Source organism: Rosa chinensis, chromosome 5, assembly GCF_002994745.2.
Source record: "Rosa chinensis cultivar Old Blush chromosome 5, RchiOBHm-V2, whole genome shotgun sequence".
In the NCBI taxonomy this organism is placed as follows: domain Eukaryota; kingdom Viridiplantae; phylum Streptophyta; class Magnoliopsida; order Rosales; family Rosaceae; genus Rosa; species Rosa chinensis.
Genome location: NC_037092.1, coordinates 18,486,361 through 18,610,009, shown reverse-complemented (window position 1 = coordinate 18,610,009; position 123,649 = coordinate 18,486,361). Strand labels below are relative to the sequence as shown.

The following is a 123,649-nucleotide window of genomic DNA, read 5'->3' as shown; positions in this document are numbered from 1 at the left end:
TCTTTATATAGAGGATTACAAGGCTTAGAATCTGAATTGTACAAGGAAAAGTAATCATACAATCAATGAAAATCTCTAAGATATTCTCCGAGATTATCTCTAATTAAAACTCTATTACCACTAGGTCAAGTAACCTAGAGTTTGGGCCAGACACAAATAAGGATTTACTTGAACACTCCCCCTTGTGTCGCCCAAACGTGGTGCTTCTCTCATTGCCTCTCTAAAAACCTTACCGAGTAACAAAAACCCAGTGGGACAAAAATAACTTTGGTTGAAGGGGAAAAAAAGCACAACACACCGTTCACATTTCGAGATTTATATCTAGACATCTCCCCCTCGCCTCCCCGTGATGACTACGATCATGAGAGTTCATATAATTTCCGTAAGCCAATTCTTGCCACATGTTTCTCGAACGTGGATTTGGGCAATGACTTAGTAAACAAGTCTGCCACATTGTCCTCAGATCTAACCTGATTCACTTTGATCTTGAGAAGCTTCTGTTGTTGCTGATTGTAGAAGAATTTAGGCGATATGTGCTTGGTGTCGCCGCCTTTGATGTAGCCTTGCTTCATTTGTTCAATGCAAGAAGCATTATCTTCATAAATATTCGTTGGCTCATCTGTGGTAGACTTCTGTCACGCCCCTGATTTTGTACACAATAAAATCGATATACAACCCCATAATTATATATGCGTGAAACGTTCAGCCATCACTACAAAATACTTAGAAACTTAATCCCTTTTAACCCAAGTACATATTGATGCCCTAAACCCACAATTCCAATATTGACTCGCTCCACAGAGACACATAACGCACGAGTTTACGAATTAAATTGTCAACAACAAAATAAAACGTAAATGCTCCTCAGAGCTCACCACAAGCGGAAGTCTTTATAACGGTAAAGTCACAAAATTGACTTCTTACCGTTAAGCTGCAACTGCAAGCACGCTACCTCAGCATCAGCCACGATCAACCTGACCTGCAGAAATAACCCCTACACCGTTGGAATGGTGTACCGGGTTGCCACACAACAAACCCGGTAAGCTTTTGCAAGCCCGTATGAGTAACTCAAAACCACAAAGCAAAACACATTTCTTAAGTCACCCAACCTAAACAACGATCAGCATACATCTCACACCTACAGCCATCTGCTTCACTCTTCCATCTCATGCTTACGTAGGTCAACTCGTCACTAAACTACATGCTCAGATTCTCAACCTAGCATCTCATTACACAAATTTCCCGTCAAACAGAACCTCCTTAGATAATGTTTGAAAATCCCTTGACGCACAATGGTGAGTCACAAGGATCACACTCATTTCCTTCCCATCGGAAACCTTATCATCAACATGACATCAAGGTGAAAACAATGAATCACCTTCCTATCCTCACACAGAGCACAATCGTCACCACTATGGTTTTCAAGATAAATCAATCCATCAATCAATCAAATCAAGAAAAAAACAAGGCAATCACAATTCAAAACAAGCAAAACAAGTCAAGGTAACCCCTGCATATAATTTAGTTCAGGATGTCACACTAAGTCAAGTAATTCAAATCATAGTAATCATCGTAATCTCACACTCTGACGTCTGTAGGTAGCCCCGATCATCACAGCAGTCCTCTAGATCTTTCTTAACTTAATAACAATTCAACTCCGCTACCGAGCTGTCATCACACTGATCATCACATAGATTTCGTCGATCATCACACAGATAGCCATCATCACACAGATATCGTTGATCATCACATAGATAGCGATCATCCAACAAATCTTCACACAGATAGCGATTATCCTAATCATCACGCAGATATCGCCAGTCATCCTGCTGATCATCACATAGATATCGCCAGTCATCACGTAGATAGCGATCATCATATAGATTCATTGCTAGTCGTCACATAGATAGCAATCATCACACAAACATCCCTACACAAGCTACACAGATATTTCTACACAAACTTTACATGACAATCATCACAAAGATTCATCATACTGATATCATCAATTCATCACACAGATATTCCTACACAAGCAACCAGATCTTAAATCTCACTTAAGACGGTCATATTAGACCCATGGTATCTCAACACATGATATCCTAATCATAACTCAATACACAATTTCATCAGTCATCACCCAGATAACAATCATCACAAAGATTCACCACGAAGCCACTAATACATGAATATATATGTATATATATACATCCCATAATATATATACACACACACATAGTCATCCATCCACACAGAAAAGCCACTAATACCAACTATAGTCACAGTTAATCTCATAATTTCAAGACAATATGGTAAACCCGTTCGTGAATGAACATCGTGAGATTACTCACCTTGAAACTCCTGCTGCGTCTTCAATACAGAACAAAGCAGCCAATCCACAAAACGATAGTCCAAGAATACTTTGTCAAGTACCTAATCACAATCAGTTTCCACTTAGTAACAATTCACAAACGATTTAAGTCCGAAACGCCAGTTTTGAACTAAAATTCCCAAAGTGACGCCAATTGAGGCGAAACCACATCCGAGACCACCCAATGTCTCCAGAATACATCTACGATCGATATGCCAAAACCACAAGTCGATCGGACGCTCGAATCCTCACGGATCGAAACATCGAACGGTACGAAACCGTAAAAACCCTAACATGCTCATACGATCTCCAAAAATTACAAACAATATATCTAAATGCTCGTATCGACGAGTAAATCGAACTCAGGAACAGAAACTATCCCTGAGGTCACCGGAAACCGCCGGAAAACACCACCACAGTAGCAGCACCGCCGCCGGACCAAAGTCGGAATTTGACAAAACTCCCTACACCAAAGTTCTTCATCTCAACTCCAATTTAAACTTTCATAACTACACCAAAGTCCAAATATGAACCAATCAATCGAATTTTACCTTAGAACAAAACAGCTCGATTGAAATCCTAGAATTTCAATTCCAAAATTCGACCTCCACGAGTTGAATCGATGCATGCCACCTTGTGGGAAGCATCAACGTCCTCCAAGATCCAAAAGCCCTCAAGAATCACCGGCAAAGGTGGCCGGAATCTCCGACTCCGATCAAGGCAATTTCATCCCCGAAGCGGCCACTTCCAGTCGATGTAGCTCCCTCCACAGCTCGAATCTCTCTTCAATCCTTCCACAGACCTCAAGAGGGGATTGAGGCGAGCAAAACCCACTTTTGAATAGAAGTAAACGGTCGCCGGAAGAGCGAGAACGAAGCCGGCGAAGTGGAGGCTGCGCGCGGGCTCGGGAGAGAGCTGGGTTTCCGTTTTTGGAAATCTGGCCTTCTTTGCAATTTTCGGAAAATTTCGTCCTTTTATACCAAAATGGAAAGTTTTTCCGAAGCCCATAAATTCTTCATACGAACTCCGATTCTCGCGTTCCGCATGTCCACGAACTCGTATCGACGCGCTCTACAACTTTCGTGAAGACAGTTTTTGGAGAATCCCAACGAATAAAAAGTCAACCCTTGCGCCCTTCCTAAATGATGCTTCTTGAATAATTATTTGCCCGAAACACTTCCGCTCCATCTACGAGCCACGAAACCGTCCGATACCCACGATTTAAGTTCCGGAAAATCTTCGGAAAATAAATACGAGTTTACTGGGCATCACATTCCACCCCCCTTAAAGAAATTTCGTTTCAAAATTTACACGTACCACACCAACAAGTACGGATAAACTCATCCCCACATCCAATTCTCATTCCTCAACAACTTGTTCTCACCTGGCTGTACAACACACCTAGCTCAATAATGGATACAGGTACCCTACCTAGTATCACAACACTAGGAATCTTTACCACTCCGCTTGGTGGTAACCTAATCATTTCATGGATCTCATCCACGCACACCACCCAACAAAGACTCTGTGATCGCAACACTACACACAGATCACACAAGAGTCCAGAATCCTGTTATCACAACAGTATCTGTATCATTTCCTCGATAATGCAACCCTTGCATTACAAGAATTGAAAGTGAAACCTTCACTTCAACTCAAACATCAACACACAGTTTCCTTTACAGTCCACCTTTCACAAAATCAACACAAAATTATTTCCATAGACCAAACCATCACAGCAATTTCTACCACAATAGAAAAGAAGTATGCATCACACTCAATGATGTACTGCTATCTCAAAACACATTTAAGATAAGGTCTAGCATCTATCAACCCACACGTAAATCATTCCATGATATCGCACACATAGAGAGGTTTGCAAGGAATTCCAACTACCACAAAAGTGAAATATGCAACACACAATACACAATGCTCAATAATCACTCCACAAAAGAACACCACACACCAAGGTCTAACTCTAGACAACAGGGAAAACCCAACACACAGAAAGAAGTACACAACACACCAACACACACTTCAATTATATCTATCGTTAACCTAACAAATAGAATATGATTCGCAAGTCCTCCCAGGACATTTAAAAGAAAGAATCCCCGAAACTCTCTTTTAAAACACGTACTCATGAGCATCAGATAGCTCCCCGCTACCCCCCATGATATACCAACAACAAATCAGTTCAACCTAGACACACAACACATCGGTCCAACTTGGACACACAACATACAAATCCTTCGGCCTCGTGCAACCCCTGGCAGTAAGGCCCATCTCACCGCAATTGAAACATCTCACGGGTGCCACCTACCCTACAGGTGCAGCTACCCATCTAGCTGGCGCCTGTTGATGAGTCCTGCGCCTCTTCCAAAACTCACCCTCATAATCCCTCACACTTTTAGTCCCTTGGACTAACGAGATGAATTGCTCCCAGCCTCAAATCTCCTTAGCCAACGTCGACAAATGACTTGGATACACATTTACGCAAGCGTACGTATCATTGTCAAGATAGGAAAATATTATGCCCAAAGTTTATCATACCACGGGGATTAGTGGCTAACCCACAATCCTTGGGTAATCGGAAATAAAGACACTTAGCAAACAAAGAAAAGAAAAAGAAAATAAATAAAAATGTTAATCTAAGGCACCAAGCCCTAGCAATGCTCAGTTTTGGTTCTCACCAAAGCCTAATCACAACTAAGAGCCTAGTGATGATTATCTACAATGAGTCGAAATTCAATATTTTGAGAGATGATTTTATATTAACAAAATGATAATGAATGTAAAGCAACTAATAAAAATGCAAAGAAATTAATAAAAGCGTAAACAATAGAAATGGGAATGTCGGGTGTTAGGGAGGTTCCTTCACCCAAATCTCATGTGTCGGAAGCTAATCTAATATAGATGCATATTTCCTATTTTGGCGGTAGTCGTATCCAAGGCGGTTCAAGGCTCAAGGACCGAAATTCCCTTTCATGGTATTCCTACTCCGGTTCAAGGGTCGTAGGGACTCACTTGGCATGAATTAGAGCCGGTTCAAGGGTCACTAATTCACATCAAGAGGCGTAGAGATCGAGGAATTAGACTACTAAGCGACCCACCCGCGCAATCACGCAACGAGTGTAAATCACCATGCTTATAACCCCTCGAATACGAAATTGAAGGTTTCTAGCTTAGGAATTAGAGGGAGTCAAGCCCCTAACTCCATCCTAGACATGCTCAAAATACACACCCTAGAGTTGACTAGGCTCCTAGACATGCATTTTAACCCAACAAAAATAGATATAAGCATCCATCATATGAAAATTGCATCATTACATTAAATTAAACATCTTTTACACAAAATTTGGGTTAGGGACACAACCCTAAAACCCAACAAAGAAAATCACTCACAACCCATAACTATGAACATCAAAGATACAAAATTCAAAGAGAAAAGATTATAGAAGTGTAGGAGAACACAAAGGTATCCACAATTAGCTAGGGAGCTAATATGACTTCCCTTGAATTACAACTCCCACAAATACCTAAAGCTTGAATCTTGTAGCTTTTGATGAATCCTTGAAGCTTGTGTGAGAAATTCTATGAATACCCAAAAGAAAACTAAAACTATTATGAAAAATGGAGGAGGAGGAGGAGAGAGAGAGAGAGCAGCCCAAAGGGGCTGCCTCTGTTTGGTATATGCGGCCACTGTTCTTGTTAGCTCGAGGAGAATAGGTCGTGGGCTATATATACTCAAGAGAGAGGTGAGAATCGGTTAATAATTGAAATGGCTGGTCTGTTTGATAAAGGAAGAGATGAGGTAGGCACGTGTCAATCAATGGGTGGATGGCTTCCTTGGTTTGTGACACGTGCAACCTAACAAGAATCATAATTGGAAGCATAATTAGAAAGGCTGCAAAGCTGCTTCGTGCTTCCTTTATTTAATCAAACAAATGTTTAATTAAATAAATGTTTGATTAAATATATATATATATATATATATATATATATTTTCTCCCCTTAGTGATCTCAGGACTTTCGCACACATCATCATACTCCCTAGATTGCATTGACCATGGTTGACAGTGTCGACAATTTAGCCCCTTTGTCGGAATACTTCAATTTACACAATTTCGCACCATTTTTTCTCGATTTCCGCAATTCCGCTTATTTTCTACAAAATAATAAAAATGGGTTAATTACATATTAATTGACACGGGGATTAACTTATGTATAGTGTTTTAGATATAATTACACGCATATAAATGCGTATAATCAACAAACGAGTGGCATCCACAACATTGACAACCTCCACAACAAATGGAAAAGGCAGCTCCACATTAGATGCCTCGACATCATTCTCAAACATCTCCTCAACAGGACGAAGAATCCTGCCCCTACCTCGGGCTCTACCTCTGCCTCTGGGTCAACCTCGACCCCTAGCTCTACCTCCTTGTGAATCCATCACCCAAGGAGCAAAACACACTTGATTAATACTTGCAAAATCTCCAAACGCAAGCATAAGTCAAACAACATGACTTCAACAATCTAACAACTAAGCTCGTATGAAAGGATACAGTTTTCCCCAAAAACAATCCTCATCACTCCACCAGAGTTCAATCCAGAGGTTTCCATTCCTCAAATGACTGCAACTCAAAGAACCAACACCTAGGTTCACAACCTCACGAACAGAACAAACCAATGCTCTGACAATTCTACACTCTAACTCACAACTAGCACTCCTACATACCCGGTGATTATATCAATACTGAAGAGCATCAGATGGGGATCCGCTGCAGACGGGCCATCACACGGGTAGTACTGATTATCACCAAATATGTACCTTACGCTCTGATACCAAACTGTCACGCCCCTGATTTTATGCACAATAAAATCGATATATAACCCCATAATTATATATGCGTGAAACGTTCAGCCATCAATACAAAATACTTAGAAACTTAATTCCTTTTAACCCAAGTACATATTGATGCCCTGAACCCACAATTCCAATATTGACTCGCTCCACAGAGACACACAACGCACGAGTTTACAAATTAAATTGTCAACAACAAAATAAAACGTAAATGCTCCTCAGAGCTCACCACAAGCGGAAGTCTTTATAACGGTAAAGTCACAAAATTGACTTCTGACCGTTAAGCTGCAAGCACGCTACCTCAGCATCAGCCACGATCAACCTGACCTGCAGAAATAACCCCTACACCGTTGGAATGGTGTACCGGGTTGCCACACAACAAACCCGGTAAGCTTTTGCAAGCCCGTATGAGTAACTCAAAACCACAAAGCAAAACACATTTCTTAAGTCACCCAACCTAAACAACGATCAGCATACATCTCACACCTACAGCCATCTGCTTCACTCTTCCATCTCATGCTTACGTAGGTCAACTCGTCACTAAACTACATGCTCAGATTCTCAACCTAGCATCTCATTACACAAATTTCCCGTCAAACAGAACCTCCTTAGATAATGTTTGAAAATCCCTTAACGCACAACGGTGAGTCACAAGGATCACACTCATTTCCTTCCCACCGGAAACCTTGTCATCAACATGACATCAAGGTGAAAACAATGAATCACCTTCCTATCCTCACACAGAGCACAATCGTCACCACTATGGTTTTCAAGATAAATCAAACCATCAATCAATCAAATCAAGAAGAAAACAAGGCAATCACAATTCAAAACAAGCAAAACAAGTCATGGTAACCCCTGCATATAATTTAGTTCAGGAGGTCACACTAAGTCAAGCAATTCAAATCATAGTAATCATCGTAATCTCACACTCTGACGTCTGTAGGTAGCCCCGACCATCAAAACAGTCCTCTCGATCTTTGTTAAATTAATAACAATTCAACTCCGCTACCGAGCTGTCATCACACTGATCATCACATAGATTTCGTCAATCATCACACAGATAGCCATTATCCTACTGATCATCACACAGATATCATTGATCATCACATAGATAACAATCATCCAACAAATCTTCACACAGATAGCGATTATCCTAATAATCATCACGCAGATATCGCCAGTCATCCTACTGATCATCACATAGATATCGCTGGTCATCACATAGATAGCGATCATCACATAGATTCACGCAGCTATCGCCAGTCATCACGTAGATAGCGATCATCACATAGATTCACGCAGATATCGCCAATCATCACATAGATAGAGATCATCACATAGATTCATTGCTAGTCATCACACAGATAGCAATCATCACACAAACATCCCTGCACAAGCTACACAGATATTTCTACACAAGCTTTACATGACAATCATCACAAAGATTCATCATACTGATATCATCAATTCATCACACAGATATTCCTACACAAGCAACCATATCTTAAATCTCATTTAAGACGGTCATATTAGACCTATGGTATCTTAACACATGATATCCTACAATCATAACTCAATACACAATTTCATCAGTCATCACCCAGATAACAATCATCACAAAGATTCACCACGAAGCCACTAATACATGAATATATATGTATATATATACATCCCATAATATATATACACACACACATAGTCATCCATCCACATAGAAAAGCCACTAATACCAACTATAGTCACAATTAATCTCATAACTTCAAGACAATATGGTAAACCCGTTCGTGAATGAACATCGTGAGATTACTCACCTCGAAACTCCTGCTGCGTCTTCAATACAGAACAAAGCAGCCAATCCACAAAACGATCGTCCAAGAATACTTCGTCAAGTACCTAATCACAATCGGTTTCCACTTAGTAACAATTCACAAACGATTTACGTCCGAAACCCCTGTTTTGAACTAAAATTTCCAAAGTGACGCCAATTGAGGCGAAACCACATCCGAGACCACCCAATGTCTCCAGAATACATCTACGATCGATATGCCAAAACCACAAGTCGATCGGACGCTCGAATCCTCACGGATCGAAACATCGAACGGTCCGAAACCGTAAAAACCCTAACATGCTCATACGATCTCCAAAAAATACAAACAATATATCGAAATGCTCGTATCGACGAGTAGATCGAACTCAGGAACAGAAACTATCCCTGAGGTCGCCGGAAACCGCCGGAAAACACCACCACAGTGGCAGCACCGCCGTCGGACCAAAGTCGGAATTTGACAAAACTCCCAACACCAAAGTTCTTCATCTCAACTCCAATTTAAACTTTCATAACTACACCAAAGTCCAAATATGAACCAATCGATCGAATTTTACCTTAGAACAAAACAGCTCGATTGAAACTGTAGAATTTCAATTCCAAAATTCGACCTCCACGAGTTGAATCGATGCAAGCCACCTTGTGGGAAGCATCAACGTCCTCCAAGCTCCAAAAGCCCTCAAGAATCACCGGCAAAGGTGGCCGAAATCTCCGACTCCGATCAAGGCGATTTCATCCCTGAAGCGGCCACTTCCAGTCGATGTAGCTCCCTCCACAGCTCGAATCTCTCTTCAATCCTTCCACAGACCTCAAGAGGGGATTGAGGCGAGCAAAACCCACTTTTGAATCGAAGCAAATGGTGGCCGGAGGAGTGAGAATGAAGCCGGCGAAGTGGAGGCTGCGCGCGGGCTCGGGAGAGAGCTGGGTTTCCGTTTTTGGAAATCTGGCCTTCTTTGCAATTTTCGGAAAATTTCGTCCTTTTATACCAAAATGGAAAGTTTTTCCGAAGCCCATAACTTCTTCATACGTACTCCGATTCTCGCGTACCATGTCCACGAACTCGTATCGACGCGCTCTACAACTTTCGTGAAGGAAGTTTTTGGAGAATCCCAACGAATAAAAAGTCAACCCTTGCGCCCCTCCTAAATGACGCTTCTTGAATAATTATTTGCCCGAAACACTTCCGCTCGATCTACGAGCCACGAAACCGTCTGATACCCACGATTTAAGTTCCGGAAAATTCTCGGAAAATAAATACGAATTTCCAGGGCATCACAACTTCAGACCACAATTGCTCCGAATATGCGTAACTATGGATCGGAGCCATATACATTCACAAACTGCTTCGTGAAGAGCAATAATCTCTACATGATTCGAAGAGGTATCGACTAATGTCTGCTTTGTAGACCTCCAAGATATTACTGTTTTTCCCATGGTGAATACATAGCCAGTTTGGGAGAGACCTTTATGTGGGTCAGAGAGGTACCCAGCATCAGCAAAACATTCCAAAACACTTATATCATTTTGGGATGGGGAGAGGGAACGCAGTCCACCATGTGTGGCGTCCCTGACACTTGATGGGTCTGAATCCATCGTCTCTCTGTAGGGATAGAACAAGTCCATATCAATCGTACCACTTAGGTATCGAAAAATATCTTTAACACGAGTCCAATGGCGTCGTGTTGGCGCAGAGCTATATCTAGCTAGCAAGTTCACAGCGAATTAGATGTATGGTCTTGTGCATTGTGCTAAGTACAATAATGCGCTTATTGCACTTAGGTAGGGCTCTTCTGCCTCTAATACTTCTTCATCGTCATCTTTTGGACTAAATGGATCCTTCTTTGGATCAAGACTACGGACGACCATTGGGGTACTTGAAGGCTTAATCTTGTTAGTGTTGAAACTCCTAAGCATCTTTTGGGTAAAAGCTTATTGATGAATCAGGATACCTTCCCTACGGTGCTCAAGTTCCAAACCGAGGCAAAACCGTGTTTTCCCAAGATCTTTCATCTCAAACTCGGATTTCAAGTGTTCAGCGGTTTCCTTAACTCTTTAAGGGTGCCAATTATGTTCATATCATCGACATAAATCACTATTATTGCAAATCCAGAACTTGTCCTTTTTATGAACACACATGGGCATAGTTCATTATTGACATATCCCTTACCAATCAAGTAGTCACTTAGACGGTTATACCACAACCCTCTGAATTGTTTCAATCCATATAGTGAGCGTTTCAATCTAATCGCAAACGCGCTCTGTGGTTTAGAGCCACTTGATTTGGGTAACTGAAGTTCATCAGGAACCTTCTTGTATATTTCTGTATCTAGATCCCCATATAGATACGCAGTAACCACATCCATAAGCTGCATGTTCAGTTTTTCGGAAACTACCAAACTGACAAGGTAGCTGAATGTTATGACGTCCATTACGGGAGAATAGGTCTCCTCGTAGTCGACTCCAGGGCATTGTTAGAAGCCTTGCGCCACAAGGCGAGCTTTGTACCTTACAATCTCATTTCTCTCATTACGCTTTCTAACGAATACCCATTTGTGACCAACTGGACAACTTTGCCAAAGACCTTTCTTTTCGCTAAAGAATCAAGTTTTGCCTGGATCGCATCTTTCCATTTTGGCTGGTCAGCTCTACGTTGGCATTCATCAACGGAGCGTGGTTCGATGTCATTGGTCTCAATAATCTCACACGCCACTGAATACACTAATACATCATCAATGATGATAGAGCTTCTTTCCCTCGTCCCATGTACACTATTGTAATTTACAGAGATCTCTACATTCTCAAGGATAGGTTCTGACATTGAGGCATCCCCCAATGATGTCTCTTAGACATTACCATAATCTGGAACATTCTCATGGGACAGATTTCATTCTCCCTTTTTCTAGGGCGAGTATCATTTGAACCAAATGGTCTACCGCGCTTTCTTGTGAGACCTGCGGCCATAGACACGACATCATTTCCATTCTGGGCAATGACGCCATCTCCTGGTGTCACAGGAGTGGCATTATGTCCAGTATTCGGGACATCGATCCTTGCAGGCATGTTTGCAGCAGGTATGTGTGATCTCGTCATTTTGGCAACATCAGAAAATGCATCAGGTAGAGTATCTGCTACATTCTGGAGCTCAATTATTCTTCACACTTCAAGTTTGGACTGTGTGGTACGAGGATAGAGATGAGACATAGTGGGGCAGACCACGACAATTCCTGTCATTCATGTTGAACATCTGTATTCTTATCTCCCCTTAACGATGGGAAAACTGTCTCATCGAAGTGACAATCCCCAAATCTAGAGGTAAAGAGATCGCCTGTCCAGGGTTCAAGATAGCGGACGATAGTTGGAGATTCATAGCTAACATAGATGCCCATTCGTCGTTGTGGACCCATCTAAGTACGCTGTGGTGGCGTAATAGGCACATAAATGGCACACCTAAAAATGTGTAAGTGCGAGATATCAGGCTCGTACCCAGTCACTAGTTGTAACGCAGGGTAAGATTGGGTTGCAGTGGGTCGTAGACGAATTAGGGTCGCTGCATGCAATATTGCATATCCCCAAGCAGAAACAGGGAGACTGGTGCACATAACCAATATTTGTGCTATCATCTGTAGTCGCTTGATAGCAGCTTCTGCAAGACCATTTTGGGTATGAACATGAGGAACTGGATGCTCTACATAAATCCTGAGTGACATGCAATAGTCATCGAACATTTTCGATGTAAACTTCCCAGCGTTATCAAGTCAAATTGACTAATTAATTGGATGGTCAGGGTAGTGAGCCCATAGACAGGTAATCTGGGCAAGGAGTTTAGCATAAGCAGCATTTCGAGTGGACAACAACGCGACATGTGACCAGCGTGTCGACGCATCAATCAATACCATAAAGTATTTAAAAGGTCCGCATGATGGTTGAATTGGTCTACAGATATCCCCTTGGATTCTCTGTAAGAATGGAATGAGTATTTTGGGATCCTTTGCATAGGATGGTCTCGGTCTAAATTTCTGGAATGAACAGGCTTTGCAAAATGAGCGAGGGGCCTTAGAAGCAACAAATGAGGATTTTGGTTAGGCCTGAGTGTCTGTAGCGCTATTAGAAGCAAAATGTGTGACTACATCACCCATCATGGTGTTGGAACCATGGAAAGTGGTATCCATTGTGTCTTGACCATGGGGAGGGACATCCATGGCGTCATGGCCATGGGTAGCGCCATTTATGGAGTTGTCATAAGGAACTTAAGCGGCCTTATGGCGTCCCAAGATAGCTGTAGCGCCAGATGATGTCTTACTAAGTCCTGGAATCAGTTTTTGATTATTGCTTCTTCTCACTCTGAAGAATGGATGTCCGTGTGAAGTTTTTAGTATACGGATCATCATATCACGACCAGGATTCGTAATCGGTCATGTCAAAGCCAATATGTGTCTGAATCTAAGAGATCTTCTCTTATGACATTATTGGATTCCATTGGTCGAATTGTAGTGACATAAAGTCCACTAAACTGACACATAACCTTCTCTAAGATGCGCTTATGTCCGCAATCATTAGAGGTAATGCAGAGGCTTTTTTCAGTTCTCAGTATGCGTTTCCGCATGGAATCTGTTAGCTCTTATATCTTTAAAGCTCAATAAGATTCGATTTTCCTTAGGAGCGTAGAGAGGTTCTGCGACTTTAATCAAGGTGCCATTTGGCAATAGGAATTGGGTCATTCCATGTCCTTGAACTATACCTGATGGCCCATACATCGTAGTCACAGAGGAATGTGTAGGCAATATCTCTAAGAATAATTACCTATGGCGTAGAATGGTGTGCGTAGTCGCACTATCCGCAAGACATTGTAGTTCTCCAGAATCCATTCCTAAAAGAAAATCTCGTAATTAAAAAGGAGTCATGAAGAAAAGAACTCAACTTTTATTAATAAGCCAATGGGGTTACATCATTGTCTCTTTCACTAGAGAAAATATATTCCAAAAACTAGCTAATGCAAAACAATGATAGTCGTCTAACTTCTTTCGGTAATTCCAACGCAAATGTGACCAGGTGAGTAGAGAGATGTCGGTGGAGCAAGACTCACTTAAGTACCACTAATCTCAAAGCCTTCCTAAACATCACATTTTATTTAGTACGCCTATTTTGAAGAAAGATTAAACGATTGGCATCTACTACAAAAATAATATGGCAATTGCCTACATCTCTTGGAAAATAAAAAGACTTAATCAAAATCGCCAGTTTCTGGGTCTTGATCCTTGTAGTCTTCCACCCTTAGATCGAGATCGCCATCTTGATCTTCTTGTTCCATGTAATTTGCCTCCCTCGCTTCACGATACATCTTGTATGCGTTTGCAACATTCTAGGATGCTTTACACGCCCTTGCCCAATGTCCAAGTAGTCCACATCTAAGACAAGCATCTTTATGGTCAGGTTCCCTTGATCGAGGCGCTTTAGAAGCGTTTTGGGGACGGTTCCTTTCCTTGGTGGCTTCACCACCATAACCGGAGGCTTGGCCTCTCTCTCTCTCTCTCTCTCTTCACATGTTTACCACCACGGTTCCTTGCACGCCTATCTTGACGGTTTCCTTCCTCTTTAGGGCGAGAATTATCCCTATCCTTAGGGTTTCGCTCCTTGCAGGGTTTCGCTCCTTGCGACCTCTCTTAGGGGCGTGACTATAATTAGACTCCAAAACTGACTTGGCTCCCACAGGTCTAGAGTTATAGTTCTTCATAAGTGTGTTATCGTGCTTTTCAGTCACATTCATGGCACCAATAAGCTCATGAAATCTTGTGATGCATCTAGCATTGACATCAATCCGATAGTTCTTGGCTACCATTAATGCAGAGACGGGGAAGGTAGAGAGAGTCTTCTCGATCAACATCGTATTAGTGATTTTCTGCCCACAGAATTCCATCAAAAACTTGATATGAAGTGCTTCCGAATTGTAGTCAAGTACAGACTTGAAATCACAGAAGCGGAGGCTGCCATCTGACTTCTAAGTCTGGAAGCAGGGAATCACGGACGTTGCCAAAACGCTGCTCGAGTTCTACCCATAGTTTTCTTGGGTCTTCCTCATTGAGGTACTAATTCTGGAGCACGTCATTCATGTGCCTTGTCATGAGAATGATGACTTTAGCTTCATTCGCCTCTCTCGTAGCTCTATTTGCTTCAAAAGCAGCAACTTGTTGAGAAGTAAGCACGTCCTGACTTGGCTCTTGGATCGTACTCAGGATCCTATCAGCCTTAAGATGCTGGTGAAGATCATGGACCAACTTGTGGTATCCTGCGCCAGTTGTCTCTAGTGGAGCGAAGCTCAACTTGTTCAGGTTACTCACCCTAAAAGCCAACAAGAAAATAGGGTTAGTTTCGGAGCAAAATAAGCTACCACAAAAACAATAAAAATTTCTGAGCGTAGTCACTTCCAAGAAATTGGGAATTTCCGAGCGTAGTCTCTTCCAAGAAATTCAATTCCAAGAGGGGTTGGATTAGATCGAAACAATGATGTTTGTGGTCGATCGTTTTATCTCAACAAACTCTAAGTTTGGAGGACTCTACAAGCTCCAAGATTGGTGTGAGCACGAACCCCCATAATTTGACTTTTGGTCTCCCCTATGAAGAAGAAAAGGGGGGTAGAAGAAGAGAGGTTGCAAGTCCCCGAGAAAAAGAAGAAAATAATGAAAACTTCAAAAACGGGAACTTTAATCTCAAAGACTTACTTATTGATTCAGGGCTTGAGAACACGCGCGTGTTGGAAAACAGGTTGCGGGGATGTGCGAGGCAAGCAAGCTTTGGGCGAGGCTAGCTAAACGCGGGAGCTGCGGGGATAGGCTGCGGGTGCTGCAGGGCTACTGGTATTGCCCAGCCGTGGCGCAGCAGATGCAGTGCGCGCATGCGGGGAGCAGAAAGCGCAGGGGTTCGTAGGAGCTGCGGGGGCAGTGAGTGAGCGTATGGCTGCGGGGTTGCGGATGTAAGGCACGCTCATGGGGAGCAGCGAGCGTAGGGGAGTGTTCGTAGGCTCTGCTGCGGGGGCAGTGAGCGAGGGCTGCGGGGGTAGCAGATGCAAGGCGCTCTCACGGGGTCGCGAGCGAGCGTGAGGGCAGGGGAGTGTTCGTAGGCTCTGCTGGGCCAATGAGGCTAACCTGGTAGGGTTAGCGTTGAGTTGTGACACGGGGGCTGTTGCAGGGGCTTACTGCGGGCGGTAGTTGCTAGGGTTTTGAAGGCTACGATTTTAGGATTTTAGGGTTAAGGCTTCGTGCTGATAAAGTATTTTAGGGAATCGATATTTTAGAGAGAATTGCTATATGTTCTCATTGATAATAGAGGCCTCTTTATATAGAGGATTATAAGGCTTAGAATCTGAATTGTACAAGGACAGGTAATCATACAATCAATGAAAATCTCTAAGATATTCTCCGAGATTATCTCTAATTAAAACCCTATTACTACTAGGTCAAGTAACCTAGAGTTTGGGCAAGACACAAATAAGGATTTACTTTAACAGAATGATTGTAAACTTATATGGATATGGATAGGGTATAAATGACTTTTAACCTGCTCAAAAGGTTACATATCAATAGTTTTGAAAAACTTTAAAAATCAATTCAATGGATGAAAAAAGGTTATTTCTCAATTTTTTCTTCCATTGTACGTTTTGTAAATTTTCTATTAGTGTTTCTTTAAAACTAAAAATAAAATATTCTTGTTTAATTCTCAGTGTCTCAAAATTTTAAGAAACATTATTGACAAAAAAATATATATATATATATCTTATAAGCAACCTTAGATTAGCCCACCCCATTTTTGTATCCTGGATCTGCCACCGGTGTCAATCACTTTAGACTGATTTTCAAACATTATACGGAAAGTCAATAAGAACCAGTTGGAGCCACTTCCCTCTAAAATCTGTTGAGAGTATATATATCCCACATGGGAAAAATGGGACTTGCTAGTGAGTTTATAAGAGTTTGGGCCACTCCATCCATTGCCAATTGGTTTTGGATGTGAACCCCAGATTACTTTATCATGGTAGAAGAGCGGGTTATCCCACGTGTGCATGCCTCACGACCATACGGGCTTCACGTCACCCAAAGTTGTCCACGTGTATGGCATGAAAATTCGCCACACGCACCCAAAATCATCCGGTATATTCTTTAACCTAGTTACATTTTTCCAACAGAGCAAAATTAAGTAATATTTAGTGCTCATTCATAATACAGAGAGATGCGGTCCATGAACTTAAACAGAACGGGAAAAAAATTAAACTAGCTAGGAGACCTTTCAATTACCAAAATGCATGCATAGGTTTGGAAATTGGAACTGAATTAATGGATTTAGAGTGGCACTCTTCAAATTCAACTCCGAGACGAATATTGATTCTATCTCTACGTACTGCAACTTATAAATAGCAGCTGACCGGAAATACCTGTGTTGCTACCTATTTGATCGAGGAAATGCTCCAACAGTTTTAGTTCCGGTAAAAAAAAAAAAAAAAAATCAGAAGTTCAAGGAATTCTGAGGAAAAAAGACACGGCACAAGAGAAATGAATTGTGCATTATAGCAGCTCTCAGAAGATACTCTTGGTGGGTGAGGGAGACTTTTCCTTTGCTTCTTGTTTAGCCACAACATTTGGCTCTGCAGCCAACATGGTTGCTACTTCACTCAATTCCAGAGGTAACTAAATGAACATTGACCAATATACCTCAATATTCAAGTACGTTATATGCTCACTAATTATTTGAAAAATAAATAACCTAAAGTGTTTGGTATGCTAATTAACTCTAGAGGAATTAAGGGTTAATTACTCAAATGCTATGAGCCACTTGAAGGAATTAGAGGAAAAGGGATGCACAATCTTGCATGGAGTTGATGTGCATGCTACGAGCCACCACCCCCAACTTATTTACAGGAGGTGTGATTGTATAATCTATAATTTTCCTCATGCGGGGTTACTTTAGAGGTTCTTTTTCATCGGAAAGCGATAAATCTCAAATTTTGTAAGTTCTAAAAACTATGTATCAATGTTATTCTCACTCCTAATTTGTCATGGTACGAATTAAAATAATCATGCTTTTTAGGGCACATAAAAACCTAGTCTAATGATACTTCATGAGCGCACGTCAAATGCTGAGTAGCCTTGGACGTATTCATGTGACACACAATACAAGATTTCCTTTTACAGAGTGGGAAATAGTGAACTTGGCAAAGGAGGCTGGGTTATATCTGGTTGACGAAGAAACATTCTACCCATGGCAATATCCAGGTTATGTAAATAAAAGAGGAGCTGGGAACTGCGATGAAAGCTTTAGAGTTGGCATGTCTAGCACCTTCAAAGGTACTAGATGTACTCGAGAATTGGCTGTCATGAGCGCTAAGCTGCATTGTTATCGTCTATTTAAAGTTTGAAAGAATAAATGAAGTATTTCGTCTGGTGCTCTTGCAACATTGATCTTAGAAAAGAACTTAAGAAGCTAAAGCTTGAGTAGTCTTTACGTATTCATGAATCATGATGTACCATTGTCCATTGAGCTGTTTCTAGCATCAACGAAAGCAAACCCCACTGACATAAGATAGAAAAGGCAGTAAATTAATCGAGGGTTCCGGTAACTGTATAGCAAGCACGGCACTACTATTAATCTAATGTGGAGACGCTGATGATGGAAAACTCTACATTTAGATATTTAAATTTACAGGTTGCAACATCCGACAGTTGACACAAAAGAGAGCTCAGAACTTAACCGGTTTCATTCTACAGTTGACAAAAAAGAGAGCTCATCCTGCAAAGATCAGTGCAAGCTAGATGCCTAGATATATACTGTCAAGTTCATGATCTAATGATGAGACCCATCTCTTCAAAACCATCGGCTTACATTCTGGTCAAAAGAGGTACTGGTCGATACTACACTAGCAGTTGAGAACTTGAGATCACTTTATATAAAAGAATGGCCTGCAAGAAAAACAAGAATTTGTTAAATTTCCTCGGTTCAAATTCATGATGAAGATACAAATGTTCACGTTCATGGTTATTTCTCATGTCTTTCTAATCAACAATTCAAACAACATACATGAGAAATTACAAGCGTTCAACTACTCAAACCTACAGCCACGACCACTTCCTCACTATGTCCAATGCCAGCTTCCAAAATTACACACATTTCAATTATTTTGACAAGTGACCATAATGATATGATGTCAGTTTGTGTATCGTGAATTTGCCACAAAATACAATAGAAATGGTCAACTGTATTCCGAACATAATGTATTAGCTATACATACACATGTCATATGAATGCATAATGATATATCATGATAAGTAGTGGCAAACAAAATTATACTTCAGAAAAATGAAAAATTTGGGGAAGCAAACTTGAAAACAGAGTTCAGCTTTTCATCTGGAAGGAATTGCTTGGTCAATTAGCCCATTGGGTGTATTAACCCTGAAAAAGATTTAGGCTCACAGAATTCATATGCAAACTCGTTGAAGTAAAATCAATAGAAATTTTGACGAAAACTTAAGCATCAAAGTTCGTAGCTTACAGTGGTGCATGTAAGGACCGTTAGTTCGAGAATCCTGACCGTAAGCCCGAACCAAGTCAATATAGTAACTGGAAGGGGTAGAATGGTACAATATCTTCCCAAATTTGAAGGTGCTACATTCTCCAACAGGAAAAGTTTGATCACATAACCCAGCTCCTCTCTTATTTTCATAACCTGGATAATCCCATTTTGAGAACTTTTCTTCCTGAAGCAAATACAACCCAACCTCTTCTGCTAACTTCACTATTTCCCATCGACTGAAAGGATATGTTGTCTTGTGTGTCACATGAATTTCTCCTATTTCGGTAAGCATTTCACGCGCATTCTTGAAGAATCCCCTCACCAAATCCTGATGGAACCTGAAAATTCATGAATTTTAATCTACAATCCAACTACCTTGTTTCATTGCTGTGCGTTACAACCCAACAGCCAAGCATCAATTCAATTCTCAAATCTAATAAAAACCCCTCTACCCATTAAACCCTTTCCCCCAAAACAAGCTAAAGCATCAATCAACACATAAAATCTATCATTATCGTCATAAAACACTGCATATATGGCTTTTGTTTGAACTTGCCAAATCTGAACATTAACCCTTCTCCCCCTAAAATATACTCAGTCTCAGATCTGCACAATCTACATGATCCACTAAAAAACTATCTGATATAAACCCCAAGTCCCGCCAAAAATAAATTCAGCCTCAATCAACACATAAAATGTACCATGACCCCTAAAACAACTGCATACATGGGATTTGTTCTAACTATGAACTCACCAAATTTGAAACTGATTGTACTCGGATGATAATGGACCACGCAAGTAGCCGGCATGAGGAAAATTGTAGATTATTCGATCAAACCGAATACAACTCAGAAAAGGGTGTTGGCTCATTCCGTGCACATCCACTTCATGAAGTACTACGCATCCCCTGTTCTCCAATTCCATCACATTGCTCATAGCCTTTGAATACTTTCTCATCAATGACTCTACAATTAATATCCAAAAGAATCTCAATCAGAAACCCTCTAGTTTAACCAAGAAGATCGAATCTTTGGTCCCATCTAACAATCAACGAGAAGGTTTTTAACCAGAAACACTCTAGTTTGAACTTTGAAGTTTGAACAGAAAGACCAAACAAATCTTTAGTCCCATCTATCAGTTATCTCATTTGGGTCATCACCAAACCATAAATTTCAGAACCAAATTAGCGTACAAAGCATGAAATTGGTTTCTTGAATTAAGATTCAAAACCGGGTCGTTTCAGAAACAAGATTTTACCTCTGTCGTCGAGAGAAGTGGCTACCATGTTTCTAGAAGAGCCGAAAGCTCTGGCTAAGGAAACGGCAAAGGAGAAGTCTCCTTCTCCGACCAAGAGTATTCTCTGATAGTTGGTGTAGTGCTTGATACGCTTCTCAAACCCAAGGACTTCCATTAGAAGGCAAGAGAGAAGCTCATCAGAATTCAAGTCCATCCTTTTGTTTTCGGGACCAGAGACTGATCGAACGCTTTACGCTACTAGTCTCTACTCTCTACTAGTATAGTACTCTAGTGCACTGCTTTGCCATATACTCATGTCCATGTAGTGTCACCGTTTCATTTTAAAAAGTAAGCGCACTGACACACGGGTGTCATGTCAAATTCCACTATGAAACTGTGAAGGAGGTCGTGTGCATTCATGATGTTTGGGAACTTGGGATGCTGATGACATTTCAGTGTGGAATGGGGTAAATAAGTGTTTATGGTTTATACATGGGCTGTTTTGAGTATTTTAGTTTAATTAATTATGGGTAATTTTAGACCTTTGGTGACACCAGTTACTTGATACGTTTGCCTTATCTAATAATTTCTTTGAAATATTGAGTGGAGAATGATTTTTAAAGATAAACTGTGGTCTTAAAAATTTAAATTTTTTAATTAAATTGAAGTTTTGAAAATAACACATTTTGAAGACAGAATGAAGTTGTTGGAGGGAATGAAGTTGGTTGAAACTCTTTATTACAGGAGCGTGGTCTTTGAGTCAGATTGCTTACTCTTGGTGCAATTGTTAGCCAGTGAAGAGCCTGACCTCTCTGGCTTGGGATTATTGGTTGACGAAGCCAGGATTGTGATGCGGCGAAATCGGGAATTCAAGGTGCTAGACACACCTCGGGACGCTAATAAAGTAGCTCATACTCTAGCCAAACATGCTTGTCAGTTCATAGAGAGTCAAGTGTGGTTTGTTAATGCTCCCGGATTTATAAGGGATGCCCTTCTAAGTGATTGTAATCACTAATGTTTCAATGAAATTTCCTTTTAAAAAAAACACTCATTTGGAAAATTCAAATGAAATTTAGGATCTTATTTATTACCAAACAATATAAATGGTAAATTTGGTGACTTGGTGTTATTAGACATAAATATATGGAGATGGACATTCACAATTTAAAATATATTACTATTCAGAAATCTATTATGGGTGTTAAATTTACCATTTAGACAAAGTTTCAACCTCTCCATTTTCAATATTTAGTGTAGCATTAGCTACTAAATCAGTTGTGGCGAACATGATGAGACTTAGACCATGTTTGGTTAACGGATCTGAGGAATCAAGAAAGGAAAGTCATTCATTTTCTTTGTTTGGTAGGCACAAACTTTGGAAGTATTTTCCTTATAGAGAGAAAAATAGGGGGGGGGGGGGGGGAAATCATTCATTTCAGAGTCCATGGGATTGATTTTCATTTCTTCTTTCTCAGCATTTATTATTAAAACTTTGGATTACAACATCCTTGCTCAAATGTGCTATTGCCAAAATTGGTGTACTTTTGAATTTCCATGACGTTATTTTTATTTTAAAATACAAGGGTATCTTATTGAAAGTTGAAACATTGATATATTTTTGTTTTTCTTCCTGCACCAACCAAACGCTAGAAGGAAAATCAAATGGCATTTCCTGAATGTTTTCCCTGCTTTACCAAACAATTTTTTTTTTTGGTCTGAAGGAATTCTTTCATAAAACGCCCGCAGGCAGAGACAAGGTATGGGCCCTAGAGTCAACCAGGAGTCTCAAAGAAGGGAAAAACAGAACTGGCTATCTAGCCCAACTCGCAGATGATGCCTGATACAAAGCTAAAGAAAAGAAAAGCTAAGATACTAGACAATAGAAACAAAGCAGCAAAACTAGAAAAGAAAAGATGGAGGGAACCAAAGCGGAGCTACTCAGTCATCGGCATATCAATTTCAACATTTGGAGTGCAGGGGAGACCGTCCTTCGAGAGAATGAAAACAAGGGAGGTTGGGGGTCTATTGACCCACGCCTCAGTGCATAACCTCCTCCTGGAAAGTGATGCCAAGCAATCTGCTGCTTGGTTCACTTCAGGGTGTACCCAACACCACCTGATCTAGGAAAGCAGAGCTTCCTTCCGTCTGATTTGTCTGAGAATTGGGTACACTTCCCAGCTTGAGTTCTTTTTTCCCTTGATTGCATTTAGAGCCTCTCTTGAGTCTGATTCAAGTTTCACTTTGTCCCACCCTTGCCCAGATGCCAAAGAAAGTGCTTATGAAATTGCCTGTAGTTCAACTTAGAGGGCCGAGTTTGCTTGGGTTTGCTTCGCCACACCACCTACCAATTGGCCTGAAGCATTCCTCGCTACAACGCCCACACCACCTTCACCACTGCTCTTGATCCATGAGCCGTCAGCATTCAATTTGATGAAGTCCAAACATAGAAAAGGAAACTTGACCATTCTAAAAAAAAAAAAAAAAACTTGATAGAAATTTTAATTTAAAAAGACAAAAAAAAAAATTAATTTTTCTTCTATGAACCAATTGAAGCCTTAAAACTAAGGTACGGTTGAAAATCATGTCATGCTAGACTAAATCAAATAGGAATTATTATTTTAATGATGCCCGATCTAAGGCTATTACGAGCCAACAGAACTGTGGAGAAGAAGCCAGGCTTGCATTACCAAATGTAGGACACAATCTTCTATATATGGAGAAGCTCGGTTGTAAATGCGTTCGACACTTATGCTTAACAACATGGTAAACCCTGCATATAAACTCAATTTTACTTGGTAACTATTAGCGCATCTCGTACATGCCAACCAGTATCATATCAATCAATCAACCAAATGAGGCCAAAATAGGTAGGCTAGCTGGCGACATACATGCCTGCCAAACTAGAGGAAGAGAGATAGTAAATCTGGTCAATTTTTACATCAAGTAGAAACATGGAGACGATCTTTTGAGAAAAAACCAAAAACTGAAATGAGATTCGTAACCAAAGTTCAACTTTATAACCATGTTGTTCCTCAATTATCTCACATACAGTTCCAGTAGTATGCCAGACTAGCTAGCTAGGAGAAATCCAAAAGATCATAAATGCAGTATCTATATCAGTTGTACCGGTCCAGTATAGTTGAACACACTCCCTAAGCTTTGTGGCCGTGCTTGGATTTCTTCATATCGAAACTACCTAACAGATAAATGCAAGCTATATCTACAACCATGTACTAATACTCAAAGCACCTGGGTGGAACCTGGCTTAGTCAAAATATGAAATGGAAAGGAAGAGATATTTGTGAGTGATGAATTTTCTCATATCAATTCAATGGTGTAAATGGGGTTTATATACAAGCCCTACACTACTATATTACACATCTTATTCTCTAAGTAAACTTACTCTCCAAGTGTACTTGTCCTCCAAGATCCTTCTCCTACAAGTTTACTTTATATGCCAGCAAACTTATTCTACACAACATGACTCACAAGTCAACACTCTCCCTCAAGTTGGGACATAAACGTCACGAAGACCCACCTTGCCTAGCTAGTGAGTCATGGAACAACTTGTTAGATACAGCTTTGGTAAGTATATCCGCTAATTGCTCCTCGGTTGGAACAAAAGGAAAGGAGATTAACTTTGCATCAAGCTTTTCCTTAATGAAGTGTCGATCAACGGTCATGTTGCACAAGATTATGTGATATGTCAATAGCTGCTTTGTTATCACAGTACAATTGCATTGCTGACTTAGGTTTAAAACCCAAATGTCAAAGTAAATTTTGTAGCCACAGAAGTTCATACACTCCATGTGCCATACCTCTATATCCAGCTTCAGCACTTGACCTTGCAACAACTTTTTGCTTCTTACTTCTCCAGGTAACAAGGTTTCCTCCCACAAAGGTGAAGTATCCAAATGTAGACTTCCTGTCTGTGATAGAACCGGCCCAATCTGCATCTGTATATCCACTAACATTGAGGTGTTGATATTTAGAAAACATTAAACATTTTCCTGGTGCTGACTTTAAGTACCTCAAGATTCTTACCACTGCCTCCATATGCCGTTCACTTGGATTATGCATAAACTGACTCACAACACTAACTGCATAAGCAACATCAGGTCTAGTGTGTGACAAATTACTAACCTCTGGTATCTTGATTTGTCAGTTGGAACCTGATCAGGATATTCTGCTAGTTTATGATTTTGCTCGATTGGAGTGTCAATCGGGCAACAATCCAACATGCTCTGCTAAGAGGTCCAACACATACTTGCGTTGACATAAGAAGATGCCGTCTTTGCCCCTGGCTACCTCAATCCCTAAGAAATGCTTCAAGTCTCCCAAATTCTTCATCTCAAACTCAGATGGCAACTTCTTCTGAAGACTTCCAATTTCTACCAAGTCATCCCCTGTTATCACCATATCATCCACATATATAATAAGCACAGTTACCTTTCCCTTTTGGTGCTTTAGGAACAAGGTGTGGTCTGAATTGCTTTGCTTGTATCCAAAGCGTCTCATGCACTGAGTGAATCTGCCAAACCACGCTCGGGGTGACTGTTTAAGTCCATAAAGAGACTTCTTCAATTTGCACACAACATCACCAGGTGTATCTGGTGCATAACCAGGAGGAATATTCATGTACACTTCTTCATTTAATTCCCCATGAAGGAATGCATTTTTGACATCGAACTGATGGAGTGGCGAGTCCAGATTAGCTGACAATGATAATAACACCCGAACAGTATTCATCTTGGTTACTAGAGCAAAAGTCTCATCATAGTCAACCTCATATGTCTGAGTAAACCCCTTCGCCACCAACCTCGCCTTATACCTGCTTATTGTACCATCTGCATTATGTTTCACAATAAAAATCCATCTACACCCAACAATCCTTTTGCCACGAGGAAGTGGTACAAGTTTCCATATGTGATTCTTTTCTAACGCCTCCATTTCTTCTTCCATTGCCTTGGCCCACTTTAGATCTCTCAAAGCCTCCTGCACTTTATTGGGTACAGATACAGAGGATATTTGATGCACAAAAGATTTATATGACTTTGACAATCTATGAGTTGACACAAAGTTTGCAATTGGATATTTAGATTTAGCATGAAGAATGGGCTCATACTTCTTGGTAGGTTGACCACGAGTTGATCGGTTAGGTAAGGAATATTTGGTTGGGCCAGACTCAACAAGAGTAGGTTCAACATTATTATTAGACTCATATATGGATTTAGAACGTACCTCTAGATGATCTTCAGAACTTGGGAAATCTTGGTCAATGAGGGATAATTGAGGAGGGGGAGTCACTGTCAAAGGTTCTTTGGCTTGATTTTCTTATTGGTCGAAAAAGGTTCGGTGTTCTTCTGCCACAGAATTTGACTGGTCAAGACTATGTTCCCTAGGATTTGACTGGTTGATGGATAAGTTTGACTGGTCAATAAAGCTTCTTTGACTGGTCAATAAGTTTGACTGGTCAAGACTATGTAGATACCTCTACTAACAAGGATAATATCTATGTCACCAAGTATAAACAACACCCTCGTGGGGGCCCACGAGCCACGGTGGGACCCAACGACGATATGCATCCTGTAGCCCGACGTCCAAGCTACACCATGATGGCCGGAAGTGCTCAAGAGCTTGTCGGGAAGCCAAGTTCCCAACCTTGCCAAGTTGCCTTAACAACATGGCTTCAAGACTAGAATAGTGGGTTCTTGTCCCACATCTAAGAAAATGTAAAGGAGAAGCATTCCTTCACCTATAAAAGGAATGCCTCCTCCCACAACTAAAATCATCCCATTACAACACCTCTTGTAATCATGTTGGGCCTTGGGCATCAAGGCCCGACACATATAGTGCAATATTCAAGTGGACATAGTCTCCCGCTATGGCGGGAGATGAACCACTATATGTCGGGTGTCTTCTCTCTCTCTCTTCTCTCTAACGTTGATTAGAGTCTTCGGTTTCTAACATTAACATTGGCGTCGTCTGTGGGAAGTCGATACAATGGCTTCGTCACTTACCATGCGTTAAGTCAGCTTAACGGAGCTTAAAGAATTTTTATTTTCTTCTTTGAGTTATCAAAGTTGCTCACTGGGATCATCTTCATTGATTAACACTGTCTCAATCTTCTCGGATCATCTTTGGCTCCGAATGCAAGACGTCAAACTGCTGGTCAACGCCAATCAAGGTTGGTCAACGCCAATTAAAGACAGGTCAACGCCAACTAAAGGCAACAAAATATCCCATCTTTGATGGTAAAAACACAAAAGAGTTCCATACTTGGCGATAAACAAAAAAAAAAAAAAAAACTGTCGGTGCCCATTTACTTTGGACACCCATAAATCTAGTCTGGCCACCTATAAGCATGACTTCCGCCATCCTTGACACACTCCATCATCAACACTACTCCCTTCACCTCCGTAATCTGCACTGCATCCTTCGGCTATTCACTGAATCAGTTGACGCTGTGTCACCTCCACCTTTGGCGTGCACCCAATCTTCTTCCTCAATCACCACCAACACATGCCTCAATGTCGAACCGACATCCTCATTCAATTGCAGTAGTTCATCTTCTTTGATCAGCGTCATCGCTCAATCTCGCTTCAGCACCGACAAGTCTTCATTGAATCACCCCATCACCTAATGTAACGGCCGTTACTTCCTTTTTAGCGAGTCAATTCACCTAATTGGGTCACCGATAAGCAGTCACCCAATTCCTGCATCACCATCAGCGTCATGCTAGCTTCTTGGCAGAGCTTCTCGACGAGGTTTCCCCTCACTATTCTTAATGGCGATTATTGACGGAGCTTCTCATCAGGAATATTGACGACCTCTTCAGCTAATAATTCTCATTAACTGCCAAGCTTCACAAGCAGCCTTCTAAGATCAGCGAATGGGTAAGCACAATCCTCCGCCAGGTAAAGTTTGAACGACATACACTACCGCCAGTGACACTTCACCAAGCAAGGCACCTCCGCCAACCGCTAAGCAAAGCTCCGACAACCGCTAGGCACCGCTATGCAAGCCTCCGCTAAGTAAGGTCCGTCAAGCTTTGATCAACCCTTGCAATCTTGGCGGCCAGCCAACCGCCAACTTTGAGCCTTATTTGTTGTCGCACCGCCAACAAGAACCACCGCCATACAAAAAATTTGACGCAGCTTCATGGCTTACCACCACCTCTAGCGGTATTTACTTTAGACACCCAGAAGCTCTACCGCCAAGCTTTATCCCCTGATCAGCATTAGCGCCAAAGCTATGTCCTCTTTGATTGCTCACTTATGCAGACTTGCCGGATGCACACAGCCAAACCACCGAACGTTCCCATCACAACCATTGACGCTCTCGTTGTGACCATTGACGTTCCCGTCACAACCAACTTAGCGCAGCGGCACAAAGCTTAACGCAGCAGACCCGCTAAACAAAGCTCCTCCAAGAGTACCATTCTCCAACAAACACCTCCAGCGTCAACAATCTTGACCTAGTCGGTTAGGCATCGCAGCGGCTCCGCCAATAACAAAAGCTCCGCTAATCGATCAGCACCTCCAAGAAATCCTAACGAACACTCATCATTTATTCTGGGCATTCCGGCAATCGATCAGCAACTCTCTTCGATCCTAGAACATTGAAAATAGCAATCCTCACCATCCTCTTGCGGAGTCTGCAAGTCTGAGATAAGTGCTGTTGTATATTTACATGCTATCTTCATGATTCTGAATCATATAAGCATGCTCACAGTGTTAGATATATATGACGGGTCCTGCAAATCACATGCTTATCCAATTATATAATTGCCCCATGACTCATCATGTGTTGATTATATACATACCTGTTATGCTCCTAATATAGTGCCACGCTTTGGCAGCATAAGCATTCTTTTAAACATATATGGCCATGCTTATTGGTTGCATGCACCGTCCCCCTTCATTTATTGACACACAAGCATGAGAACTCATGCCGTCAATACTATATGCACTTTTAGCCTTGCAGCTTATGAGGTGTGAATGGAAACCCAATGCTCATCACTGCGCATTTTCTTAACATGAAAGTACCATGCCATTACATTCTTTTAGTCAATCAAAACTTTAGCCATACTCCTTTGTCAAATCCTAGACCTCAAGAATGTTATACGTTCCAAATTGTGCATATATATATATATATATATCATTTCATTCTGTTGTCAGTATGGGGCTCCATGATTTTTCACTTGTATAATTTTAGTGGCATCTAAATATTACGTCTCAATACATGCAAAATGTATCTCCAGTGAGCAAACCATAAATACCAAATTGCCTATTCTGTTGCTTATATCAAATACACACAAGAGCATGATTATTAAACATAGCCACTATGTCTATACATTCAGACTTAACTACACACAGCCACATATGTATCATATTGGCTGATTAAACAAAGCTTATCATATTAGTGATACAGAATCACATAAGTTATTTGTCATCTGTTGCTACATTGCTTATACTTTATACATATATTCAAAATCTTGATTATATCAAAGCTTAAGAACAAGCTGCAAATATTGATTACAAACTTATGTATTAATCACTTATTGTGTTTCTAGAGGAAGAAAGATCAATCACTCCAAACCAAACACCTCTTATGCGAACAAGGCCAAACAAGCTATTTGCGGTCATTATTCGATCACTTGAAGCGTCATGCTTGAACAACTCCAACATGGTTTGGGTACTTACATATAAATTCCAATTCCAACTCGCTCCAAATCGGCATAAGATAAGTAACTATATCTTCTCTTTTACGCTCTTTCAATTTGAGCTATTACCATGCCATGCTTTCATAACTTTTGAGCATGCCTACAACATCTCGTAAATTTGGCAACACTTTCTAGGCCTCACATGCTACATATGTCATGCTTCACATACGTCTCAATGATCCTTAAGCATGTTTACAAAATGCAAAATGTTATTAGCAAACTTTACTACAAGTACATGCTATACACATGTCATGCTTAAATCAATTTAATGTGACACTCACTTAAACAAACTATGTCATGCTTGAAACGTTGTCACACTTGTGACTTAATTAAACTTGTCCGGATTATGACTTGCTTGGGTTACGACTCACTTGGGTATCGAGCAGGGCCACAACTTGCTTGGGCCAAGCCCCGCATGCTCGCATAGCGCCTACCCGCTCAATTACACCCAACTTGCTCGAACACAACCCAACTCGCTCGAACATATCCAACATGCTTTAGTTAAGCCCCAAGTTCACAATGCTTCATACTATTCACCGAGAGCTACTCCAAAAAAACAAAACAAAAAAAAAAAATTTATGGACACCCATTACACTTGCAACTATCTATATTATGCACATTACATGGTCATAAGATCCGCATATATTACTTGCTATGCTCATTTATTGTCCTTCATACAATTAGCAAGATTTATATGTACACTATATGTAAATATATTGTCTAGCCTCCGGGCACCATACTTTGTCAAACACTCCCTACGGGAAAAATAACTAAAACGGGTTTAGACTCCACGAGTCTGTGGTCTACGACCAACCACCAAGCGGTAAGGCAACGCTTCACAGTGACAGTGACCGCTACGTGGTATTGCAGTCAAGATTTTCTCCTTCAGGAAAGAGTAAAGGGACCGGTTAACACAGCCCATGGCAGCCATTGATCCGGCAGTTAACCCTCGACGCTTGGATATGAAAGATTAGGTTCGCCACCTAACGCCCACTGCTCAAACGCAGCTCCACTCATCAAACAATTTTTCGACCATACGGAGGTCTATAACCAGGAGTTCGGGACTCCTCGGAGGGCCTAGCAGGGGCCCACCCGAAAGGGCAAAAGTGTTCGCTCCAACAAAATTCTAGATGGACGACGCACTCGCACTCATTATGCTCAATATATGGCACAAAGCTACGCTTTGATATCAACCTTGCAAGAAAACCCTCCTTGACTGAGGACTTCGGGGACTTGCACATATGGCCCAACATAATTAGCAACGGTTACGCTCATGCCTCACGGTATCACCTTCGAATTACCCGTTAAATGCCTCACGGCATCCCCGAGCTCTAACGCTCTTGCCTTCCCGGCATTCCCGAGCTTTACACTCGCGTCTCCTCAGCATAATGCACATTAATGGAACATTGAATTCTTCTACCATTTGTCATTTGCCACAAATCGAATTCGTTTCCCGTTCCATTAATACGAGCGGAAACCAAACTAACATAAACATCCGCATTTGAGTTACAAACTCTAGCATTCACGATTCGTGCAACATACGCCTCACGGGTGTAACCTCATCATCTCAACCTCATTCATTTCCTTGCGCACATCACACATTTTATGCATCGTATTCACCTCATATGATCATTCTTACTATGCTTACATAATCATGTGCATTCTCGAGCTCATATGCCATAAACCAATCGTACTCGACACCATTCACATATATACATCAACATGTATCGTGCACCTCGTACATTCGGATATGCCAATGCATATCAATACAACTCACGTACATTGCCCAATACAACAAGCATTTTACATATGCGCATTTTTCTTGTCTTTGTTGTGCAGGTTAACGAGTCTCTTCTTGCTTACGGAGTTCGGGGACTTGTAGGGACTAGGCGCCTCTCGGACATTATTTATGCTTGATGACATCATGTTTATAACTCTCCAACCAAGAAGCTCCTCTCACTTAGGGACTTCGGGGACTTGTAGATACCTCTACTAATAAGGCTAATATCTATGTCACCAAGCATAAACAACACCCTCGTGGGGGGCCCACGAGCCATGGTGGGACCCAACGACAATATGAATCCCATAGCCCGACGTCCAAGCTACGCCATGATGTCGGAAGTGCTCAAGAGCTTGTGGGGAAGCCAAGTTCCCAACCTTGCCAAGTTGCCTTAACAACATGGCTTCAAGACTAGAATAGTGGGTTCTTGTCCCACATCTAAGAAAATGTAAAGGAGAAGCATTCCTTCACCTATAAAAGGAATGCCTCCTCCCACAACTAAAATCATCCCATTACAACACCTCCTGTAATCATGTTGGGCCTCAAGGCCTGACACATATAGTGCAATATTCAAGTGGACGTAGTCTCCCGCTATGGCGGGAGACGAACCACTATATGTTGGGTGTCTTCTCTCTCTCTCTTCTCTCTAACGTTAATTAGAGCTTTCAGTTTCTAACATTAACACTTCTTGGTAGGTTGACCACGAGTTGATCGGTTAGGTAAGGAATATTTGGTTGGGCCAGACTCAACAAGAGTAGGTTCAACATTATTATTAGACGCATATATGGATTTAGAACGTACCTCTAGATAATCTTCAGAACTTGGGAAATCTTGGTCAATGAGGGATAATTGAGGAGGGGGAGTCACTGTCAAAGGTTCTTTGGCTTGATTTTCTGATTGGTCGAAAAAGGTTCGGTGTTCTTCTGCCACAGAATTTGACTGGTCAAGACTATGTTCCCTAGGATTTGACTGGTTGATGGATAAGTTTGACTGGTCAATAAAGCTTCTTTGTTCCTTCGGATCTGTCATTGATTGGTTGATTTGGATACTTTGACCAGTCGAATCATGGTAGTCAGTACATTCTTCTTCATCCTCATGATTTTTCTTCAATGCTCCACCAACAAATATCTCGTCAATAAACTCATTCTCCCCCTGAAAAGAAATGTTGTTGGGGGTAAAATAACAAATGTCCTTATAGAATGTTACATCCATTGTAACATAGAACTTCCGAGTAGGTGGATGATAGCACTTGTAGCCCTTCTGATGAGAACTATAACTCACAAATACACATTTCAGAGCTCGGGCATCCAACTTTGACCTCTGATTTTTGGGTATGTGGACAAAGGCTACACAACCAAAGACACGGGCAGGAAGATTATGGAAGGAAGGAATAGAGACATGGGTTGACAAGACTTCAAAGGGAATACGCCCCTGAAGAACACTGGAAGGAAGGCGATTAATAAGATGTGAAGCAGTCTGAACTGCTTCACCCCACAGATACTTGGGCATATGAGCACCAAATAACAATGCTCGTGCTATGTCTAAAAGATGACAGTTTTTACGTTCAGACACACCATTTTGTTCAGGTCTTTGGGGACAAGTGGTTTGATGGATTATACCTTGTTCTTGGAAATGTTTCTGAAAATCATGATTAACAAACTCTCCCCCATTATCAGAACAAAAAACTTTAATATGACAATTGAACTGTGTTTGAATCATTTTTTGGAAGGCTTGAAAAGCAGAAAACACAGCATCCTTAGATTTAAGCAATGCTACCCATGATAATCAAGTGCAATCATCAATAAACAAGACAAAATAACGCATTCCAGAAACAGTGGGTTCTCTGGAAGGTCCCCACACATCAGAGTGAATAATATCAAAAGGGGTAGCACTTTTATTGGAAACACTTGAAGGATAACTAGCACGATGACTCTTAGCAAGAACATAGGTTTCATAATGTAAAGTAGACTCATTTATCCCAATAAACAAAGAAGGCATGTTTTTTTTCATATTGCTAAAAGAAGGATGCCCAAGACGGCGATGCCACAACCATACCTCACTAATTTGACCAGAACTTGTTGTCAAAGCAGCTCGGGTTGTCTTTGTTGGCTTCTCTCCACCATACATGCAATCAAGATGGAATAGTTTCCCCCTCAAATATCCACGACCAATTATTTCCCTAGTGAGAAGATCTTGAAAAATGGCATACATAGGGAAGAATGTTATCGAGCACTTAGACTGAGCATTTAATTGTGATACGGATATTAAATGATGAGATAAAGCTGGAACATATAACACATTATGAAGCTCTAAAGCAGGAGTGACTCGAATTCTACCTATCCCCATTACAGGGAAAGACTCACCATTAGCATTTATAACACTAGACACAGGCGGGGGTGACAAACTGGAAAAAAGGGATTTGTCCAAGTATCTCCACCAATAAAGTCAGAATTTTGTAAAGCAACACTAACCTTACCTCGATTTCTGTGAACAACCAATGTAGAGATCTTACCATCAGATTTCGAATTGTTAAAGTAGTTAGGTGGGTAGCCAACCAATTTGTAACATGTTAATTTGGTGTGACCAAAGTTCTTGCGGTAGTTGCAGAACAATTGAGAGAATGCCATGATGAAAAAACTTAATTATGCAGCGGAATTGAGACAGAAGGTATGTTTGACAAGTCGAGAGGGATTAATCGACTAGTCAAGAAGCAGCAGTACTTCCTAAGTAAAGAGAAAAGAAATCTGATCCTTGGGTGTTGCCTATCACACAACCTTTCGGTAACTCCTTTTAATGCGACCAGATAAGGAGGGTTAAGATTTTGGTGGAGCAATGCTCACTTTTCAACCTTTTGGTTACCTTTCTCTTATTCGATCCTTGGCCTAGACATCGCATTAATTGGATGGACCTAGTGGTGTTGGGCGAGTAAGCTCGACGTTACAAGGATAAAATTTACCTTCTAAAAGATAGAGAACAATCCTAACCTCTGAATTAGAGGAATGAACAATCTTACCCCAAAGTGTGAGGAAAGAAGAATGAAGGAAAAACAAAGAGACAAAGTACTCCTCTTAGACCTTTGCTCTGATACCAAGTCAAAATATGAAATGGAAAGGAAGAGATATTTGTGAGTGATGAATTTTCTCATATCAATTCAATGGTGTAAATGGGGGTATATATACAAGCCCTGCACTACTATATTACACATCTTGTTCTCCAAGTGTAGTTGTTTTCCAAGATCCTTCTTCTACAAGATCCTTCTTCTACAAGATCCTTCTCCTATAAGTTTACTTTATATGCAAGCAAACTTATTCTACACAACATGACTCACAAGTCAACATGCTTTAGGGTGCAAACGCTTGGCAAATATGTATGTGCTACTTCACAACCAGAAATGTCTTATTAGATCCCATTTCTTTTGGCTTTGGTGAAGGTCTTTTTTCCTAGTTAATATAGGTCACAAAGCTATTTAAACTATAGTGTCATGAGTTTGATTTAGGAACTAGTTATTCTACATTTCAATTGTAATTGTTATTGACGTTTATAGTTACAAAAAAATAAAAAAATGTTGATTCTTCAGGCAAATATGGTATTGTCTTGCTAATTAATATAGCAGGCTCGCACGGCTCTTTAAGAAGAAGTGAAGAAGTGAAGAAGTGAAGCTTTTTTTATATTTTTGTTTCATTTATGTAACCACTTGAGACTTGAGAGAGTTCATCACTCGGGAAATTGTTGAAGGTAGCTAGATACCACAACAAGCTAGCACACCATAGGCGGCTAGGCGCAACTTCAGAGATGCAATGTAAATATAATTGTTTGCAATTCACACCAAGACACAAAAAATATTCAATTAAAAATATATCCCTAGAAGAAGTCGTAGAGGGAGGAAGGAGACTGGAAGGGTCTAATCTAAATTAAAACTACCACTATTCCTCTAAAACTTACATTTGCATGAGAACTCCTGAAATAACAGTGCACATTAATGTGGAAGTTGGGAAGTCCACAAGCTGTAGTTTTCCCTTAAAAGTTTCAAGGCCATGAGGGTATTCTTGTATGGTTCATTGTTTAGTGTATTAATCTCAGCAGTGCCTTCCTCAAAAGCTATCTTTGTAAGACGGCAGGCCGTCTCCGGATTATTCAGGAACTCATGATATAAGATTGACAAGTGCAAAGCCGCACCCAAACGGATGGGATTTGTAGGAGGCAACTCAGCTTCTGCAACAGTGAGGGCCTTGAAATATGCTTTCTTCGACTGTTTGATAGCCTCCTCTTTCTCATCACCGGCCTTGATTTCTGCGAGATACCTATAAAAGTCTCCTTTCATCTTATGATAATGCACAGTTGATTCACCATCTGAAGTCGAAGGGATGAGATGACTATCAAGCACTGAGATGATATCTCTACAAATAATTGATATCTCTGATTCAACTGTCTGTCTATATTTCTTTAGATGCTTCATGTGAATATTATTTCCTTTCGCCCCCTCCGTCTGCTCTGTTGATGATAAGATCCTCCATGATGATCTCCGAGCATCAACAACATTCTTGTACCCAAAAGAGAGGTAGCTTCTCTCTTCAAGGGTCAATTCAACATCAAGATTTGCAACTATCTTGATTGCATCCACCATCTCATCGTATCGCTCTGCCTCCTGAGCCAGCTTAGCAGTGTAGACCAATTTTTCGCGTTCTGTAGCAAAACCCATCGTGGATCTCAAATAGGAAGAATTCGGAGAGTTTAGGGTATTGTAATCGTAGAGCCACAGACTGTATTCCATTGACTAATTATAGGAGACGGATCCGGTCTAAGAATCTTTTTTAGCACGTTTGAAATAGGATTCTGAATTAGAGATAATATTGGATTTCGGCACGTTTGAATCCCACTCGCACATGGACTCGGTAGCAGAAGAAGTGAGGCTTTTTTGAGAAATCCTGTCTCATACAAACATTGTTGTGAGTGGGAATTTCGTTCGATGACTTGAATTGTTTCACTTTTAGTATGGGAATACGAATTTGAATTAGAGACAACAACATTGGATTTCATCCTCCTTGAATCCCACTCACACATGGATTCTGCATGTGTTGAGGGTCAAAGTATGAAGAAAAGTCAGCATTCCTACTTCAACAAGTTGGATGGCGACACGTGTTCTAATCCTAATGGTTCTGTTAATCAGTTAGGATTACATATTAAAACTACACTGAGCCTTATTCTTTTTTCTTTAATTCTGCATGTGTTGAGGGTCAAAGTATGAAGAAAAGTCAGCATTCCTACTTCATCAAGTTGGATGGCGACACGTGTTCTAATCCTAATGGTTCTGTTAATCAGTTAGGATTACATATTAAAACTACACTGAGCCTTGTTCTTTTTTCTTTAGGGTCCTTGCCCAAAAGCCCCAAAATGAGCCAAACTTTTCCCACTTACCCCAGCAACAGATTTTAATTCCCACTAACCCAATTTGAACTAAAATAACAATTTTACCCTCCATCTAATTAATGAATTACATCCATATGCCATCAATTTTCTCTCCTCTCTCCCTATCCCTCTGCGATCTGCAGTCTCTCTCTCTTTCTCTCTCTCTCTCTCTCTCATCCCTCTCCGATCTGCTTTCTCTCACCTCCGTCGTCATTTTCAAATTCTGCCGCCGGTCTCACCAGGCTCGCAACGTCGCCGGAATGGGTTGGGTCGTCGTGGAGGCCAGGAGATTTTGTTGGATCCAGTTTTGGAGATCGTCTCCGAGCGCCTCCGCCTCTGCTTCACCACCTGCGACACCGTCAACTGCACCGACTCCCTCTTTGACAATCTCAACGCCGGCCATGGAGCCGAGGACCGCAAGAAGGACCACCACCACAAAATCATCACCAGCGACTCTTATGCTAGAGACGACGGTGCCGACCCGACCCGGTCAGGGCTTCGCCTTGTTGGAATTCGGATCTTCATGGTTGGTTCCTTATATTCGAGTCCAGTTTGGCAGGTTTGGCACAGTTTCGACTGCAACAAAAATGGAGAAGATGACATGGGTGCCCAGAGCTTTTCTCTGGGTGCCCAGATCAATTTATCTGTTTTTTTTTTTTTTTTTTTTTTCATAAAATGGTGCAGAATTCCTAGAAAGAAAGAAAAAATGAAGGAAAAAAATGTTCTATTGGGGCAATAGAAGTCTGTTAAAGCGTCTATTGGGGGGCAATAGACTTTTTGAATTGATGTAATGTTCTCATTTTTTTCTTTAATCAAAGTTTTATTTATCTAAATCTAAGAAGATTAGTTCCTATTCTGGTGACTGAAAGTTCTATTGGGGGGCAATACATGGCTGATAGTCGTCTATTGGGGGGCAATAGACCTCTATTGGGGGGCAATAGATGTTTTGAATTGATGTAATCTCCTCGTTTTTTTCTTTAATCAAAGTTTTATTTGTGTAGTTTTAGGAAGATTAATTACTATTTCGGTAATCTAAACGTCTATTAGGGGGCAATAGACGTCTACTGGGGGCAATACATGGCTGATAGTCGTCTATTGGGGGGCAATAGACGTCTATTGGGGGCAATAGACGTCTATTACCCCTCTATTAGGGGGCAATAGATGTCTATTGGGGGCAAAAAAACTTTCCGGTGAGATTTTCAGCAAGTTCCAGTGGGCGACAGCCGGTGACCGGATTCCGGCGAAAGTTGGCCGGAATCCGGCGACCGGTGACCGGAATCCGGCGACCGATGACCGGATTCCGGCGGCCGGTGACCGGATTCCGGCTGCCGGTGACGGGCTCCGGGGAAGTCTCCCATGGTTTCTCTCTCTTCTATTTTTTCTCTCTCTCTCTCTAAGTAACAAGGGGGTGAGGGTAAAATGGTATTAAAAAAAAATTAAAAACAAAAAAAAAGGTATTAGGGAAGACTCCCTTAGAGTGTATTGGGTAAGAGAGAATTAAAAAAACTTAATGGGGTAAGTGGGAAAAAAATCCCTAGAAATGGGGTAAATGGACAAAATCCCTTTTCTTTAAGCTTGATTTCTGATTCATAGAGAACTAATGCCATTCATGGCGTCTTTATTATTTCCTTGTCTTATTATTCTGTGAATAGATTTGAAGGTTTCTCAAGCTTTCTTATGATTCTGTAGCAGAAGAAGAGAGGCTTTTAGAATTCGTCTTGTCCGAATTTGTTGTGAATGCTTTTAACTCTTGAGGAGGACTTCTCTGACCCTATACTTTGTTTTGGTTAAACCAAGACATTTAATTAAGTATAGAGAGGCAGGACGAGACCTTGACTATGCTGTTGGAATGTTATCTGGTCTATTTATGTATATACATCCAAGTTCAAACATGGAAACAATCTTTTGATATAACAATGAAAGTGAGATTAGTAACGAAAGGTTCTCAAGTATATAATCATGTTGCTCCCCTCAATTATGTCACAGTTCCTTTAGTAAGCTAGGCTTGGAAAAATATCAAAAGATGATCTATCATAGACCCAGTATCAATAGGAGAACACACTCCCTAGGCTTTATGGCCGCGGTTGGATTTCTTCATCTCCAAGCTATCTAAATAGGTGCAAGCCATATCTATTATATCAGCAGGCCATGTACTGATACTCAAAGTACCTGGGTGGAACCTCCTATTAGGGTACAACCGCTTGGCGAAGATGAAGGTGCTAGACTTCCCAACCGGGAATGACTCATCGCAAATCCCATCTCCTCTCTTGTTTTCATATCCCAGATAATCCAGTTTGTAAAACTCTTCTTCTTTAACCAAGAATAACTCAGCCTCCTCTGCTAACTCCACTATTTCCCACTCACTAAAAGGATATGATGTCTTGTGTGTGACATGAATTTCTCCATTTTTAGTCAGCATCTCCCGTGAGTTCATGAAGTATCCCCTCACCAAACTCTGATGCAACCTGAAAATTGTCGAATGACTTTAGGCATTAATTAAGGTTTGATGAAGAGTTTCATCAAAAAGTACGACATAAAAGCTTATATTTCTTCTGCAGATATCAAATCCAAAATAAGTTATTGAAAAATCTAATACTATATATATGTACAGAAAATTGTTCACACCAACTCTAAAAGACTTGATTCAGACACATAAACACTATAGCAACATCATCTTATGCTTATGTTTTTTGCCCCAGCAATGGTACTCGAATAAAGAAAGTCGTATTGAGAGAATAAAAAGGAAACAACAAATGTAAACACTAAAAATGCACACTAACAGTGCACTTATGGACACAAGGATATATCATATGGATGTATGTAAAGTGTCGATTGACTGAAAGTTTTTGAACTGTCTATGACTTTTTCTCAAAAACAAAAGCAGCTGATCCAGGATTTAATTTCAACATGTATGCATTACTCTATACGATTGAACTTACAAAATTTGGGACTTATTCTTTTCTGATGAATGACGGCGGCCTTTTAAGTAACCAGCATGAGGAAAGTTATAAATTATTCGATCAAACTGTTTGTTAATAAGTTCAGGGTGATGGAGCATGGTGTTGACATCCACCCCATGCAAAATTTGGCATCCTCTGCTCTCCAACTCCCTCAAATTGCTCATAGCTTTTGAATATTTGATCAGCTCCCCTACCAATTAGCACAAATACAATTATCTTTAGTCCCATATATCAATTATCTCATTTGGGTCATCACCAAAACAAAAATTTAAGAAGCAAATGAGTATATAATGCATGAAATTTTTTTTACCTCTGGTGTCGAGAGAAGTAGCGATCATCTTGGTGGAAGAGCCGAAAGCTCTGGCTAAGGAAACGGCAAAGGAGAAGTCCCCTTCTCCGACCAAGAGTATTCTCTGATAGTTGGTGTAGTGCTTGATACGCTTCTCAAACCCAAAGACTTCCATGAGAAGGCAAGAGAGAAACTCATCAGAATTCAAGTCCTACCTTTTCTTTTCGGGACCAGAGACTGATCGAACGCTTTACGCTACTGGTCTCTACTCTCTACTCCTCTAGTGCACTGCTTTGCCATATACTCATGCCCATGTAGTGTCACCGTTTCATTTTAAAAAGTAAGCGCACTGACACACGAGTGTCATGTCAAATTACTTCATTGTGAAGGAGGTCGTGTGCATACATGATGGTTGGGAACTTGGGATGCTGATGACATTTCACTATTTCAGTATGGAATGGGGTAAATTAGTGTTTATACATGGGGTGTTTTGGATATTTTAGTTTAATTAATTATGGGTAATTTTAGAGTACATTGAAAAAACAAAAAAAATGTATTCGGTGAGCGCCAGCCACTTGACACGTTTGCCCTATATATTTAAAATTTCTTTGAAATATAGAGTGGAAAATGATTTTTAAAGGTGAACTATGGTCTTAAAAGTTAAAAAATTTTAATTACATTGAAGTTTTGAAAATAACACATTTTGAAAATTCAAATAAAATTTAGGTTCTTATTTATTACCAAACAATATAAATGGTAAATTTGGGGACTTGTTGTTATCAGACATAAATATATGGAGATGGAGATGGACATTCACAATTAAAAAAAAAAAGATTTACTATTTAGAAATCTATTATGGGTGTTAAATTTACCATTTAGACAAAGTTTTGACTCCTCCATTTTCAATATTTGTTATGGCGAACATGATGAGACTTTAGGCCATGTTTGGTTCACGGATTTGAGGAATTAAGAAAGGTGTGTCATTCTTTTCATTTGTTTGGTAGGCACAAACTTTGGAAGTATTTTCCTGACAGAGAGGAAAATAGAGGGAAGATCATTCATTTAATGGCACGTTTACTTACTTGGAATGGAAAATAATCATGAATCGGAGACAAGTGGAATGAGAGAAGAAAGGAATCGGTATTGATTCCGGAGGAATGATTCCTAAACCCATATCCCCCCCCTTCGTAATCGAATTCCTGAGTATTCAGGAATCGATTCCTGATAAGGAGGTGAGACCTACATCCATTCCGATTCCTTCATGTGTTAGTAAACGCAGGAATTCTTTTACCCGGAATCATCCGATTGCTTTATGTGTTAGTAAACGCAGGAATGTTTTTACCCGGTAATCATTCCCTTTCCTTCCAAGTAAGTAAACGTGCCCTAAAGATTCCATGGGATTGATTTTCCTTTCTCCTTTCCCAGCATTTATTACTAAAATTTTGGATTACAATATCCCTTTTCAAATGTGTTATTGCCAAAATTGGTGTACTTTTGAATTTCCATGATGTTATTTTTATTTTAAAATACAAGATTTTGATTTTCTTTCCTGCACCAAGCAAACAATGGAAGGGAAATCAACCTATATCTACAACCATGTACTAATACTCAAAGCACCAGGGTGGAACCTGGCTTTAGGGTAAAAACGCTTGCCAAACATGTATGTGCTAGACTTCAAAACCAGAAATGTCTTATTAGATCCCACTTCTTTTGGCTTTGGTGAAGTTTTTTTCCTAGTTAATTAGGTCACAAAGCTATTTAAACTATAGTGTCATGAGTTTGATTTAGGGACTAGTTATTCTACATTTCAATTGTAATTGTTATTGACGTTTATAGTTACAAAAAAAAAAAAAAATGTTGATTCTTTAGGCAAATATGGTATTGTCTTGTTAATTAATAGCAGGCTCGCACCAAGGCTCTTTAAGAAGAACTGAAGAAGTGAAGCTTTTTATTTTTGTTTCATTTATGTACGTAACCCCTTGAGACTTAAGAGAGTTCATCACTCAGAAAATTGTTGAAGGTAGCTAGATACACACCACAACAAGCACACCGTAGACGCAACTTCAGAGATGCAATATAAATATAATTGTTTGCAATTCACACCAAGACACAAATAATAATCAATTAAAATATCACTAGAAGAAGTCGTAATGGGGGGAAGGAGACTGGAAGGGTCTAATCTGACTCAAAACTACCACTATTCCTCTAAAACTTACATTTGCATGATTACTCCTGAAATAAGTCATTAAATTAATGTGGAAGTTGGGAAGTCCACAAGCTGTAGTTTTCCCTTAAAAGTTTCAAGGCCATGAGGGTATTCTTGTATGGTTCATTGTTCAATGTGTTAATCTCAGGAGTGCCTTCCTTAAAAGCTATCTTTGTAAGACGGCAGGCCGTCTCTGGATTATTCAGGAACTCATAATATAAGATTGACAAGTGCAAAGCCAGAGCCGGCCCTGAGGGTAGCTACCTGAGGCAGCTGACTCAGGCCACCAGCTTCTGGGGGGCCACTGAGTTTTGAGTTCCAGTATGCTTAGTATAATATATATCAACTTTGCTGATCAGAGACCTTGACTATGCTGTGAGGGCCTTACATGAAGTTTAAATAAATGTGGCCATGAAGTTTAAAATGTGGCCCTACATGCTTAGTATAATATATATCCGTACCGAGTCCATGTGCTACGGATGGGATTTGTAGGAGGCAACTTAACTTCTGCAACAGTGAGGGCCTTGTAATATGCTTTCTTCGACTGTTCGATAGCCTCCTCTTTCTCATCACCGGCCTTGATTTCTGCGAGATACCTATAAAAGTCTCCTTTCATCTTATGATAATGCACAGTTGATTCACCATCTGAAGTCGAAGGGATGAGATGACTATCAAGCACTGAGATGATATCTCTACAAATAATTGATATCTCTGATTCAACTCTCTGTCTATATGTTTTTAGATGCTTCAGGTGAATATTATTTCCTTTCGCCTCCTCCGTCAGCTCTGCTGATGATAAGATCCTCCATGATGATCTCCGAGCATCAACAACATTCTTGTACCCAAAAGAGAGGTAGCTTCTCTTTTAAGGGTCAATTCAACATCAAGATTTGCAACCATCTTCATTGTTTCCTTGTATTATTATTCTGTGAATAGATTTGAAGGTTTCTCAAGCTTTCTTATGATTCTGTAGCAGTAGAAGAGAGGCTTTTAGAAGTACGTCTTATCCGAATTTGTTGTGAATGCTTTTAACTCTTGAGGATGACTTCTCTGACCCTATACTTTGTTTTGGTTTCTTAGAGACATTTAATTAAGTATAGAGAGGCAGGACGAGACCTAGCCTTGACTATGCTGCTGGAATGTTATCTGGTCTATTTATGTATATACATCCAAGTTCAAACATGGAAACAATCTTTTGAGATAACAATGAAAGTGAGATTAGTAACGAAAGGTTCTCAAGTATATAATCATGTTGCTCCCCTCAATTATGTCACCGTTCCTTTAGTAAGCTAGGCTTGGAAAAATATCAAAAGATGATCCTATCATAGACCCAGTATCAATAGGAGAACACACTCCCTAAGCTTTGTGGTCGCGGCTGGATTTCTTCATCTCCAAGCTATCTAAATAGGTGCAAGCCATATCTATTATATCAGCAGGCCATGTACTGATACTCAAAGTACCTCGGTGGAACCTCGTATTAGGGTACAACCGCTTGGCAAGATGAAGGTGCCCGACTTCCCAACAGGGAATGACTCGTCGCAAATCCCATCTCCTCTCTTGTTTTCATATCCCGGATAATCCAGTTTGTAAAACTCTTCTTCTTTAACCAAGAATAACTCAGCCTCCTCTGCTAACTCCACTATTTCCCACTCACTAAAAGGATATGATGTCTTGTGTGTGACATGAATTTCTCCATTTTTAGTCAGCATCTCCCTTGAGTTCATGAAGTATCCCCTCACCAAACTCTGATGCAACCTGAAAATTGTCGAATGACTTTAGGCATTAATTAAGATTTGATGAAGAGTTTCATCAAAAAGTACGACATAAAAGCTTATATTTCTTCTGCAGATATCAAATCCAAAATAAGTTATTGAAAAATCTAATACTATATATATGTACAGAAAATTGTTCACACCAACTCTAAAAGACTTGATTCAGACACACACTATAGCAACATCATCTTATGCTTATGTTTTTTGCCCCAGCTATGGTACTCGAATAAAGAAAGTCGTATTGAGAGAATAAAAAGGAAACTGTTGTAGGAGAATAGAATTGTGTTTATTATTGATAATAGGAGCCCTTTATATAAGGAGTTTACAGAGTACACAAAAGGTAACAGAATCGGAATACAATTAGTATACCTAGGGTACTTTCCTATTACAACTCTAAACTCTAGTTTGTAGAGGCACACATTATGTCGATACCCTTCAACACTCCCCCTTGTGCCGCTCAAACTTGGTGATGACGCTTTAATTGTTGCCTCGTTAAAAACCTTGCCAGGTAACAAAAACCCTGTGGGACAAAAATAACCCTGGTCGAAGGTCAAAAAGAGCACAACACGTCCTTCACTCTTCGAGATCGAACATGTAGACATCATGCCTCCCCCTGATGTCAATATCTCCCCCTGATTGCTACAATCATGGGAGTTCGGATAACTTTCTCAATCTGATGCTCTTCACATGTTTCTCGAAAGTGGATTTTGGTAATGACTTACTAAATAAGTCCGCTACATTATCCTCTTATCGGATTTGGTTCACTTCAGTACTTAGAAATGCTTGTTGTCATTTCGATGGAGGGGAGGAGGAGCACGGAAGTTGGCATTTTGCCTTGTGGGGTCCGATCCCACACTTCCGTCATCCCTTTTCTCTGTAGGGATAGAACAAGCCCATATCAATTGTACCTCTCAAATATCGAAAGATTGTCTTTATACCAATCTAATGGCGTTGCGTTGGCGCGGGGCTATATCTAGCCAACAAGTTCATAATAATTGAGGTGTCCGGTCTTGTATTGTGCTAAGTACAATAATGCGCCTATTGTACATAAGTAAGCACTTCTGCTATTAACACGTCTTCGTCATCATCCCTGGGACGAAACGGATCCCTTTTAGGGCCAAGACTACGGACGACCATGGTGCATCTTTGACTTTAACAAAAATGTCTATTGACACGGTATACAAGTTCTGAATCTAGACAAAACCGTGTTCTCCCAAGGTCCTTCCTCTTAAACTCAGATTTTAGGTGTTCAGCGGTTTCCCTTAACTCTCAAGGGTTCCAATTATAAACCGCGACAATTGCAAATCCGGAACTTGTCATGGAAACGCGTGGGCATAGTTCATCATATCCCTTCCCAATCAAGTAGTATTTTAGTGAGCATTTCAACCTCGTTGCAAATACGCTCCGTGGTCTAGAGCCACTTGACTTGGGTAAATAAAGTCCACAAGAACTTTCATTATATTCCGTATCTAGATCCCCATAAAGATACGTAGTGACCACATTCGTAAGCTGCATGTTCAGTTATTTGGAAACTACCAAACTGACAAGGTAGTGGAGTGCAATGACATCCATTACTAGAGAAATATGTCTTCTCGTAGTCGATTCCAGGGCGTTGTGAGAAACCTTGCGCCATAAGGTGAGATTACCATATCTTTTTCTCATCACGCTATCTAACGAAGACCTATTAATGTCAATAGGTTTTATATTATGAGGTGTTGGCATCTCAGGCCCGAAATCCTTCATCTTCGTTAGTGAATCCAATTCAACCTGGATCGCATCTTTCCATTTAGGCCAAGTTTCTCTACGTTGGCATTCTTCAACGGAGTAAGGTTCGATGTCATTGGTCTCAATAATTCCACGTCCTCATGTACACTAGTGTAGTTCGTAGAGATCTCTATATTCTTAGGAATTGGTTCTAACATTGAGGCGTCCCCCAACGATGTCTCTTGGACATAACCACAATCCAAAATATTCTCATGAGACGGATTTTGAGTATCAATGATCAATGGATCAAGTTGTGCCAAACTCGCTCTCTTCTTAAGGCGAGAATCCATCGAACCTATGGGTCTCCTACTCTCTCTAGCGGAACCCATGGCCTATGACGCCACTATGCCACCTTTGTGGCGTCACTATTCTACCATCCATGGTAGTGGTGCAGTACCCATCTTCTCTGGGTGGCACCATGTCCTCTTGTGGGGACATCAATCCTTGCAGGCATGTTTGCAGCAGGTATATATGATCTCGTCACTTTTAGGGGATCAAGATGAGACATAGTGGGGACAGACCACGACAATTCCTGTCGTTTCTGTTGAACATTGACGTTCTAATCTCCCCCTAACGACGGGAAGACTGTCTCATCAAAGTGACAATTCGCAAATCCAGCGAAATAGAGATCGCCTGTCAAGGGTTCTACATAGCTGACTTATAGTTGGAGACTCATGTCCAACAAATATATATATGCATTCGTTGCAATGACTCATGTTGATGCGCTGTGGCGACGCAATTGGCACATGAACCGCACACTTAAATATGCATAAATACGAGATATTAAACTCGAACCCAGTCACTAGCTGTAACTCAAATAAAAGTTGAGTGGCTGCTATGAGTCGTAGACGAATTAGCATAGCTGCATGCGTTATTGCATAACCCAAGCGGAAATATTGGTGCGCATTACCAATGTCCGGGCTACCATTGTAGTCGTTTAATGGTGGCTTTTCCGCGAGACCAATTGGGTGTGTACATGGGAATATGATACTTGATATCAATACCCAATGATATGCAATAGTCATCGAAAACTGTCGATGTAAACTCTCTAGCATTATCAAGTCAAATTGACTTAGTGGGATGATCTGGGTAGTGAGCCCGTAGCCATATGTTATGTGCTAGGAGTGTAGTATGTGCAGCATTACGAGTGGATAATGGCACAACACGTGACCAGCGTGTTTGCGTATCAACCAACACCATAAAACATCTATATGGTCCGCAAGTTGGTTGATTAAATCCATAGAATTCCCTTAGAGTCTTTGTGAGAATGAAATTATTTCCTCAATCTCCTTTGCATAGGATGGTCTCAATCCTAAATAACAGGCTTTATAGAACGAAACATGGGCTTTATAATCAACCAATGAAGGTTTTGGTGAAGCCATAGTGTCACAATAGACTTGAAAAGTAGAGAGAGGAGTTTATGGCGTCAATGCCATGTATTTGCCGCAGGGGGTAGGCGGCGCCGGCCATGTATGGCCTGTCTTTGCACAATCATGGCGCCATGAGGCGCATGTGCAACTCCTCAAACCAATTCTTGGTTCTGAGTTTTCTTCGTTCTGAAAATGGATGTCCTTGTAAAGTCTTTAATACACGGATCATCATGTCAAAGCCTATATGTGTCAAAATCCCATAAGTCGTCTCTCATGACATAGTTGGATTCAATAACTCAAATAGTGGTTGCATACAACCCACTAGAGCGACACATAAGTTTCTCTAATACTCGTTCATGTCCGTAGTCATTAGAGTGATGCAAAGGAACTCTGTCCATTCTCATAATGTGTTTCCACATGAAAACCATTGGCTCTTATATAATAAAGTTCGAATTAAGGTATGTCCAAGACATTAAGTAAAAGAATTGACACTTTATTAATAGCCAATGATTACATCAAGGTTTCCAAAGTCTAATCCAAAAATAAAATCAAAGTAAGACACATTGTAGTCACTCTATCCGTTTGGTAACTCCAATCAAATATGACCAGGAAAGTAGAGAGAGATGTTGGTGGAGCGAGGCTCTCTTAAGTACCAAGAATCTCAATGACTTTCCTAGACATCACATTTAATTAGGTCTGCCACATAAGAAAGAGTTAATACAATTGTCATTTATTGACTAAGGCAAATTGCCATTACAAAAGTTCTTGGAAAAATAAAAAGGACTAATCTAATCAAAGTCTGTTGCATCCATGTGCACTTCATCTTCAGCTTTGAAGTCCTCTATCGTGAGATTGACATCTCCACCATCTTCTTCTTCTTCTGCAAGGTACACTTCTTGCTCTCTCATGTCTCTATATGCCCTGTTGCTTGCAGCTAGTTCCTCACTTGCCTTGCATTGCTTGAACCAATGCTCAATTGATCCACATCGATGACACTCATCATTGCGGTTGCCTCCCTTTAATTGAGGTGCACGTTGTGCACGTTGCGGGCGTTCCCTAGGAGGGTTGGTGCCACCACCACGACCCATTGAGCCACCATTACGGCTAGGGATACCACGACCCCCTCTCCCACGTGTGGCATTACCACCACGTGTATCCACACCAAACTTGCGGTTTCCTTCCTGGTTAGGGCGGTTATATGGGCCCAAACGTCCCTCATGTCCCCCATTCTTAGGGTACCGCTCCTTGCGCCCTCCTTTGGGTGCATTATAATTCGCCTCATGAATGCTCTTAGTTCCAATGGGCCTTGAATTATAATTCCTCACGAGTATGTTATCATGTTTCTCAGCTACAGATATAATATTGATAAGCTGATGAAACCTCGTGATCCGTCCAGCATTGACTTCAGTACGGTATTGCTTTGATACCACAATGGCTGAAACAGGGAAGGTGGAGAGAGTTTTCTCAATTAGCTCTTGCTCTGTGACAGGTTGTCCACAAAACCTCAACATGGACTGTATGCGAAGAGCTTCTGAATTATATTCAGCAACAGACTTGAAGTCAGCAAAGCGCAGATTGTTCCATTGAACCTTCAAGTCAGGGAGGAGGGAATCTTGGACATTGCCAAAGCGCTCTTCTAGCGCTACCCATAGCTCTCTTGCATTCTTGATCGACATATACTCCAATCTGAGTGCCTTGTCCATATGGCGTCGCATCAAGATAACTGCTTGAGCATGCTTTGTAGATGTTCGGTTGAACTCAATATTCGGGTTAGGTGCCTGGATTATGGGTAATATTCCCTTGGAAGTGAGATGATTCTCAACATCGGTTACCCAACTGTGGTAATCCGAGCCTGTTGAGTCAAGCATGGGAAAGTCGAGTCTAGGTTCATTCGACATCCTGAAAATAAGAAGAGAAGATATATTAGTTTCGGAGCTAAACTTCCACGAAAACTAAAAATAATAGGATTTCCGAGCTATGCTACCAAGAAATCAATTTCCAAGAATCTCTTTTGGATTAGACCAACAATGATGTTTTGATATGGTCACAATTTGATGCTTACGGACGCTCTTAGTCCAAGCATTGTGAACGCTCTTAGTTCACACGAACACTCTTAGTTCGTATAATTATGAACATTCTTAGTTCGTTAAGCGTGAATCCCCACAATTCCGCTTTGTTAAATATCAAAATCATTTGGCAACATATATTCCAATATTTGCAGAAAATAAAAGGAATTTAAATACAAGAAAGCAGCAACCTTAATTATAAAAACTTACGTGATTGTTCTTTAGTTGAGGACACGCGCGTGTTGGAGCAGGCGTGTTTTTTTTTTCTGGGCTGTTGTTCTTTGGGCTTTCCTCTTTCCCTTGTTTTCTTCTTTCTTTCTTTTTTTCTTTTTCTGGCCGGCCGGGTCTTCTTCTTTCTTCTCTTTTTTTTTCTTTTCTTTCTTTTCTTTCTTCTGGGCCCACTTTTCCTTTTCTTATTCTCTTTCTTCTTCTTCCACGTTTTCTTCTCTTTCTTCTTCTCTTTCTTCTTTCTTTTCTTTTATTTTTTTTTCTTTTTCTGTCTCTTCTTTCTTCTGGGCCCACTTTTGCTTTTCTTATTCTCTTTCTTCTTCTTCCACGTTTTCTTCTCTCTTCTTCTGGGTTTTTCTAGTTTTTCTTTCTTTCTATCGCAAGACAAGCAGGCGGGCGGGCTTTGCAGGGGCGTAGGCAGGCAGCTTCGGCAGCGGGGCTTCTGGGCTGCTCGGCTGCAGGTCGGCACGGTTGCTGGGATGGCTGCAGGTCTGCGCGGCTGCTGGGATGGCTGTAGGTCGGGCTGCTGGGTTTGGCAAGGCGCGGGGCTGCTGGCAGCAGGTGTTGCGGGGCAGCAGTAGTGCGCGGCAAGTTGCTGGGGCTGCTGGGATGGCTGGAAGGCGTCGACGTGGGCACGGGGGCGCTGCTGTTAGTCGGTCTCTCCTTTTTTTGTTTTTGGGTTGGCGGCAGAGAGAAAAGTTTTTTTTTCTTGAAGCTAGGGTTAGAACTCGTGCTGATAACGTGTTGTAGGAGAATAGAATTGTGTTTATTATTGATAATAGGAGCCCTTTATATAGGGAGTTTACAGAGTACACAAAAGGTAACAGAATCGGAATACAATTAGTATACCTAGGGTACTTTCCTATTACAACTCTAAACCCTAGTTTGTAGAGGCACACATTATGTCGATATCCTTCAACAGAAACAACAAATGTAAACACTAAAAATGCACACTAACAGCGCACTTATGGACACAAGGATATCTTATGGATGTATGTAAAGTGTCGATTGACTGAAAGTTTTTGAACTGTCTATGACTTTTTCTCAAAAACAAAAGCAGCTGATCCAGGATTTAATTTCAACATGTATGCATTACTCTATACGATTAAACTTACAAAATTTGGGACTTATTCTTTTCTGATGAACGACGGCGGCCTTTCACGTAACCGGCCAGCATGAGGAAAGTTATAAATTATTCGATCAAACTGTTTGTTATTAAGTTCAGGGTGATGGAGCATGGTGTTGACATCCACCCCATCCAAAATTGGCATCCTCTGCTCTCTAACTTCCTCAAATTGTTCATAGGTTTTGAATATTTGATCAACTCCCCTTTTTTTTATTTTTTTTTTATTTTTTAAAGAATAAGGGATTAGACGATTATAGCTCCTCGGAGGCAGACGATGTAGGGAACTTGTCCCATCCTCAAACCCGAAGGTGAAGGGTCTGCCCCACTCTGGGAACCTACCGCCCGTCCCCCTATTCAAATTATTAATAATAAAGAGAAAAAATACAAAGTCCAAATAAAGAAGAAAAAGACAACAAAAGAGGAGAGAAGAGGAACTTCCCCCTCATGTACAATTCTAAAAGAAAGAAACAGCCATGAAATTAAAAGGCTAGCACCCAAAATATGCCAAATTTTCCCTTGCAGCTTCATGCAGTTGATCATGTAGGTAACCTTGCGCACAACTTCCTAGAAATATAAGCCTCTGACAAGGCGTGAGCAATAATAACAAACCAACAGGATCATCTCGGCAACCATAATAACTTCCTTCATCATGCCACTTGCAAGCATTAAATAAGCAACCATTTATCAAAATGAAAAACAATAATTTGGGAGTCCCAAAAAATCAACTTGCAAGTACCTGTGAAGCTCAACAGGAGGACTAGCATACCAAGTAAACGAGTCACTTGAAACACCTAAATTTGCCATCTTGTCCGCTGTTGCGTTCCCTTCTCTAAAAATATGAGTGCTACACAAATACAATTTTCAATCAGCTGGAAATCTCTTATTTGAAGAGTTTGGGGAATAAATTAACTGTTCGGTCCATTTATATTTTTCTCATGCATTTGGTTCAGTACCAAACATTTCAAAAAGAAATGTATGCACAAGATAATAAAGAAACTACAATAGCGCTAACACAAAGTCAGTTTGTTGAGCTAATACCTTTGGAGTCGGGAGAAGTTGCAATCATGTTCCTACCAGAGCCAAATTGTCTAGCTAAGCAAAGAGCAAACGAGAAGTCTCCTTCTCCGACTAGCAGTATGGTTTGGTTGCTGCTGTAGTGCTTAATCCATTTCTCAAAGCCATGCAATTGCTCTTGATCGATCTTTTTAGCTTGAGATTTCTTGTTCTTCTTAGTCTTTTCTTTTCTCTTCATCTATGTACTTAATAAGACCATGGAAACGTTAGCCTACCTTCTTTGATATATAAAAAAAAAAAACAAAAAAGTGAAAACTTTTAGAGCAAGTCTACCCGTTGAAGTTAGTTAGTCAAGACTATTCACTGTTTTTTGCCTCTCATTTCCACCATTTTTCTTGACCAGTCAGACACTGTTCACAAAAAGTCACCAAATGTCAGTTAGCAGGTCAAGAAATTGACCCAGAAAGTGATCCAGAGTGACTTTTTGTGAACAGTATCTGACTGGTCAAGAAAAAATGTGGAAATGAAAGGCAAAAAGCAGTGAATAGTCTTGACCAGCCAACCTCAACGGGTGAACTTGCTCTTAGCCTCCCCATTTGATTGTAATTAAAATCACACATCGATTAAGAAGCTAATAAATTATAGAAGTGTCTCATATTCATGATGAATTGGAAAAAAAATAAATGTTCATGATTCCCAAAGCACTTCCTATTTGATCTTTACTTTGAGTTAGAGGTGGCAAACGGGCCACTAAGCACGAGCACGGCACGGGCCTGGCACGTTTAAAAGCGGCCCGGCACGGCCCAAGCCCGTGAGTGGCCCGGCACGGCCCGAGCACGTTAGAATAATGGGTCGGGCTGGGCCTAAGAATATTGGCCCATTGGCCAGACCAGGCCCGAGCCCGTAATGGGCCCGGTACAGCCCGAGCACGACATATTGTGGGCCGGCCCGTTACAAACACAAAATTTCATTTTGTTTTTAAAAATATTAAAAAACTACAATGATGAGATTTGAATATGAGACATTTTTATTTAAAATCTCATGACAATTCCACCAATGCTTTCTTTTATATTGTCAAAATAATGAAACAAAACATTATATCTTTGTTTTGACATAAGTATTTTTTCTTAATATTAAATATGTTTATTAATAAAGACTAATCTCATAATAATACAACTATAGAATGAAGGAAAGTTTAATAAAGATTAATCTCACAATAATATACTAAAAACAATATATTTTAAGTTTTTTTTTCCTTTCTTTCTTATAGTGGAATATAAAAAATTATTAGAAATCTAATCTTAAAAAGCTAAGATTAAGAAAAACGTTGTAGAACTTAATTTATTTTAATTTTCTAAATAGTTAAATAAAATTAATTTTTATTTGTTCAAATTAAGATTTTAAAATTGTGTTTTATAGTGGGTAGGCACGAGCACGGCCCGTTATTGACCAGGCACGAGCACGGCCCGGCATGATATGGGCTCGGGCCATGGGCCGGGCCGGGCTTAATGTTTAAGTAAATGGGCCGGCACGAGCCCGGCACGATAATAAATGGGCCGGCCCAAACACTACACGAAGCACGACTAGGCCCGCTTAAAATGGGCCGGCCCGGCCCGTTTGCCACCTCTACTTTGAGTATTCAATAATTTGTGTTAGTAACTGAAAGGTCTCCGTCTTTTCTCTTTCCACGTATCAACTTCACTGGGTATTACAACCAAGTTTTCCATGTGTCCTGAAGAAATTACGAAACTATCAAATTCATCTTACGAAAGTGTCACTTCGATCTTGGTTATTGTCAGGGTATGAGTGATCTTTTGTCCCCAATATGGTCATTTTTTTTTGTACTGGAGGATGAATCATAATCATTTTGGTGTTTTAATTTGTTATGGAGCGCCTTAAACCCAATTTTAACCGTGACTAAAATGGCATGCACCCTCAACTTGTTGCTATAACTAAGTCGGTGGAGTACGTTGTTAGACATCATTGCATAATGGGTGCTACTCCACACATTATCCATCTGAGCACCTGCACCTATTCATGTGTACGTGTTGCGATAATATTGAAGCGATACCGCGGTAAGATAATCGGGGAGTAGAGATGAACTTCAACACTCTACTACAGTTTATGAATGAAATGACTCAATGAGTGGCATAGAAATCTTGATGCAGTTGTGTGGGATGCAGAAGCTCTGTGCATATTTACGTACTGGTGAGAACGGTGATATATGCTTGCATTCCCTCTGGAACTCCACCCTCACTGACTGTTGATGATGGCCGGCTTGTTGTACCCTCAACAAGAACTAGATGAAGTATTGTAAATGTCTTTATTAGCAGTTAATTAACCTAATGAAGGAGGTCATCAGAAGTCTCTCTCTTCTTCTTGTTCTTAATGGCAGGCACCACCGAGCCTGGAAATGCCTCCAAAAGTGTGCACCAGAACCTGCAAACTAGTGGACTGTGTCCCACATCGAAGAATAGGGAAACCTCTTTCCTTATTGAGATTACATAAGTCAATTTAACAACCTTCATTAAGGGTAATAACTTCTTATCTCTCACTGTTACGCTATCAAATTATTTATATAATTTGACTTGAGCATCAGAGGTATAGACCGACTAGTTTGGTCTGTCCCACAGACGGTGTGTCTTTCCTTTGACAGGTCTCAGAGTCATCCTTATAAATAGTAACAGGTATCACATTCTGTCAGGATACACCGGAAAAACCAACCGAGACAGCTATAATCTCAAAGCCGAACTTACCGTAATTCAGAGTCTAATCAGGGCTAGCTACTGATTTGCTAGTTTCGACACCGAATTCCCCGGAATAGTGGTTTGGGTTGGTTTCGTTATTGAAGACCAAAAACACCAGATTTGATAGAATTTATGGTCAACAAGGTGTTATGTCTCTTGAACTATAACCGCATCTCAATAACTAGTCTTAGGTTTGTTCTTAGAACATATACAGAGTATTGCTTTTAAAAATAAAGGAGCAATTATTGACTAGAAGTGTTTGATGTACATCAAAATTAAGAATGTCTTCATTTTCGACTGATTATTGACCTTCAATAAAACTTTTCAGTAAAATTTTTATTGAGGGGCAATAACATCTTTTATTGAGGGACAATAAAACTTTTATTAGTTTTTATTGGGGGCAATAAAAGTCTCCCCGACCTCTCCAATGACCTATTAGATTTTGCGATGACTCTTTAGAGACATTCGGTGAAGTCTGGTGAAGTCCGGCGACCAACATCCGATTACTTCTGGTGAGGTTTCAGGCCAAATTCGGAGACCTCCGAGGAAGTCTCTTATAACTTCTCTCTCTCTTTCACTTTCTCTCTCTATGTGAGGTGTGAGGGCAAAATAGTCTAAAAAAGAAAAAGAAAACTTAATTGAATATTAGAGAAAACTTATAATGCAAATATTATAAGAGTTATTATGGATAAGTGAGAAGAAAAAAAAGTGAGTGTTGTAAGAGGGAAAAACTTCCCTAGAATTAGGGTAAAAGGAAATTTCCCTTTTTTAAAATTTACTACATATTTCAGAGGCCATGAAGCGCGTCGTCCTTGAAAGAAGGAACTACAAAAGCAGCATCCATGAAAATATGCATGAGCCACAGAACATGGCACTTCAGTAAACTTAGCATTTTTCTAATTGTTTCCGTTAGAAAACAGCAGAGTATGGAGAAGCTGCAATGTAATTTCCACGTTCATTGATTGCATTTTCTTCTAGAGTCTAGACCAAGTCAAAGTGAAAGCAAGTATAAAAATCCTCGGATGGCGCTTCTGGTTTACTGGACCCCAGTCGAACATGGGATGGTTCAAGTTTTCATCAGTAAAAGAATAAATCTTCAAGATGAAATGAATCATTGCATTTGAAAAATCCAGTCTGGCTAAAACCTTGACTACCAATGTCTTCAATCCCCAGAGACGAAGCAGCCTCGATTCAATGGCAGAAGGGCGATTTGATCGGTTCCGGGGCCTTTGGCCGTGTTTACATGGGCATGAATACCGAATCCGGAGAGCTTATTGCTGCAAAAGAGGTTCAATTTTTTTTTTTTTTATTGGCTTTGTCCTGTTTTGGCTGTTAATCAGGGTTTTGTTAAGTTTTGGTTGGGTTGTGTTTATTTTTTTGCATTGTTACTTTTGTATGGATTTGACTTAGGTTTTGGTATTGGTCCAAGAGGGGTTTTCCCAATTGAATCCGGAGAGCTTATTTGCTATTAGTGAGGTCCAATTTTGATATTGCCTTTGTGCTGTCTTGGGTGTTAAGGTTTTCGTTGGTTTGGTTTCGTTCTTTGACTAGCTAGTTAATCTGTGTTTTGGTAGTTTTAGTTTAGTGTTCTTTTTGGTTCTTTCTTCCCTGTTTTGATTAAGTTTTATTTGTGTTCTTTCTTTTATTACTAGTCCCTTTAAATTTATTTGGCTAAGGTGTTGGTGTTGGAGGTTTTTCCTAAATAAATTTCAGTCATGAAAGTTTTGGTTCTGCAGTTTGTCATATCACTTCTTTGGCAAATATGGTAAATTGCTAATTGATGTATAATTTGTGAGCTGTTTTTGACTTTCTAATTAGTGGTTTTAATGCTAGTAGGCTCATACCAAGGTGCTTCAAGCTTTAGAAAACCTGTCGCATCCGAAAATTATTGTGAGTGGGAATTTCTTTTATCTGTTTTAACTAGTGATGTCTTGAAGTATTCCACATTTCTGACCCTGTAATTGGTTTTGGTTTCTTAGAGATGTTTAGGAACCGAGAGGGAGGATGAAACCTTAACTATGCTGTTGGAATATGTACCTGGAGGATCCATACAAGCACTATTGGAGAAATTTGGATCTTTCTCTGTTCCTGTAAGCTTTTTGTTGGCTAAATTTTTGTATCTGTAGGTGTGTTCTGAATGCAGAAGTTGTTGAAAAAGCAGAGATGATCCGGTAGTCCCTTGTTCTCTGTGTTAGTTATGTTCTTCATTTCTGATCTAAATTGTTGAGCAGGTGATAAAAAGATTCACCAAGCAGTTGTTGCTGGCACTAGAATATTTACACAAAAAAGGAATCATACATGGGGACATTAAGGTACTCTGCCTTACCTGCTAGTGATATAATGCATGTATAGTGTTTGACACCCTTGTCCTAAACTTTTCATTGTGTAATCATCTATACTATGTATTGCTTATAAATTTCCAGGCAGCAAATATCCTTGTTGATAATAAAGGGCGCATTAAACTAGCAGATTTTGGTGCATCCAAACAGGTGGATATGAGTTGGTTCATACATTGCCTTAAATTTTGTTTGTATATGTGTAGTGTTCATTATGCAAACCCCATCTAATTGTGAGGTGCATTTCAGGCAGCCGTTTCAGGTGCAAAGCCTACAAGGGGTACACCATACTGGATGGCTCCTGAAGTCATTTGTGGGACTGGTCATGACTTGTAGGCACTATTATTACCCTTTTACCATTGGCTATGCTACAGGCATGTTATTTGATGATACATGAGATGTAGTTTTATTTTGTTAATTAGACTTTGGGTAACATAGAGAGGTTTCTTGATAGAATGAGAAATGTAACAATATGTAAAGAGGAATTGGAGTAGAGGTATCCTCTGAGAACAGTGAATTTGAAAAAGAAAAAGTGATAATATAAGTGTGCCAAAAGCAAAGCAAGTTGTCTGAACTCTTGTTTGGAGGTATAATCTTGCTAAGGACTGCTCTGTAGGAATATATTTTGAACCATGAATTCCAGCTTGTCCTAAATACGGAAAAGAAGGAAAAGAAAAACACACACACTCATACAAACTACAAAAGGTTCTTTGTATGTAATTATTTAAGGATCCATTTAAAATATTTGTTTATATATATATTACAATTTATTTATGGGATAAATAGTAAGATATATTGATATATGAGAACATGTGATTTGCTAGCTCTGCAGATATATGGAGCGTTGGATGCACTGTGATTGAGATGGCCACTGGAATTCCTCCTTGGAACCAACAGTTTGAAACGGTAATCACTCTACGTACTGATATCTTCAAATTAATGTAAGAAAGGTCTCTGTCAAAATTCTTGCACTAATGGCATGTTCCTTTAGGTTGCTACTTTCTTTTATTGTGTAGGGACAAGCAAGTCTCATCCACCAATCCCTGATCATCTTTCTCCTGCAGCAAAAGATTTTCTGCACGAATGTCTGCAAAAGTATGCTAATGCTAATGTTCTTGCCCGATCTTGTAATTTTTTTAGTTTGAATACATCTCCTAGATATATGCTGTGTTGAACATTTCTTATTTAGGGTATATGATGATATAGAGTAATGATTTTCATGTTCCAACTAGTCAACTACTTGTTTATTTGGATTTATATTTACTGTTGTCTACTGGTAGGGAACCAACTGTAAGGCCATCCGCATCTGAGTTGCTTAAGGTAAATAGTTATTGAATTAGTTTTAAGTTTTGTTTTTATGAAATGGGAAATCTTGTGCTGTGCAATATATCATTAAATGTATTCCTATTTGGAATTTGTGTGTGTAGCGTTGTCTGCTAGTAGTGTCTAATTCCAAATATCTTCTTTTCAACTTCTGATATTCATACATCTTCTCTATCAATTGCATGCAGCATCCTTTTTTAACTGGGAAAGATGTGGAATCTCAGAATTCTGCAGTCATGGTTGGTGTTGAATGTGGTCATACAATTTGTTATGGTTATTTTTCACGATTTTATTGCTTTCTTTTCATAAATATATATTGTGTGTGTTTATATATGGACATTCAGTGGCACTTAATTTTCTGTATTGAAATTGGAACTGCAATCCTGTCAACGGTGTGATGAAGTTATAATTCCCATCATGGAACAGGAAGTAGAAGTAGCATCCTCATTTTGCCAAACAAATTCTGACGAAATTGATAGCATGTGGGATGATGATGCAAACTCCAATTTTGTATCCAATCCAGCAAGTTGCGGAACTAGAAAATTGATTGTGCAGGGAGCCATTAAACAAGTGTTTTCAAAAAAATTTAAATTCTTTAAGAGGTCGAGAAGAACTACCAGGAATGGACCAGCGAAGGGTGAGTTCAGCTTTGCATCTATCAAGGTTGCCACACACAACTTTTCTGAGGAAAATTTGATTGGACAAGGGGGATTTGGACCTGTTTATAAGGTAATTAAGGCTTAGATAATGGAACCTTTATTAATCAAATAAATAGAATTTTGCAAGTAGTTTTTCCTTTTGAGACATTTCTATACCTTGGTTTATCCATTCAGGGAAAATTGGTGACCGGACAAGAAGTAGCTGTGAAAAGCCTTTCATCATCTTCACATCAAGGAGATAAGGAGTTTAAGAATGAACTGAGACTCATGCAGAAACTCCAACATATAAACATTATTCAGATATTAGGATTTTGCATTCATGGTGGCGGAAGATTTATAATATACGAGTACATGGCAAACTCAAGTTTAAACAACCATTTATTTGGTGGGGAATACTATGACTTTAATCTTTAGTAATTTGACTTTAACTATATGTTCAAGAAATGATATCTCTGTGATCTGATGTTTTTAACTACATATGGGACAGGTTCATCCAGTGACTTGCTACTAGATTGGAATAAGCGTTTCAACATAATTGAAGGAATTTCTCAAGGATTGGTTTACTCGCACAAATACTCCAGATTGAGAGTAATTCATAGAGATATAAAAGCCAGTAATGTTCTGCTGGATGCACAAATGAATCCCAAAATTGCTGATTTTGGTTTAGCAAAAATTTTTGCACATGATGAAGAGACAGTAAAAATTACGGGAATTTGTGGGACAATGTAAGTAAACAATTTACTATTAATCCATCTGTGGTCAATTTTGGTTGCTAATACATGTATATATGCGCTAAATGCTTTCCCTTTTCCTTTGGTGCAGCGGTTACATGCCTCCCGAGTACCTCATGGCAGGCATCCTTTCCATGAAAACCAATGTCTACAGTTATGGAGTGTTAATGCTTGAAATCATAAGTGGTAACAAAAATTTCAATGCTGACGGCGATTATTTGGTAAAAGATGTATGTGATTTACTACAATTGTTCATCATTATATATATATATATATATATATATATATATATCTTGTTTAAGCTGTAAGATTCAATCATCTGTTATTCTAAATTAACTGATAGTTTTGTTTATTCATCAGGCACGGCAGTTATGGCAAAAAGGTGCAGGGCTACAACTAGTGGATCCAAAACTGGAAGTTTCTCGTATTGACAAACATCAACTGTTAAGATGCATCCATGTTGGTCTGCTGTGCGCGGAAGAAAATGAAGATGACCGGCCCACCATGTCAGATGCGATATCTATGTTGAAAAATGAAGTGCCTTTGCCTGAACCAACAATGCCAGCATTTTCTAGATACAATAATTGGACAACTGCTAGTATGGAAACTATGTGCATATATGGTTTATCAATAAACAGTATGACGATTTCCGACTTTGGTGGACGTTAAGACTGCATACGTATATGGGATCCTGGTTTTGTCAAGAATCCAAGATAACCAAGGAGATCAATTTGCTCTTGTATTAAAAGTTATGAAATTATGGTTGTAATGTCCAAAGTATGTGATTCTTCATCTAAATTCCTTAATGTAGGAGATCGACCTTGCTACGTCTATTGTTATATATGTGCACTGCTTATGCCATTTGAGTACAAAATTTCTTGTACAGTGAGATGCTATAGTCTCAAAACAACCTTAAACTTGCTCGAGAGTTTTCCAATAGTGGTAGTCCCATTTCCTATCAAAATTCCTTCTCACCAATTTTAAAGAAACATAGTAATTGAAATAAAACACACTATTTTGTGGCAGAGATGCATGAAAGGATAAAAGAGCCTGCCAGATCATTCATTAACATGGCAATACACCGGCCCATACATTTCTGTTACCATCCAAAGCACCCAAGTCGAACTGGAAGTACTGGTAGCTTAACAGTACAAGTAGTTCTTGGCGAATCTGAAGGTGCTAGACATTCCCACCGGAAAAGTTTGATCACAGATCCCAGCTCCTCTCTTATTTTCATAGCCGGGATAATCAAATAGTGAGAACCTTTCTTCACCAACCAGATACAACCCAACATCTTCTGCTATTTTCACTAATTTCCACTCACTAAAAGGATATGTTGTCTTGTGCGTCACATGAATTTCTCCATCTGTAGTCAGCATTTCACGTGCACTAATGAAGAACCTCCTGACCAAATTCTTATGGAACCTGAAAAAAAATGCACCATACACGCAGTTAACATATATTAGAAACAAGAGTATATCCAACCCAAAAACAATTGGAAATGAACGAGTGAAGAGGCTCTAGAGAACATGTGTTGTATAATAAATCTACCAAATTTGAGTTGCGTTACGCTCAGAAGAAGAGGAACCATTCATGTAGCCCGCGTGTGGAAAATTATAGATTATGCGATCAAACCTCATGAAGAGAAGGTAAGGATGATAACGCATGACACGGGCATCGACTTTATGAAATATCTTGCATTCCCTGCCTTCTAATTCCAGCAAGTTGGTCATAGCTTTTGAGTAGTTCGTCATTAAGGACCCTACAAGTTGGAAATATACAAAGGATGTCAGTCAGGGATTGAAACATCTAATTTAGGGAGAACAATCAAATTTGCAGCTCTATTCTTTCATTTAGATGCAAGTACGTACCTTTGGAGTCGAGAGAAGTAGCAACCATGTTGTCAGCAGAGCCGAAAGCTCTGGCCAAGCAAAGAGCAAAAGAAAAGTCCCCCTCTCCCACTAACAGTATCTTCTGGGACCTGCTATAGTGATTAATCCTTCCTCCCTCTAACTGTTTAAATAGTCTCTCAAACCTCTTAACGAGTCTCTCAAACCGTTTAACCGGTCTTTCAAACTGCTTAGCGAGTCTCTCAAACTGTTTAAACACTCTATCAAATTGCGTAGCCAGACTCTCAAACTGTTTAACCAGTCTTCCAAACTGCTTAGCCAGTCTCTCAAACTGTTTAAACAGTCTCCCAAACTGCTTAGGGAGTCTCTCAAACTGTTTAACTACTCTGTCAAACTGCTTAGCTAGTCTCTCTAAGAAAGACAAATCCATTTTCTGCTTGTTAATAAGTGCACGTAACTGTTTACTCGCTCTTCGTAACGGATTAACAAAACTCTCCGACTCCTTAGTCAGTCTCTCTAACTCCTTAATCAGTCTCTCTAAATTCTGCATCACCCTCTCTAAGCTAGAGAAATTCATTCTGGAAACTTTGATCTGTTCTTTTTGGGGCAGTTGCATCAACTTATATATTATCGTGCCTCATTAAATTACCACCCATTTTCAAATTAAGAACACGAAGATCAAGGCAAAATTAATTTACATGGATGTTTGTAGTTCAATAGGACTCCTAGTTTTCTTTCCCAGTCTGTTTAACTTCCATGTAATGATTACTTAAATATTAAATTAATTTTGCCCTTGTCAGAAAACTAGGTAATGCGCCCTTTTGGTTTCTCGATCCTTGTTGATGTTTATCTTATCGTTTCATATATAAATATTTTCCATGATCAGTTTGCCGGAAAAGACGAGAATCACGTACACATTGCTAAGGTGAATGACGTTTACAAATCTTTATATATTCTTCTCCAACAGCAATGTTCGGCCCCGTTCACCAACCTCTTGGCTCTAGCCTTTTTTTTTCGGTCCGAACTTCTGTTAATGGTGTATTACTGCATTTGATATGAAAGTATTTAATTTTGCAGAGTTTTGAAGAGATGCCGAGTGATGCGGTGCAAAGCATAATTACTTTATACAACTCCAAAATGTGGAGAACTCGCTCAAACCAAAAAGTTAAGAGTGAGCACTCAAATATTGAAATGGTTTAATTAATAGAGTGAGCGCTCATGGTCACGGCCAATCCCTCACCACAATCACTTTCCTTCTCGGTACCAGTCACGATCTCCAAAAACATTTTACCCTTGCCGTCTGCCTATGAGCGCACCAGTCTCAAGCAAACACTGGTGCCACCAAATCAGAACCGCACCTCCACGACAATGGAGTTGGATGTGAGGTGTAGAGAGAAGAGAACGGGGTAAAACTAGGAATATATAGAAGAAGAAAAGTTATATTATGGGATGTCGGAGTCCAAGGGCAAGGAAGAGAGACAGCAGAAACTACAGATCCGAGTCCTGTATCCAGAAAAATGAAATACAAAATAAACAGCTCAATAACATTCATAAAGCGTATATAAAACAATATTCATGCTGCTGATACATGGGTCACAACCATGGAATATGTTGCACACTAGATGGGAAAAATCGACACACTAGCAACAACAGCACTGAGGCCAAAAAATGAAGCAATGATACCGTAATTATGATACAATAATGTCACAGCTGGGACAGGATGGCAGGGATATAATGAGATAACTCAGCAGTTAGAGATTGAAATCCATTCACAAGCTGTGTGTGGAATTCTTGGTCTTCCTCACCAATCAATCTGAAGTGTACATGGATGGCACGCTTGCATACAGCCATAAATTCAAGGAGAGCCGCAATGAGTTGCTGCAATTCTTGTGACCGCAACCGTGTGGCAGGCTCACCGGAAAGGAATGCAGTGCACACACTTAGAACACCACTGTTGACCTGCATATATAAAGTAGAGAATTTGTAAAGCTACACTGTAGTAGTGTATATTAGATCCGGGGTCAGCAAACTAAGTAGAAAATGACGGGTCAGAACTCAACCTGAACTGCAATACTTCCTTGAAGAATTCTCTGCAGGCTCTGGAGAGGTGGGAGTTGATCCCCCTCAGAACTGCGAGGCTCTTCAAGTTCATTACGTAGAGCAGCCGTCCGAGTTTCAATCATTCCAATGGCATTTTATACAGGGGAGAACTCAAGCGATTCGGATATAGTAACTACAAGCCTGTTAACAAGAGCTGGGAATGAACCTTCAGTCTGAAGAACAGTCCGCCTCTTCCACTGGTCTTCCAATCCACCTTGAGTTTTTCCATTTTTCGTAAAAGGTGTATCAAACAAAAAGCGGTCAAAGACTCGGGCACGAACACTTCCTGTTGAAAGAGAGAAGATTCTCTTCCTTCTGCTTCCCAAATCTTCATCTTCCATGACTGGATCAACAGCAGTTATCTGAAAATAGCATACTCCAGACTGCAACTCATCTGCCTTTACCTGCCTAGAACCCGGAATGATGTGTAAGGTGTGATTTCCATCCATACTAGACTCGTAGCTATGGCTAAGTTTCTCCATTATGTCACCTGGTCTTACATCACGTGGCTCCCTGTATACATATTCCTTTCTGTCTAATTTTCCAAATCTATCACCATAAAACCCTACCCTATAGCATGTTGCATCAGTGAATGGAATTGGGCTTGATTCCTGCTCAAGGATTGATTCATATATATTAGTAAGCATTGTGTGACATTTGCTCAGCTGTCCATATGCCCGCCTGCTTTTATAAACTGGAATAACAAGTTCCAGAATGCTTGCACAGAAATGAAAAAGTTCAGCTTGAGAAAAGAGCTTATTTGCGAGTTGTAGGTACTTCACGGCAGAGTCAACAGTAAGTTTTGATGCACCATATCCCTCTACCTCAGCTGCAGCAGCCTCAGAGCTGATCTCACTACTGACCATTGGACAAATTTTACGCAGAGCAGTTATGTGATCTTTGCTCCAAACACCATCATTTCTGGCCATCAAAGCCGACAGAATTAAAGTAGACTGTAAGCTAAAAACTAAACCAATGAACAGTGTGACTTTTCTTTCTAATCTTCAGTATACAAAGTACTCTATAATCATCTTATGCAAAGTAACAAACCAGATCGAAAGTACTGAATCGAGAAAAAAATTGGTATTGTACATCAACCTGTACACTGAGGGTGATTTTAATTGTACGTATAACAAACCAGATCAAAAGTACTGAATCGAGGAAAAAATTGGTATTGTACATCAACCTGTACAGTGAGGGTGACCTATTCTCAAACAACAAAATATCCATAATATCTCACTATTATTTTTAAAATAAATGGGGCCATATAATATCTAGCTATTGTTTCAATATAAAAACAAATTGCTGTAAAAGAAGGTAAGAAACCAAGCAAAATATGTGCATCGGAAAAATAAAATTAAAATAAAAGTTATTTAGGGGAAAATGCTGATCATGTCTCTGTGCATTGTGAAGTGGCTAATTTCTTATGGAAAAAGTTATTTAGGGAGGCAAGAGTGGACTGGACAACTCCATTAGAGAGAAGTGACTTGCTAAGAGAAAACCCTATAGCTTTTGGTAAAGGGAAAAAGGCCAGAACCCTTTGGGGTTGTGGAGTGCTAGCTGTAATTTGGGTGGTCTGGATGGAAAGAAATAAAAGACTATTTGAAAACTATGGAGGGGTGGAGAGGGAAGACCTGTGGGAGAGCGTCAAGTTTTGGGGATCCTTATGGGCTTCTATTTCTAAGGAATTCAAGGATTATAATCTTTCTTCCATTATTCTTAACTGGCAAGCAGCTGTAGTATAAGCCCCTAAGCTTTGATTAGTATTATTAGTCGAGATGCTAAGCCTATAGCCTAGATTCCCTTTTTAGATCTTTAAAGCAGACTCCTTGTAACTTGTTTTTTGCTTTTTCAATAAAAAGCTGTTTCTTTCCAAAAAAAAAAATCCACCAAGCAAATATGTCAAAACGGAGAGGGGAGTAAAAGAAAACTGCACAGTTATCTTAGAAGCCATATAATTTGACATTTGCAAGGTCAGTAATAGGTACGTTCAAACAGTTGAAAATTTGGTAATAAGAATGTTCCAATAGTTGAAAACAGCAACAAATTTGAGAACTGACAAGTGTTCCATGCAGAAGTCACATCAAAAAAGAAAAAAAAAACAATAAGGAAATAAAGCAGAGTAACACTTTACCTGCATTACAATACCAGCCACAGCGACAGCACACTGAGCAGATTCTGCCCACGACTGCATATCTTGATGTGCATCACATAAATGAAGTAACCACATTATATGAAGATCTGGGACAGGGGCAAATGCCATAGCAAGCTTATAGAAGCTTTCTGCAGCTGCATATCTATCCATAGTCATCAAAGAGCTCTGCAAAAGATATGGTCATCAGAATCTACATGCAATAGAAATGGTAAACTGTATTCTGAACATAATGATATGTTGTCAGTTTGTGTATCATGAATTTGCTACAAAATACAATAGAAAGGGTAAACTGTATTTTGAACATAATGTATTAGCAATACATACATATGTGGTATGAATGCATGATGATATATCATGATGAGTAGCGGCAAACAAAATTATACTCCAGAAAAATGAAAAATTTGGGGAACAAACTTGAAAACAGAGTTAAGTTTTTCATTTGGAAGGAATTGCTTGGTCAATTTGCCCATTGGGTGTATTAAACCTGAAAAAGATTTAGGCTCACAGAATCCACATGCAAACTTGTTGAAGTAAAATCAATTGAAAATTTAGACGAAACATAATCGTCAAAGTTCGTAGCTTACAGTGGTGCATGTAAGGACCGTTAATTCAAGAATCCTGACCGTACGCCCGAACCAAGTCAATGCAGTAACTGGAAGGGGTAGAATGGTACAATAGCTTGGCAAATTTGAAGGTGCTACATTCTCCAACAGGAAAAGTTTGATCACATAACCCAGCTCCTCTCTTATTTTCATAACCTGGATAATCCCATTTTGAGAATTTTTCTTCCTGAAGCAAATACAACCCAACCTCTTCTGCTAACTTCACTATTTCCCATCGACTGAAAGGATATGTTGTCTTGTGTGTCACATGAATTTCTCCTATTTCGGTAAGCATTTCACGCGCATTCTTGAAGAATCCCCTCACCAAATCCTGATGGAACCTGAAAATTCATGAATTTTAATCTACAATCCAACTACCTTGTTTCCTTGCTCTGCTAATGTAGTGCGTTACAACCCAACAGCCAAGCATCAATTCAATTCTCAAATCTAAAATAAACCCCTACCCATTAAACCCTTTCCCCCAAACCAAGCTAAAGCATCAATCAACACATAAAATCTATCATAATCGTCATAAAACACTGCATATATGGCTTTTGTTTGAACTTGCCAAATTTGAACATAAACCCTTCTCCCCCTAAAATATACTCAGTCTCAGATCTACACAATCAACACACAATCTACATGATCCACTAAAAAACTATCTAATATAAACCCCGAGTCCATAACCATAAAACCATTTCCCCCAAAAAATAAATTCAGCCTCAATCAACACATAAAATGTACCATAACCCCTAACACAACTGCATACATGGGATTTGTTCTAACTATGAACTAACCAAATTTGAAACTGGTTGTGCTCGGATGATGATTGACCGTGCAAGTAACCGGCATGAGGAAAATTGTAGATTATTCGATCAAACCGAAAACAACTCAGAAAAGGGTGTTGGCTCATTCTGTGCACATCCACTTCAAGAAGTACTCTGCATCCCCTGTTCTCCAATTCCATCACATTGCTCATAGCCTTTGAATACTTCTCCCTCAATGACTCTACAATTACCATACAAAAGAATCTCAATCAGAAACCCTCTAGTTTAACCAAAAAGATCGAATCTTTAGTCCCATCTCACAATTAATGAAAGGGTTTTCAACCAGAAATCCTCTAGATTGAACAAAAAGACCAAATCTTTAGTCCCATCTATCAGTTATCTCATTTGGGTCATCACCAAAACATAAATTTCAGAAGCAAATGAGTATATAATGCATGAAAATTGGTTTCTTGAACCAAAAATCAAAACTGGGTCGTACCGGAAACAAGATTTTTTTACCTCTGGTGTCGAGAGAAGTAGCGACCATCTCGGTGGAAGAGCCGAAAGCTCTGGCTAACGAAACGGCAAAGGAGAAGTCTCCTTCTCCGACCAAGAGTATTCTCTGATAGTTGGTGTAGTGCTTGATACGCTTCTCAAACCCAAAGACTTCCATTAGAAAGCAAGAGAGAAACTCATCAGAATTCAAGTCCTACGTTTTTCTTTTCGGGACCAGAGACAGATCGAACTCATCAGAATTCAGTCTCCACTCTCTACTATAGTGCTGCTTTGCCATATACTCATGTGAGTCATGTCCATGTAGTGTCACCGTTTCATTTTAAAAAGTAAGCGCACTGACACACGGGTGTCATGTCAAATTACACTATGAAACTGTGAAGCATGTCGTGTGCATACATGATGGTTGGGAACTTGGGAGCTGATGACATTTCAGTATGGAATAGGGTAAATTAGTGTTTATACATGGGGAGTTTTGGATATTTTAGTTTAATAAATTATGGATAATTTTAGAGTACATTTAAAAAACAGAAAAAATGATTCGGTGGCGCCAGCCATGTGACACGTTTGCCCTATTTAAAAATTTATTTCAAATATAGAGTGGAAAATGATTTATAAAGGTGAACTGTGGCCTTAAAAGTTGAAAAATTTTAATTACATTGAAGTTTTGAAAATAACACATTTTGAAAATTCAAATGAAATTTAGGATTTTTTTATTACCAAACAATATAAATGGTAAATTTGGGGACTTGTGATGGAGATGAACATTCACAGTTAAAAAAAAAAAATACTATTTAGAAATCTAGTATGGGTGTTAAATTTACCATTTAAACAAAGTTTTGACTCCTCCATTTTCAATATTTGGTGTAGCATTAGCTACTAAATCAGTTGTGGTGAATATGATGAGACTTAGGGGGGTGTATTCAATCCAGATTTTAAATGATTCTGATTGATTTTTTATAATCCGTGGATTTTCGTGAATTCTACAGAATCCACGGATTGTTTTAATTCCACACGGATTTAAATAGATTTTAATGTATTGTATTAGCAAGATTTGCTTAGATTTGTTTGGATTTCATAAGTGCATGGATTGTCCTTATAACAATAATTGAATAAATAACATAATAGAATAGTATAATTTTTTGATCTATAAGACCCCCGCCTACAAGGTTATTATTTGATCATAGCTAGCTTAATTAAATGTGAGTTAGATTACATATATATTTGCATCAGTAACACTAGTAATGACCAGTTTAATCATAGCTAGCTTATTTGAATATAGTAGTGGAGTGTGTGGACAAACTAATCCATCTTGTAAGGACAGACTATAGAAAGAATATTGTAAATATGATGCTATATGTACAATACATTTGATATAAATTATTCTACGCTTCCTGGTTTGGTATTTTCAATACCCAGAATGATTTTTGAGTTGTTGATCAACCAAATAAGCATATGGATGGTCTCCAATTATGAAACAAAGTCTACTCAAGATTTCATAAAGCAGCTTTCCATACAAAGTCTTCATAATCATAACCAGACACATGAAATACTAATAGGAATAATTATCTTATTACTTCAGACACATGAAATACTAATAGGGATAATTATCTTATTACTTCTTTGCCTCAATGTCTTTCTTGAAATCAAAGTTCGGCTCACAGTCAAGAACCGAAGCAGGAACTTGCTCATTCCAAAGAAAAATAGTTAAGATCGACCTCAGCTCAGCATTGTTTTTCACCTCAAAAACTCAAGAAAACAAAATTTCTCCCGGAATGTTCTTGAATGCTAATGAGTGCATTAGACTATATCATCACAGTCAAAAGAAATTATTTAGCTAGATACCTTATTATGGTAAGAGCTAACTAGCATATAGCAGCAAATCCAAACAATATAGCAGATTTGGATCAAAACAATAATATGTCATTGTAACATTCATATACAATGATACAAGACTGATGATGTATATAACCTTGGCAATGAGAACAAGTAAAAAAAGAAAGAAACGTTCAAATCAAAAAAAGAAGAAGAAAGAAACGTTGGCTTTTAACATTTTAGGAAAAGAGGAAATCATATGCCCCAAAAGCTGCTATATAAGACAGCATCATATATCAAAAGTCATTTTTATAATCAATCTGCCTAAACTGCATGCTGTACAACGAAATCACAGGGATTGTACCAAAACCAAGGCCATATCAAATTTGAACATGAGAAAATCTGATGAGGCAACTCTAGCTTTCCTGATTCACAACATCTTTAGTTTCTATCATATGAAAGATGGCACATTTACCATTATCAAATTACACCAGTATTGGTTTGTAACAAATAACATGATTTGTTATTATAGAAAGAGAAAGTTTTAATTCAGAACAATACGTACTATTTCTTAAATGCATGTGCCATTCTATATGAGTTGATCCAATATCACAGCGATTTGCAATAGAACATTCTAGCTATAATTTGGCTTTTTTGGTCGCATGTTTTCAATACTGATCTCCAAATGGTAAATTTCATAAACAAGTAGTCAGACTTGAATAGAACAATTTATTATTATCATTGAGCCACTTGAGTGCAGGTATAAACAGAGCAATATTCCTAAAAGTTCCAACAATGCATTAACCAGACCAAAACAACACAAACCATGCGACTAGAGAGCAAAAATAGAAAAGGCTCGCCTGGATACGGAAAAAAGTACTGCTATTTCATGGATAAAAATCACAAAGTACACAAGGTTACATATCCAAACATTTTTATGATTCTCTCTATTACAAAGCCAAACAAAAAATTCAGCCTAAAAAAGAAAAAGCCCCAAAAGAAGCCAAGTATTATTTCAACTATCAATGCCAGACCAAATATGCAGAATCCAACACATTCACATAAACGTATCAAAAATTGCCAAAATCACTGCAATCGATCAACACTGGCATGTGTATCAAAAATACCTTTTTAGCAAGTGATAATTTCCCCCAAGTTCGCAGATTGAGGTCAACTGTCAGTACGTCTTCTCTCTTTGTCAGTTCGTTTTCTATCTTTGACGCCTTTTCATCTTCAGAGTGAGAGAAAAAAAATGAAAGACGTCAAAATCTCATGTCTAGAGGGTGGATTTCTGATAGGGTTTGGTATTTATACCAGGCACCCTAGAATCCTACAAAATCAAGCATCTAATAAAATCTTTCAAAATCGCTGGACTTTTGAATACCACAAGATTTGAAAGGACTTTTTAAAATCTTGATTGAATACCACAAGATTTGAAAGGACTTTTTAAAATCTTAATTGAATACCACCAGATTTTAAAGGACTCTTAAAATACAAAAAACTCCTATAGACTCCTAATTGAATACACCCCCCTTAGACCATGTTTGGTTCACTGATTTGAGGAATCAGGAAAGGTAAGTCATTCCTTTCATTTGTTTGGTAGGCACAAACTTTGGAAGTATTTTCCTGATAGAGAGGAAAATAGAGGGAAGATCATTCATTTCAAACTCCATGGGATTGATTTTCTTTTCTCCTTTCCCAGCATTTATTACTAAAATTTTGGATTACAATATCCCTTTTCAAATGTGTTATTGCCAAAATTGGTGTACTTTTGAATTTCCATGATGTTATTTTTATTTTAAAATACAAGAGTATTATTGAAACATTGATATATTTTTGATTTTCTTTCCTGCACCAACCAAACAATGGAAGGGAAATCAGATGGTCTTTTCTAAATGTTTTCCCTGCTTTACCAAACATAAGAAAGAAAACCTTACCATTCTCAAAAAAAAAAGAAAAGGAAAAGACAAGAATTTTAATTTCACTTCCCATAAGAAAGATAAAGAAATTAATTTTCCTTCCGTGAACCAAATGAGGCATTAAAACTAAAGTACGGTTGAAACTCATGTCATGCTAGACTAAATCAAATAGGAAGCCTTAAAACTAAGATAAACTCATGTCATGCTAGACTAAATCAAATAGGAATTATGATTTTAATGATGCCCAATCTAAGGCTATTACGAGCCAACAGAAACGTGGAGAAGAAGCAAGGCTTGCATTACCAAATCTAGGACACAATCTTCCTACATATGGAGAAGCTCGGTTGCAAATGCGTTCAACAGTACATATAAACTCGATGTGGTAACTATCAGCGCATCTCCTACATGCCAACCGGTATCATATCAATCAATCAACCAAATGAGGCCAAAACAGGGAGGCTAGCTGGCAATTAAGTGGCGACATACATGCCTGCCAAACTGGAGAAAGAGAGATAGTAAATCTGGTCAATTTATACATCAATTAAGTAGAAACATGGAGACAATCTTTTGAGAAAAAAAGTCAAAAACCCAGAACTGAAATGAGATTCATAACCAAAGTTTCTCAACTTTATAACCATGTTGTTCCTCAATTATCTCACAGTTCCTGTAGTAGGCCAGGCTAGCTAGGAGAAATCCAAAAGATCATAAACGCAGTATCTATATCAATTGTACCGATCCAGTATAGTAGATCACACTCCCTAAGCTTTATGGCCGTGCTTGGATTTCTTCATATCGAAACTATCTAACAGATAAGTGCAACCTATATCTACAACCATGTACTAACACTCAAAGCACCAGGGTGAACCTGGCTTTAGGGTAAAAACGCTTGGCAAACATGTATGTGCTAGACTTCACAACCAGAAATGTCTTATTAGATCCCACTTCTTTTGGCTTTGGTGAAGTTTTTTCCTAGTTAATTAGGTCACAAAGCTATTTAAACTATAGTGTCATGAGTTTGATTTAGGGACTAGTTATTCTACATTTCAATTGTAATTGTTATTGACGTTTATAGTTACAAAAAAAAAAAATGATTCTTTAGGCAAATATGGTATTGTCTTGCTAATTAATAGCAGGCTCGCACCAAGGCTCTTTAAGAAGAACTGAAGAAGTGAAGCTTTTTTATTTTTGTTTCATTTATATATGTAACCCCTTGAGACTTGAGAGAGTTCATCACTCGGAAAATTGTTGAAGGTAGCTAGATACACACCACAACAAGCACACCGTAGGCGCAACTTCAGAGATGCAATGTAAATATAATTGTTTGCAATTCACACCAAGACACAAATAATAATCAATTAAAATATCCCTAGAAGAAGTCGTAAAGGGGGGAAGGAGACTGGAAGGGTCTAATCTAACTCAAAACTACCACTATTCCTCTAAAACGTACATTTGCATGATTACTCCTGAAATAAGTCATTAATGTGGAAGTTGGGAAGTCCACAAGCTGTAGTTTTCCCTTAAAAGTTTCAAGGCCATGAGGGTATTCTTGTATGGTTCATTGTTCAATGTGTTAATCTGAGGAGTGCCTTCCTCAAAAGCTATCTTTGTAAGACGGCAGGCCGTCTCTGGATTATTCAGGAACTCATAATATAAGATTGACAAGTGCAAAGCCGCACCCAAACGGATGGGATTTGTAGATTTTGATGGATTCTTTCTCACTCAAAAAATGAAGAAGCTCTTCACTAAAAAAAAAAAAAAAAAGTTCTTAATAGGTGACACTCATCCATTTTGCTCTCATCTATAATTTTTTTTTTTTTATCACTATAGCTCTGGAAGCCTTTTAATTCTTCTAGCTAATTAAGCTCATTTTCAATGGTATTGTTAAGATGATACATATACACATGTTTCTTTTGTAAATTAGATATGAAATAAATTATTAGGTTTCTCTTATTGTTATGTTCATATATCATTATACACAAGATAAAGGATGGTAGATTGCCATAAATATATATAGACACACACACGCGCACACATACTTTTTTGTCATTGATATATCATTATGGTTGGATCCATACATCCATTGCTTTTAAAGAAGAAAGAAAAAAATAAAAAATTAACCTACCATAAATATCATAAGGACTCAAATACTAGTAAATCAATCTATTAGAATCAATCAGAGTCCATATAGAATTTAAACAATACGTGGATTAAGTAAATCCATAGATTATAAAAACTTAATTAAACAAAATCTTTTAAAATCTGAATTGAATACACCCCCTTCATTTCATAGTCCATTTTTTTTTTTTTAAATAGGGCTAGTACGGTTGCCCTCAAGCCGTGATCATTAATGAAACCGTAGAATTACAACGGAAATATCAATTACAATGATGACATTAAATGTTGATTGATCGGTAATCCTTGCTGATTGATGATAATCACTAATTCCTTGATTCCTTCTTCGTCAATCACTTTGACGAAGGCACATAATATGTTTTTCTTTTAACAAAAAACATTTTTACAGGCTATCTCTTCGTATATAAATTAAATGCTAGCAATATCCCTTCCAACCTTCTCCTTTCTATCCTCACCACTTATCTAAGAGCGTCAACTCTGACAATGAGGACGACCTGCTGGATACTATTGACTCTAACCCTAGGCGCAAGTCTCATTCCTGGAGCACACCTTCTTTCAGAGACAGAAGCTTTGAATGCGTTTAAGAAGAACTTAAGTGATCCGCAAAACGTGCTCAGCACTTGGAATGCCAATCAAGCCGATCCATGCAGTTGGTCACACATCGTCTGCAATCAAGACAAAAAAGTCACTGAAGTGTTCTTAATTAACAGCCAGCTTTCTGGACATCTGGTACCCTGAACTTGGATCGCTTTCGGCTCTCGAGCGGCTGATTCTTCCTCAGAATGACATCTCAGGAACAATTCCATCTGAGCTTGGTAACCTGAAGACACTCCAGACTCTCATATTAGGTTATAATAGATTATCGGGCAGCATTCCTCCTACACTGGGTAATTTGCAATCACTTCGTACCTTGGGTCTCGACCATAACGAATTGAGTGGGAAAATCCCTTCCGGAATTGCAACCATTAAAAGCCTCCAAATTGCGTCTTTTATCGACAACAAAAGTTTATGTTGGGAGTTTTCGCCGACACCAATATATAAAGGCAGTTACCCATTATGCCAGAAGAAGTAATATATAGCTAGAAGGATGGACTCTGTAGCTAGCAGCTTGCTCTGAACTTTTACATATTAACTTTCAATGAATTTCCTATGTAATAAAGGCCATATTTCTGTGCACTTCTAATCGATAGCTATCTTTGATGGGCGATACTAATCGGCCTCTATACTATTTAAGCGAGCTACACCAGGGTAATGCTAAAGATTCGGATCTAATTTTGCATTATAATGGAAACTCACAGAGACCACTATAGGGACAAAAGTTCAATTATATAGCTATGGGGATAGTATTAATAATATCAGCTCCGTCCATCTACAACTAACTGAATCTAAATTTTTGAGTTTTTTTTTTTTTTTTTTTTTACGATATAGTTTACGGTTTGCAACTGGCATATATTAGACTCCCTCTCAGGGCCCGATTCAGTGATTCCTAATCTACCACGGAAGGGAAAAAGAGGTTGCATTTGTTATTTCAAAGATCTGGAGCAACTTCAGATGCATTCTATTAGAAAACCTGAATAAACCACCTGTTAGGGAAACTACCGTCAATATTTACAATGCATCCGAACAACTTGGACATAATTAAAGTTGTGTGGTTCGTGCACTGATGTTCCCGGAAAAATACAAAATTAATCTAATCGACAGAAATTAATGGCAAACAATCTAGCCACAAAATCAGATGCTGATGTCAACATGTCTAGAGAGCGCAAAAAAAAAAAACCAATACTTAATACGGTGATTCACATGTCACCATCAATCTTTCATATTCGTTTTCGATCCAAAGTTCGAAGAGAGTGATTGGAATAGGGAAGGAAAATGCATGCGGCAAAAAATACTTAATACATCCCTTAATTTGTGTTAGAACCACAGATTCTTTGCATATCTCTTCCTCAAATCAAGCTTCAGTTACAACAAACAAATCTCCTCAAATCAATTAATCTCCAGCTTGATATTGCTACTGTCAAGGATCTGTTATGGCTAGAGTTTAGCATCTGTTACAAGGCTAGAATTGAGTAGTTTGATATTGTTGTAATTACAATTGAATGCTTTATGTAAATGTAACCATGTATACTGCTATATATTGTAAAGAGTGCAATTGCACAAATGAACAGAAATCAATTTCTTCATGGTATCAAAGTGGGTTATCGTACGTGTGCATGCCTGAGGCCACACGAGCTCCACGTCATCAAAAGTTGTCCAGGTGTATGGCTTGAAAATTCGCCACATATGCGGGGGCGTGTTGAGAGTATATACATCCCACATGGGAAAAATGGGACCTTGCTAGTGGGTTTATAAGGGTTTGGGCCACTCCATTTGGATGAGATGCGAACCTCAGATTACTTCATCATGGTATCAGAGCATGAGGAATTGTGGCGTCGGATGACAAAAGGAATGGATACAGCCCATCTTTACAGGGGCCCTGAAAAAGGGGACAGCCAGTACGTAAGCAATGAATTTGATAAAAAATGAATTTGATAAAAATCTTTACGAATGAAAGTTATGAATGGAAGGTATACATAAGACCAAGGTTTTAAATATCGGTATCTTTGTATATATCGGTACTTTGAAAAAGGGAGATATCGGGGATACAGGGTAACAAAATGTCGTTTTTGAAAAAAGTCAATTTATTAGAAATTTAGAACTACATATAAATACATATGAATGTTAACTTCATCTACATCCAAAAAGAGACTTTAGGTGGTTGAAAAGCAGCTCGCTGGTCTACGAAAATGCAATAATCAGACCAAGACATATGACCCATACATTGCGAATTGTAGTGATGAACATGATATTATAGATCTCTTTAGAGTTGTCAACTGTTTCCCCTATAAGAGCATAATAAGGATGAACCCAACTGGATGACTGATCATATACTTCTCCATATTGATTATATCCATAAGCATCATAACCTAATTGATTGCTGCCTTCATGAGATTCATTTGAGATCTCACTGTGCTCTGTGCCTAAACTGATAGAGTCAAAACTTAAGGCAATTGAAGAAACATCATATGAGGTACTTTGATCATCAGTTGCACCTCTAGTCCTCCTGGTCTTCTCTTAAGCACCATGACCAGGTGTTCTCACTCTGCGATCTTCATTTTGGGCGGTATGATCAAAATTATCTTCACAGGTAAATTGGAATCCTCCATCCACAGAAGATTATCCATAGTCATATCTTTCACCTCCACCACCTATTCCGCTTCCACCCTCTCCACCATCATCAGAACTATCTGGAGTTGCTGTACCACCCCACGCATCATCACTATCTGAATTATCTTCAGGGTTTTTAACAACTTCTTCATATAAGACTCTTTCTATGTTGATTCCAGCATTAGTTGCAGTTTCTACAACTTGTGGAAGAGGTCTTCCAGCTTCATCATTGAGGTGTGCAAGCATAATCCAATCATGAAGTTGATCAATGCCATTATCAAGCGGCTCGCTTGCAACATGAAGTAGATCTATATAGTTGTTTTCATTGACCACGTTATTCTTTGCATGTTTATCTCGCAGACTCAGCTTCATATTGTAGTAGCAATATACAATCTTTTCCAACTTTTAATATGCCAAACGGTTCCTTTCACTACTAGAATTATGCTCATAGACATCACGACAATTACATCGGTGAGAAATACACGCGATGTAAAACAATGTCATTAACATCGATTCCTCAAAAACCGATTTCTATGAATATAACTAACATCGCTTTTTACTGTTGACCGATGTCTATATTTTAAATAAAAAATTTTCAAAAACGCGGAAAAAGACTAAGTTAAAAATTTCAATACGCGGGGAACAAAATTTTCGTTTCCACACACTTGGTCAGTTTTCCCACTCTCTTTGGCAGCCCATTTTCATCCTTACTCACTATCTCTAACAAAACTGGAGACCCATCTCTCCGACTTTTCCTCAAAACCCTAGCCCACTCCTCCTTCCTCTTCCACTCTCTTTCACGGCCACCACCACCTCCTTCTCCTCCGCTCACTCCCGCTACTATCTCTCCAGCGGCATCGCCTCAGCTGGCAAGCTCGCTCTCTCTCTCTAAAACCCTATCCGTCTCTCTCTGGGATTGACGAAGATGAAGTCTATGCCACACAACAATTTCTCATAGACACAATGGAGCCTCCCCAGTCGCCAAACCTAGCCCCGGCAAGCCTCCAAGGAGAAAAGCGCCTACACCTTCAGATCTAACTATACGGCCTTGGATTCGAAGCCTTCGCCGGCAGCTAAGTTGAAGAGTCTGTTGCCGCCACAGCCGCCGCCGTCAAATCCTCTCAAACAGAAGCTTGGGAAAGACTGGGTATTCACATTTTTTCAACCTTTCAAGAGAGACAACTCTCAGGCCAAGCAGTCTAGCATTTTCGAACTCTCGCGCCGGTAACTGATCGCATTTCGTCTCTCGAATCCAATCGGTTTGATTTTGTTTCGAAAGATTGCTTGCATTTCTCCTATACGTTCATGTTGATTTGAAATTCCTGAATCTTGTCTGTTTCGAAAGATTGCTTATCCTAAATCTTGTCTGTTTCGAAAGACAAGATTCCTGATTTTGTTTCGAAAGATAGCTTATCCTGAATCTTGTCTGTTTCGAAAGATTGCTTGCATTTCTCCTATACGTTCATGTTGATTTGAAATTCCAAGTATTTATTTGATTTTAATTAGTATGTTTGTGAGCAGAGTTTGCTTAAGCTGTTCTTTGTTGCAGCGCGGTGCTTTCTCATTTTTGCTTGGCATACTTGATCATATTGCTTTGTCTGCTGGTATTCGGGATCATTGCTGGTGCTATTCACATGCCTATCCTGGCGTTTAACATCATCTATGGTAAGTTTGACCCTATTAATATGTGTTGGTATAGTTAGATATTGGTGATTTTGAAAGTTTTCCTTTGAATGCAGGTGTTCTTGTGGCTTTTGGAACTGGTGTTACCGTTGGACTTATCTTGTCATGCTGCTATGTGGTGGGAGTTGTGCAGAGGGAGAACATGATTGCCAAGAATGTGGCTCTTGGCAACCGTCCTGCTCATTAATTAGGTAAGCTTGTAAATACTAAATAGTAACAAGATGTAGCATGCAGTAGAACTTTGTTATGGGATCTGGATGATGTTTGGCTCATCATTGTTTTGTTGAGGGCACTCACTTCATAGTCGCAAACCATAACCTGACGGTGGTTGCAGCAGACCCAGCCTACACCGCGCCAATCTCAACACCCTACATCACAATATCTCCTGGACAAACCATTGATGCCCTATCATTCATAGACCAACAACCTGGTCGTTATTACATGGCTGCTAGGGCATACCAAGGTAACCTAGCGATTGGTTTTGACAACACCACAACCACATCAATAGTTGAATACAAAGATGGCAATGGAAATGGTAAAACTGCTCCATTATCAATAATTGAATACAAAGATGGCAGTGGAAATGGTAAAACTGCTCCAGTATTGAGTATTGAGTATTAAGTGGGTTTTGTATACATGTGAGTTGATTAGGAACCCAAGTTATCATTCTGTCTCTGTTTCTTGAATGTCTAGGGTCCATGCATTTCGAGTCCTGGTGATTTTACAAGTCAAGGTTGTTAAAGTTTACCACAGTTTACTAGCATTAATAGTTTAACTAGTCTCAGAGTACTGTCAGATGCCATATTGTAGATTAACATAGATATCTGATTTCACAGGTTGCCTATGAAGGTCTTATTAATGCTCTTATTCACCCTCCAATGTTATTACCGTGTGCGACAAATGCTGCAGAAGAGGATGATGGTACGCAAAAAAAGGGAACACAAAGGAAATAGTGGTGAAATCCAAAACACTAGATCTTTGAAAAGCGTAAGGCTGATCATGACACCACCGATAGGCATCATGTTGAGTAACTGCGATGTATCTGTCTGCATGTCTTGCTTGAACACATGGTGTTATCTATTACCTAGACTTGATACCTCTCTGAATGATTCTTCAATGATTAACCGGGTAGTAGACCCTATGTTTGAAGCAGCTAGCTTTTCAACTTGATCCTAATGGTAAGAGCTTCTGGGCTACGGATCTGTGTGTCAATTTGCTTGATGATTTTATATTAGCAAAATGTAAACCTCTAAACTATGACTATCTTGTGGATTTTCTTATTGTATGTAGTAGATTAGCACTATTAGTTTTGTACCACGATCCTTTAATAACTGTATGTAGTGCTTCTATTTTTTAGTGCAGATACATTGTATCAATTATCTAAATTTCTGTTTATTGGCTTGTTTGTTTAGGTTCTGATTTTGGCAAGGACAAATCATTGAAGTTCCTGCAGCTCTAGATCTATCGAAGGTTGATAGAACAGATCTAATGAGAAAATTAGTATAGTAGTTACATGTCTAATGACTGCTGGATATATGTTGGTTGATCTTTTACCAGTTTTTCTTCATTCATTTTCTCGAGCTCTTACTTCACCTGTAGAACTCAATCCATTTGCAAATATGGAATAAGCATTTTTTTTTAATTCCATTTCTTCAGGCCTGGAGGAGTACTAGATATTTGTGTGTACATGTTTGAACTCTACAGGTTAGGCTATTAGTTTCAGACTTTCAGTTATGTTAGTTTGCTTGTTTTGATTTCTCATACTTTACAGACCAATTTTCTATCCGTAAAGTTTGGCCACTTTTTCTGTGTTTGTAGTGTCTATAAACTGTGTTTCTTAAAATGATTTCTCTAGAGCTACCTAGGTTGTAAGTGGAAGATAAACTAGGGAAAGAAGAGCCAGGCAGCCGACCGACCTATCCTGTATAGATTACTTGTAGTTTACCACTTTACTAGGCATGTGCATATCAATGTAATCATGATTTCTTACCAGGTACTTCCAGTGATTAATCTAGAGTTCTTGATCACCTTTATATTGTAAAAAGTGTTATCATAAGCATAAGCATCCAAAGATTTGCTTTGAAGGACAGAGATGCCAAGATTAAGTATTGCTTGGGAACTTAGTGTTCCATGATTGGTCTTGCATAGTGATATTGCTATTTTTTTACCAGTTCTTTAGCACAACCTTTAAGTAGCACACTATGTTACTTCTAGGGGGTGGATGATGTAGAAACCTGAATTTGATAATGTAGTCTTTTAGGGGGTGGATGATGTATATTGAGATTTATACTCTTAAAATTGTTGATGTATTTCTAGATATAGGACGAAGGAGCAGCTGGGATATGTTGTTCAGTGTGACTGGGAGGTGATATTTGGTGTTTTTGGCTTTTATTTCATAGTTCAGTCATCAGAGTACAACCCAATCTACTTGCAGCGGAGAGTTGACAACTTTATCAATGGTCTGGAAGACATTTTGGTAAGCATTCGAGGTTCCTTTCATATACTGCTAGTGAGTAGTGCCTTAATAGCTAGATAGCAACAATAATAAGATAATGATAGGCTTAGTACTAGTTAAGCTTTATTGATCAAAATTTTTGAATCAACATTTCATAAGCATTGTAATTCTTATGCTCTACTAATTCTTCTTCTTCTTTTTTAACCAAGATGATAATCCTATGGTCTTACAATTTGAGTTTCCACAATGCAAGATATACAAGTCATTTCTAGTTTTAAAACGGATTCAATCAAGTGAACGAAAAAGTGAGTAGGCCTCATGGCTTTCCTTCTGCTGCCCGAAAGATGGATACTCGAAATGACCTACTTGCTGCGAGTGACCCAATTTCACTTCATTGTGCATTTTGTTTATGAATGGTGATTGAATGGAACTTGTGTATTTGTGTTGCTATATTGTGAATGTTTTGTCAATATGTTCGACTGGTTGTTATAATCAATATTTAGGAGTTGCAGAAATTGGGTTCTGATGGATGAAAGTTTTTGTTTTGAATTATGTGATTGTGAGTTGAATATCTGGTTTGCTGTTTGAGTTTCTGTTTCTTGGGATTTCTTTTGGTACTTGGAAGGAATGAGAAAGAGTTAAGGAGCGAGGAATATGTGCAGGGTTTTAGTTTTAATTTTGTACTATTGTATCTTCATAGCAGCTGTGACTCTATTTTGCGGTAGTTTCTATCTGTAAAGTAGAAGCCTTTATTATGGTCATGGATTCTTAATACCTGTTGTCAATGACCTTAGTGTATTGGCCAGTTTAGGGACCATTCTTGCTGCGAGATTGAGTTCCTGTATCATTTAAATTACTGGAGATGTACTTGAGTTATATTTTGGCAATAGCAATATCACTATGCAAGGTCTCGGGTTCAATCGTAGTACATTAAGTTCCTGTTATTTAGAACAATTTTTGTACCAGTTCTTTAGCACAACCTTTAAGTAGCACACTAGCACACTATGTTACTTCTTTTCAAATGCAAGTCTTGATGCTAGGATAGGAATGTCTTGTAAGCTCAATGGCAGGCCAATGCTAGGATAGGAATGTCTTGTAAACTCAATGCTAGGATAGGTAATAATTGGCCTGCCAACAGATTGTGTTATGGATGCTAGGATAGGAATGTCTTGTAAGCTCAATGTCTTTTTGTCTTTCCCTTTTCCTTTCCTTTCTTTCCTTCTGTTTTTCTTGTTATAGCTAATTGTTCATTTCATTTTATTTGCAGGTGAAAACAGAAGAACAAATGGAATATAAGTACGGCGAGGCTTGCTTTCGTTTCTGTTTCTAGTATTATGTACCATTTAGACTTAAATTTTTGTTTTATTTCGACATGGTATGCATAGAAATACTTGGGATGTTGTTATGTACTTTGAGCATCAACATTAATCAAAATTTATTTACTTACGATATTTATTCTCATTAGCAATAGTTACAAATCAGTTTATATATAACTATAAAAATGAAGTCATATAAGAACTAATACATCAGTTCAAAAAGAAAAAATTGATGTCCCATTAGCCAGTGGATAACAAAATATTAAGTAAGAAATGATGTAACACAACCCAATGAACATCGACTTATTAAGTAAGAAACGATGTAAAAAACCCAATGGACACTGAGTTATTAAGTAAGAAATGATGTAAAACAGCGCAATGGATATCGACATTGTGTAAGAAACGATGTAAAACAAATCAATGGACATCGATTTATTAAATTAAAAACGATGTCTAGTATAAGTATGAGCATCAGTGCCAACCTAAATAACTGATGTTTAATAGAAAAATGGACATCACTTCATAAAAGGAAACGATGTTTAATAGAATAATGAACATCGGTCACGTAATACAAAAGAATGTAGATTCAATCTTAAATAGTGTGATATATGGCAAGTACCCATAAAGCTTATAAACAACAGGCAAACTTCAAAAACACCGATGTGTAAGAGAATATAACACATCGTTTCTAGAATGAGTAACGATATTAAAATGAATACTAGTGCTATTTGACCTATATTTCGTTAAGCATTAAATGCATAAATATGAAGGTTTAATAATATCTAAAAACATCAATTTGTGATCATAATAGCAGTTTAACATCGATTCTGGAACATAATCCTATGTTTATTATTATATGGGACATCGGTTTTTAACCGATGTCTATTTTTTTGCGATCTTTTACATCACCCACTAACACATGTGTACAAATTTTTTTTTACATCGGTTTCTGGCCGATGTATATGAGGAAAATTCTAGTAGTGTTTGCTTGGTATGAATAATAGCAAATGTACTCCAATTTCTCTCACACGCAGAAGAAGACGCCATTTGTGCCAAAATACGCATTGCAATTTTCTCTGTTCGCCTTGAGGGGATTTTCTACTCACCTAGATTCACCTTGAGGGGATTTCTCCTCACTCAGATTTGCCTTTAGAAGATCTCTCTTCACACAGATTTTCATTTAGAGAATTACTGAGTTTTTTTTATTTATTTTTACCTCAAATTTTACAGATATGTCTTCACTTTATCGGGGATATATCGCAAATATCTAATATATCGGGGATATTTGACGATGTTGGAGAAATTTCGCAGAAACGGTAAAAGATAAGATATTTACCCCCTAGATATATCGGTCCGTCGAAAAAAAAAAGATATCGGGGGAGATAGAAATATCGCAGATATTTAAAACCTTGCATAAGATATTTGTTAAGGAGAATTTAGAATTGCCTACAGACCATAAGGTTGAGAATTTTGAAGGGGCATTGCCGTCATGTGATGGGTTGCGCCAGTATCAGGATACCAATTTGGATCACCCAAAAAATGTGCACCGGCAAATAGAGGGGCTGTGGTTGGACCTGAGAAACGGTATGTTTCATTCCTTCAGTAGATCAACCGGCTGATCTGCTCACCAAACCATTGCATAAGCATCGCCATTCCTTACTGTCAAGCAAACTTGTGCGTCCAGGACCCTCAAGTTTGAGGGGGGATGTTAGAACCACAAACGGTCTGTTTCATTCCTTCAGTAGATCAACCGTTGTGCGTCCAGGACCCTCAAGTTTGAGGGGGGATGTTAGAACCACAAACGGTCCGTTTCATTCCTTCAGTAGATCAACTGGCTGATCTGCTCACCAAACCATTGCATAAGCATCGCCATTCCTTACTGTCAAGCAAACTTGTGCGTCCAGGACCCTCAAGTTTGAGGGGGATGTTAGAACCACAGATTCTTTGCATATCTCTTCCTCCAATCAAGCTTCAGTCACAACAAACAAATCTCCTCAATTAATTGATTTATCTCCAGCTTGATATTGTTACTGTCAAGGATCTGTTATGGCTAGAGTTTAGCATCTGTTACAAAGCTAGGATTGAGAGTTTGATATTGTTGTAATTACAATTGAATGTTTTGTGTAAATGTAACTATGTATACTGCTATATATTGTAAAGAGTGCAATTGCACAAATGAACGGAAATCAATTTCTTCAATTTGCGTTCAAAAAAGGGTCGTACTCAGAATTCAGAATTTCATTTACATGAATAACTCGCAAGTCGCAACCCTTGTGCCCGTAAACCTCGATCTTTCACACCCAACCAAGGAGAAGAAATGGACCACTGAAACCTTTTACATTGAAAGATAACAGAAAGAGCCTCTCTAGAGGGTCAAGAGCCCTTGTGGAAAAATTCAAACACAGAGGATTAATTGTTTTGCCTATCCATATTACATCAGAATATCAGATACAGGTGATAAAGTATGTGTTGACAGAGGTTAAACTTGGGCATCAAGTAGACTTGGCCTCCAAGACTGGAATCATTTAGAGGAGGGCTCTGACGTGTTTTTCAAGACACAACCAGTCTGTACGTTCATCAACCAGCTGCAATGTAATTTACACGTTCATTGTGGTTGCATTTTCTTGTAAAGCAGGTTAAAGTGAGAGCAAGTATGAATTCTTCAAATGGCGCTTCTTGTCTGCTGCACCCTAGTCGAACGTGGGCACTTGTCATGGTTTAAAAGTCCAAGTTTTCATCAGTATAAGAATAAATCTTCAAGGTGAAATGAATAATTGCATTCGAAAAATCCAGTCTTGCCAAAACCTTGACTACCAATGTCTTCAATGCCCCGAGACAAAGCAACCTCGATTCAATGGCGGAAGGGCGAATTGATCGGTTCCGGGGCCTTTGGCCGTGTTTACATGGGCATGAATACTGAATCCGGAGAGCTTATTGCTGTAAAAGAGGTCCAATGTTTTTTATAGGCTTCGTCCTGTTTTGGTTGTAAATCTGGGTTTTGTTAAGTTTTGGTTGGAAACTTGGGATGTGTTTATCTTTTTGCATTGTTACTTTTATATTGATTTGGCTTAGGTGTTGGTATTGGTATTGGAGGGGTTTTCCCAATTGAATCCGGAGAGCCTATTTGCTATTAGAGAGGTCCAATATTAACATTGCCTTTGTGCTGTTCTTGGGTGTTAAGGTTTTGGTTGTTCTGGTTTCGTTCTTGGACTTACTAGTTAATCTATGTTTTGGTAGTTTTAGTTCTTTTGGTTCTTTCTTCTGGGTTTAAAATGTTTGGCAGTGTTCTTCTTTTGTTACTAGTCAATTTAAATTGATTTGTCTTATGTGGAGGTTTTTCCTAATTAATTTCAGTCATGAAAGTTTTGGTTCTGCAGTTTGTCATATCACTTCTTTGGCAAATATGGTAATATATGTATAATTTGTGAGCTGATTTCGACTTGCTAATTAGTGGTTTTAATGCTAAGCAGGCTCATACCAACGTTCTTCAACAAGAAGTGAGGCTTTTAGAAAACCTGTCTCATCCGAAAATTGTTGTGAGTGGGAATTTCTTGTATCTGTTTTAACTAGTGATGACTTCCACATTTCTGAACCCGTGCTTGGTTTTGGTTTCTTAGAGATATTTAGGAACCGAGAGGGAGGACGAAACGTCGAAACCTTAACTATGCTGTTGGAATACGTACCTGGTGGATCCATACAAGCACTATTGGAGAAATTTGGATCTTTCTCTGTTCCTGTAAGCTTTTTGTTGACTAAAATTTTGTATCCATAGCTGTGTTCTGAATGCAAAAGTTATAGAAAAAGCAGAGATGGTCTGGTAGTCCCTTGTTCTCTGTGTTGGTTATGTTCTTCATTTCTGATCTAACTTGTTGAGCAGGTAATAAAAAGATTCACCAAGCAGTTGTTGCTGGCACTAGAATATTTACACAAAAAAGGAATCATACGTGGGGACATTAAGGTACTCTGCCTTACCTGCTAGTGATATAATGCACGAGTAATGTCTGACACCCTTGTCCTATTCTTTTCATTGTGTAATCATGTATGATATGTATTGCTTATAAATTTCCAGGGAGCAAATATCCTTGTTGATAAAAAATTAGGGCGCATCAAACTAGCAGATTTGGGTGCAACCAAACAGGTGGATGAGTTGGTTCATACATTGCCTTACATTTTGTTTGTATATGTGTAGTGTTCATTATGCACACCCCATCTAATTGTGAGGTACATTATTTCAGGCAGCCATTTCAAGTGCAAAGCCTACGAGGGGTACACCATACTGGATGGCTCCTGAAGTCATTCGTGGGACTGGTCATGACTTGTAGGCACTATTACTACCCTTATGGCCATTGGCTATGCTACAGGCGTGTTATTTGATGATGATGCATGAGATGTAGTTTTATTTTGTTAATTACAGTTTGGGTAACATGGAGAGAGTTTTTCGATACAGAAAAAAATATACAAATAAGGTAAAGAGGAATTGGTGTAAGAGGTATTCTCCAAGAACAGTGAATTTGAAAATAAAAAGTGATAATAAAAGTGTGCCAAAAGCAAAGCAAGTTCCTAAACCATAATTTGGAGGTATAATAATTTTGCTAAGGAGTAAGGACTGCTCTGTAGGAATATATTTTGAACCATGAATTCCAGCTTGTCCCTAAGTATGGCAAGAGAAAAACACATGCCCTCACTCACACTAACTACAAAGGTTCTTTGTATGTAATTATTTAAGGATCCATTTAAAATATTTGTTTACACACACAGAGTATATATTTACAATTTATTTATGGGATAAATAGTAAGATATATTGATATATGAGAACATGCGATTTGCTAGTTCTGCAGATATATGGAGCGTTGGATGCACTGTGATTGAGATGGCCACTGGAAATGGAACCAACAGTTTGAAACAGTAATCACTCTACGTACTGATATCTTCAAATGAATGTAAGAAAGTTGTCTGTCACAATTCCTCTACTAATGGCATGTTCCTTTAGGTTGCTACTTTCTTTTATTGTGTAGGGACAAGCAAGTCGCATCCACCAATCCCTGAGCATCTTTCTCCTGCAGCAAGAGATTTTCTGCACGAATGTCTGCAAAGTATGCTAATGCTAATGTTCTTGCCCGATCTTGTAATTGTTTTAGTTTGAATACATCTCCAAGATATATGTTGTGTTGAACATTTCTTATTTTGGGCATATGATGATGAAGAGTACTGATTTTCATGTTCCAACTACTTGTTTATTTGGAGTTTACATTTACTGTTGTGTAATGGTAGGGAACTAACTTTAAGGCCATCCGCATCTGAGTTGCTTAAGGTAAATAGTTATTCAAATCTGTTTTTCTTTTTATGTAATGGGAAATCTTGTGCTGTGTAATATATCACTATATCTATTTCTATTGTGAATTTTTGTGTGTGGCGTTGTCTGCTAGTAGTGTCTAATTCCAAATATCTTCTTTTCAACTTCCTGTATTCATACATCTTCTCTATCGATCAATTGCACGCAGCATCCTTTCTTAACTGGGAAAGAAGTGGAATCTCAGAATTCTGCCGTCAAGGTTGGTATTGAATGTGGTCATACAATTTGTTATGGTTATTTTCACTATTTTATTGCTTATATATATATGTGTGTGTGTGTGTGTGTGTGTGTGTGTGGACATATGTATATGGACATTCAATGGCACTTAATTCTCTGTATTGAAATTGGAATTGCATTCCTGTCAACTGTGTGATGAAGTTATAACTTATAAATCCCATCATGGAACAGGAAGTAGAAGTGGCATCCTCATTTTGCCAAACAAATTCTGACGAAATTTGCATCACGTTGGATGATGATGCAAATTCCGATTTTGTATCCGATCCAGCAAGTGGCTGAACTAGAAAATTGATTGTAGAGGGAGCCATTAAACAAATGTGCTCAAAAATTTATGAATTCTTTAAGAGTAGAAGAAACTACAAGAAATAGATCGGCCAAAGGTGAGTTCAGCTATGCATCTATCATGGTGGCCACAGGCAATTTTTCTGAGCAAAATAAGATTGGACAAGGGGGATTTGGAGCTGTTTATACGGTAATTAACGAAGCCTACTTTATTAATTAATTAATTAAATAGAAATTTTGAGACATTTCTATATTTTGGTTTATCCATTCAGGGAAAATTGGTGACCGGACAAGAAGTAGCAGTGAAAAGGCTTTCAAAATCTTCAAATCAAGGAAAATTGCAGTTTAAGAATGAACTGAGACTCATGCGTGAACTCCAACATAGAAACATTATTCGGATATTAGGATTTTGCATTCATGTTGACGAAAGAGTTCTAATATATGAGTACATGGCAAACGCAAGTTTGGACTACCATTTATTTGGTGGGGAATACTTTGACTTTAATGAGTTTAATCTATAGTAAATTGACTTCAAGTATATGTTCAAGAACTGATATCTGATCTCTGTGTTATCAGATGTTTCTAACAATATATGGGACAGGTTCATCCAGTGACTTGCTACTAGATTGGAGTAAGTGTTTCAACATAATTGAAGGAATTGCTCAAGGATTGTTCTACTTGCACAAATACTCCAGACTGCTAATTCATAATGTAAAAGCTAGTAATGTTCTACTTGATGCACAAATGTATCCCAAAGTTGCTGATTTTGGTTTAGCAAAGATTTGTGCAGATGATGAAGAGACAGTAGAAACTGCGGCAATTTGTGGGACAATGTAAGTAAAAAATTCACTATTAATCCATCTGAAGTCAATTTTGGTTGCTAATACATGTATATTTGCGGTAAATGCTTAACCTTTTCCCTTCGGTGCAGGGGTTACATGGCTCCCGAATACCTCATAACGGGCATCCTGTCCATGAAAACCTGTGGAAGTAAAGCCACTTGTGCATCTTACTTCATGCTTAAGTTCTTGATAAGCATGATCTTCTTGATTAGTCAAAAATGGAGGCTTGCTTCATGCTTAAGTTCTTGATAAGCATGGTATTTTTGATAAGTCAAAGATTGTGACTTACTTCATGCTTAAGTTGTTGATAGGTCAAAGATTGTGACTTACTTCATACTTAAGTTGTTGATAGGTCAAAGATTGTGGCTTACTTTCCAACATATGATAGTTGTAAAGATTGCATTTACAACTCATCTATAGCTAAGTTTCTTAAGCTTTAAGAAGCTAGTTGTAACCTCTTCTATCTAGTATAAATAGAGGTCTTGAGTTATAGAGTTTGAATCCCATGTTGTGGTGAGTGAAAACAAAGAGAGAGAGGGAGTGGAGTTTAGAGAGAAAATGGAGATTTCTCCTAAAACTCAAGTGTCTTTCCTTTGTTAGTGTGCATTTCGTCCTGTTATAAGAGAGAGGGTATTCTCAATTGTTGCTCTCCTTATTGCAAAAGAGAAATTGTTGTATCCTTTTGCTATAGTGAAATCCTTCTACAATTTGCCTATCATCTTGTGCTTCACTCATTTTCATAGTTTCTACTTCAGTTGTAATTGGGTGCCCCATACCACAACGTTCCTAACAAAACTGATGTCTACAGCTATGGAGTGTTAATGCTTGAAATCGTAAGTGGTAACAAAAATTTCAAAGCTGACGGCAATTATTTGGTAAAAGATGTATGTGATTTACTGCAATTGTCCATGATTATATATATCTTGTTTAGGCTGTAAAATTCAATCATCTGTCATTCTAAATGAACTGATAGTTTTGTTCATTCATCAGGCATGGCAGCTATGGCAAAAAGGTGCAGGCTAGAGCTTGTGGATCCAAAACTGTAAGTCTCTCGTATTAACAAACATCAAATGTTAAGATGCATCCATGCTGGTCTGCTGTGCACGGCAGAATGTGAAGATGACCGGCCCACCATGTCAGATGCGATATATATGTTGAAAAATGAAACAGTGCCTTTGCCTGAACCAACAATGCCGGCCTATATACAGTGATCTAACTATTTCTCGTATAGATGCAAACGGACGGGAAACTATGTCCCTAAATGGTTTGTCAATACTTGGCCAAAATATTAGCTTAACAATAAACAGTATATGACTGTTTCCGAGTTTGGTGGACGTTAATGTTGACATGAGCTGTATCAATTAATTTTATTATGATTTATCTTGTGTATCGATTAAGTTTATTTTGTGTATCAATTAGCATTAGTGCAATAGTTGACTTAGATTATGATTAATTACTTTCCTTTGTGCATATAGATGTAATACTGTTGAAGGATATCGACATAATGTGTGCCTCTACAAACTAGGGTTTAGAGTTGTAATAGGAATGTGTTTTAGGTATTCAATTGTAATCGGATTCTATTACATTTTGGGTACCTTGTAACTCCCTATTTAAAGGGCTCCTATTATCAATGATAACACACAATTCTATTCTCCTACAACACGTTATCAGCACGAGTTCTAACCCTAACTCAAAAGAAAAAAACCTAAAAACTCTCTCTCCCAAAAATCTGCCGTAAACTCTCCTTGCCCACAAGACCCTAACTGCAGCCCAGCCTCCTGCCAAACCAGCACAGCCCTCCGCATAGCTCCTCCCTTGATCTGCACACCAGCCGGCCGAACCAGTCGCACCCACCTGCACCAGCTCGAGCACACTCGGCCTCGCCTCCCTGCTGCCCAGCCGCACTCGGCCTCGCCTCCCTCCAACCCGCGCTGCACACAGCTCCAGCCACCGCACCAGCCTGCCTTGCAGATCCCAGCACGCCCCTGCCACTCACCCTACACCTCCGCGCTGCACACCAGCCCGCAACCCAGCACGCCCCTGCTGCTCGCCCTGCACCTCCAAGTTGCACACCAGCCCCTTCCCAGTCCGCACGATCTGCCCCTGTGCTGCTGCATCGCGCAAGCTCCGAATTCCAGCGAAAGAAAGAAGAAGAAGAAGAACAGAGGAAGAGAAAGAAGAAGAAGGAAGAAAAAGAAGAGGGGACCTGGCTGGGCCCGAAAAAAAGAAGAAGAAGAAAAAAAGAGAAGGAGAAGGGTGGGCTCGGAAAGAAAAAAGAAGAAAAAAAAAAAGGAGAAGGAGAAGGGCTGGGCCCGGAAAGAAGAAAAAAAAAAGGGGAAGGGAGAAGGGCAGCCACCAACTGCCAATTTCCGACCAGATTCAACTACACGTCTGCATCAACCCGCGCGTGTCTTTAAGCCGAGAACAATCACGTAAGTTTTTATAATTAAGGTTGCTGCTTTCTTGTATTTAAATTCCTTTTATTTTCTGCAAATATTGGAATATATGTTGCCAAATGATTTTGAGTACTTAACAAAGCGGAATTGTGGGGATTCACGCTTAACGAACTAAGAGTGTTCGTATGAACTAAGAGTGTTCATAATTAAACGAACTAAGAGTGTTCGTGTGAATTAAGAGCGTTCACAATGCTTGGACTAAGAGCGTCCGTAAGCATCAAATTGTGACCATATTAAAACATCATTGTTGGTCTAATCCAAAAGAGATTCTTGGAAATTGATTTCTTGGTAGCATAGCTCGGAAATCTTATTATTTTAGTTTTCGTGGAAGTTTAACTCCGAAACTAATATACCTTCTCTTCTTATTTTCAGGATGTCGAATGAACCTAGACTCGACTTTCCCATGCTTGACTCAACAGGCTCGGATTACCACAATTGGGTAACCGATGTTGAGAATCATCTCACTTCCAAGGGAATATTACCCATAATCCAGGCACCTTACCCGAATATTGAGTTCAACCGAACATCTACAGAGCATGCTCAAGCAGTTATCTTGATGCGACGCCATATGGATAAGGCACTCAGATTGGAGTATATGTCGATCAAGAATGCAATAGAGCTATGGGTAGCGCTAGAAGAGCGCTTTGGCAATGTCCAAGATTCCCTCCTCCCTGACTTGAAGGTTCAATGGAACAATCTGCGCTTTGCTGACTTCAAGTCTGTTGCTGAATATAATTCAAAGGCTCTTCGCTTACAATCCATGTTGAGATTCTGTGGGCAACCTGTCACAGAGCAAGAGCTAATTGAGAAGACTCTCTCCACCTTCCCCGTTTCAGCCATTGTGGTATCAAAGCAATACCGTACTGAAGTCAATGCTGGACGGATCACGAGGTTTCATCAGCTTATCAATATTATATCTGTAGCTGAGAAACATGATAACATACTCGTGAGGAATTATAATTCAAGGCCCATTGGAACTAAGAGCGTTCATGAGGCGAATTATAATGCACCCAAAGGAAGGCGCAAGGAGCGGTACCCTAAGAATGGGGGACATGAGGGACGTATGGGTCCATATAACCACCCTAACCAGGAAGGAAACCGCAAGTTTGGTGCGGATACACGTGGTGGTAATGCCACACGTGGGAGAGGGGGTCGTGGTATCCCTAGCCGTAATGGTGACTCAATGGGTCGTGGTGGTGGCACCAACCCTCCTAGGGAACGCCCGCAACGTGCACCTCAATTAAAGGGGAGGCAACCGCAATGATGAGTGTCATCGATGTGGATCAATTGAGCATTGGTTCAAGCAATGCAAGGCAAGTGAGGAACTAGCTGCAAGATACAGGGCATATAAGGACCTGAGAGAGCAAGAAGTGTACCTTGCAGAAGAAGAAGAAGATGGTGGAGATGTCAATCTCACCATAGAGGACTTCAAAGCTGAAGATGAAGTGCACATGGATGCAACAGACTTTGATTAGATTAGTCCTTTTTATTTTTCCAAGAACTTTTGTAATGGCAATTTGCCTTAGTCAATAAATGACAATTGTATTAACTCTTTCTTATGTGGCAGACCCAATAAAATGTGATGTCTAGGAAAGTCATTGAGATTATTAGTACTTAAGAGAGCCTCGCTCCACCAACATCTCTCTCTACTTTCCTGGTCATATTTGATTGGAGTTACCAAACGGATAGAGTGACTACAATGTGTCTTACTTTGATTTTATTTTGGATTAGACTTTGGAAACTTTGATGTAATCATTGGCTATTAATAAAGTGTCAATTCTTTTACTCAATGTCTTGGACATACCTTAATTCAAACTTTATTATATAAGAGCCAATGGTTTTCATGTGGAAACACATTATGAGAATGGACAGAGTTCCTTTGCATCACCTCTAATGACTACGGACGTGAACGAGTATTAGAGAAACTTATGTGTCGCTCTAGTGGGTTGTATGCAACCACTATTTGAGTTATTGAATCCAACTATGTCATGAGAGACGACTTATGGGATTTTGACACATATAGGCTTTGAAGTGATGATCCGTGTATTAAAGACTTTACACGGACATCCATTTTCAGAATGAAGAAAAGTAAGAACCAAGAATTGGTTCGAGGAGCTGCACATGCGCCTCATGGCGCCATGATTGTGCAAAGACAGGCCATACATGGCCGGTGCCGCCTACCCCCTGCGGCAAATACATGGCATTGACGCCATAAACTCCTCTCTCTACTTCTCAAGTCTATTGTGACAATATGGCTTCACCAAAACCTTTATTGGTTGATTATAAAGCCCATGTTTCGTTCTGTAAAGCCTGTTATTTAGGATTGAGACCATCCTATGCAAAGGAGATTGAGGAAATAATTCCATTCTCACAAAGAATCTAAGGGAATTCTATGGATTTGATCAACCAACTTGCGGACCATATAGATGTTTTATGGTGTTGGTTGATACGCAAACACGCTGGTCACGTGTTGTGCCATTATCCACTCGTAATGCTGCTTATACTACACTCCTAGCACATAACATATGGCTACGGGCTCACTACCCAGATCATCCCATTCAGTCAATTTGACTTGATACTGCTAGAGAGTTACATCGACAGTTTTCGATGACTATTGCATATCATTGGGTATTGATATCAAGTATCATATTTTCATGTACACACCCAATTGGTCTCGCGGAAAAGCCACCATTAAACGACTACAATGGTAGCCCGGACATTGGTAATGCGCACCAATATTTCCGCTTGGGTTATGCAATAACGCATGCAGCTATGCTAATTCGTCTACGACTCATAACAGCCACTCAACTTTTATTTACGTTACAGCTAGTGACTGGGTTCAAGTTTAATATCTCATATTTATGCATATTTGAGTGTGTGGTTCATGTGCCAATTGCGTCGCCACAGCGCATCACCATGAGTCATTGCAACGAATGCATATATATATATATATATATATATATTTGTTGGACATGAGTCTCCAACTATAAATCCGCTATGTAGAACCCTTGACAGGAAATCTCTATTTCGTTGGATTTGCGAATTGTCACTTTGATGAGACAGTCTTCCCGTCGTTAGGGGGAGATTAGAACGTCAATGTTCAACAGGAACGACAGGAATTGTCGTGGTCTGTCCCCACTATGTCTCATCTTGATCCCCTAAAAGTGACGAGATCACATATACCTGCTGCAAACATGCCTGCAAGGATTGATGTCCCCACAAGAGGACATGGTACCACCCAAAGAAGATGGGTACTGCACCACTACCATGGATGGTAGTATGGCGACGCCACAAAGGTGGCATAATGGCGTCATAGGCCATGGGTTCCTCTAGAGAGAGTAGGAGACCCATAGGTTCGATGGATTCTCGCCCTAAGAAGAGAGCGAGTTTGGCACAACTTGATCCATTGATCATTGATACTCAAAATCCGTCTCATGAGAATATTTTGGATTGTGGTTATGTCCAAGAGACATCATTGGGGGACGCCTCAATGTTAGAACCAATTCCTAAGAATATAGAGATCTCTACGAACTACACTAGTGTACATGAGGACATGGAATTATTGAGACCAATGACATCGAACCTTACTCCGTTGAAGAATGCCAACGTAGAGAAAATTGGCCTAAATGGAAAGATGCGATCCAGGTTGAATTGGATTCACTAACGAAGATGAATGGTTTAGGGCCTGAGATGTCAACACCTCCTAACATAAAACCTATTGACATTAATAGGTCTTCGTTAGATAGCGTGATGAGAAAAAGATATGGTAATCTCGCCTTATGGCGCAAGGTTTCTCACAACGCCCTGGAATCGACTACGAGAACACATATTCTCTCGTAATGGATGTCATTGCACTCCACTACCTTGTCAGTTTGGTAGCTTCCAAATAACTGAACATGCAGCTTACGAATGTGGTCACTACGTATCTTTATGGGGATCTAGATACGGAATATAACGAAGGTTCTTCTGGACTTTATTTACCCAAGTCAAGTGGCTCTAGACCACGGAGCGCATTTGCAACTAGGTTGAAATGCTCACTAAAATGACTACTTGATTGGGAAGGGATATGATGAACTATGCCCACACGTTTCCATGACAAGTTCCGGATTTGCAATTGTCGCGGTTTATGTTGATAAACATAATTGGAACCCTTGAGAGTTAAGGGAAACCGCTGAACACCTAAAATCCGAGTTTGAGAGGAATGACCCTGGGAGAACACGGTTTTGTCTAGATTCAGAACTTGTATACCGTGTCAATAGACATTTTTGATAAAGTCAAAAATGCACTCCCATAGTCGTCCGTAGTCTTGGCCCTAAAAGGGATCCGTTTCGTCCCAGGGATGATGACGAAGACGTGTTAATAGCAAAAGTGCTTATTTATGTACAATAGGCGCATTATTGTACTTAGCATAATACAAGACCGGACACCTCAATTATTATGAACTTGTTGGCTAGACATAGCCCCGCGCCAACGCAACACCATTAGATTGGTATAAAGACAATCTTTCGATATTTGAGAGGTACGATTGATATGGGCTTGTTCTATCCCTACAGAGAAAAGAGACGACGGAAGTGTGGGATCGGACCCCATAAGGCAAAATGCCACCTTCCGTGCTCCTCCTCCCCTCCATCGAAATGACAACAAGCATTTCTAAATATTGAAGTGAACCAAATCCTATCGGAGGATAATGTAGCGGACTTATTTACTAAGTCATTACCAAAATCCACTTTCGAGAAACATGTGAAGAGCATCGGATTGAGAAAGTTATCCGAACTCCCATGATTGTAGCAATCAGGGGGAGATATTGACATCAGGGGGAGGCATGATGTCTACATGTTCGATCTCAAAGAGTGAAGGACGTGTTGTGCTCTTTTTGTCCTTCGACCAGGGTTATGTTTGTCCCACAGGGTTTTTGTTACCTGGCAAGGTTTTTAACGAGACAACAATTAAAGCGTCATCACCAAGTTTGAGCGGCACAAGGGGGAGTGTTGAAAGATATCGACATAATGTGTGCCTCTACAAACTAGGGTTTAGAGTTGTAATAAGAATGTGTTTTAGGTATTCAATTGTAATCGGATTCTATTACCTTTTGGGTACCTTGTAACTCCCTATTTAAAGGGCTCCTATTATTAATGATAACACACAATTCTATTCTCCTACAACAAATACTATATAAACCTCCTTAAGAGATAAATAAATATATCACATTATTCCCAAATATTCACTTGACATGATATCAGAGCATTATGCTCTTGAGACCCAAAAACCCTTGGACCCTTAACTGAATTCCGCTGCTATACACTAAAGAACGAGAAGACAAATCTCCAGAAATACACTACCACCCAAAAGAGAGACTTTTTTTTTTCTCGTACCAGACCAAATACTAAATCCACATTAGTTGAATAAGTCAACCCAGACTCAATTCCGGCGGTGATCGGATTCGAATCCCAATTCCGGCAGAGATCGGATTCGCACCTCAGTACCAGACCACCTGACATTTTTCTTCAGTCAGTGCTCGACGCCGGTGATCAAGACACGAACCGGCGCCGCCTTCTTGCTCATCCTGCAGCGCCGAACACCGCTGATTGCTAACAGAGAACCTGACGTCCCTATTTGCAGAGGACCAGCCGACCAACAATCCACTTCAAATCCGGCAGACATCGAAGTTTCACGACGCGTACCCAGACCACCGGCGACGTCGAGCATCAGCGTTTGTTGTTATACGTGAGTAACGTGACCCGACCCGCTTCATCAGGACCCGCTCTGTCAGATCCGACCCAGTTGAAATCTGATCGGATCTGACCCAACTCAAAAATAAATAATAAATAAATAAAAATAATAATAATAAAAAAAGTCCGTTGAGTTGAAAATCCAAAAGGGCACCTCAAGCACAAATTAGGACAAAAAGAAAAGGAGTTGTGTAAGTACTTGGCCTACTCCCTTCAACACATGACCTTCCCAAGATCTCAAGGACAACAGACATGCAAAGAACCAGGAAGAGATACTCTCCTAATTGCTCGCAGAAACAAAGGAAATAAAGGAAGATCGCATGAAGAGAATTTCAAGGAAGCTATCTCACTGATCTTGAGATAAAGGTCTATTTAATACATATCATATTTACATGGTTCTAAATTGATATGCATTGATTTTAATTGATCTTAAAATCTCTTTATATATGCATATCTGATTACATGCCAAAAACGGTTTTAAAACCTTTCCATGGTTATCTTATTCTGTGATTAAGATATGATTTGTTTGAGGGGGAGTCCTGCTCCTATAAAAGGGTTTTCAAACTAATTCATCAATAGAGTTTTTGTTTTTGCATAAAACTGGTTTTTGCTTGAACTTCTAGTTTGGTTGTTCAAATCGGTCTTTGAAAACTCTCAGTGTTTGTTTCATGTGTTTCATTGCTTAATCAATCACTTGCATAATTCATCCTCAAGATCAGTGAGAAGATTGAGTACGAGGATGATTGAATACAGATTAGCTAGTAGTTGATGTTGAATAAATTAGAAGTTAGAACAGTTGTAAAACAAGTTAGCATCTGTTGCTAAGAGAAAGTGTTTGTTGTGAACAAACATTACTTGTATACTGTAAACTTGATTATTTCATATTGGATTGATTCTTCGTGTTGGCTACGTAAAAAGCCACGCAGTGAAGTTTCCTCAGTGGAGAGGTTTACACTGCGTTAGCAATTTTTGTGTTTGAGTTATTTCAATTGTGTACTAGAATAGGGTCAGCTTTTAAACCCTATTAAAATTGTTCCATCTTGTAAAAACAATTGGCATCAGAGCGGGTTCTAGATTCTTCTAGTGATCCCGGGAAAGATGGAACATTCACGTGATAGAGCTGCTGGTGGATCTGTCAATAGTCCTCCATGGTTCAATGGTGGATGTGAAAAATATACTCAGTGGAAGATATACATGAAATCATATCTCTACGCTCAAGATGAACATGTGTGGAATATTGTGGAAAATGGATGGACTGTACCTGTGATAAAAGCAAAAGGAGAGAGCTCTTCCATTGTCACTCCCAAACCAAGGAAGGACTGGACTGAAGAAGAAGTTCGTGATCTGCAAGCAGACTTCAAAGCTAAGAACAGCATCTTCACAGCTCTATCTGAGCGAGAAAAACTGAGAATCAGTCATTGTGATACTGCCAAGCATGCATGGGATCTTCTACAGACTACATACGAGGGAAATAAAAAGGTACGTGCACAGAAACTACAAGCCTTGATCTTTGAATTCGAGACAATGACCGTGGGAGATGATGAAATAGTAGATGACTTTCATGGTAGAATTCTTAAAATCTCTGGTCAATGTCGTAGTCTGGGGGCACCCTTTGATGAAGACAAGATTGTCAAAAAGATACTCAGAGCTTTGCCAGAAAAATTTCATTCAAAAGTCACAAGTATAGAGGACTCATTTGATATTGATGAGTATCCACTTGATGAGCTCATCGGAAATCTTAAAACTTATGAAATGAGATTGAAGCCTGAGAAGAAAAATAAAGGTGTGGCCTTCAAGGCAGTCAAAGGAGAAGAAGAGGAGACAGTGGATCTTGCGCTATTGACAAAGGAATTTAAAAAATTCCTCAAAAACAAGAACTCATCCAGAAATCCCAACCCATCTAAGAAAAACTCCTACAATGGCAGTAGCAGCAGTGATTACAATAGCAAGAATGGGAAAACAAACTTCAAGGGAACTCATTCAGGCAAAACTAAGTGTTATGAGTGCGGTGGCTACGGTCATATTTCCACTGACTGTGGAAATAGGAAGCATGGAAATAGCAACAATAAATCACTTCTCTCAACCTGGAGTGATGATGAGTCTCAGGAAGTGGAAAATGTTGCGTTTGTATCATCACTTCTACCTGACTCTGACAGTGATGAAGCCTTCTCTGATGATGAAACAAATATCCGCTGCAGACAACTCTACAAAGCTTCAAAGGCAACTCTCCTCAGAAACTTGAGTTTGGAAAAAGAAGTTGAATTCCTGAGAACCGAAAAAGAAAAATTAGAGAAACTTTTGGAAACATCACAATCTGCATGGGAACTGGAAAGAAGCAAACATGTAGGTGAACTAGCAGATTTGCAAGATGACCAGAAGTCTTCAACTTGGAAGACTGAAAAGACTGAGTATCTCAACAGAATCAAAACAAAATGCTAGAACTGGAAGTTAAAGGACAACAAGTATTGAACTTGGAATTATTGACTAAAGTTGAGTCCTTGCAAGATGAGTTACGATCAACTCAAGAAAAGTTCACCAAGTTCGATGTTAGCTCCAGTTCCATGTCCAAGTTGCTTGGATCAGGAAAAGCTCCTCATGACACTTCTGGATTAGGGTACAATGGAGAAAGTTCCAAGAGCACTAAGTTCGTAAGAGCATCGAGATCATCTGTAGAAAAGAAAGAAGCTTCCATGGATAATCAAGCCACAGTTATGAAGAAACGGAGGGAAGATCAACCACCACCAAATTATTAGGTAATACTTGACCAAGAATCCACCACTGGTCGAAACAGGTACGCGAACTCTAGAACTTTCATTCCTACTTGTCATCACTATGGTAAGATAGGACATATCAGACCTAGATGTAATGAAAGATTTTCAAACTCACTATTTTCTCAAGAAAAGTGTACTGTTGAATCTCTAAAGTGTGAGCTTGAAGAACAAAAGGAACTCATTAACAAACTAACTGAACTGTTCTCTAAGAAAGATCTTCAAACTGAAAGAAGAAAAGATGTCTGGACTAAGAAAAATGGATTTGATACTACATGTCTCTTTGCATGTGCTAATTCAGCTCATATTGAGGCAACTTGTTTGGTAGCCTTGACTGCTCTAGCTGAAAAGCGACGAGACTTTTGGTATGTTGACAGTGGCTGCTCTAGACACATGACTAGAGACAAAACCTGGTTCACTTCCTTTGAAGATGAACGCACAACTGGATCCGTCACTTTTGGAGATGGGCGGAAAGCAAATATACTAGCTCGAGGTACGGTTAACACTCCAGGTATACCCAATCTCAAAAATGTATTATTTGTCGAAGGGTTAACTGCAAATCTTATCAGTGTCAGCCATTTGGCTGATGACTATGAAGATGTTTGGTTTAACAAACAGAGATGTTTGGTTTTAAATCAGAAAGGAGAAGGTATTATGGGAGGTAAGAGATCTTTTGATAACTGTTACCATATTCAAGCTAATGAATCTTTTAGCTTACAGTCCTGCATGTCTGTAAGATCCACAGAAGAAACCTTTGAACTTTGGCACAGAAGGATGGGACATATAAACTATCAAGACTTGCTAAAACTATCTTCCAAACAATGTGTCAGAGGTACCCAATCTAAAAGGCAAAACTGACAAGATATGTGGCGATTGCAAGATTGGAAAGCAAACCAAGGCATCTCACAAGGTGGTGAATTCTGCAACAACCTCAAAAGTATTGGAACTGTTACACATGGATCTCATGGGACCAGCTCAATCCGAAAGCATTGGAGGTAAGAAATATATGCTTGTTATTGTGGATGATTTTTCAAGGTATACATGGGTCAACTTCTTAAAGATAAGTCTGAAACTTTTGAATCTTTTAAAAACTTGAACCAAAAATTAATCACTGAAAAGCAATCATCAAATACTCACATAGTTAGAGTAAGGTCAGATAATGGTACTGAATTTAAAAATGTTGCCTTTTCTAACTATTTTCATGAGCTTGGTGTGTCACATGAGTTCTCAGCTCCAATCACTCCTCAACAAAATGGCATTGTAGAAAGAAAAAACAGGGTATTGCTGGACATGGCTCGAGTTATGTTACATGATGCAGGCTTAAGCAAAATTTTTTGGGCTGAAGTTATCAGCACTGCGTGCTATACAATCAACAGAGTCTTCTTCAGACCAGGTACTGATCAAACAGCTTATGAACTGTGGAAAGGTAAGAAGCCAAATGTTGGATACTTACATGTGTTTGGAAGTCCGTGCTATATCCTACGAGATAGAGAGCATCTTGGTAAGTTTGATGCTCGGAGTGATGATGGCATCTTCTTGGGTTATTCCCTAAATAGTAGAGCTTATAGGGTATATAACAAACGAACTCGAGTTGTTATGGAATCCATTAATGTCTCTATTGATGATCAATGTATGAAACAGGAAGAATCTTTTGCAGATACATCATCTACATCTTCATCAATTCCTCAAATATCAAGCCATGAAGTTCAGAATGATGAAGAGGAACTCACTGATAACATTTTTGAACCAACCCCAAAAATGCAAAGAGGTTTCAAGCAAGTTCAGAAAGACCATTCTAGACATGACATTATTGGTAATATAACCGATGGACTGACAACCAGAAGGCAAGCTACAACACAGGTAAGTCAAGAAAATGTTTTGTTGTGTTTTATTACTGAACATTTGCTCAGTATGAATATCATATCCCACTTTGGTTTTGTGTCATTGATTGAACCAAAAAATGTAAAGGAAGCCTTGTTAGATGATCACTGGATTAATGCTATGCAGGAAGAGCTAAATCAGTTCACTAGAAATAATGTGTGGTACTTGGTACCTCGACCTAGAAATTGCAATATCATAGGAACTAAGTGGATCTTTAGAAACAAAAGTGGTGAAAAGGGTAATGTGGTTAGAAATAAAGCTAGGCTTGTGGCTCAGGGGTATTCACAGGTTGAAGGCTTTGATTTTGATGAAACTTTTGCTCCTGTTGCACGACTAGAATCTGTAAGATTACTCTTGTCTGTGGCATGTCATCTTAAGTTCCAACTGTTTCAAATGGATGTCAAAACTGCGTTTCTAAATGGTATTTTACAAGAGGAAGTATATGTGGAACAACCTCAAGGTTTTACTGATCCACATCATTCAGATCATGTGTACAGGCTTGAAAAAGCTCTGTATGGACTAAAACAGGCTCCCCGTGCTTGGTATGAAAGGCTTTCAAATTATCTTGTGCACAAAGGATATTCTAGAGGTTCCATTGATAAGACCTTATTCGTCAAACATAAAAACAATGATATTATTATTGCTCAAGTGTATGTTGATGACATTGTCTTTGGTTCCACATCTAAATATCTTGTAAAAGAATTTCAATCTGTCATGGAAAATGAATTTGAAATGAGCATGTGTGGTGAGCTGACTTTTTTTCTTGGGCTGCAAGTAAAGCAACTTGATGCAGGTATTTTTCTCTCTCAAACCAAATATGCTGAAAATCTAATCAAGAAATTTGGTCTTGAATCCAAGAAAGTGGTCAATAATCCCATGAGTACCACTACAAAGTTGAGTGAAGATCAGAATGGGAAACCTGTTGACTCCACAATCTATAGAAGCATGATTGGTAGCTTGTTATATCTTACTGCAAGTCAACCTGATATATCCTACAGTGTGGGAGTATGTGCTCGTTTTCAAGCTAATCCTAAGGATTCCCACTTAGAAGCTGTCAAAAGGATCATCCGATATATTGCTGGCACAGTTAACTGTGGAATCTTCTATACTTTTGACACTAATGTGGAAATTGCAGGATATTCTGGGGGAGGAAACTTAAAGGACAGAAAAAGTACTTCAGGGGGATGTTTCTTCATTGGCAACAACCTGGTTGCCTGGCACAGCAAGAAACAAAATTGCATCTCTCTATCTACTGCAGAAGCTGAGTATGTTGCAGCTGGAAGTTGCTGCACACAAATGCTTTGGATGAAGCAAATGCTCCATGATTACGGCATCAATCAAGGTAAGTTGTCTATCTTTTGTGATAATACCAGTGCTATCAATATCACCAAAAATCCTGTTCAACACTCTCGAACAAAGCACATTGATCTTCGATATCATTTTATTAGGGATTTAGTTGAACAAAACATACTTGAATTAAGCTTTGTGCCCACTGAAAATCAACTTGCTGATTTGTTCACTAAGCCCCTTGACACTGCTAGGTTTGAGATGTTGAGAAATGCACTTGGGATATGTTCTAAGCACTAAGGCACAAGAATGACTGTCCTCTGTTGTTTGAGAAAATTATGATCTTAGTGTGCTTTGACCACTGTTGTTAGTGGCTTGTACATTTTCTCTGGACACTATTGTCATGCCTTATTCTGGACAAATATGGTGTACTCATGGTTCGTATCTTAGTCAGTTATGCACTTTCACTTATAGCCTATGTGGTGGCATGCTCCTTGTTTATTGTCTAAGAGTTTCAGTGAACTAGGGGAACTAATTAAAACTGCTCAAATAACTCATTACATCTTCTCAAAGTAATCAGGTCCTAGTTGTGGTGAACTTTCTAGGATTTGTAAGAAACGAGAATGGATGATTCTATCCCATCTCTCCTAGTAATCAGGCCTTAGTTGTGGTGAACTTTCTAAGGTTTGCAAGAAACGAGTTGGTGAGTGATCTGTGCACGAAAAATCAAATAAAGCAGACAACTACTCGAGACTTTCTCCATGGAGCATCCTTGTTATGTTTAGTACCCTAAGAACATTTGTTCTGGGAGTTGCTGAGAAAAGTCTTGTTACATGAGTTCTAAGTGTCACAAAATAAAACGGGTCTATGACTCCAATCCAATACGTGCTTGGGAACAATGTTTTCCACTCCTTTTAAGGAAATTTATTGAGCGTAGTTCACATGTTTAGTTCTCTTACTTCACTACTTCTCTTCTTCACTAAACTTGTTTCGAAGCCCCATATACTGGTTATACTCACTATAATCACAAGTTTTCTTCCTAAGGTCTGACTATGAGTACTCATTCATTTGTTGATAGAATACATCATGCCTGCTGTTCTGACCTATGTTCTCTTCACTACATGATTTGTGCTCTCTGTGCTTAAACTATGCTATTTTTTCTCTCATCGATATGACCTATGCATTCATTGTCTTGATTCTTAGCAAAGGAAACAATCATCTGCTATAATTGCCGATTTTACGATTGTTTTTTTTTGTCTCTTCGTTTTCTTTCTTGACGGTCATTTGACTATACTTAATTTCCATAATAATTATGCCTAAGTTGAGGGGGAGAAGTTCTCTGCATGCGTACTTCTAGGAACAATAAATTGTCATAACTTCTCTCCTCAATTGAGACGCTATCCCAATCGGTGTGTTCTTTGGTTTTCCCTAAACCTAACTGTTTCCTATATAGCCTCTCTTGTCTCCCTCGGATTTTACTCCTGGTTGTCTCTGTGTGCAGGTCCGCTCATTAACTGGTCTCTCTCACCATGGTTCGCACAAAACACACAACTCGACTTGGTGGACATCGCCGCCTGCCTCCTCCAGAGGAAGGCCGTCAGGCCGCTGCAAGAGCAGGGATTCTCCGTCCCGGCATGCAGCGTCAGCGCAGTCGGAGCCCTCCTCTTCGCTCCTCTTCTTCTGCTACCTCTGCTGCTCCTCCTCCTGTCTCTCTAGATAGTCTCCGTGACCAGATCATGGTGGCTGACTAGAGGATTGCCTGCCTCACTACAGACATGGACGACATGCATTCCCTCCTAGTTCGTACTCGTCATGCTCTGACCACTCTCACACAGGAGATCCGGAACATGCAGCGTCACCCTCCCGTGTTTGACGCTCCCGGTTCCTCCACTGCTATTCCAGTAGCCGTCACCCCTGAGGAGAGCTCACCTTCAATGGACAGCGAGGAGTTTAAGGATCATGTCGTCAAGCTTATGGAGGAAGTCGAAGGGCATTCCCATTCAAAGGGGGAGAAGGAGTAAAAAAAAATTTTATTATTCTTTCTGTCTCTGCATGTTTTTAATTTTTGATGGACAAAAGTTTTTTTTTAAGTTGTAAGTGCATAAGCACAAGTACTTTTGGGATGCTTTTTATTATTATTTAACTTTATTTTGGTAACTTGGATGAGGAAAAGGATGGAAACTGATTCCTTTATTCAAGTAACTCTCTGTCACAATATGTATATGTCTGTTGAAATCTAACATGCAGGAATACCAAGTTGAAAGATTGTCATGTGTTGAATGGGATTGCCCAAAGGGGGAGATTGTAAGTACTTGGCCTACTCCCTTCAACACATGACCTTCCCAAGATCTCAAGGACAACAGACATGCAAAGAACCAGGAGAGATACTCTCCTAATTGCTCGCAGAAACAAAGGAAATAAAGGAAGATCGCATGAAGAGAATTTCAAGGAAGCTATCTCACTGATCTTGAGATAAAGGTCTATTTAATACATATCATATTTACATGGTTCTAAATTGATATGCATTGATTTTAATTGATCTTAAAATCTCTTTATATATGCATATCTGATTACATGCCAAAAACGGTTTTAAGACCTTTCCATGTTTATCTTATTCTATGATTAAGATATGATTTGTTTGAGGGGGAGTCCTGCTCCTATAAAAGGGTTTTCAAACTAATTCATCGATAGAGTTTTTGTTTTTGCATAAAACTGGTTTTTGCTTGAACTTCTAGTTTGGTTGTTCAAATCGGTCTTTGAAAACTCTCAGTGTTTGTTTCATGTGTTTCATTGCTTAATCAATCACTTGCATAATTCATTCTCAAGATCAGTGAGAAGATTGAGTACGAGGATGATTGAATACAGATTAGCTAGTAGTTGATGTTGAATAAATTAGAAGTTAGAACAGTTGTAAAACAAGTTAGCATCTGTTGCTAAGAGAAAGTGTTTGTTGTGAACAAACATTACTTGTATACTGTAAACTTGATTATTTCATATTGGATTGATTCTTCGTGTTGGCTACATAAAAAGCCACGCAGTGAAGTTTCCTCAGTGGAGAGGTTTACACTGCGTTAGCAATTTTTGTGTTTGAGTTATTTCAATTGTGTACTAGAATAGGGTCAGCTTATTAAAATTGTTCCATCTTGTAAAAACAAGTTGGTTGAGTTGAAAACCCGAATGGGCAGCTCAATCAAAAGTTGTGAGAGAATATATTTTATGTCACCAAAATGTCTCTCTCAAAAATGTCATCAATGACGAATGAGGTAAATCAATACTTTTGTTATGATCTAGCATTCGATTCAACTTTCAAAGCCAACTCAGGTACATATGGCCACTCTTTGAAAAATTCAAACTTTAAATGGAAAGATATGTGGATAATTGACTTAAGTGCAACTGATCATATGACTCATGATCCTAGTGTCATCCAAACACTATCACATGCCCTTATGTTAGCTGTCACTAATGCTAATGGTGACGCATATCCTATCACTGATGCTGGTTCTGTATCTTTGACACCCTCAATAACCCTGGATACAATTTTAGTTGTCCCCTCTTTGTCGAATAACTTGTTGTATGTGCGTCAAATTACTAAACAATTATATTGTTGTGTAATTATTTATCCTTAGTGTTGTGACTTTCAAGACATCCTCACAGGAGAAATTATTGGACGTGGTATTGAGAAGGGGGGATTGTACTACATGGAAATGACACATGTCGGTGACCTTCATGCTAGTGAAGTAAATCATGTTCAGAATAATACTTCAACAGGAAAAGAGAGAGACAACATATGGCTGTGGCACCAGAGATTGGGACATCCATCATTTAGCTATCTGAGGAGTTTGCTTCCCACCTTGTTCAAAACTTGCAAGGAGTCTGATTTCCAATGTGAGACATACATCCAAGGAAAGAGTCGCGGTGCTAGCTATCCCATCAACAATTCTCACAGTGTTATGCCATTTGATTTGACCCACTCGGATGTATGTGGGCCCTGTCCAGCTACTCCTTCTGGTATGTAGTATTTCCTGTTATGTGTGGATATACAAGAATGTGCTGGGTTTACTTGTTAAAGCATAAAAGTGAAGTTTGTTCTATGTTTCAAATCTTCCATACCATGATCCAAACCAAATTCCAAACTCTCATCAAAGTATTCCGTACAGATAATGGTGGTGAGTATGTGAACCATGCCCTCCATTAGTACATAAACAACCATGGTATTATCCACCAAACCACATGTCCCCAAACTTTTCAACAAAATGGTGTGGCAGAACCGAAAAACCAACATATCCTTCAAGTTGCCTGCTTCATGCATGCTTGTAGGAGCCCACATGCCCGAATACTTATTGGGTGATGCCATCCTTAGCACCGTTTATCTCCTAAATTGACTACCCACACAAGCTCTTCAAGCACCAAACGAGGATGCCCACATACGTCCAAAAGCACCATTGAAGCTCTTGGCCAATTCTTTACCTTACCACCACTACATACACTTCCACCCAAGATCTTTGGTTGTGTGGCTTATAGACACATTCCTTATCATCAGAGAACAAAGTTAGATGGTTGTGCTGAGAAGTGTGTTTTTGTGGGATATGGTTCTACCCAGAAAGGATATAAGTGCCACGTACAATCCCTCTACCAAGAAGTTGAATGTCACCATGGATGTGACATTCTGTGAGCAAGATCTTTTCTTTGCCCCAAAGATTTCTCTTCAGGGGGAGAGCACATATAGAGAAGAGTCATCTTCTTCAACATCAGAAGTACCAGAAATTGTTGTGAAAGAAAGAATTGTGGTAGAAGGAAGAAATCAAATGGATCTAGAAGAACCAACAACATGAGATGATGATCAACCAGAAGTACCAGCCATGAGAATTGATGATCGACCTCAGTCAATCTTGCCAGATTCAACTGAAGACCCCCTACTCCTACCACATCGGTCCCTATTTCTCATGAGGATGCTCCTGAGGTAAGTCTTAATCCTAAACTTGAGTCAGATATTATTAGAAATGATGAGCATGTCCCTAATCATGTGTCTAATGATGTCATACATAATGAGGCTAACTCTAGAACAGGACCCAACACTGAAACAAGTGTGTGCCCAAAATATCAATTGCCAGATCATACAACTAGAGGGAAGCCTCAAGCCCAGTATGAGCCAAATCCTAAAGCCAAAGCAAATACCCCATTAGTAATCATGTATCAACTCATAGGTTGTCCGAGTCATATGCATCATTTGTGTTTCAATTATCTACTATTGTCATTCCAAATAAAGTGCAGGAAGCATTAGCAGATCCCAAATGGACTGAGGCAGTGAAGGTTGAAATGGAAGCTTTAGAACATAATGATACATGGGAACTCAAACCAAAACCTCAAGGAAAAAAAATAGTGGGGTGCAAGTGGATCTATACCTTAAAGTATGCTGCTGATAGGACATTAGACAGGTACAAAGTAAGGTCAGTTGCTAAAGGCTACACACAAACATATGGTATTGATTTTCAGGAAACATTTGCACCAGTAGCCAAGATTAGTAATGTCTGTGTACTATTGTCTCTAGTTGCGAAGTTGGATTGACCCCTGAAGCAGTTTGATGTGAATAATGCATTCTTGCATAAACATCTGAAAGAAGAAGTATAAATGGATCTACCCCCAAGGTTCATTGCACCTTCACAAGAAGGAATGGTGTGTAGATTGAAGAAATCTCTATATGGACTCAAGCAATCTCCCAGAGCATCGTTTGGAAGGTTCAGACAGTCCATGAAGGCATTTGGCTACAAGCAGAGATATCATATCACACTCTCTTCACAAGAAGGGTAAGCTGACTGCTTTGATGATCTATGTAGATGACATGATCGTGACAGGAGATGATCAGGAATAAGTGAAGAAGTTGGAAGCTTATCTATCATCTGAATTTGAGATTAAGGATCTTGGTGGATTGACGTACTTCCTAAGAATTGAGGTAGCCAGATCAGAGGAAGGCATTTTCCTATCTCAAAGGAAATATGTCTTAGACCTACTCACTGAAACAGGCATGTTGGCTTGCAAACCTGCAGATATACCTATGGAGCAAAATCAAAAGTTAGCATAATATCTTGATCAAGTGCCTACCAATCGAGAGAGATACCAAAGACTAGTTGGTAGACTTATATATCTATCTTACACTCGCCCTGACATCACATATGATGTGAGTGTGGTGAGCCAATTCATGCATGCCCCAAGTGAAGACCACATGAATGCAGTATATCGTATTCTTAGTTATTTGAAATCAGCTCTAGGCAAAGGGATCATGTTTTCTAAAAATAAACATTTGGAGGTGGCTGGATATATTGATGCAGATTGGGCTAGATGTATCACTTGTAGAAGATCAACCTTAGGATACTTCATATTTGTGGGAGGTAACCTTGTGACATGGAGGAGCAAGAAACATAAATTAATTGTCAGATCTAGTGCAGAGGCAGAGTATAGAGGCATGGCCCAAGGTGTTTGTGAAATGTTATGGCTACGTAACTTACTGAAGGACTTAGGGTTCAAGCCCAAACATGCTATGAATCTCTTTTGTGACAACAAGGCAACCATAGACATTGCACATAATCCAATTTAACATGATCGACAGAACAAATTAACATGTTGAATTGGATAGACACTTTATCAAGGAAAAGCTAGAATCAGAGATTATTGATGTACCCTATGTGAAGACTGGAGATCAACTTGCAGATATTCTGACAAAAGCTATTTCTAGTAAGGTACTCCACAGCTCACTTGACAAGTTGGGCATTCGAGATATCTATGCACCAACTTGAGGGGGAGTGTTGACATGAGTTGTATTAATTAACTTTATTATGATTTATATTGTGTATCGATTAGGTTTATTTTTTGTATCAATTAGCATTAGTGCTATAGTTGACTTAGATTAGGATTGATTACTTTCCTTTGTGTACATGGATGTAGTACTATAAAAACCTCCTTGAGAGATGAATAATGTGATATCTATTCCCAAATATCCGTTTGACAGTTAAGACTGCATTTGTATATGGGATCCTGTTTTTGTCAAGAATCCAAGATAACCAAGGAGATCCATTTGCTCTTGTATTAAAAAGTTATGAAACTATAGTTGTAATATCCAAACTCCAAAGTATGTGATTCTTCGGTTGACTTCCTTAATGTAGGAGATCGACCTTGCTAGGTCTATTGTTATATATGCATACTGCTTGGTGCTGCGATGCTATCACATGCCTATATGTCCAAATTCTAATGTTATCAGATCTTTGTGAGTAGTGAACTGTGAGGATATTTTGAATTTTTTCTTGTTCTATTTGATTACAAATTTTCTTGTACATTGAGACGCTATAGTCTCAAAACACCCTAAACTTGCTCAAGAGTTTCCCAATTGCGGTAGTCCCACTTTCTATCAAAATTTCTTCTCAATAATTTTGAAGAAACACAGTAAATGAAATAAAACACATTATTTTGTGGCAGAGATGCATGAAAGGATAAAAGGGCCTGCCAGATCATTCATTAACATGGCAATACACCAGGCGCCCATACATTTCTGTTACCATCCAAAGCACCCAAGTTGAAACTGGAAATACTGGTAGCTCAACAGTACATGTAGTTCTTGACAAATCTGACAGTGCTAGACATTCCCACCGAAAAAGTTTGATACAAATCTCAGCTCCTCTCTTATTTTCATTGCCGGGATAATCAAATAATTAGAACCTTTCTTCACTAAGTCACTAACCGAATACAACCCAACATCTTCTGCTATTTTCAGTAATTTCCACTCACTGGAAGGATATGTTGTCTTGCACTCTTGTGTTCACATGAATTTCTCCATCTGTAGACAGCATTTCATGTGCTTTGATGAAGAATTCCCTGACCAAATTCTTATGGAACAGCAGATGGAGTGCACACTGCTAGAACTCCCTGACCAAATGTAGCGTGACCCGACAGCCCGAAACAACTGACAACCCGGCCCACAAAGTGCACTATCCGAACCAAGGCCTGCTCCAACTCTTTCAAGCTTACTAGGAAGCTCGTGGTCCCAGAAACAAGAAGTACAACCCAAAACTGGTCTATGAATTGATGAAGATGCACGTAAGATTAAGCCATGAAGATGTACATGACTCTACAGTAAACAGTGTATTTTCCCAAGAGAGTAAGGAGAAGTTACAATGTGATTTATAATTTTCTATGTTCCTTCATTTTCTTGTAGACCAAGTCAAAGCTAGAGCAAGTATGAAATCAAATGGCGCTTTTGGTCTGCTGGTCCCAGTCGAATGTGGGCATCCTCGAAATGACAAAGTCTCATCTTTACGAGAACAAGTAGTCAAGCAAGACACAACTCAATAACAGTATTGCGTTCAAAAACAGAGTCTTCACCAACAATGTCTTCAATCCAATGGCGGAAGGGCGATTTGATCGGTTCAGGGACCTTTGGCCGTGTTTACATGGGCATGGATACTGAATCCGGAGCGCTCATTGCTGCTAAAGAGGTCCAATTATTTTCATTGGCTTTGTGCTGTTTTGGTTGGTTTTGACCTTTCAAGTTTTTGTTCTTGACTTGCTATTCAATCTGAGATTTGGCTAGTTTTAGTGTCAGTGTTCCTTGATTTTGGGTTTTGTTGAATTTTGATTCTGAAGTGTTTGGTTATACGGATTTGGCTGAGTTGTTGGTATTTCAGTTCTTGTTGTGTATGTTATAATTTGAGTTTGGTTAAATGGGTAATGTAGAGGTATGCTAATTTCATTTAGATCCTCATGCTTGCTAATTAATGGTTTTACTGCAAAGTAGGCTGACACTAAGGCCCTCCAAGAAGAAATGGAGCTTCTAGAAAACCTGTCTCATCCAAAAATTGTTGTGAGTGTAATCTTGTATCCTAGTTTTATTCTTGAACTCTTACGCTTTTCTGATCCTGTAGTCTCTGGTTTTTAAGAGGTATTTGGGGATGGAAATGGAGGATGAAACCGTGACTATGTTGTTGGAATATGTCCCTGGTGGATCCATACAATCACTTCTCGAGAAATTTGGATCTTTCTCCATTCCTGTAAGTTCTTGTCGACTAAATTTGTACAGCATAGGTGTGCTTCCAGTGCTAAAGTTGTAGAGGTTTACTGAGCAGGTGATAAAAACATACACTAAGCAGTTGTTGCTGGGACTAGAATATTTACACAAAAAAGGAATCATACACGGGGACATTAAGGTACGCTGCATTACTTGCTAGTGTTATATGCTTGTATAAGGTCTGTCACCCTTCTTCTAATCTGTTCCTTGTGCAATTAAGTATTAATGTGTATGCTTAATGATTTTCAGGGAGCAAATATCCTTGTTGATAATAAAGGACGCATTAAACTAGCAGATTTTGGGGCATCCAAACAGGTTGAGTTGGTTCATAGATGATTGAATGTGGCAATGTTCGTTATAGATTTCCCATCTAATTGAGAGGTGCATTATTGTAGGCAACCAGTTCTTCTGCAAAGCCTACAAGGGGTACGCCATATTGGATGGCTCCTGAAGTCGTTCGTGGGACTGGTCATAACTTGTACGCATAATTAATAAACACCCCCCACAAACCACCAACCCCAACACCCCCTGATCCCCCCCCCCCCCCCCCCCCCCCCCCCCGGTTGCATCTACTTGAAGTTGGGCATGCTATTTGATGATGCATGACATACCATTTTACTGATATACATCAATTAGTTGTCTTTGTGTAGTATGGAAAGTTTGTTGATAAAAAAGAATACATGTACAAGCGAGGTAAAGATGGCAATGTAGAAAAAGGTTTTTATGAGAACAGTATATGTAAAAAGAAATTGATATTGTACATGAGATAAGTAAAGACAGGTCTCTGAACCATGTTTTTAGGAGTAATCCTGTTAAGGAGCACACTAACAATTTATTTTGATGAATTCCAGTGTGCCCCTGAATATACATCGGTCTGTGAGGCGTGATTTTGTATATAGGAAACTATAATTGCTTGACTGGGATATTATACTGAATATTTACTAAAGATTTGAAAATAGAAGATAATTTCTTTGCATATAATTCTTTAGATCCATTTCACAGGTTAAGTTTCATATATTTTATGTTATTGGAGGGACAGCTGATAAGATTGATATATGAGGATATTTGATTTGCTAGCTCCGCTGATATATGGAGTGTTGGATGTACTGTGATTGAGATGGCCATGGGAAATCCTCCTTGGAACAAACATTTCGAACGGTAATCAATCTGCTGATATCTTGAATAGTTTAGGAAAGTACTCTGTCTCGTTCCATTTGTTGCACTGAAGCCATGTTCCTTTAGGTTGCTGCTTTCTTCTATTATGTAGGGACAACCAACTCTCATCCACCAATCCCTGAGCATCTTTCTTCTTCAGTGAAAGATTTTCTACAGGAATGTCTGCAAAAGTATGCTAATATTTTTAATCATCCAAGCGTTAATCTTACCTTATTTTGGGCGTATGTTATGTAGATTGATCATATGATGTTCAACATATATGTATTGCTTATTTGGACTCACATTTACTGTGGTCTGGTGCTAGGGAACCAAATTTGAGGCCATCCGCGTCTGAGCTGCTTCAGGTAAATTCTAATCTGTTTTAAGGTTTCTCTTTATGTGATGGGAATTTTCGTTCTGTAATATATGTAGTAAATTTCTAGTTCTATTGTGAATTTATGTTTGTATGCATGGCATTTTCTGTGGTGAGTTTGAAGTAGTCATTAGTTAACCCATATTTCTGTTCAGGTTCTTATATTCTAATTCATTTCATGTAGCATCCTTTTTTAACTGGGAAACAAGGGAAATCTCAGTCTGGTGGTCATACTGCTTCTATGGTTGGTATTAATGAATTTAGTTTTTCAATAAGTTGGGTTAGTTTTTTGCCATTTAAGCTTCTTATTCTTAATTTGCTACCTTGAATCAGGAAATGAGTTCCTTTCAGGGGTGTCATGAAGTTATTAACCCCATCATGGAACTGGAAGGAGTGGTATCCATAGAGTCTGAAACATGTGATGAAGATATTGGTAGCACTTGGAGCGACCATAGTTCCGACTCCAATAATCCAGCCGCTCACGCCAATAAACATATCTTTTCAATATTCTTTAGAAAGTTTAAGAGACCAACAATAACTCCTAGTCATGGATCTACAAAGGGCAAGTTCAGCTATGCATCTATCAAGTTGGCCACATGCAACTTCTCTGAGGAAAACAAGCTCGGACAAGGGGGATTTGGATGTGTGTATAAGGTAATTAAGGGTTTAAAGAAAGTGTATTTCTGTTGGGAATCATATTAGCTTTTTTTATTACACTATGGTTTAACAATGCAGGGAATCGTGGAGACTGGACAACAGGTAGCTGTGAAAAGGCTTTCACTATATTCAGGGCAAGGATTTTCGGAGTTTAATAATGAACTGAGAACTATAGGTGAACTCCAACATAGAAACGTTATTCAGATTGTAGGATATTGCATTCATGGTGATGAGAGAATATTAATATACGAGTTCATGCCAAAAGTGAGTTTGGACTACTATTTACGAGGTCTGGGGTATCTCTAGTAATTGAATTCAAGTATTTGTTCTGTAGAGTGCGTATATCTATTTGTTATCTGATTCTTTATTGACTCAACATATTGACAGATTCATCCAAAAGCTTGCTACTAGATTGGAGGAAGCGATTCAATATAATTAAAGGACTTACTCAAGGATTGGTTTACTTGCACGTATACTCCAGAATTAGAGGAATTCACAGAGATATAAAACCCAGTAATATTCTACTTGATTAAAGTTTTAATCCCAAAATTTCTGATTTTGACACGTGATAGAAAGAAAGCAAAAACTAGACGCATTGCTGGGACATGGTAAGTATACGGTGTGTTATCATTTATCAATATGTCTTTGGTCACATTTGGTTGCTATGAATTCATGTATATACTTTGAACTCTCTTTACTATATATATGGTGCACTGGTGCAGTGGTTACATGGCTCCTGAGTACGCATCCTTGGGAATTTTTGGAGTAAAATCTGATGTCTTTAGTTTTGGAGTGGCAATGCTTCAAATTCTAAGTGGTAGAAGTAGAAGATATTCTGACGTCTCCAAAACTCTTGCCTGGGATCTACCAGTCTATGTAAGTCATACAAATCTCTGAAGTACTGTTCTTCTCATAGTTATATACAATACAAGATATGATCGTTTAAGGTTGGTATTTAATATTTCTGATATTCATGGATTCATATAATCTTGTTTATTCGTCAGGCATGGGAGTTGTGGAAAAAAGGTGCAGGGCTAGAACTAATGGATCCAATGCTAGGCAATTCTTGTATTAACAAAGATCAATTCTTAAGATGCTTGCATGTTGGTCTACTATGTGTGGGGGCAAATGCAGATGATCGGCCAACCATGTCAGATGTGATATCTATGTTGACAATTAAAAGTGTGCAATTACCTCTGCCAAAAAGGCCAGGATATGGTATAGGAAATGAATCAGAAATTTCATCAACAGATGACATGTAAAAGTTCTGATTTTGATGGGGAAGGTGTGATGGGAGTGAGATCAGTGAGCGAAGAAGATGTGGCGACACTGTCTCTGGAATGATGGAGATCCTGGAAAGGTGGACAGTATGATGAAAGGCTAAGGTGATAGTGATGGAAGGTTCAAAGGGGGAAATCATAGCCAAAACTTCAAGTATTTGTACCTTGGACCTGGAGCTGATGACCGATGAGTACATTGGAAAGAAGAAGCAAAAGAACAAGCACCCTCTGAGTCTCAAAAGGCGAGCTATGGACCTGAGCCACTTGAAGAACCTGAATGGTAGTTACCAACTGCTACAGGTACAAGCTGAGTTTTGATCGTCTGTGCTCACTTCCCAATCAGTGCCTTGCAGAATAGGATTGATCATTCTTAGTTGTTGTTGAGACCGAAATTTTCACAAACCCAAAGTAAAAAAGTGGTTCGATGCAAAAATGAGAATCCAGTAGCTTTCAAGTTGGTTAGCTTGATTATCTCCAAAGCATGATAATGTATAGGTTTGTTGTGACCAAAGAAAGAAGAGTTCTAATTGTCTTCAAATGCATGACAGAAACTCTATCTTCAAAACAAGTAAATAAAAAAGAAGAAGAAAGCAACAGAACAAATCATGCATGCATCACGTGGATTGGTACTCAATGCATCAGAATTCAAATTTAGAATCTTGGATAATCTTCCCATCTTGCAAATTCAAGACCGAGTCAATGTTGATATCTATACAAAGTTTGAATGACCAAAAGATATCAGAAACTTTCAACGTGGAAGATAGAAGGTGGTTGCTGCTATACTCGTTTCAATTTAAATTGACAAAGGTTATCATAACCTCAATTTGAATTGAATTGATGGCTATCTTAATCAAGTTTATCCAGTTGCCTATAAAAAGGCACGTCTTCGGCAGCAAACGGGGAGAAAGACTGGAGAGCAGCAAAACAAAAAGAGAGGGCAGAGAGGCAACGAAAGAAGAAAAAAAAAAAAAGGAGAGCGGAAAAGGGAGAGTGCGCACGAGACTGGAGTTCTACTGCATTCCCTCCTTAAAGCTTTCCAAGAGAAGCCACGGACAGAGAACCACATTTCAGTAGAAAAAGCTCCATAAGTCACAGGTATACAATGATTATCTCCTGAAATTACTGAATTTCTGCTTTCATGGTGCAGACATTGTCAAGTGCTAAGATCCATGAAGCATGGCCAAAAATCTCTCTGGAGTGTCTATGTTGCTTACATCCTCATAGTCTCCTGCTGGTGACCAAGGTGATTACCACATCAGCAATCATGGAGAAGTCGAGTTGCTGCCCACACCTCCCTGGCACAAATCAAAACCACAATGCCATTCTTGCCTCACTTTGCTTCTCGATGCCTATATGGCGGTGCGTCCTGCGTATAGGTGGCGAAAGCAAAGTGATCTTGATGGTACTGCTCTCCTGGTGAAGGACCACTACGTCAACAAATGATGGTGCTCTCCTAGTGAACGACTGATGGTGGTGATTTTCTAAGCCTTGTTGAGTACCAACAAGGACTTTGCAGCAGCAAACAGTGTCAACAGAGCTTTTAACAAAGAAAAGCTCCATCAAACCTCTTGCCTGCACTCGCACCCGCACCACATACAGAGGCTCTGTCAAAGGAACACAAGCTGATGATGGGGAAAAGAAGACACAATTGTTTCTGGTGCAAATTGCTACTGCTGTTGACGAAGCCACAAGAGGGAGCTGGTACTACGCAGATGTCAAAAAGACGAAGCTACAGCCCTGCCTAATGCCACCATCTTCAAGCTTCGACGCCACTACTGCTCGTGCATACCCAAGTGGAGGAAGAAAACAAAAATGAGCTGAGTTCTGTTGCCATTCGTGTACCAGGGAGAGGCCAGCAAACCAGTGAAAGCTCCAAAGCTCGCCCCAAATTTCCATCACCAATTGATGAAGAAAGAAGGGGAAGTAGCGACACATTGATACACGTACACAGGACTTCCATCGAACAGGTCGTAGGCATCTGATCCGCTGCTTAAACATAAATGCAAAACGAGCAAGTGAATCCCTATGAGTCATCAAGAGAAGCACCGAAGATTCCAGTTCAATTTCCTATACGCCATCAGACTTTATCCACTTGAAAAGAGCGAGAAAAAGATGGGAAGAGCAATTGATACATGGTAGCACTCAAAAGAGCCACCGAGCCAGCCAAGAAAAATATTTCAATATTTGTAGCAGATGACCACTCCTACTTGTATTGATAGAAAAGGACAATTAGCTAATTTAATATGTGGCTGATTAAAGTTTAATATGTGGTTCACATAGTGGAACCAACGAAATGGGTAGCATGTTGCTCATATTTATGTTTCAGGTCTCTTCCAAAAGAATAAAAGTCAAAGAAACAAAAAAAGGCAAGACACTGGATAATTGGCTTCAAAAAACAATTGAGTTGGTCCTCTCTTGAAAATTGGTGCAGCAAGAAAATCAAACAGGTGTTGATTAATTGATAGATCTCAGCCGGGCCTCCTACCAAAAAATTAGGAAGCAAGTCCATTTCAAAGCTAGTCAAGATGGGTGTCCAAATCATTTGAAGCAAATCACTCACTTGAAGTAGATCACTATGGTTCCGTAATATGATTCGATGGCAAGTGGAAAAGCAGCACAAAGCCCATTACACAATTCGGCTCGATGGGTGTCCAAATCAAGTTGGTGGACGGTCTATCAAATTGGGTGTTCACTCAAAAACTCTATTTGATGGGTTCAAAAAATATGTACACCTCTATCGAATACAAAAGTCAGTGCAAAAACAAAAATCAAATTCCAATGAACTACAGTGGTTTGATCCCTTCACAGGGTATGTAGGCAATCTAACGACCCACTAGATGCAACCACAACTCCAAACAGAATCCCTAACTCCACCAGTCAAATTCAACCTGTCCCAAATGAATCACTGACTCCAGTCAAATTCTCCCAACACCACAAAAATCAAATCCATTCCAAATCACACAAATAAAGTCCAAACCAAGTGCAAGGGCTTTAAACCCTTCCCCAAACACCAAATCCAAAATAAATGGGTCATCTACCCTTTTAAATCTCAAATGCCGGAACTACATGTGGTTTGATCCCGCAAAGGGTATGTAGGCAATCTAGAACCAAATTTATCTAGATACAACCGCGTCCTAAACACAAAATCGAATCTCTGGTCCACTGAAACCAAATTCGTCCCAAACACTACTCTCATTCCAAAATCAAAGCCCTCCAATGAGTCATTCACTCATTGGAACTCTTGAACTACGAGTGGCTTGATCCCTCTCCAAGGGTACGTAGGCAACCCATTCAAATGTCCGGGTGCAGCCGCAAAAACAAACAAACACACATCTCATCAATTGGTTTCTTCATAAATGGAATCAAAAGGTGTTTCCCTGTAATAAGGGATTGTAATTAAGAGACACATTCTGTCTTGAATGGGTCGAACCCAAAATAATAAAAACTCTATTCACTAAATTAATACGAGTGAAATTATGTTGGGTGACATTTACGCTCACTGTGTGCAATTTTCTCTCAACAGCTGTAGAATCAGGACTATTCCGAAGCCTAATTTTAGCAATTCTTTCTCTTTTCTTCTTCTGTCCCCAAAGAAGTACTCATGAGCATGTCAAGCTTCTTTGCTAGTATCTGGTATGGAAATTTTCATAAGAATGTTTTGCAACAGGAAAGGAAAAAATAAACAAACAAACAACTTTGATTATGATGACATTGGATTAGTAATATTACGGGTAACATGCCACTTAACACTTCAGTAATATTACGTGAAACATGCCACCGGACATGGTCACCGGACTCACGGCCAATCCCTCACCACAATCAATCACTTTCCTTCTCAGTTCCAGTCACGATCCGCTTTCCTTCTCCAAAACATCTACCCAAGCCGTCTGCCTACGAGCACACCGGTCTCAAGCAAACACCAGTGCCATCAAATCGGAACCAGGCCTCCACGACAATGAAGTTGGATGTGAGGTGTGGCGAGAAGAGGACAGGGTAAAACTAGGAATATTTAGAAAAATGTAGCGAGTCCAATGGCGAGAAACTAGACCGATAACAGATCCAGAGTCTTGATCCAGAGAAATGGAATACAAATTAAACAACTCAATAACATTCATAAAGCGTATATCAAACAATTTTGAGAATTCATGCTGCTGATACATGGGTCACAACCATGGAATATGTTGCACACTAGATGGGGAAAATCGACACACTTGCAACAACAGCACTAAGGCCAAAAAATGAAGCAATGATACTGTAATTATGATACAATAATGTCACAGCTCGGACAGGATGGCAGGGATATAATGAGATAACTCAGCAGTTAGAGATTGAAATCCATTCACAAGCTGTGTGTGGAATTCTTGGTCTTCCTCGCCAATCAATCTGAAGTGTACACGGATGGCACGCTTGCATACAGCCATAAATTCAAGGAGCGCCGCAATGAGTTGCTGCAATTCTTGTGACCGCAACCTTGTCGCTGGTTCACCGGAAAGGAATGCAGTGCACACACTTAGAACACCACTGTTGACCTGCATGTATAAAGTACAACATTTGTAAAGCTACACTGTAGCAATGTAATTATATCCGAGGTCAGCAAACCAAGTAGAAAATGACGGGTCAGAACTCAACCTGAACTGCAACGCTTCCTTGAAGAATTCTCTGTAGGCTCTGGAGACGTGGGAGTTGATCCCCCTCAGAACTGCGAGGCTCTTCAAGTTCATTACGTAGAGCAGCCGTCCGAGTTTCAATCATTCCAATGGCATTTTCTACAGGGGAGAACTCAAGCGATTCGGATTTAGTAACTACAAGCCTGTTAACAAGAGCTGGGAAGGAACCTTCAGTCTGAAGAACAGTCCGCCTCTTCCACTGGTCTTCCAATCCACCTTGAGTTTTTCCATTTTTCGTAAAAGGTGTATCGAACAAAAAGCGGTCAAAGACTCGCGCACGAACACTTCCCGTCGAAAGAGAAAAGATTCTCTCCCTCCTGCTTCCCAAATCTTCATCTTCCATGACTGGATCAACAGCAGTTATCTGAAGATAGCATACTCCAGGCTGCAACTCATCTGCCTTTACCTGCCTAGAATCCGGAATGATGTGTAAGGTGTGATTTCCATCCATCCTAGACTCGTAGATATGGCTAAGTTTCTCCATTATGTCACCTAGTCTTACATCACGTGGCTCTCTGTATACATATTCCTTTCTGTCCAGTTTTCCAAATCTATCACCATAAAACCCCACCCTATAGTATGTTGCATCAGTGAATGGAATTGGGCTTGATTCCTGCTCAAGGATTGATTCATATATGTTAGTAAGCATTGTGTGACATTTGCTCAGCTGTCCATATGCCCGCCTGCTTTTATAAACTGGAATAACAAGTTCCAGAATGCTTGCACAGAAGTGAAAAAGTTCAGCTTGAGAAAAGAGCTTATTTGCGAGTTGTAGGTACTTCACGGCAGAGTCAACAGTAAGTTTTGATGCACCATATCCCTCTACCTCAGCTGCAGCAGCCTCAGAGCTGATCTCACTACTGACCATTGGACAAATTTTACGTAGAGCACTTATGTGATCTTTGCTCCAAACACCATCATTTCTGGCCACCAAAGCCTACAGAATTAAAGTAGACTGTAAGCTAAAAACTAAACCAATGAACAGTATGACTTTTCTTTCTAATCTTCAGTATACAAACTACTCTATAATCATCTTATGCAAAGTAATTAACCAGATTGAAAGTACTGAATCAAGGAAAAAATTGGTATTGTACATCAACCTGTACACTGAGGGTGATTTTAATTGTACCCAACCTATTCTCATACAACAAAATATCCATAATATCTCGCTATTAGTTTCAAAATAAATAGGGCCATATTATATCTAGCTATCGTTTCAATATAAAAACAAATTGCTGTAAAAGAAGGTAAGAAACCAAGCAAAATATGTGCATCGGAAAAATAAAATAAAATTAAATTAAAAACTCCACCAAGCAAATATGTCAAAACGGAGAGGGGAGTAAAAGAAAACTGCACAGTTATCTTAGAAGCAATATAATTTGACGTTTGCAAGGTCGGTAATAGGTAAGTTCAAACAGTTGAAAATTTGGTAATAAGAATGTTCTAATAGTTGAAAACAGTGCAACGAATTTGAGAACAGAGAGGTGTTCTATGCAGAAGTCGCATCAAAAAAGAAAAAAGAACATTAAGGACATAAAGCAGAGTAGCACTTTACCTGCATTACAATACCAGCCACAGCGACAGCACACTGAGCAGATTCTGCCCACGACTGCATTTCTTGATGTGCATCACATAAATGAAGTAACCACATTATATGAAGATCTGGGACAGGGGCAAATGCCATAGCAAGCTTATAGAAGCTTTCTGCAGCTGCATATCTATCCATAGTCATCAAAGAGCCCTGCAAAAGAAATTGTCATCAGAATCTACATGCAAACACATCTATTCATCTCGAGGATGGGGCATGACAACCTATTAAGTATCAGAAAATCATTTTTATCGTCAAATGAAGAAACACTTGTATCCCTTTCATAAAATCCACTTCTATCCCAAATCAAAGGCAACTGGGAGGTGAAGAATCAACCCATACAATCCCAAATTAATTGAGTTAAGTTGTACACAAATGACATATATGTGTGCGTGTGTGTGTGTGACTGTGCATGTGTGCGTGAGCGCGTGTGCCATGAACAAGTCAAGTTGATGCAGGCACTCAGATATACTGACCAGGAGTGCATGTTCCAAGCTGGCATCAAGAGCAAGAAGAAGACTGTCAGAAAGAAATTTCACGTCTGACCAGGACCACCTATTTTCAGTCATTTTTTCAGGAATTTCTAACAAGGCACTCTCAGGAAGTCCACACTCTCTCAATAGACTGGGGCTCTTAGCTGCATCTGCCACTTCCTCCAGTGATCTGCGAAGGCGCCGTGCTTCACCACTCTCTTCTAGTGTTCCATCAGCCTTCATCTGAGTCACTTGTACATCAGACATCAACTCTGATAATGTGATGATTAGCATGGCCCTCAATCTTGCTGTTTGCATAAAGTAGTAGAAAGAACTCTGCAAAAGTAAAGAAAAATAATTATTTTTAAGTTGGAAAAGAACAGGAGCATACAATGTATAAAAAGGAGCTCTACCCTCATGAGTATCTGGAGCCCAGTAACAGCCCTTTTTCTGATATTATCATTTCGGAACACTGCAAGTCGAAGAAGATGGAAAGTGACTTGCTTTAAGAAGCGGTCATTTTCCCTTGACATCAAAGTTGCGCCATGAAGATTGAAGACACTGTTGAAGACAGGAAGCAATGATTTCCAGAAAGTCAGTGATTGATTTCGAGAGAAGAAGCTCATGAATATGGCTGTGACGCAATCAAATTTTCCGTAGTCGGTAGCGATGCTATGTGATGCCGCCATTACGGTAAACTTCTCAGTTATTTCCAAAACCTGCAGACTGACAGAAGCACTCAAGTTTTCTTCCCAGAGCTCCTGAATATAAAAAGTTATTAGTCACTTACTAGTTGCAAAAAAATGACTGGTAAATTTGAAAGCAGTATCACATACATATTGCTGAGAGCAAATGGCTCTTCGGCAATTAAACAAACATAAATGTTTACATAAACCATACCAATTTTTGCCTCAATATTGGATGCAAAGATTCTCTTAGTGCTTGAGCGGAAGCTCCAATCCTGGAAGATTGTGCCTGAGCGAGAGCTTCTCTCAAGGAATATGGCTGGCTAGGAGAGCTTAACTGAGAATTTACTCTCTGCCATGGGTAACCATTTTCGGGTGTACCTTGAGGCTGCATTGAAGATTCAAGACTTGAGACCCGTTATAAAATGCTGCTTTATATATATTATAAACTTGCAGTTTGTCTCCCCAAGATGAGACATAGAACTATGGATAGTGAGCTTCCATGTAAGCAGGTGAATAACAAAAACACTTGACTGTTGGTTTCTTAGGCGAGAACAAAAATATTAACTCACTCTGACTTCTTGTCGGGATGCCTCAGACAGATAGTTGTTGATTGCAGGAGAAAGTCTATCAGAATACTTGGGAGAAGCAGGGCCATCACCAACAGGACTTCGAGAACTAGAACCCATAAGCATGCCATCAGCAGGTTTTCTGTGCTGTAAAATGCATTAAATACAACTAGAGTTATCAGAGTGTCTTGATGTTAAAAAAAAATTGAGAAAATGAGGAAAAAGGTTATTGGAAGAAGCTAAACAAGTTAACAAAAGGCAACCTCAAATAGAACAAGGCATTCCTCCATGAGTTTGAAGAATAATCTAGTTCTAGCGATGCTCTGCTGCCATGCCTTGACAAGTGAAGCATCATCAAGGTTCCGCACAATTTGTAAAATAGCAACCAAGACTTCACGCTTTTCAACAGCATTGAGATTGTAAAAGACTGGCATTT

The 123,649-nt window shown here is 39.3% G+C and overlaps 12 protein-coding genes, 1 long non-coding RNA gene and 2 pseudogenes across 17 annotated transcripts in view; 7 read left to right on the top strand and 8 right to left on the bottom strand.

Annotated features, from left to right (window-relative positions):
* Positions 1–18,619: 18,619 nt before the first annotated feature.
* On the bottom strand, positions 18,620–21,151 carry LOC112166872 (uncharacterized protein At4g26485). Of its 2 annotated transcripts, none has more exons than XM_024303795.2 (4): positions 20,882–21,150; positions 20,379–20,589; positions 19,604–19,962; positions 18,620–19,013 (listed from the first exon to the last, which is right to left on the bottom strand). In XM_024303795.2, exons 1-4 carry the CDS (start codon positions 21,072–21,074, stop codon positions 18,997–18,999), a joined length of 780 nt encoding a protein of 259 aa, XP_024159563.1. In that variant the 5' UTR covers positions 21,075–21,150; the 3' UTR covers positions 18,620–18,996. The 2 variants fall into 2 exon arrangements, with proteins under 2 accessions (XP_024159563.1, XP_040362732.1); XM_040506798.1 differs by lacking the exon at positions 18,620–19,013 and adding an exon at positions 19,020–19,503 and having other exon boundaries at positions 20,882–21,151.
* A 14,008-nt stretch (positions 21,152–35,159) lies between these two features.
* On the bottom strand, positions 35,160–36,094 carry LOC112203335 (14-3-3-like protein B). The gene has a single exon (XM_024344318.2). It carries the CDS (start codon positions 36,062–36,064, stop codon positions 35,342–35,344), a length of 723 nt encoding a protein of 240 aa, XP_024200086.1. The 5' UTR covers positions 36,065–36,094; the 3' UTR covers positions 35,160–35,341.
* A 2,506-nt stretch (positions 36,095–38,600) lies between these two features.
* Positions 38,601–40,308, bottom strand: LOC112168126 (uncharacterized protein At4g26485). The gene is made up of 3 exons (XM_024305245.2): positions 40,042–40,308; positions 39,711–39,921; positions 38,601–39,236 (listed from the first exon to the last, which is right to left on the bottom strand). The coding sequence occupies exons 1-3, from the start codon at positions 40,193–40,195 to the stop codon at positions 38,837–38,839; spliced, it is 765 nt and encodes a 254-aa protein (XP_024161013.1). The 5' UTR covers positions 40,196–40,308; the 3' UTR covers positions 38,601–38,836.
* A 1,962-nt stretch (positions 40,309–42,270) lies between these two features.
* Positions 42,271–51,804, bottom strand: LOC112203334 (annotated as a pseudogene).
* Positions 51,805–55,220: 3,416 nt separating this feature from the next.
* LOC112167367 (putative receptor-like protein kinase At4g00960) lies at positions 55,221–60,216 on the top strand. 3 transcript variants are annotated; one of them, XM_024304378.2, is made up of 15 exons: positions 55,221–55,601; positions 56,150–56,203; positions 56,293–56,403; positions 56,545–56,625; positions 56,737–56,802; positions 56,899–56,981; positions 57,474–57,555; positions 57,641–57,744; positions 57,930–57,969; positions 58,161–58,211; positions 58,399–58,701; positions 58,806–59,016; positions 59,119–59,356; positions 59,454–59,592; positions 59,723–60,216. In XM_024304378.2, the coding sequence occupies exons 1-15, from the start codon at positions 55,470–55,472 to the stop codon at positions 60,029–60,031; spliced, it is 2,004 nt and encodes a 667-aa protein (XP_024160146.1). In that variant the 5' UTR covers positions 55,221–55,469; the 3' UTR covers positions 60,032–60,216. The 3 variants fall into 3 exon arrangements, with proteins under 3 accessions (XP_024160146.1, XP_024160147.1, XP_040361505.1); XM_024304379.2 differs by lacking the exon at positions 58,161–58,211; XM_040505571.1 differs by lacking the exons at positions 57,641–57,744; positions 57,930–57,969; positions 58,161–58,211 and having other exon boundaries at positions 55,223–55,601.
* Positions 60,217–60,504: 288 nt separating this feature from the next.
* Positions 60,505–61,789, bottom strand: LOC121049158 (uncharacterized protein At4g26485-like). Its single transcript, XM_040505746.1, has 3 exons — positions 61,234–61,789; positions 60,914–61,124; positions 60,505–60,787 (listed from the first exon to the last, which is right to left on the bottom strand). Exons 1-3 carry the CDS (start codon positions 61,787–61,789, stop codon positions 60,505–60,507), a joined length of 1,050 nt encoding a protein of 349 aa, XP_040361680.1.
* Positions 61,790–62,732: 943 nt separating this feature from the next.
* On the bottom strand, positions 62,733–65,629 carry LOC112202605 (guanine nucleotide exchange factor SPIKE 1). Of its 2 annotated transcripts, XM_024343604.2 has the most exons (3): positions 65,447–65,629; positions 63,273–64,233; positions 62,733–63,171 (listed from the first exon to the last, which is right to left on the bottom strand). In XM_024343604.2, exon 2 carries the CDS (start codon positions 64,176–64,178, stop codon positions 63,408–63,410), a length of 771 nt encoding a protein of 256 aa, XP_024199372.1. In that variant the 5' UTR covers positions 64,179–64,233; positions 65,447–65,629; the 3' UTR covers positions 62,733–63,171; positions 63,273–63,407. The 2 variants fall into 2 exon arrangements, with proteins under 2 accessions (XP_024199372.1, XP_024199370.1); XM_024343602.2 differs by lacking the exon at positions 65,447–65,629 and having other exon boundaries at positions 63,273–65,439.
* Positions 65,630–66,076: 447 nt separating this feature from the next.
* Positions 66,077–67,509, bottom strand: LOC112203333 (uncharacterized protein At4g26485). Its single transcript, XM_024344317.1, has 3 exons — positions 67,356–67,509; positions 66,867–67,077; positions 66,077–66,410 (listed from the first exon to the last, which is right to left on the bottom strand). Exons 1-3 carry the CDS (start codon positions 67,507–67,509, stop codon positions 66,077–66,079), a joined length of 699 nt encoding a protein of 232 aa, XP_024200085.1.
* Positions 67,510–84,723: 17,214 nt separating this feature from the next.
* LOC112203332 lies at positions 84,724–86,238 on the top strand (annotated as a pseudogene).
* A 1,856-nt stretch (positions 86,239–88,094) lies between these two features.
* Positions 88,095–88,914, top strand: LOC112203331 (putative cysteine-rich receptor-like protein kinase 12). The gene is made up of 3 exons (XM_040506102.1): positions 88,095–88,233; positions 88,327–88,583; positions 88,682–88,914. The coding sequence occupies exons 1-3, from the start codon at positions 88,192–88,194 to the stop codon at positions 88,839–88,841; spliced, it is 459 nt and encodes a 152-aa protein (XP_040362036.1). The 5' UTR covers positions 88,095–88,191; the 3' UTR covers positions 88,842–88,914.
* Positions 88,915–89,084: 170 nt separating this feature from the next.
* On the top strand, positions 89,085–89,972 carry LOC112166968. The gene is made up of 2 exons (XR_002923516.2): positions 89,085–89,476; positions 89,583–89,972. It is a non-coding gene; the product is annotated as an uncharacterized LOC112166968 (long non-coding RNA).
* Positions 89,973–97,875: 7,903 nt separating this feature from the next.
* LOC112203330 lies at positions 97,876–99,216 on the top strand. Its single transcript, XM_024344315.1, has one exon. It carries the CDS (start codon positions 97,876–97,878, stop codon positions 99,214–99,216), a length of 1,341 nt encoding a protein of 446 aa, XP_024200083.1.
* Positions 99,217–110,989: 11,773 nt separating this feature from the next.
* On the top strand, positions 110,990–112,297 carry LOC112202683 (mitogen-activated protein kinase kinase kinase 3-like). Its single transcript, XM_024343690.2, has 6 exons — positions 110,990–111,196; positions 111,496–111,561; positions 111,638–111,748; positions 111,824–111,904; positions 112,015–112,080; positions 112,161–112,297. The coding sequence occupies exons 1-6, from the start codon at positions 111,089–111,091 to the stop codon at positions 112,251–112,253; spliced, it is 525 nt and encodes a 174-aa protein (XP_024199458.2). The 5' UTR covers positions 110,990–111,088; the 3' UTR covers positions 112,254–112,297.
* A 776-nt stretch (positions 112,298–113,073) lies between these two features.
* Positions 113,074–117,551, top strand: LOC112202684 (G-type lectin S-receptor-like serine/threonine-protein kinase At1g11300). The gene is made up of 8 exons (XM_024343691.2): positions 113,074–113,111; positions 113,246–113,285; positions 113,478–113,537; positions 113,627–113,947; positions 114,029–114,239; positions 114,338–114,558; positions 114,673–114,826; positions 114,955–117,551. The coding sequence occupies exons 3-6, from the start codon at positions 113,535–113,537 to the stop codon at positions 114,481–114,483; spliced, it is 681 nt and encodes a 226-aa protein (XP_024199459.1). The 5' UTR covers positions 113,074–113,111; positions 113,246–113,285; positions 113,478–113,534; the 3' UTR covers positions 114,484–114,558; positions 114,673–114,826; positions 114,955–117,551.
* Positions 117,552–119,250: 1,699 nt separating this feature from the next.
* LOC112202682 (guanine nucleotide exchange factor SPIKE 1) overlaps positions 119,251–123,649 on the bottom strand; it is a 16,127-nt gene continuing 11,728 nt past the window's right edge. Inside the window, exons 23-30 of the mRNA XM_024343689.2 lie at positions 123,477–123,649; positions 123,217–123,360; positions 122,859–123,032; positions 122,372–122,719; positions 121,962–122,294; positions 121,453–121,638; positions 119,860–120,834; positions 119,251–119,759 (exon numbers count right to left, since the gene is read on the bottom strand). The exon at positions 123,477–123,649 is cut by the window's right edge and continues 10 nt beyond it. Coding sequence (XP_024199457.1) covers positions 119,505–119,759; positions 119,860–120,834; positions 121,453–121,638; positions 121,962–122,294; positions 122,372–122,719; positions 122,859–123,032; positions 123,217–123,360; positions 123,477–123,649 — 2,588 coding nt within the window. The 3' untranslated portion in view covers positions 119,251–119,504. The remainder of the gene's footprint in view (positions 119,760–119,859; positions 120,835–121,452; positions 121,639–121,961; positions 122,295–122,371; positions 122,720–122,858; positions 123,033–123,216; positions 123,361–123,476) is intronic.

Excerpts from the sequence above, each read along its gene's own strand:
- LOC112202683 (XM_024343690.2), top strand. The coding sequence starts at position 111,089 with ATGTCTTCAATCCAATGGCGGAAGGGCGATTTGATCGGTTCAGGGACC. Across the intron at positions 111,197-111,495 it reads CGCTCATTGCTGCTAAAGAG|GCTGACACTAAGGCCCTCCA; the intron begins GTCCAATTATTT and ends ACTGCAAAGTAG. Across the intron at positions 111,905-112,014 it reads TCATACACGGGGACATTAAG|GGAGCAAATATCCTTGTTGA; the intron begins GTACGCTGCATT and ends AATGATTTTCAG.
- LOC112202605 (XM_024343602.2), bottom strand. The coding sequence starts at position 64,241 with ATGGCCAGAAATGATGGTGTTTGGAGCAAAGATCACATAACTGCTCTG.
- LOC112203333 (XM_024344317.1), bottom strand. The coding sequence starts at position 67,509 with ATGGAAGTCTTTGGGTTTGAGAAGCGTATCAAGCACTACACCAACTAT. Across the intron at positions 67,078-67,355 it reads TACTTCTCTCGACACCAGAG|AGTCATTGAGGGAGAAGTAT; the intron begins GTAAAAAAATCT and ends TGGTAATTGTAG. Across the intron at positions 66,411-66,866 it reads CACAACCAGTTTCAAATTTG|GTTCCATCAGGATTTGGTGA; the intron begins GTTAGTTCATAG and ends ATGAATTTTCAG.
- LOC112167367 (XM_024304378.2), top strand. The coding sequence starts at position 55,470 with ATGTCTTCAATCCCCAGAGACGAAGCAGCCTCGATTCAATGGCAGAAG. Across the intron at positions 56,982-57,473 it reads TGTGGGACTGGTCATGACTT|CTCTGCAGATATATGGAGCG; the intron begins GTAGGCACTATT and ends GTGATTTGCTAG. Across the intron at positions 58,702-58,805 it reads GATTTGGACCTGTTTATAAG|GGAAAATTGGTGACCGGACA; the intron begins GTAATTAAGGCT and ends TTATCCATTCAG.
- LOC112168126 (XM_024305245.2), bottom strand. The coding sequence starts at position 40,195 with ATGGAAGTCTTTGGGTTTGAGAAGCGTATCAAGCACTACACCAACTAT. Across the intron at positions 39,922-40,041 it reads TACTTCTCTCGACACCAGAG|GGGAGCTGATCAAATATTCA; the intron begins GTAAAAAAAATT and ends GCTAATTGGTAG. Across the intron at positions 39,237-39,710 it reads AAGAATAAGTCCCAAATTTT|GTTGCATCAGAGTTTGGTGA; the intron begins GTAAGTTCAATC and ends GACAATTTTCAG.
- LOC112203331 (XM_040506102.1), top strand. The coding sequence starts at position 88,192 with ATGAGTACATGGCAAACGCAAGTTTGGACTACCATTTATTTG. Across the intron at positions 88,234-88,326 it reads TTTGGACTACCATTTATTTG|ATGTTTCTAACAATATATGG; the intron begins GTGGGGAATACT and ends CTGTGTTATCAG. Across the intron at positions 88,584-88,681 it reads GCGGCAATTTGTGGGACAAT|GGGTTACATGGCTCCCGAAT; the intron begins GTAAGTAAAAAA and ends CCTTCGGTGCAG.
- LOC112203335 (XM_024344318.2), bottom strand. The coding sequence starts at position 36,064 with ATGGGTTTTGCTACAGAACGCGAAAAATTGGTCTACACTGCTAAGCTG.
- LOC112203330 (XM_024344315.1), top strand. The coding sequence starts at position 97,876 with ATGGAACATTCACGTGATAGAGCTGCTGGTGGATCTGTCAATAGTCCT.
- LOC112166872 (XM_040506798.1), bottom strand. The coding sequence starts at position 21,074 with ATGGACTTGAATTCTGATGAGCTTCTCTCTTGCCTTCTAATGGAAGTC. Across the intron at positions 19,963-20,378 it reads TACAATCAGTTTCAAATTTG|GTTCCATCAGGATTTGGTGA; the intron begins GTGAGTTCATAG and ends ATGAATTTTCAG. Across the intron at positions 19,504-19,603 it reads CGGTCCTTACATGCACCACT|GGTTAATACACCCAATGGGC; the intron begins GTAAGCTACGAA and ends AATCTTTTTCAG.
- LOC112202684 (XM_024343691.2), top strand. Across the intron at positions 113,948-114,028 it reads GATTTGGATGTGTGTATAAG|GGAATCGTGGAGACTGGACA; the intron begins GTAATTAAGGGT and ends TTAACAATGCAG. Across the intron at positions 114,240-114,337 it reads TTTGGACTACTATTTACGAG|ATTCATCCAAAAGCTTGCTA; the intron begins GTCTGGGGTATC and ends ACATATTGACAG.
- LOC121049158 (XM_040505746.1), bottom strand. The coding sequence starts at position 61,789 with ATGAATTTCTCTAGCTTAGAGAGGGTGATGCAGAATTTAGAGAGACTG. Across the intron at positions 61,125-61,233 it reads TACTTCTCTCGACTCCAAAG|GGTCCTTAATGACGAACTAC; the intron begins GTACGTACTTGC and ends TCCAACTTGTAG. Across the intron at positions 60,788-60,913 it reads CGTAACGCAACTCAAATTTG|GTTCCATAAGAATTTGGTCA; the intron begins GTAGATTTATTA and ends ATTTTTTTTCAG.